The sequence below is a fragment of the Anser anser genome (genome assembly GCF_964211835.1).
Source record: "Anser anser genome assembly, chromosome: 1".
Taxonomy (NCBI): domain Eukaryota; kingdom Metazoa; phylum Chordata; class Aves; order Anseriformes; family Anatidae; genus Anser; species Anser anser.
Window position 1 is genome coordinate 38,131,765 of NC_139720.1, and position 121,896 is coordinate 38,253,660.

Sequence of the window (121,896 nt, forward strand, 5' to 3'; positions counted from 1 at the left end):
ATGAAAGGGGTCAAGAAAGGGTTAGGTAGAAGAGGGAGAAGTGAGTAGGCAGTAGGAGGTGGACAGTGGTCACAGAGCGAGTACTGACCAGCCTGTAATAAAACATTTATTTTACCACATAGACTGGGAACATTATGTATCTGGAGAGAGGCCAGTGATGAAAAACTAATGAAAGAAATTAATTTGAGGAGCATATGGGAGGATACTGATCACTTTGTATATATGAAGAAAGCATACATTAGATGTAGCAGATGATGTGAGAGGAAAGAGGCTGCACTAAAACAAGCAGAGCAGCCAAATGCAGTGTAGTTAGGGCTGAAAGCAGGGATCTGTGCAAGAAAAGAGTCGTGAACTGGCAACTTTGCTTGCCCACTGCCGCTCAAGGGTGAGGAGGAGAGCAGCACTGTCACAGCCTGGGCAGAGCAGTGTTTTCACACCTAAGCAATGCAACATATGAACTTGAACTTCAGTGACTGCCTGGGTTGTTCAAAGTTTACGCCTTTCCCAAAGACCAAGAGGAACTCTGTGCAACATCCGCACCCGTGTTTGGTGTCAGACCCCAAAACTGCAAAATATGTTGTGGTTCTGGGCCCAGCTCTAAGGCTCTGTTTGTCGTTTTCAGATGGCACCACAAGTATGTGGGGCTCACAGGGGTTGGGGAAGAGCACCTCCTCACCCTGCCGGAGGGGAACGAGCTTCCCAGCTCAGCTTAATAGGATAAGTCCCACCAGACCTCAGAGAAGTATAGCATAAGGGAAAAAATCAAATGCACCATTTTTCCCTGCAGTTTATCTTTCTCTGCCTTATTCCTTTTGTTTATGGGAATTTCATTAGAATGCATGGCATTCTTTTGAGATATAGCATTCATTTTTCTAAGAGTCATAGGCTTAAAAAACTGTGGTAGCATCAAGCAGGTTTGTTTCCTGTCATTTATTGCCCTGCTAGTACAAACGCTTATTTTTTCTAAAACACATATCTTGTGGTCAGCTGCATCTGGTGCTAATACACAATTACGGTAAATTTACATTTTACCAGCTGAAATTTCCTGTAAACCTTCTGTGGGCTAGCAATACAAAATGAAACTAAGCAAGCCTTTTCTAACAGATGAGAAATATTATTTGATTTGACTTTATTATTATTATTATTATTTTATTTAGTAACAGCAGCTGGGTTGTCTGCTGACTTACTACAGCTTGCACCAAGCATGAAAAAAACATATGGCAAATAATCATTTTTAAGACGCTTACAGATATTTTCCCCTATCAAAAAAACCTTCCTACTTTGTGGGGCATTATGGGAGGGGATGTTTAGCGATCAGTCAGCTCTGAAGGAGCTTGCGAAAGACCTGTTTTGCTCTGTGTGTCCTTCTAAGCTATGCATAAGAACAAGAACTTCATGGTGGCTTCCTACTTGTTATCTCACAGTAATATGTGCAGCCTCTAGAGGCATAGTCTCCAAAGCCAAAGGGAATTTTTCTACATGACTTAAATAGAAGTGGCTGGTGCCATTAGGTATAGATAGTATAAGGTATGAAGAAGTATTAGATAATATATATATCTCAACCTTTATTCTGTAGGGCTTCAAGTGGTCCTGGAGATTCCCCACTATGATACAAAAAATGATTAACACCAGTAATGAAAATTGCATTTTTTCTCCTTTCCAAGGAAGACAATCAGAACTAGCAGCATCTGTATTAGTTGGTTGCTCCTATGTAAAATGCTTCCCTATGTCCCCATCTTTGCCATTCAGATGAGAGGAGGATTCAGCTTTTTCAATCCTTTCCTATCCATTGACTGTAGAAGCCAGGAAATGCATAAGTTTTTTTTTTTTTTTTTCTCAGCCAGCTATCTTTCCTCAAGTAGATCTTTCATAATCATCAGGCAGATGAAGACAAGCCCTAATACTGACCTCTGCAGTTCTGGGCCTAGCTGAGCACCTCTCCACCCTCAGGGCAGCATCCTAACAGCACTGCCCAGATTCAGCTTGTTTGCTCAACGTGGCTGATATAAAGGGATCTGAGGACCCACCACTCAACCTTGTATGGTGCTTACTGCTGTGCTTGGGCAAAGCACATGGCATGTTCTGATTTGATAACCACATATATGGGCTTTGCCTTGGTGTTGCACGGGTGGGAGAAGAAATAAATTGTGTGGCACTCGATAGTTATCTGCTGAGCAGTTTGCTTTTGCTTGGAGGAAATTGTTTCTACAGTGCAAAGGTACCTGGGAACACTGCACATTTTCTTTAAAGGGTGGTGCTTTGTGGCCTAGGATAGCAGAAAGTCATGTGATAAAGGTGCCGATGACTTTTCAGACTGGTTGACAGAAAGCAAGGAGCAAGTAAATATTCAAAGTACATTTTTTCTTGGGTATGTTTTCTTGTGTTTTAGATATCTTTCCAACCTGACATTTCAAGAGCCGTCTGTTTACACATCCCACGCACAGCTAGCTCAGCAGCGTGAGGCAGTGAGGGATGGGACAAGAAATACAAGGCGTTTAGGTGTAGCCACCCCCCATGCACCCTACCAACCATGCATGCCCCATGCCCTGGCTCCCCAGTTGGGTGCTGGAGGCCTCCAGGGGCCTGGGAGAGGATGGGGCTCCTGCACCCTCCCTGGGGCTCATGCAGAGGCCTGTCCTTCAATCTTTTCCATCTCCCAGAAGTTCCCAGCTGCTAAATATAACATCTTGGTGGCTGGTGGCCGGTGTTAGATCTGTCATCAAATGTCTCTTGGTCATCAAGGGCAGCATATGGCGTGCAGCTGTGTGAGGACGAAGGGACTGTGGGACAGATGACAGTTCTCCTCTGCCATTTGAAGGACTATAAACCCTTCTGCTCCAGATGACCTTAAGTGTGTTTTTTCTTAGCCATTTTTTGCATCCTGACTGTACCGGAAACCATAGGAGAAACCACACCTGCTTCACTAGCTTGCTCCTTAACAAGAATTTATGGTTGTGTTATTATAGTGTGTTACCTTGTTTCTATGGAAATGATTCAAAAAAGGGTGTATCCAAAGGCATGGTGCTAATCGTTTCACCAGTACTTTTAATTTAGGCACCCAGCTCTGGCAGCACAGCTCCCACTGCACCTGCCCTCTGCCCACATGCAGAGGATGTGGGAAAGGGGGAGAGGGAAAGCTAGCTGCCTGAGAACACGGGTTTCTTCATTGCAGTGTCACAAAGATCACATGCATCAAAGAGATTTTGCTGGTAGGAGCTTTCTACAGCTTTGCTGTATAACTAAAATCCAAAGGCGAAGTCATTGTATGGATATGCATACACACATAGGCACATACAAGCAGTCTAGACTCATCCCAGACTCTACAAGCAGTGAGAGTTTTGGATGCAATTTCCAGATTTCTGGCTGAATATTTAGTTTCGGTAACAGTAATGACTATGTACATTTAAAACTGTAACCTGACTTGGATGAGGATGGAGCTGCCTCCAACATCTACCTGTGCTACAGACTCTTTGCTTTTCTTGTCATAGGGTGCAACTCAGTGAAGGCCAGCACACACTGGTGATTTTCATTGCACTTTATTAGATGTCCTAGGAACAAATGAATGTTTTTGTACACACCAGATATTTCCACTAAACACAATTTGGTGTTTAGTATTAAATCAGAAAGCTCACCTCCATAGTTTGGATGCAGAGCTACAATTTAAAAGAACATGATCTGAGACCTATTAGGGTCCTTGTTCCACAAGCTAACTGCAATATCAGACTGACCCTCAACTGGAATGAACAAACGTGAAATCTGATTTCACCAGTTTTGAATTTCAATGGCTTTATCCTTCCCCATTTAGCTTTGTTTCACTCACCTCAGTTGATGGTTATCATTCATTCTTAGATATCTTTATTTGATATTTGTTTAGTCCTACTCTTCACAGTGTTTCATGCCCTATCAGTTCAATTCATTGAGGGCTAATAAGTCAGCTTAAATTTTTTACAAAATGACATCTGAAGAGATGATACGATCTATATGTAGGTTCAGTGGTTTACTTTGAAATGGTCCACCTTTTCAAACGATAGATTCATCTTCTGCTTCCTGTACTCCACTGAAGTATCTGTTTCCTGTTTTTTCTGCCTTCTCTCTGACCAGATTCATAGCCAGTATCCTAAACTCATCCAACAGTTAGCTGCTGCCATTTTTTAACTTGATATCTTGGATTTTGTGATGCTCCCCTTCCCTACTGGCAAATTTATCTGTCTGTGTAGATTGAGAATCTTCCCCATCACCTGCTCCAGCTTTCTGTGGGGGGTTCTCAAGCTGTGCTGTGGACTCCCGTACTTTCTCCTTTGGTAGCCTACATTCTTCACTTTTGTTTCTTAGTAATTTCATTCACAGGTAGGCATTCAATCATTATGTCTGCTGATGACTACCCACTCTACCCCTTGAACTTGTATTTTTCTACCCAAACTAAAGTCCCTGCTGCCTCTTTGTGAATGGCCAAGACCAGCTTCAGATCAGCATGGTCAGATGGAATCAAAATTTTCTTCTTAAGTCAACCCTTTCTAGATCCGGTCTAGTAACCTTTTCTTAGGCCTGCAGGTCAGATCTTTCAGGTCAGCACTCTTTGGGTCCTCACATCCCTGTTGTCACCAGGTCTTACAAGTTCTACAAAGTCTACAAACACAACACCACCAAATGCAACACTTCTTCCATCTACACAGGTAAATTTAACAGCTAAGTTTTTATTCTGTCCTCATTTTCAGTCATATTCTACTCTGGCACCATTTTCTTGGTCTTGAGCAATGTAGTCTTGCCTTGTTTATGATGATTCAGGATGTTTCAATCTTAGTTTTCTCAGTGTGTCACATTAGCCATGTTGCCATCCCCACTATGCCCCTCAGCAGATTTCCCTTTCTCCTTTGTGTCAAATTCTACCTGTATGCATCTGCATGGCTTTCTACCCTCCCTTTTATCTCCTGTGCAATGTAGACATGTCTTCTATCTGAAGACCATTTTTCCGGTGTTTCACACATTGAACTATATCATGGTTATACATCAGTTCTAAGAAAAGATCTGGGTGGTTTTAGACCCTGCCGTGTCCAGTTTCCAGTGGCATGAGAACACAGACAGTGGTTTTCTTCACTTGCCTAAATATCTGTTGACTTGGCATAAATTATCAGTAAATACTGTTTTTACCTTTGGGATAAAGTCTTACAGAAGCATGTTCCTGCTTCAAGATGGTCTTTTGAACTCAGGGCTACCATGTTTCTGTCAAAAGCTTCTCAGACAAATGTGTATACACAAGTGGATGAGACCTCCCTGGTTCCTACAAGTCCTACTATTTTTCATCTACTTTCTTTAAAATTTTGGTAGCTGTTCCCTGAATGAAGATTATACTTATTTGAAGCAGTTGTGCTCATAATATGAAGTTGGCGTTGGTCTCTTGCATGTGTCTTTGACCTCACAGCTCCCTTTTTGTTTTCCCCCTTTCCAAAAATGAAAATGATGAAACACTGTTACCAAGGTCTCCATGTGGGAAACTCCAATTTCTCTCTTAAAGAAAGGCAAATTAGTCTTGCCAGATAAGCTCTTGCACAAAGTTTATGCTTTATACAATGTAAATTGAAAAACCTTAAAATTCTGCAAGACTAATCAAACTATTCCCATAGCTTTCGGAATCCAGTTTGTCATCTCTATAGAATCCTGTTTGCTCAACAAGGAGGTTTACTTTGGATGGTAACCCCAACCCTGTGGTGATAACTGCTCAAGAACATGGAAATAAGACATTTCCAGCTGAAGTCATACATGTAATTACTGCTCCAGCTCAAAACCAAACAATTTAATCAGCCTAGAAAATACAAAATCAATTAAATTACAGGCACAAATTGCTTCATTAGTATAAGTTATTAAACATAGGTAAATCAGTGTGGGTGGTTTCCCACTTACGGAAAAAATATTATCTTCCTTGGAAAATGGTGGCAGGAGAGAAAGGCTGGAGGAGCTGGGTGAAAATTCTCCATGAATTCAGCCTCTCCCAAGACAGCAGGCACCGAGTGCAGGTGCTGCAGTTCTCCATGCACACTTAGACTCCATCTGCCTCTGAAGCTGTGTTGATCTGTCCCTCGGCTGTGGAGCTGATGACCCAGCTGCATCAGTAAAGGCAACATGGTAAATGGCCTGTGTCAGACTGCAACCCCAGGGCTTCAGGCAGCCTCCCAAATCCCTAAGAGAGGACCCCAGACCTGTTCCTCTGTGGGTCCCTGTCCCTCACTCCAGATGTGCTCTTCCATTCACTCATGGCTGCAAAGTGAACACTCTCTTTGCAATCTCTTTGCACTTCAACCTCTATGCACTGCATCTTCTTTGCTTTCCAGCTGTTAAACACATTTATCTCCAAACACATTTTCCTTCTTTAGCTCAGAAAGACCATTTCCATAATTTTCATTTGCCTTGCCTTTCTGCATCTGCAATACAGGTGTGTCAATCAAAAATTTTGAGGTGTCTGAGAAATTTGTAATTACCATAGGAGATACCCATTTCAACATATTTTTTTTTTTGAAATCTGATTTATAAAGAATATGAGCCATTCATTTTTTTCTTGTAAAGCATTTTCTCATACAGGATTATACATTGACGGGTAATACAACCTTCCAGTAATTTAGAATTTAGAATTAAATAATGAAATAATCTACTGTCCCTTTGCAATAATAATCACCCTTGCCTTGACATTAGCCATTTATTTTCACAGTTGCTCTTTAATATCTTGGAAAATTAACCACAAACTGTTTTTGTTGCCCATATTCTTTAATTACTTTATTGTCGTTTGACTTCTATGAGTCAGCCAGATGACTGTTCAATAGCTCTGTGACTAATTTAGTGCCTTTTTTCAACAAACAGATACACCAAACAGTAGCTAAATAAGATCATTTTAGTTCTCCTTTAAGGTGTTGCGTCTGAACTCTTTGCTCCTTTGCTGCAAACTGTGCTCAGTGCTTAGCTTTGACCACATCTGAGTAAGACCATGGTGGGATCCATTCCTCTTCTTTATAAAAGTGTGCGGACCTCAAAATTGTCACAGTTGGCTCAACCATCTCTGCTTGCAAGTGGTACAGCAGCTGCAGGTATGTAACGCTATCTATTACAGAGCTATAGGGAATCAGGCACCTCTCTGTGAGCCATGGCAGCAGTTACCCTCCATTTCACGAGGTCCATGGTTTGATTTTTGGTTGTTTCTGTTGCCTGTGCTTGCCAGAGGCAGGTGGGGTTCAGAGCTGTGCTCAGCCCAGAGGTGAATTTCTGTTCATGCAGCTCAGCAATTCTTGAAGTTTTTTGTCTGATGGAAAGAAAATCCAGCTTGCTTCTGGCTCTCTGAGGCAGAAGAGGCAATACAAAACCAGGTTAAATATCAGGTTGTGGTACTCTATCAGACCTCTTTCTCTGATTTTTTTTACAGACCTTTCCCTCACCAAAGCCTTCTCAAACACGTGAAAGCTAGTGTTTCCTTTTCAACGATTTTATTTAATGATTAAACTCGAGTGTGTAGTCCCAGTGATACACATAAATGAATAAACTCTGCTCAGCAAAGGTATTTTTGAGGCAAGTTGTGTGAGTATGTGCATCTCACAAGATAAAATGTTGTGTGGCAGTACCTTGGGGTGGCAAAGCAGGACTACAGTGAAAAGGAAATTTACCTTTCTTCTTGGGCTAACACCAAGTCAGATATTTATAAACTCCAAGCCACCTGTCCACCCTCAGTCATCATTGGATATGAAAAACTGTAACTGTGTTTATGCTGGTATGTCAGAATAGAAAAAGCTACTTAGATGCTGATTTATTATACACGTCTTTGCATACTCCTGGGGGAGGGGAGGTTTTGTACAGGAGGACTCCTTTAATTCAGATAGAGACAAACTAAGAATAACTACCAGGGAGAGAACAATAACAGTAAAAAACAGCAAAACCCACAGACTTTCCTATGAAGATAAAACCAATTAGCTACAGGTAAGACATAGCCAGACAAAAAGTAAAACTCCCACGCTAAATTGTTAGACTCATTATTTCTTAAGTGGGTGAGTAAGAATCTCTTCAATTAATGGATACGATGGAAGATGAAAGGGACAAAGCATAACAATATCAACTCCATTAAATAGTGAATAATATTTTTTAGGAGATCACAAGGTGCTGGTCTCAACAAAAAGCTGTTATACTAAGTTGCATAAACCCAGTATGCAAGTGAGCACGATAAATAAAGAGTGAAAAATAGAGTAAAATGAGAGTGGTCACAGTAAAATCATATAAATATTTTTTAAAACTGCTAAAGTGCATGGCATGTGTGGTCTTCTTAAGGTATGGGGGCTGAGGGTGGACAAAAGGCTGGTTGTGGCTTTTCTAAAAATAGACAAGCATGTGTTAGTGCACACATGTAAACACCCATACATTCATCTATTGATAGAGATTTCCTGTATGCCTAGCCAACATTAGCTGGGTCACATCTTGGGGAAAGCAGTCAGTCCCAAAAAGAGATGTGTACGAAGGGGTGGGTTTGGGCCCTGTTCATCAAATCCAGAAGTCTGGTCTCTGGAAAGGGCCAAGTAGGAAAAACAATCAGAGAACTTCCCTGGGAGTGGGAGAGGAAGAGGGCCAGATGATCAGAGGAAAAATATCATGTTACAAAGATCACAAGTCAGCTGTGGAAATTTGAAACAGAAAAAAAGATTGGGGATGAAGGCTAAAATCAGACCAAAACCTTACTCATTTTCCTATCTGATCCACTAAGAGGATGCTCAGATGTAGCTCATTCATTCTGAATATGAAGCCAGAGAAAGTTCTGGGGAGCATGGACAGCAACAGGAGCCGAACTGTCCATGCACAAAGGGGGCAGGGTGAATTCATTTCTTACTTCATCCCATCTGGACTCAGAAAGAGACCTTGATCCAGAGCTTCCTGAGATCCCTGCCACATCACTGTGCTGCACTTTCAGAAATGCCCTGCAGAGAAATGCACACAAACAGCTTGTCCTGGAAAGGATAGCTAACACTGAAAAGAATGTCAAAAAGAAGTTGATCCAATATTAAAGGCACCTTTGTGAGAAAGCCTTTTCTGTACTGTCAGGCTTTTGCTCACACAATTTCAGAAAGTTTATCAGAACAGTCACTCTGAAGCAGAAAATGGCCTAGGAAAATTGAAAATACACCAATTGATGTTGTACATGGTCTAACAAATTAAAATCTGTGTGAAGTGAGTACTGCGTGGACAACAAGAGTGCCTAGAGCTATTAAACTATTGTAGAGGGAGGACAGAGCTGCTCCTTAGCACTGAGAGCTCAGATGGACCCTGTCACATTCTCCAAGATCACCTCTGGTTTGAGACAGGGCTTTCAGTAGGTGGATTCCACAAGGAGCCAAGATGTCATTTCTGTAAAAAATGAAAATAAAGTGTGCTTGGGTTTACAATAATTTTTAAAGCTTTTTTTTTTTTTTTTTTTTTAATGGTATGAGAAATGGTTATTTGGAAGTAGCTTTCATCACTGGAGAGAAATTATTTAGCTGAGTTGGCTTCTACTTCTTATCTGAGACTTTGGTTTTCTCTGTGCAGTCTAAAAGATACCTATCTTCTCCTATCTGTGTATAACTTATTATGGAAACATAGACAAAAATGCATGAGTGTTTCTTCTCCTAATTGTTCATCTAGCATTGGTGCAGTTGGTCTATACATAATTTTAGAATTCATAAGAAAGAACACTGAAAATGAAGAGCTAGCTTAATAAGAGGACCAGTTAGAGGTTTTAAAATGAGTAATTATTTCCATTTATATCCATGTCATTAGCCACTTGTGAGAAATGCCATCACAGAAGTATACCAAGGTATTTTTTTGCAGTGTTCAAGAAGCAAATATTTTTTTTGCAAAGTCTATATGATTAAAAAACAGTGGCTAGATAAGTGCCAAGAACTTCATCAGCTGGGTAATATACATGGACCTTCATCATCGTTTGTTTCAGACAGGAAACCACAAAAATCTGTTAGTTCATAGATAATTTTTCATAAACGTCTTCCCTGATAATCTACAAACTAAGACAACAATTACATGAATGTCATAAGGCAGATGAGAGCATTTTATGCATTTTCTACAAAACTCTGAAAGCTGCTGTGTACATTTTAAATTCATTGTTTTCTGGTATTTTATGTATTTTTGAGAATGTTGTTACTTATCAATAAATTATAGCCCTTCCATAAATTCATAACCATATTATTCCAAACATACTTCTAATAGTTTTAATGAGGGAAAGGAATTTAGCACATTTTTTTGTAATCAAAACCAGAACAACTCAGATTTACAGAGAATAATAAAATCTTTCCAGCATTAGGTAAAAGGTGTTCCCTGGGTGTCTGGAGTGGCTGTAAGAGAAGCTTGACTGAGGAATCAAAAGACTTCAAGGCTTGACCAGCCAAATTAAGTAGAATTCATGATACGCAGTGGTTTTCTGATTATGGGGAGCAACCCATGTTTTTCTTACTTCTGAGGATTGCACATCAGGTGCAAAGAAAGATAAAGAAAAGAAGAAAAGAGGAAGCTGGAAGATGGGTAGCAATATTTTGCTACACTAGGACCAATTCACCCAGAAATCATATTTATTGCTGTTGCTAGACCATTATGCTGCTCCTCACCTACTTCATCAGCCTACATATATCTTATGCATTGTAGAAGTTGCTGTTATCTCTACTCTGTCCTACACAGAACAGCAGAGAGGTGGTAGGTTTTGCATGAGTTGCTATTTTGAGCTGAAAATCCCACACTCGTCTGCCAAGTCTGGGTTGTTTTCCACCCCTACCTTTTTTGGGGGACTTTTTGATTACTCCTGCCTTCTACCAAGTAAAACAAAACAAAGCAAAACAAAAAACATGGTCACTCCTGGACTGGTGGAGGAAGGTGACAACTAGGAGAGATTTGAGCTGACGGCGTTGGCCCTGCAGGGTTCCAGAGTGAAAGAGCTGAGCTATAACCTGTAGGTACGGGGGATATAACCTGCTCTCGAGCATGCTTCTACACCAGGGGTGCAGTAAGTGGGCTGAGTGGCTATTGGTTTTCTAAAAGGTCTCAGGGGAATCCCGGAGATCTGCAAGCCAGTAATGGTGACATACCACGCAATACCGAGACAGAGTGGGCCCGTGGATAAATGTGGTGCACAAGAGAATAGTAAATGTGACGTTTATGAAAGGAAGTCACACCTCACTGCTAAGCTAGAGTTTACTGAGGAGTCAGTGAATATACAGACAGAGCAGAACCAAAATAACATAATCTCCTCGGATCTATAGAGGAGTTACAGCTGAGTCTCACAGTACAGGTACCAAAGAAGTTGAGTTGTTATAACAATAAGCAGTAAGAAAGTCCTCACATAAACGTGTAGCTGTTTAAAGATAAGAAATAAGTGATAAGAATCAGTGTACGGGTTTTGCAATTAAGAGAGTTTAGTCATGAGAAGGCTTGCCTGAGGCATGTGTTTTTTAATGTAGCCATCAGAAATTTGGGAAACGGGGTGAATTGTGAAATAATAAAGTTTGCTGGTATACTAAGTTATTCAGGATACCTAACAGGAGGTCCAGCTGCAGAGAACTATTAAAAGACTTCAAATTACTGAGTAACAAGGCAATAAAATGGCAGATAAAAATCAGTGCTGATAATTACAAAATTATACACATGAGAAAAGGCAATTTTCATTTTACATGCACAGTGACAGGCTCTGAGTAAGCTGGTAAGTCTAAGGAACAAGATTTTAGGATTGCGGCAGCCAGCTCTGTAAAAACATCAATTTGTCTGTGTAGTGGTAAAAATGTCAAATAGAAAACTAACGACTGTTAGAAAAGAACTGTCAGAAAACAGAAAACATCATTATGGCACGGTACGCTCACAGCCTGGTGCGTAGCACTGGTTCCCTGTCTCAAAGGGGCCAAAAGGTGGGAGAAAAGAGGTCAGGCTGCTGAGCACAGAGACCCTGCCTCTGCCTCGGGGAATATTTGTGCTACAGACACATGGAGGTCCTGGGGCAGCATTGCTACCTACTGCCCTGTCCTTGCTCCGTATATATCACCAGCTACTGGCCATTGCTAACAGCTCTGCGGTGGATGCTGATCTCTGACCCAGCTGGTTTAAATGCATGTCTGTGCCTCCTTGCATATGAGCAGGACAGTAAGAAGGAGAATGCCAAGGAGCTATGCAGGAATACAGAGTAGGAACAGAATAAATATACTGCAGAAGTGATGCATACACCACACAGACTTTCTGAGACAATGTTATCTTTTATTACTATTATTATTATTATTATTATTTCCTTTCTAATTTTAACTACTACATAATATTGTTTCACTCCCGTGTATACACACACATCTATTAACTCTCTTTCTCAGTCTGCATAGCTGGAAAAATTTATATTGACCTTCAGTAAAAATGTTCAATGCTTCTGCAATGTTTCTCTTCGGAAAGATTTAGGGCAGCCATTAAAATTCATTTCAGACTTAAATTTAGCTTAGCTGGAAGTGCTTCCCTTACTTGGATATAGTGAGGAATGATGCAAAGAGGAGATCCAGGACTTGTATTGGTATGAAATAAGAGATGACAGGCTTTCATACTGAAAGCGATTCATCTCATTTGTATAGTACACACAACTGAGAGGAAAAATGTGTTCTAGTGGAGTCCGATTTTTATGCTGTTCTTCTCTAACACTATTACCACATTAATGGAATAAAATGGGGAATTATTAGTTCAGCATTTTATCTTAAGCACCCAGCAGAAGTGCATCTCATGGACTTATATTGGGTAGGGAAGGCTCAGGGGAAAGTCAACATGAGAAACAACTTATCTGGATTCCTATTAATTGTGAGGTAACTGCAGTAACGCTGGTGCATCTCTGCAATATCTGGTGTCAGGTTTATCACAAAAGGTTTAAAGATGCTTAAAAGTTGAAAGAGAAAGAAAGAAAGAAAGAAAGAAAGAAAGAAAGAAAGAAAGAAAGAAAGAAAGAAAGAAAGAAAGAAAGAAAGAAAGAAAGAGAAGAAGAAAAGAAAAGAGAAAAAGAAAAGAAAAGAAAAGAAAAGAAAAGAAAAGAAAAGAAAAGAAAAGAAAAGAAAAGAAAAGAAAAGAAAAGAAAAGAAAAGAAAAGAAAAGAAAAGAAAAGAAAAGAAAAGAAAAGAAAAGAAAAGAAAAGAAAAGAAAAGAAAAGAAAAGAAAAGAAAAGAAAAGAAGAAAAGAAAAGAAAAGAAAAGAAAAGAAAAGAAAAGAAAAGAAAAGAAAAGAAAAGAAAAGAAAAGAAAAGAAAAGAAAAGAAAAGAAAAGAAAAGAAAAGAAAAGAAAAGAAAAGAAAAGAAAAGAAAAGAAAAGAAAAGAAAAGAAAAGAAAAGAAAAGAAAAGAAAAGAAAAGAAAAGAAAAGAAAAGAAAAAAGAAAAACTACTGATATCTGGGTGTAAAACTACATTTTGGCAGCTGCTACTCCATCTCCCAGGTGCTCATTGCCTCCCTACACCTCTGCCTCTACTACCCAGCTCTAAGGTGAGCAGCACGTCAAACCTGGGAAATGATGTGGCTGAGCAACAACCTCCCCCTCCAAAAAACAGCTATTTTGAGCCAGGTTTAATAGGTAGCAGCAGGAATACTTAAGATGGCACAGAGGATGACATGTTTGTGGGCACGGTCATCTGAGGTAGGATGGATGGGCTAGTGGTATCTCTGTTGGATGTATAGCAAGGGCCTTATTTGTTTTTCTGCGAACCCCCTTGGCAAGGTGTGGAAGGATGTAGATGTTTCAGTTTATAGTCTAATAAAATAGGAAACTTCTCTTTGAGCTCCTAACCAGTCCTGGCTTTAAATTTCAAAAGCTGAGTATTAATTTAATCAGGAGTAGCAGGCACAACCACTGTCTCAGTGTTGGCGGCCAATGAACCTTTAACTTGTCCCTTCCCTTCCCTTCCCTTCCCTTCCCTTCCCTTCCCTTCCCTTCCCTTCCCTTCCCTTCCCTTCCCTTCCCTTCCCTTCCCTTCCCTTCCCTTCCCTTCCCCATAGAATCTGCTATTGCTGGCTTTGCTTCCTGAGAGGACAGCTATTCCCTTTTAAGTAATAGCTCACAAAACAGCACATACAGAGGACACACTGCCTATGTTAAACGCATACTGAGGCTTCTCTTGCTTAGTCCAGGAACTGGAGAAATCCTGAAGCATCGCATCTCTTGCATGTCACACACACATTCATGGCTGTGATGAGTAGAAACAAGAACAGCTGTTTCTTTCAAAGTCAGTTGAAGTCTCCAGCATTACTGAGTCACTTTGTTATGACTGTAAAATGAGGATAGAAATGAAGGTGTCTTACCCCAGGGGAGACAGCTGGGCCCAAGGGCGTAGAAAAGCCTGCAACAGTTACAGCTAAACCCATTGGGCTTACTGCAACTGAACCTTGGGCATGGCCAGGTGTTACTGACAGAATTTATGGGTTCAGCCAAAGTTCAGGGTGGATTGGAGGTCCCATGTTGGCAGGAATCTCAAAGAAAGTCTGTCCCATTCCCAGTCAGCCCAAGCAAGTCTACCCCCAGGTTGTTTGTTTGGTAACCACCTGGGGACCTGAAAATTTGAAAGTCCCATGAACTGCCCTCCCCAGGCCCAAGCCTCCGAGACAGCTCAAAGCCCAGACAGCCCTAGGCCTTCTGCTTGTACCACTTGCAAAGAGACCAGCAGATGAGCCGACTTCCGTCTAGGCTCCATATCTTTGACTCTTTGACTTGCAGAGAAATTGAAAAGTGTTGGGGTTTTTTTGTTAGTTTGTTTTGTTGTTTGGTTGTTTTTGTTTTTGTTTTAATCAGAGTAACAACACGTTTCAAATCATCAGAGCCTTCCTCGGAACAAAGTAATGTTTCTTCATCCAGAAGAAACAGAACTTGAGGAACTTGAGGATTTTAGACCCCAGATTACTTCTGCCAGATTTCTTCAAACCCATTGTCCATTCCCAAATCTTGGGCAGAAAGAAGGAAATTAAATGTGTTTTCATATGTCTGTACAGGGCCATCTTTGATGGCATCAACCAAGATTAGAATTCTACTTTGCACAGAGATTCTGGTGAATAAATAAGTAAGCACATTTAATTAATTTATTTTTTATTTAATATCCAAAAATTAAAAAGCTTTCATTGTGAAATTCAAACATTTAAATAATATTCCAGTACAAAAATATAGTCCTTAAGATAAAAACATCCATACTGCTACCTCCAAATAAATAAATTGACATCAGACACATTCAGATGATTCAATACAAAAAAAAAAAATAATTTTCATAATCAGTGAGTTGAAGTCAGTGCAATAGAGTTAGTCACATTTCCTGGAGCTGTCAAGTAGCCTGTCCTCTTAGTCAGTTCAGTGCATATCAGCAATAAATCACCAAAGCCCCGGTTCAGAAAAGTGCTTCAGCATTTTGCTCATCTTTAAGCATGTCTATTTGCTTGATTTGGATTTATATATGCTTAGAGCTAAGCAGATATGCATGTGTTTTCCTGAGTACAGAAACTTTCCCGGCTTGGTGCCTCAAATAAGCGAAGGATGAGACCGATGAGGACAACACTACTTGGATACCTGGGTATCACGTCAGTTCAGTATTTCCATATGGAAACTGGGTAAACATCACCTCATTCTGTAATTTCAGATCAACAGACACGTAACAGATAGACAGAATTTTAAGACAAAATAATTTCTTACATAGCAGTAGGAGGTATAAATACTTTGATTGGTGTTTCTTTATAAATAATTATTTAAAATACTTAAATATTAATAAATAAATGTATAAAAAGCTCAATAAGAAGATTAAAAAAAAAAAAACTGTGCATCATAAAATTTGTAAAATAATTCAGTACAAAAGGCCATATGATGTCATTAACATCTGCATCTCTTTGGAGACTGGCTCCTTTTCCTTTTGAGAGTTGAAGTCTCCAGCAGTTTCTGTAAGACACTGAACAGCTCACTCACAGCCTTGCGTTGGATTTTCAAGCCAGTCAGCTGTTTTGAGTAAGAAACAAACAGAATGAAGGTCACACCAAGAACTGTTATTATTTACAGATCACATCCTACAGTCTACACTGCTAATGGGGCAGAGCAGAGAGGAACCAGCAGCTTTCAATTACTCTACCACCCAATTCCTGAAACAAAGAGCCAATTTTCATATATTTTTTTCTGCTTTCTTCATTACTTTGCAACACGTCACAGACTGGCTGTGTGCTGTGCAATGGAGGCACTCTATGATTATTGCTGTGTTGCAATGCCATCTGAGTTACCCACGAGGAGTCAGCTCAATCAGGGCATCAGTATCAGCGGAGGTCGGTGGCTCACACCGCTGACACCCAGTAAGCCAGGTGGCCCCAGAGCCCTCAGAGGCATGCCATGGCCAGGCACAATTTTCCAACCCAATTTGTAATCATAAGGAGCTGTTGATGGTGCCTCTGTGCCAGACTCCACCAAGACTCGGGGTGGGCAGTCTCTGAGCTGATGCATGGCTGGAAACATCAAGTTTTCCAGCCTGAACAGAGCCATCCGGGGATTACCAAATGGGTTACTAAACCGTTACTGGCCTGAGTCAGACTCAAACTCAACTGGAAAATATAAAGTCATGAGTGCCTTGGAGGCAGGGAAAGAGCCTTACCTGAAGGTTTGACAGGTCCACGAGGTCTTTGAACTTCTTATAGTCATCAGAAAGGGTGTCTCTCAGAGTATTGAGCTGCTCAGACAGGTTTTTGATGTGTGGCTTTGACATGTCAGTTTTCTTTAACATTTCCAAGTACAGGGAAACAATCTGGCTCAGTATGATCCTTTTTTCATTTCTCTGTTGAAGAATACAGTCAAAAAGAAAAGCTTGTGAATGTCCATCAAGAGGAAAATGAACGAAACTAAAATACAGCATTTGGGGTTTCTTTCTGCCACTAGGGACAGGATGCCAAAGAAGATGCTGTAACTCATCTCCTGGGCTTACTGTAGCTCAGGACCAGCTTCATGGTGCGGCACAAAGCACTTTGATCTTTATGAAGAGCATTTTAGTACGTTTTTTTTTTTTTCATTTTTAAGTTCCTAAAGCAACCTCTGCTTTTGTTCATTCTGCCCTGTCTGGTTACGCTGGTCTTGGAGCTGCTTTTTACCAAAAGTGCCCTACAACATGCCTGAGATGCTTTGTCACGTGTGGTTCTGACTTACCTCTGTCCAGTTTTTCAGTTTCTCTATAAAAACAGGATTGCCATCAGCTACATCTGAATTACTTGCGTTCTGCAACAGAGAACATACACATCTGTTATACATACAGTACTTATCACAAGGCAAATAGTGTTCTCCTCTCAAATGAGCAGTAAAAAACATAGACAAGTAATTTTTGCACCACTGGCCTATAACTACTACTGTGCTTTCACTTTTGGACTTCTTTTCACTTCTGAGAGTATATTTTGCAAATATGTTCTCTAAGCACCAATTCACATTGGATGACTGCATAGTAACAGAAACAGCATTAATCTGCTTTTAAATGTCTTCTCCTGCTATAACTCATCTGAATAGAGACATTTAGCACCACATGTTTCACTAAATGCTCTATGCAAGTTTTGGTACTGACAGTTGAGAATTAAATAATAAGCCCAGCAGCTGTCTAGGCAATTGTCAGACCTGGTCTTGGATGTTTTCTTATAAGTTGAAATCCACCAGTCTGTGGGCTTGAATTTACCCAGTCTTAGTAAAATCTCATATGGAACAAAGACAAATTAACTGTACTATAAAATTGCAGTTTGTAAAACCAGAGAATAGCCCAGTAGCCCACAGTCAGACGTGGGGATACATAGGGGTTGTGGGCTACCAAAAGGCTTGCAGGGTCTGAGTTTAACCATCAGGTGTTAGCCACACACTGTGGCAGATTCTAGGAAACAAAGAGCAATACAATTCTCCTACCAAGGAAAGGCAAATTGAATCATTTCCTTTTCTCTGTGTGTATGTTTTTTTTTTCATTTTTTTTTTCTTTTTGTATACAACAGTCACTATTTCCTTTTTTGTCTGCTTGGTAATTTAAATATAATGAGTGTAATGGGAAAGCTTGCAGGCTGACAGAAACCTCGTAGGCTGATTGGCTCCCCACACCAAGCACCTTGCCGAGCCTTGGTTTGCACTTCTGAAAGGTGGTGAGCACCTGCTGCGGACTGCAGTTTTAATTTCTCTGCAAGAAGTTTACCACTGCTCAAGATGTCTCAGACAGTGTTATTTATATTCTAGTGAGAGCCTCTTTGATCTACGCTAATGAAAAATTTAAGATATAAATCAAAATGCTAAAAAATCAGAGCTGGAAATAGGAGAAAACTCTTGCAGTTAATTTCATGTGTTTACAAATATATATATATGTATAATATATTAAGAATAAAAGCTGTTAACTAGAAGTGACTCTATTGTAGATCCCTTATCTGTACGACTAATCCCAGCTAAAGTTAGCTCTGGTCTATTTTAATGCCTCCTGGGTGGAGACAGGTGAATTGATATTACAATTAAGTTATCAAATTTCTGTCTGAAAAGAAGTGATATCACTTAACATTCCCACACCAGATCATAGGCAGAGATATGGAAGCAGGATGGCTGGAAGATGCTAAAGAATAAGCAGTAGTGACCAACCTTGGGCAACATATTATTGATAATAATAAAAAGCACAAGATGCTTCTGTTAAAGCAAAACATTTTGCTTATATTGCAAACTAATAATAAATCCTCCGTTAACTTAACTAAGCTAAAACTAATTCAGTGTCAGTAAATTGTAGCTGAATAGAATTGAATCAAGGTTCATTCATCCATTCATATCAAATTGCATTAAGATTTTTTTGTTATAAAATATTCCATGAAATCAAAAACCAAATGGAGCTGGTAGAAGCTCTGAAATAAATGCAAACTACTAAAATCATTATTGAAAAACTGAACCATGTTAGTGAATAAATAAAAGCTAACAAAACCAAACAAATTGTCCATATTCTGGTTTAAAAAAAAATGTAACAAGCGTTAGTTCTATGATCACTATTGGTACACACTGAGGTTTATGACAAGCAGTGCTCAAGCCTGGATTATATCTATAGCACAAGCAGAAGAAGAAAAGAAATGCAGTAGAAGATTGTACTTACAAAGTCAGCTTTCAGTTTGTCTATGTCATGTTGAAGTTGACTAAGAAATAGAGCACTTCCAGAACATCCAAAATAAATCACGATGACAGAGAGAACAAACAAGCAGTAGGTCTGGCAAGTCATTTTCTTGGTGATGGTTCAGTTATGGTTCAGTTAATATGCTCAGATAACTTCTGGGAGATGTCAGATCTAAGAGTAATGAGCTTCAACTTCTAATAGTTGTATCTTCTATTAGAAGAAAGTAGACGAGTGAACTTCATCTGACTGCCAGTGGTATTTATACCTGGTCTTGAATTTTTTTATTTCGTCATCACAGGCTGTGTATATTTAGCCAAGATAGTGTCAGATAAGACTTCACTTTTGGCTAGTCGAGGGAATCCCTCGAAAGCATCTTTCTTAAAGTATGGTCCTGGAAAATTTTTCAGTGGTTTGTCAGAGGGTAACATTTACGTGACAGTTCTGAATTTTCTTTTACACGTGGTTGGGGAAAAGGAGGAAATTATGATACGGGTTAAAGAGTATCCATTGTGGCTCAGGCATTCTTACAAGCTATCTGAAAAATCATATCATGTGGTTAAGGGGTCAATATAACAGCCAACTCACTTCCGGCATTCTTTTAAAGTAACCACTGAGACTGACATGGTATACTTCACAGTCACTTAAAAATTGAAATCTCCTTACCACTGTCCTTTTGTGAAAAACTATTTGCATTGTTTCCATAGTCTAAGGTGTATTTTTTGCCTCTTTCCCATTATTCATCTCCAGATTCAAACTAGGCTTGTGGAAAATTAGGTTCTATCAAGGATACAATGATGCATCATATTAAATATCTCCATGGTTCCCTACTATCTGCAAAAGTAGAATATTTGCTACTCAGGACACTCATCTGTGTTTGACAATAATTAAAGTTCCCCACCTGCACATTCATTTGCACTTGTGCACATGAAGTATGAAAACAGAAGGACATGATTAAAAAAAAAAAAAATGGAAGCAGGCAGACAGGATGGTCTCCAGGTGTACACAGGCCACTGCAACAACTATGCTGAGGTAGCTGTGGAAGAGGTTCCTGTGTAATAATTGAACTCTGCTTTGATGGATATCAAGGGAAAAAAGTTGACTGTGCAGAGCTGTATAAAGAAATCAGAGTAATTTTAGGCTATAGTATATAAATACAGGGTAGAAAGGAGACTCAATAAGGGGAAGAAGAAGGAACCCACAGGAAAAAAAAAAAGAGAGGGGATCAGGCAGAGGGCAGATGTGGGCTCAGTTCACACAGTGTACAGTGGAGGACTTCTGTAGCCCATCAGAAACAGATGAGAATCAAACAGGTCTCCAACAACTATGACTTGAGCTCTCCAGCTCCTGGATGGGTCATCAAGTGTTCTTTGCCAGAAGCTGTCTCCTTCGTCAGCAGCACCTCCAGCCTCAAGAAATGACCGGTAACTCTATCAACAGTTTTTAATCTGCAGCTTGAAAGAGGACCTCCATCTAGAAACTGGGTCTAGACTGCTACTACCACTGCAAAAGGGGAATTGCCATTTTGCAGAGACTAGAACCAAATCCCATCAGCAGTCACAGGCCCAAAAGCTACATGCAAAACTCCCTGGGAACAGCAGCATACCCAGATGGCACATGCCTCACAACAGGGGCAGTACTGTACAAATGTTATGATTGTAAGTGTACTTGGGGTAGTAATGCTATGCAATGTCTTTATTGGTTTTAACTTGAGAAATTAAAACTGTGTAAACAATGACTCAATTGCTGGAAGCATTGCTTTGGAAGTAAGATGATAATGCTAATCAAGGCTATTCAATGATGGTTCAAAGCACTGTAAAAACCACAAAGTAATCACATTAAAAATACAAAGTAGATTCACAGGTGTGCAAGGTAATAATAATACCAGCCTATCAGTGATGTGAAAATATCTGGATTGCTTTTCAAGGCAAGCACAGTCAAATGACATGTTGTGGCATGGTCAAACATAGGTTCATATGTACAGGAAAACCAAGAAAAATTTACAAGGTGAGAGATGTGCTGAAGGGCATCAGCTGGCCATGAGCCAATGGAGTGATTCTTTGGCAAAATGTTGGAAAGGAGTAGTCAAGTGGCATATGGAAAGCGATTCCTGTTACATATGGCTCTCTTTAAGCTGTCAGAAATATACAGCTGGAAGAGGGACTGGGTTATCGAATCCTTTTTTTTTTTTTTTGCACATCCTAATTTGAGCAATGGTTTTCTGTTGGATTACTAGAGAATGTGCAAAGAAATGCTGCTAGGATGGTAAATAGTTTGGAACAGTTATTTACTCAAATTAAAATACAACTGAACGCAATCAATTGCTGTAATTATCCAACCAGGCAGGAGATGGATATTCCAGGAGATGGAAACTGAAGTCAGTAATCCTGGCTTCTTCTGCAGAGAACTATTTATCATGTGCCGGGCTAGACTGCCTTGTTAAACCTTTCAGACATGCATCTTTCATCTACGGGAGTCTGTACCTCTCAGGTCACCTCCCTTTGATCTCCCATTACCCAACAGAATGTTAAGCTAAGCTTTTCAGAGTAACAGGAAAATAAAATATCAGAAATAGAGAATTTTTCCAGTTCACCTTTTATAAATGCTGGTTAAAACCTTTGGGGTGGTTAATTTCATCCCTAGATCTCATCACCTTTCAGAGGAGGCCACTGTCAACCATCTAATTTTGTGGGTAAGAAAACAGAAACACAGAACAATTCTTGATCATTCAGCATCTAGGAAAGGCAAATCTAGGAACACAAACAACATCCCCCAGTCCAGTCCTTTGCCCACTAACCATCACTAAAAGTATTATATATTAAAATGAGGCAAGAAATTAAGAAAATATTAAAGAAGAAAGCCATGACATCTGGCTTTGTCATATTATCTTCTGAGTGCAGGTCTGACTTCCAGGTACCTCTTCTGACTATCAAGGTTATATTTCTGTTTCAGTACTTCTACTCATCACCATATTTGAATTATCAGACAAAGGGGCAAACGTTCTGTGGCAAATTCATCATCTGGTTGCAGGACAGAAAATGAATCCTAATATAAAAATAGATAATACTTTTTCTAATTTTTTTTACATTTGAATAAGTGGTACCATGTTAAAGTTGACATGCTTGCCTTGTAACATTCTCATATATTAACACGTCACCACGTCTCTCCAGATCATATTGAAACAAGTCAACAGCAGGTGGTCAGAATGTAAGGGCCCTCAAGGCCCAGGGATCTTGCCAGCTCCCAGCCCTGTTTTGCGTCCTTCCCAGCAAAAGTGTTAAAACAAGTGTCCATTGTCTCGTGTATGCCTTGTTGCCCAAAAAGAGTGATCAGTCAAGTGGGAAGGAAGACTCAAGTTCAGAGAGCTCCTATGGATTGATTTTCCAGAGCATCAGTTCCAGAGACTGACCCAAGGGCCTAAAAGCATCCAATCCTTTTTCCGTCTTTCTTACTACAGATGTACCAAGCATATGCTGGATGGGACTGAACGTTTACCACTAATACAAGCTCTTTGCCTGAGTACTAGTCCTAATCTAGCAAAAAAAGAGGTGCCAGAACAGTATTGAAAAGTCTTGTGCCACATATAATTGGAGTGGTCCTTGTGTGTGGCTTAACAGTCGGAGCTGGACTCTCATCTGTTCCAAAAGCAGTAGGAAATGAAACCAAGGTGTTTTTTTCATTTTGCTGCCTGGAAGTCATCTGACTCTTCATGTAAAGTAGAGGTTTCACACCCTTTTGTTCAGGCAATGTGTTACACCAATTACCCGATGATGTCCTTGCAAAGTCATGTCAGATTTCACTATGACCACTTACTAAAGATTTTTCCCTTTCATTTTTTATTTTATGTGAAATCCTAAGAGTGCTGGCTGAGTGGTTAGCAAGGAACTTCATTTACCAGTCCAGCAGATCTCCTCCAGACTTTCGTTTCTCTAAAACTCAGTGTCTGTTTCTATTACCACTGCACAAGGAAAGCAGCCCAGAGTTGGAAATCCCTGCCTGAGCTGTAATTCTGATCTTGCATAACACTTCACCTTTTTGCTTTACTTTCTTATAAAGCAGGAAAATATTTCCTTCTTTTCTTCCTCCACAATAATGAGGGTATTTTTTTGGGAATTCTACAAATATATTTTCCTCTGGAAAATGATGATCTTTTTAAAAGGAACTTTTCATTGAATAGAATTGACTTCATAAATTTTCTTTTTATTATTTTGAGGTCGAGAGTAAGTTCTGAAATTCTCAAAATTATTTCTTTTATCACTTTCTAAACTAAATATTCTACTCTGCCCATTCAAAGCACTTTTTGGAAATTTTGTTGTTTGGAGAGAACTAGAAAAGCAGTTTGTACTGACCTGAAATACCACACAAGAAAGACCCTTCAGATAAGATACTTTGCACCTTACCGTGTATAAAGTTTTCTATAAAATGAAGATGCATTTTATAAACATCGTTCTACCCAAAATGATATTCCAAGATGTTCTAGCTCTTCCATAATACCGCTGCTCTCTGTAAGACCGGCAGTCTAGTATTTCCATTAGCTTTTCCACAAATATTTGTTAGTTGTAAGGTAACATTTTTATTCACTTTAAGAAAACTAATTCATTAAGAAACAAATTCCAATGTAATTTGGCTTGACTGTATACTCTAGTTCCAACTTGCTGTTACTTCCCATGAATATATTTGTCTTTGCTGTACATTAATATCCACACAAAAAATAAAAAATAAAAATAAAAATAATAAAAATAAAAATTCGCTCACAGTGTCTTTCCCAGCAAAAGGGAGCATGTTTTCATCTATATACAACTCTTCATCCCGAGGAATCTCTGTCATTTTCAGAGACCACTATTTATTCAGTTTCACTTTCTTAGGACCTTAGGTCCACATTCAATAGAAGCCAAAATGTCATCTGAACTTCCGCATCCAGGTATCTGTCATAGTACCTCATGACACCTTTTCAAAAGGACTGTGTTGTTTTTAAAGAGAGAAGGCCAAATTACACTAGACTTTGATCAGCTGTCAGTTAGTTGTTGTATGTATTGGGTGAATACAGTTAGGGGTCTACATCAACCTCATCACCAACTTGCAACATCTCCCAAAATAGCAGGGACTCTGCCAGAAGTTCATTGCAGACTGATCGGGGGCTATGATTTCCAGTGTTAACAACCCAGTACCTTCCACACATTCTCAATATAATATCCCAATAGTGTTTTTCAGACTTTCCACCGGTTGGTGAGCCAGCTCCATTCATCTTCCTCCCGTTATGTTTATTGAATTTTCTCTGTGTATCGGTTTTTGTGACTCATTCCTTCTTCTTTTGTTGATTGTCTGTGTTGCTGGCTTTTATCTTCAGTGGAGTTTTATGCTTTAGTTTTTAACAAGAAATTCAAGTGTCGTTCCAGTGCTTATTGTACAGTCACATTTGTTTTCCCAGCTTAAGTACCTTTCTCACACAGACACAGACTTGTATTGTGCGAAAATAATATGCGTATTTAAATTTGAAGGAAAACACTAATGAAAGCAACCCTGTAATGCCTTAATTTCTTACTGAAATATGTTGAAATATGAGCATTGGGGGGGGGGGGGGAAATCTTGTCATTTTCATGTTATCCCTTACATTGTTTGTAATAATCAAATAACACATACGTATATGTAAGAACAAGTGTGCAGGTGTGGGCACATGTTGAAAGTTAATGACCCGTTTCAAACGTAAGTAAGAAAAAAAATCCATGAAATATTTCAAATCAGCCTACAGAGTGGACATTTTTTGTCATAACTTTTTAGAAATGTCCACGGGAGGTTTCCTAGCAGAAATCTGATATGTGATGCAATCCTTTCTTCTAAAACAACCCAGGAGATAGTTTGGTGGGGATTCCCCTTGCCCGCCATACTCTTTAGTGCCATTCATAATTGTGTGACTAAGCAAACCAGTCAACTTTACTCACAGAAAAAAGCAAATCGGAATGATGATTTGGTCCTACCTGTTTCTGTCCTGCCTTCAGAACACTTATGAGGACACCAGAAAATCAAACGTACAAGCAATCCGTCCACAGATGACATTTTACTTAGAAATGGACCTCTTGAGAACAATTTAGTTGCAAAGAGTTTCGAGTTAGATTTAAAATTTAAAGTCAAAGGAGAAATATGCAAGACCTTTGCTCTTTAGGAGTTAAAAAATAAACTAAAGAAACTTTTCACACCCTTAGTACGTTTCCTCTTCATCTCCACAGGAAATAAGACTACCTCTAGAAGAGCTACTGTGGGTCGAGTGTAGAGGCACTTTATTTTAAAGTCACATATCTTCTTTTTTCAAAGACCCAGACTAACATCTATAAAGTGCTCCGAATGGACATCTCTAATCAGCATTAGGAGATGTGAAGATTTAACTAGCAAATGTGCTAATAATAAATATTTGAAAGAGAAATCAGAGAATTAAGATTCTGTTGCTTTTTGAAGTTGCTAGCAAGTCTCTATCCCCAAACTAAAATAAAGCAAGATTTGTAAAAGACAATAAAACAAAGAGTTGTAGGAGAAGAACAAAATGCAATCCCAAGTAGCATACTTTAAAATAATCAAAATGCAAGTATCATAACAGATTGGGTTGCTAATCTTTTTTTCCTAAGGAAATGAAACTTCTGCAGTTTCTCTCACTGTCAGTTCCTTCCCCTTCAGTAATTTTTGAACAAAGTCAGCAATTTTATCCAAATCTGAGAAAGAGTAAGAAGATTCACAGCTAATTTAATCCCTGACACTTTCATTAAAATTGACAGCTAAGCATCAGCAAGATTGTTCTACTAATCACGGACCGCAGGCTGGTATTTTAAAGTATCTGTATGAGTTGAATACTGTAAAGAGAGGAATTGCTTTCCTTATACAGCTATTTGATTGTTGTGAAATCATATTCATTACAACAATTATTCAATGGTTTATTAACATCTAGGAAAGCCTATATGGTGGTTATGAAAAGCTTCCAAAACTTATGAAGAAGAGTTATGAAAAGAACTTTACCCTCCCACATAAGATAAGCTTATTGTTTCATATTAATGTGTACAGGGCTCTGGACTCTTACTTCATTCTTCTTTGCCCCTACCTCTACTTTGCCACATCAGCCTATTCTGTGTTTGTCATTGAATCATAGGCTATCTCGAGTCGGGAGGGACCCACAAGGATCACTGAGTCCAACTCCTGGCTCCACACAGGGCTACCTAAAAATTAAAACATAAGTCTGTCTGTGCAGCAAAATGAAAGGAGAAGTTTTAGCATGTGCTAGCATAGCTAGGGCTGTCGTATTTTAATCTGGCTAGTATGGATATGAGTAGCAGAGGAACTATGATACACCAGGCTTCAGCTGCGGTGTATTATTACTCTATATACACAAGCAAAGAACAGCCATCCTTTTGAAGTTTTGCAAAAACATATATATATACAAGTTGAATTTCAATTGTGAAGGGCACAGAGTGCAGGTACTTCAACTCTGGTTCTCATTAGCACACTTCAAATGTTCTCCCCATTCCATGGCAGGTTTTTCCTTTGTAAAATCACCGAGTCTGCTTGGATAGATGCTTCAAAAATGCCCAAAGAAGTTTCAGATTGGCCGATCATTTTTCTCCTCTCATTTAAGGTATAACGGCGTATGAGTGAGTGCTTCTACTTTAGTGCGCCGTTTGTACCACACATAGGAGGTTAAAACCAGTCTCCTGATCAACTCTGCTCACCGCACCTAGGGTTCCACTGATAAGCTGTCTTGGAGCCTGCAGAACTGGATTCTTTTCAGATAAAATAAAACTGGAAGATGTTCTTAGAAACTCACTTGATGTTCCCCAATTGTTAATGGGATTCCAGCCACAGGACAAGATTACAGCTAGTTTAAAACTCAAAACAAATCAGTGCAGCAGTTGGGTCCTCAACATCAGGTTACTTGACTTACAGATCTGCTCCTACAGCATTGCTCTTTTTGATAATGCAGATAAAATATGTCTTGCAGCAATGTCTGATGTCTTATTTGAACTGTTTAAGTGCCAACATTGAATGTTCTAAGCACTGGGAAGCAGGAAATTAAAATGTTTCTGTAATAGATCCTTAACCAGAATAATCATTCTCAATGAGACAGACAGGTGTACTGAAAGGAATACTTATGGGAAAAGTGATTAAATATCTAAGAGTAATCATGAATCTTCTTATTTGTGGACACACACAGAAACACATCTAAAAAATAAATAAAAATGCAATCTCTGTCACTGCATCTTGAATTACACTCAAAAGAGGCTATAGTAGGATGTCACTGCTTCCAAGGGAGTCTGTGCAGGAACAGTATGTCAAAGGGCCAGTGATAATAGAGTATTGATTAGCTGAAGAAAGAATTGATTCATCTGGGTTTTCTAGTCCTCTTGAATTACATGATTATGCTTTGTTGGGATTTGCAGTTTTAGGAAGTCTTAGAGTAACTCCAGAAGTGCAGTAGAACTTATGAAAAAGAAATAGTGAAGCAACAGTCGTGCCTGGAGCACAGACAACAAAGTTTAGGAAAAGCAGAAGTAAAGAAAGAGGTGATGAAGACATTTTGTATGCCACTGAAGGAAATAATTGTCAAAAAGTCTGAAGAAAAATCGTAGAGAAAAAAAAATGGGCCTAGGTAAAATATCCTAGTAAAAGGCATTCTTTTGGACTCATGCAAGGTGTTCACCATCCAATACCATGGCTGTATAAATATAAAATACAATCAAATAGAATATGATTAAGAAGGTAAATACTACTGGGAAATGTATCATCATAGAAGATCTTAATTTTCTGATTAAAGACAGGATGTTTTTACATGAGCTATAACTTTACAGTTACATGATAATATTTTCATTTCAAAGAGAAACATTTTGAGAAGTTAGTGAAACTAATTACAGGATCTGAAAGGAAGGTGAATATGAAGCAAAACTGGAGTTTCTGAAAGTCAGAAGTGCACAATTGTTTAGAGTTTAGCTCAGAGCTAAAAAAGAAAACTATGACCAACTGGAGTCTAGCTTTACTGAAGAGGACCTGGAAAGAGGTTCAGGTGGATAACTGAACATAAGTGGGCATTGCATCCTTGAGTAGTCAAACTGTGCCCTGGGCAAAAGCATCTGCAAAATTACGGTCAGAAGGTCATGGGATGTAATCTCTCCCACTCTGCTTGGCACTAGTCAGGCCACTTTTAGTACAATGCACCCAATTTTGCTCCCCACAGTTTAAGAGAGACGCTGAAAAACAAGAGGTTTCAGCAGAGGATCACTGATGTGATTAGACCGTTAGAGATCATTAGTTATGAAGAAGGATGGAAGGAATTGCGTTTGTCCAGCTACAAGGTGAGAAAGCTTGGGAGTACCTAACCACAGCCTTCCACTAGCCAAAAGGTAGCTACAGGGAAGACAGAAGTACTCTTTTCACAGATATGCATGGTGGTGGAGCAAGCCAACAGGAAGAAGTTGCTTGAAGGGGATCTTCATCATGAGAACAATTTAGCCTAAGAGTAGGTTGCCCAAAGAAGCAACAGATTCTGTCTTCAACTATTCAAGATTCTTCATGACAGGACTCTTTATAATCTAACACAAGGCCTTGCTTTCAGCAGCAGGTTGGACTGCGTATCTCCAGTGCTCCCTTCCAGCTTGGTGTTTTCTATGATCCTATTCTCATGAGAGCAGGCAACCCAACCACCTCTTAAAGAATAGCAGAAACGTATTAGAGCCTTGAGGGACAGAAAGATGTGCCGATCAGCAGTGATAACTGCATCTTAAAACTTAACAAATGCACAACGAACAAGTTCATGTAAAGGCATCAGTAGAAAAACAGTAAAATGTGCCTTCGTCGTGTAAACAAGAGGAACATAAGGAAAAAAGTGAGGCTGGCACAGGTTGAGGTTAAAGCTATGCTGCATGATTGTGTACAGTGTAGCCCAAAAATTAAATGGACAATTTAGCTCAATTTTTAATACAGTCAGGGATGTTAAAAAGTGAAGGTAGTAGGTGAGCAATATAATTTTGAGTGCTGCTGACACAGAAGAAAAATCAGGATGACTGATAGTGACAGGAATCAAACTATCTCCTCTAAGGCAAAAGCAGAAACAAGAATGTGTAGTTAAAGGTTCTCTCATCAGAGAAATAACTTGAATAAATAGGCATATAAAAATGCATCTAAAGTAAGGAGAAAATTTCATCAAAATGAGTGATAGTGCTGTCAGATCAGAGAACAGCAAATATAACAGCTGTGATTAAGAAAAGAGAAATAACAGGCAAGGTAGATAAAGACATGTTATCTGATGACAGTGACGTGCAAGGCTTTAGAACAAATTATGAAATAATCAATATTATTAAAGACAAGTAAGTGTAAGAAAAAAAATGAAGCCTGGGTTCATCAAAGGCAAACTGAACCAAGAGGGACTTGATTTAGTTGAGAATTAGATCAATAAAATTGGGAGAAATGTGATTATACAAATGCCAGGCCTGGTGTGTGAGTTCTAGTCAGGAAAAGCTGGGACAGGACCTTTTGTAGGAGGGGAACAATCTCAGTGTTGTGCTGCTTATAGCAGGAACCATAGAGGCAATGCTGTGATGGAAATGGATGCTGTGAGGATTAATTGTACAAGGTATATCCAGGCGAGGGAGGAAGGGAATAATGCTAATGTACGGCTGGGGTTAGCCCTGTGCTGTAAAGATGAGTTCAAAGTAGAAATGATCCATAAAACAAGTAGTGATCTCCTGTTCTATGGAAGTCTACAAGAGTTTGGCTTGTTCAACTACAGAAAGGCAAATGCTGAGAGAAGTAATTGTTACTTGAACTATATTACAGTAGAAAAATAGTGAATTCACTAAGTCATGTAAGCTAACAATAATTTGTACTAGAAGAAATAGCTATAAGCTGGCCACATGCAAATTTAGACCAAAAGATGGAAGATTTCTGGCAATCTGAACATGAGATTCTGGAACAGCCTTCCCAAAAAGAACAGGAAAGGATTCTTAGCTATAAAACTTCCTGAGTGTTTTGTCTGCCTTCTTCAAAACTGCTTATTCTTGAGCTCAGTATCTTGTGCTTACAATAAATAAATAAATAAAATCCATTTTACAGTCTTTAAAGTAATAATTTAAACCAGTTGGTCTGGTGAGGAGCTGTCTTATTGTTAGTTCCAGGCAAACTGGATTTCCTGATTTTAGTAAAAACAAGTAAATGTATGTTGTGCTTTCTTCTGTTTGACTGGAGAATTCTGGTGCTTCTTATAAGGTCACTTTTGTCGATGAACTGCAGTCTTTTTTTTTTTTATCTTCCCTTTTGTTGATGGGATTGAATTGATGTCTTTAATGTCTTGTTTTTACCAGAGGGCACATTTACTTATAACTCTTCTTCAAATCCATTGTAATATGCCAATGTTTCAAAGGAATAAAATGTTGGATCAGACTCAGAAAATCAATAGTGAAACCACATATAGAATTTAAATCATCTTCCTGGTTCCTCTCATTTGTCCTCGTTGAGGAAAGAGTTGGGCACTTGTACGCATTCTTTTTGCCATAGTACCACAGGGACTGTTTGTAACAATTCTTAAGTCTTTTCACAGTCATTGAAACACCTGTCCTAGAGTTTAGGTATGGGAAATAATCTTTATTAGACCATAGCCCCCCAGCACATCAGTATGGTCTCTTCCCTTCCACCTATTAAACCTCCCTCAAACATTCATGTTGTTTTCCTTTGTATAGAGGGGTATGTGCCAGTACCTTTCTTTTTAATGACCTGAAAACAGATTGAGCTGAATATATCTACCAGCTGAGCATGGTTTGTATCAGTGAGATATTCTCCTCAACCATCCTCTGGTGTCAGCAGGGCTTTTGGAGAATACGGGGAACACAAGCACAGGTTGCTGGTCGCAGAGAGGCAAGCTGCTGACAAGCAAGGCAGCACCTTCTTTCTAGCCATTTGTCACCTTGCAATCGCTTAACTTGTCTCCGAACTTTGAACGCCCTTGGCTTTGCTCAAGTGGAATGGGATTTCTTTTTCTAAAATCCCCACATATTTCATTGAGCAAGAAACCATCTTCCATTCCAGTGGTAACAGCAAAGGAGCCCCAGATAGCCAGAAATAGCCTGAAATTGAGAAGCGGGGTGGTGACCCCACCACCATCCACGCAGCAGCTCCCACCTCACATGGGGGACATCCCGGCAGCGGGGGTGATGCTGGGTACCAACCCAAGAAACTCTAAATTTAATGCTGACGTGGGCTGCTCTTCTCCAGCCGCCACCACGGCCGCCTGCCGGCTTGGAGTTCACGTCTGCCAGCCATCGTGCTGAGTTTTACGTGAAGCGCTCTTTCCTCTGCTGCGGGTAGAAAAACAGGCTGCCTTTTCCACTAACAATGTGTGGTTTCTCATTCACAAAAATTTTTTCCTCACATATAGGAGTCTCGATTGTAAATACTTTATCAAGTGACTAATTTATCACGCCTGTGGTTTATCTCGTTGAGCTCTCTTCATCACTTGGAAAGTGCTACTGGTTATTCCCTGATCGTGGTACAGGAACAGAGAAAACATCTACACTGACATGACCAAGTTCGTCTAGGAGACGTCAGTGGGTTCTTCGCTCGTGGTTAGGGACAACATTAAGGTCTGGCGCATACCATCTCTTCTTTCTTGCGGGGAGGGAGAAAGCAGGAAGGAATTGATGATATTTAATTAACGATGGGCACCCATGCCAATTAACCGATTGATGCTTGTCCTTCCACTTTCCCCCTCCGCTGCTCGTTCAACTCATTTTGGTACTTTTATAGTGCAACCATGCTTTCAACCGAGCTAATGAGAAGGAAGTTACGTCCCTGAAGAAGCCAAGGTGCAGAGCTGTTTTTGTTTGCATGTTTCTGCCGATTATCAAGCTTCAGCTGCACGGATCAGCCCCCTGCAGCCCTTCTAACTAACCGAACAACTAACCAAATCTTCAGCAGAAACAAGCAAATGTAACTTCCTTCTCATCAGCTCGGTTGAAAGCATGGTTACACTATAAAAGTACCAAAATGAGTTGAACGAGCAGCGGAGGGGGAAAGTGGAAGGACAAGCATCAATCGGTTAATGGTAACAAGTGATTCGCACAAACAGGCCAGAACTGTGGTATTATGTCATGCGTCTAAAGGTCTCTGAGACCTTAGAGAGAATAAAAATGTAATAATTGACTAAAGGCTGGTGGAAAAGCAAAGCCAAATTTGCATAACCCTTAAAGGGAAACAAAATTTTTGTACCCAGCTGCCACTGGCCCAGCAGTTGCTCAGCAATCAGCTGCGTCATCTCCAGATGAGTTGTCAGTAGTGTTCAGTTTGGTCAGCTCGGGTTCTGGCAGATCAGGAGACATGGCGAACCTCCTGCCTGCATGGCCAGCTGCAGGAGTCCACTCAGTGTCGGGCTCCAAGGCTGAAGCAGGCAACACATGCTGGATCCCAGGCTTGAAAGAAGCAGTCCAGCTACGTGATCTACCTCCAAAGCTATCAGCAACTTTTGTGTATGGTTCGGAGAGGATGAAGCGCCATTGATGAACGCATTTCTGAGTTAAGTAAAGGAGCACAAAGTGAATACAGGCATTTCCAGAATCAAAATGGACTGTGGAAATGGCACATATCTCCCTACAAGGGAGATTCCCTCAGGTTCATTTAATGGAAATTAATTTTATCCCTTTCATAAGAAAAGATTACATCGCCCTCTCACTATTTGAAAATTGCAGAACCTGTCCCTAACATTATCATGATTATAGACTATTCTGGACACTGTTTTTGTAGCAGTAATGAAATTAAAACCCATGTACAACCTCACGCATACTCTCTAATAGTATTTCATTATCTTCTCTGCAACTTCGACTGCTGGAAGTCCCACTCCCTGCTGTCTTTAAAGAGATTATTCTGTCTGCAAAATACAGCAACAGACTGAGGCTAAAGCTGAGAACCAAACACCCTGAGCTCCTGTACTCTCCTGGTGTCACTCTTCCACTTCTGCACTCCCATGCCAGCTTCATCTGGTGCCCTCTTCCTCCATATATTTTCTCTTACTAAGCCATGTTAAATTTAGATTTTCATAGGTTTTTATCTTTGAATATTCAAAAATCAGATAACGGCAATCAGATAGCTGTTATTACTTAAATATTTTATCATGATGTGCTCTTCCACTGCTGTGCCACGTTGCTGAATCTTAAGAAAAGGGATTCACTGACCCTCTGCTGAGCCTGAAAACAAGTTTCTCACCCCAGGAAGCGATGTATCTCCTAAAAAGTCACCAAAAGCTGTGGTGAGGGGGTGAGACATATCAGGGAGAGAGAAAAAGAGAAGGCAGGAACAGGCTGGAGGTCACTGGGGTGGACACCAGCCTGCTCAGAGGGGAGATCAAGGTCCTTTGACTGGTGTCTAACCTGCCCTATAAGAACGGCCATCTTGGCCTGCGGAGTCTCCAAGGTTGGGTCTTGTGCCTAAACCTCTCTGCTCATTTTGCATGAAAAGCAAAAGCCTCAGCGTCTCTAGCAAGGGGACTACAGTCTTCTTCAAAGATATCTTACTAAGAAAGAAACATCTGTGACTTCTTATCTCTCTTAATTATATTTCATAACTCATTCAACCTTTTGCTCTTGCAGGACTTGATGACCTCCTGCAGCTATTCTTTCCCCCAGCACAGATATTTTATGGCAAGGCAGTTGCATGTATTTTTTCTTTCCACTGTGGAAATAAAGCCCCTTGTCCTTCAACTAACCTTCTCAAGACACAGATGGCCAACAGTGACTGTGGGGCTGTATTTGATGTAGCTACAGCTGAACACAGAGATGGGTTTGATGGGGCAAACTAGGGGGCTTCAAGGTATGACATGCATGGTTTTGTGACAGAAGAGCTCTGCTGAGGCTGCGCAGTCCCACTGCTCACAGTGAGGTTACGTGCATCTCTGTAACACTTTATCCTGTCAGAAATGAGGCAATAGTCCTTAAAAGCCAGCCTTCTATAGCTCCTAACAGAGGTTTTTGAGACCCAGCTGGGTGAAGTCCCAGACAGCCTGATCCAACCCCCTGGCTGACCCTGCTATGAGCAGAAGGTTGGACCAGGCCTCTGGAGGCCCCTGCCAGCCTCAATTACCGTGTGATGCTGTGGTTTTATGATAACTGATGCCTTTCAGAGCTGCAACCCCACCCATGGGACTGAAAAAAAGCATTATTTGAAATATTTTGCAGCTTAGCCTACTCCTACTCCTGACACATTACCAACGTCTTTATTCCATGATCATCTACAGCTTCACTCAACAGTATTGTATTTCCATTACCTTCTTTTTCCATCTAGCAATGCTCCTTGTACACCTATTGCCTGCATTTACATTTCCTAATCCCTCTTCTACTGGAGCCAATAGAATAGGGATACTGAACTAAATACTGATTTTAAAGTGAAATCTGAATTAAAGTGAGACTGTTCTCTGGATGTGTTCATGGAAAGCTCAATATTTCCTGTCAGTTACCAAAAGAGAATATCACAGTGGCAGTCGTTATTTACAATAAATAAAAGCTTGGGTAGACATGGGAAAAAACTGCAAAGTGACCATATCATGTTGGGTGAACTCCGGCGTAATCTTTCCCTTCCAGTAACAGCGCTGCCTGCACAGCCATCCTTTCTGTTCGTGGCCACATAGGTGCTGACGGGGAAGATGACACGAGCGGTACCTGGGCACAGTGCCTGCAGGAGGCTGTTTTGGGAAGCGTCGTGCCAAACATGAGACCACCACTCCATACATTTCACTTCTGGCCACACATCTTTGCAGTGAAGAGGCTACCATGGATGTTGGTGTATGTTGTGGGCGTGGAGAAACAGTGGCCAAATCCAACACAAGTTACACTATCGTCCAAATCCTGTTCTTATTCCTGTGTTTCAAGAAAAATTACCTTCCTTCTAATGCTGTCTAAAGGAAACCATTACAGCGTCTGCTAAGGACTACTTCATAATACTACCTCAGGACTCCAGCTGAGATCAGGAATTTGCAGTATATGGTTCTGGCTATAGCAGAAATTGCTTATTAAGAGATGGTCTCTGGTCTGATGATTTTGCACTTCAGAGAAAAAAGCCTGAGAAAACAGATAAATTTTGTACTTTGTCTTACCTTTGATGGAAATTGTTGTCTTTGCTGACTGTTGCTGTATTATTTACATAACGCCAAAACTATACGTACAGCTGCCACTTTCCACTAGATCAGTGTTTTTCAAGAAGTTACAAGGTAGCGACAATTTTATTGCACAGCCACACATTTTTCATTCTTACTTTTACAGTAACAGTCACAAAATACCCTTTTCCCTGTAATAACAGTCATTACTCCAAAAAGACCAAAACACTGTGATAAGACAAGCCGTGCTAAACGGAGTTGCCAACTAACACTACATAAGTTAATCTCCTTCTGCAGATTCCTGTGCACAAAGCAAAGAAAAACTAATTTATGCAAATAATTGATAGACATTTTTTCCATTTGCCACATGAGAACGGTGCCTGAATGAAGTGACTTGCCTAAGGTCACATAAGAAGACTGTAACAAATTCAGGGACTAAATTAATATATGATTTATAAACCTAGTTTTTGCTTAGATGCCCATCTTTCTTCCCCTGCACTTTTAATTCTAAAATTGTTGAAATTTAATTAAAAAAATATAATAATCTTTGAATCCAACTGTTTATCTATCTCAGTTTTACATTCAAGGAAACTACTTATGAAACATGATCTAACACTTTCTCCATTAACTGAAGAGTCAAAAGTAAACTGGGACCAACATGAATCTTGTTTTCTAAGAGTGACACCTAGAGTTTCATTTGAAGAATGAAAAAGGTTTTCTTTACTTTTTCAAGGTTAAAAGGCAATAGGCATTTTGTCCAAGCTTATTACTTCAAATTGATGGTTAAATATTATATACTAATTATTTTGCTATGTTTTTGTGTGGATACCACACACAAAATCTGTTGTTAAGTGGCTTGCATATGTTATCTGTCATTTACTGGAACAATTCTCTATTAAACAAAAGCCTTTATTCTGCAGGCCCCATAATTTACCTTTCATTCATGAGTAATTAATTGCTTTGGAAATGAGATTTGCATTAGTGTATGAATAGATGCACAACACCCAGAGGTGCTCTCATTTTATAGACAAGGCAACCAAGATTCTGCAGTGTCCTAAACCATACGGAAAATGAGGGTGAAAACCCCCAAGTCCCGAGGCTTTATGCCATGAGATAACCTGATTTTCTCATCAGATGGATGGAGGCAGCAGGGTTGAGTCTTGATGCCCAAATCCTCTCGTTTTGGAGGTCTCCCGCCCGTAGTCAGAGCTAACCTTTGAGAGCACAGCATTGAGGCTGGGTTTGCCCTTCCTCACCCCACCACCGTGAGGCAGTGTCCAAATCACTGAAGAAGGTGCCACGTGTGGGTTGACATATAGTTAGACAAATTACTTAAATTCAGCTGGAATATATAAAAATTAGCTATCATGTGATCTGTTTAGGCCCTTTTCAAACTGTGTCTGTTTCTTTCTGTGCCATCTCTGTATGGCTACATCCCTTCAAAAAACAAAGCAGCAAAGATTATTTTGAGAAGATGTTTTAAGCCACTTCAGTAATTTTGAAAAGCTGTTGCTTTTTTGTTCTAGGAACTCCTTTTCAGCACAAAGCTCTTGTCCATCTTCACCTCTTGTCACAGTGAAAAACACAAATAATCCACACGCAGTCATTGCAGACATCTTCTGCAGTTTTTAATTTTCAACTCTGAACATCCATGAGGGGAGAAAAAGCAAGACTGCTTGTGGTAGCTCAGCAAAATTTCCACAAGAAAAAAATCACAGAAGTCACTCAAAAATGTTGCTCATGGATTCTCTGAATTAAATGTGGAGGCTTTTCTGATTGCAGGCATCAGTTGCTGTCTTCTATGACAGAGAAGCAGCAGCTACTCCTGCTCCTGCATCCCTGAGAGCCCCTGGGACATGTGATGGAGGTCATGTTCATGGTCAGTTTTCTATTCCATACAGCAGGCCCATTCCTGCCCTGGAGCCGGCTCTTCTGCAGTGGCCATCCCATGGCAGGTGAGGCTTTCCACCACGCACTGTGCCAGGCAAGCATCCAGCAAACCTGCTCCAGGCTGTCACCAGGTCCTAGAGCATTTCCAGCTGCTTCCCTTCCCTCAGGTCCTCCCACTGCCCAGCTCACTCACACCATGGGAGAACATCCAGGCTCCTGCTCCAGCTGTGTGTGGATCCTGCCCTTCAGGGTGGTGGGGTTCTGAGACTTTCCCTGCTCTGTCTCTGCAGCTTCCTGTTAATTAAAGAGCTCTGACAGCTTTTCCCGCTCCTTTTCGCTGAATATGTCGCAACAAACAGCTTCATGAAATCTAAAAGGGAGAGTTAGGACTGCATTTCAGCCTCTGAACCTCTTAACTGTCTTACTATATATATATATAGTAAATTTAAAAAAAAAAAAAAAAGGAAAATCATTAAGATATGAATAATTTGAAAGTGATTCCACTGAGTCAGAAATGCTTTTGTTCAGTTAGTTTGTTTTATACTATAGTATGCTGAAATAAAATACGGTAACAGATATAGACGCCTGGTAAGGTACTGCAACAAAACCTAGTGTGCTGTATTCTGCAACCCCCTCTAGTAATAAAATAATAAATAATGGAATATGACATAACAGGATATATCATAATAGTAGGATACAACAGAGGATTAAATCTCAGTCTCATGATTAAATACACAAAGTGTTCATGTGGAGCTGATATTCCTCTAGAGCAGCTGGATAAAGCAGTCTCTGACCCTTCTCAAGGGATTGGAGGGGCAGAAGGAAGCTTTCCTGGCCTCACCTCCTCCTTTTATGTAATTTCATATGTGTTCTGGATTGACATGTACCTGTCAAATTTAAAATCATAGTGTAGGATGGAGTATTAGGTTTGCTGTCTCCCAGAGTATGAAAGTTACATTCACGAGAAGAGTTTTTGTCAGGCATATCTGTTATCCATCATGAGGAACAGGTTTAAATTTATTGTGCCAGGCTGTTAGGAAAAATTTTAGCAAATAATATATTCTTCACTGATTAGATGTTTTTTGATGTGTTTGTTTGAGAATTATTTCAGCAAGTTATTTACTGTTTCATTAACTTTTATAGGAGTTCGCAACTGAATTTGTCTTACAAAATATTCTCACACTTCTCTTTTCCCCCTGTGTGCCCTGTAACTTCAGTTGCTGATGAAGCTGGAGATCAGAGATGGTGTGAAAATGATAAAGGTCAAAAAAGAGTTGCTCAACGGGGAGGAGCTGTCAATCACCACCTGACTAGTTATGTGAGAGGTGCCTTTGTTTTCTTCTTGTATCATATTATTTCATCTGTATAACTGGTTTTCTGTCTTTGGAAGTGTAACAAGAATTTGAATTTACCTGAGAATCATCCATAGTGGAGACTGTTGGATTTTCTCCTCCTTTTAGAATTCTTCCAGTCATCCCTTCTTTTTACAGAACCTGTGGGATACATGTAATCATGTGAGATCATGGTAAAAGAGGAAAATGGTCAGCGAACAGAAACTACCATGTACGAACATTTCTTTACATCAACGTTAGACCACAGCATCTTCAGTGTTTACCCTAAGTGTTAACCCTAAATTGTTAACAAGTCAGGTTCTCTGGACGAGGATGGATAATATGTGATGGCTGAAGTCAACAAAGGGGCATCAACAGGCTCCTGCAAGAGAAGCGTGTGTCAGAGTCATGGCACTGACAGGTGAACTCTGGAATACACAAAGCACACAAAGTGCTTGCTTTTATTGCTGTCCCAGAACTTTAGTCAGTCAGTGGTATTCCCCAAGAGCATCCAGTATAACAGAAAAATGTCCTATATTTCAACGGATAATGAATACACTTGCTTGATGTTAATTGCTAAAATGTAAAGCTAGAAAACCAATGTCATGACAGTTCATTGCTTGTGCTGAAAGGCTCATCATGTCTTCATTGCATGACTCTTCATACGAAATTTAAGTACAAAGCAATTGCATTGTGTTCTCATTGAATGTCAGTGCTTGTACCTGTCTGAAATGACTTGTTATTAAAAAGAACATTTAAAAGTACTGGGTTGCCATCAGAAGCTGGTGCTGCTGGGATTTGCTAAGTGCTTTGGCATGTTCCCATAATAATGGTGTCCTTTTTTTTTAAAAAAAAAAAAAAGTATAGGGTATTAATGAGTAACTGAGTAACTTGCACATTGCAGTTTAATATTTCCTTTCTTTGGTTTTTGCCACAAGTGGTCAGTGCTGATGCAGTGTGTTGCAAAGTTGTGGAAGGAGCTGGAAGAGAAAGCCAGCCATGCTGCAGATCTCTGAGCCATACAAAAGACCAAGGCAGATATGCTTTGTGAGAAGGGAGACGGGAGGTGGGGTTGTAAGGAGTTGCTGGAGTATGGGCTAGCAAGTAGCTCTGATCCCCACAGATGCTGATCACTAGCTAGATTCACTCATGCTTTCTCACCTCCACAATGCTGGGAAGTGATTCACAAGCTTAAAGAAGACGTGATGCTCTTCTCTCTCCTCAGCTCTCACCAGCTACAAACAACTCACCTGGATGAAGATAGCAGCCCACTGGACCTTTCACAACTTCAGGAGAACAGGTAGCCACCCTGCCTACTACTGCTCCAGCTATCACCTCTGCAGGATCCCCAGAGACCTTCTGAGTGGTCTCTGAATAAAAATGAAGGTGCATTGACCTGAGCCTGTTCAGAGAGCACATGTAGTCAGATCCTAGAGCGAAAAACATCACCTGACAGAGACCAACCACCACTACCCCTGGGCTGCAGAAGGCCACAGCACAGAGGAACGACTGTCTTGCGTTCTTCTGTATCAGCACACTAATGTGTTTAATGCTCTGGCATAACAGTCACTATGAGATTTGAAATTCTGCAGAATTTCACCCTCATGGAAGTTCAAACAAAAATTAGGAATACTTTCATTACCTAGATAGTTTCTTCTGATAAGTCTTTGCAAATGTGGGAAAACCAGAAATCTATCTTCATTCTGTACTATATGAAAGATCTTTTGGAAACAATTACCATCACTGAGTAACAACTTCCTATAAATCCCACTCATACCATCTTGCAGTCCCAATCAATGACGATCCATTTGTTGTGTTTTCTGCACTGTGTACTCTCAGACAGAACATGTGACATCTGAAGGTCATGCATGAGTCACAGACCAAAGTTTTGTCATTAATTGGAGTATATTTATTAGGTATCAATTATTAACTTAAATTAATAATAACAATAAGCAGCATAGACTTCATTTTCTTATTGATAAGTAGAATGGCTTATGTATAGTTACATATCTATAGCAAACAAACAAACAAATAAACAAAAAAGAAGTATAGCTTAGGGGAAGGATTTTCAGAAGTGCTTCATGTTGCTTTGACTCGTAATTACACAGGGGTGGCACAAGGCCTGGCTGGATCGTGCCCAGTGCTCACGGGACATTTTGTCTGATCCGTGTGGGAGCAGACTTCAAGTTAGGCTCGTACAGTGTGCCCGGGGGCTGTCTGCAGCTAGCAGGCAGGTAGGGCACAAAGTGCATCATGCTGTAAACTCTCCAGAGGCTGCTCTTGCAATTGAGAGCAGGTGTAGCTGCTATGCCAGGCCAACCTTGAAAGCTTTTGAAAATCCATCTTTATGCCTCTGCATTATAGAGGCTCTCTTCCAGTGTGACAGAGCTGTTGCCAGGCCAGTTGTACATCAAGTTCTCGGTTGATTTTCAGGCCTTTTAGGTAAGGATCCATTCTTAGCACAGAGGTGGCATGTTGTCAGTCACCTCCTCGTTCCTCATAAGATGGTTTGTATGTAGGCCTGAATCCAGGGAAGGAGAATATCCAGCTCGCTGATGGCCTTGTAGATTCCCTTCTCTCCAAGCTGTCAAGAAGATAAAGACATTAGAAAAGAAACCACCCACAACACTTAAGCAACACAGGTGGGAGCTAACACCTCCTGGTCTTACCTTAAGAAATGTTGTCTTTATATTTTTGACAGCTGGAGTTAACCTTGTGGATGGAGCACATGGAAGCTGAAGGGATGAGAAGAAACCAAAAGAGCTTGTTGCACCAAAGATGCTGATGGAAAGACATAGCAGTGAGGAAGAGTCAAACCCACAGTGTGGCACCATCGGACTGCTTGTAAACCGCGTGAAATCAGCATCATCTCAGCATCTCCTGCTACTACACTTGTGTCATTTTACTTGTGTGCTTACTGGAAAATTGAGTCCACACCACAAAAACTGTAATGTGGGTATCACCACGTCTTCATATTACACTCTTTCTATTTATCTCAGGGCTCTTTACACCAGTGGCAGTTACAATTTTTGTACAGTGTGGCCTATCTCTAAAGTTCAGGTCATTCAACTTGAATTTCCAGCCTGGAGGCACTGCCAACAGGGTGTCCCCAGGCATGGCACCCACCAAACCGGGGGGCTCCACCTGCTGTGCACCACTGCCTGCTCGCTCTGCATGCTCACAGTAAGTCCTCACTCATCACAACTCTTTTAGCTGATTTTTTTAGAGAAGTCTGGCTAAACTTTCTGAGCAGCACCTTCATCATGGCTTCCTGACTCCCCAGCTCCCTGTGCTTTACGAGAAAAAGAATCCTTCTTTTAGGGAAAAAGTGGAAAAATCTGGTATTATCCAATTTAAGAAAAGAAAGACAATGCTTTGGAAAAGGAAAAAGTCGAAGATCTTGAACTCATATGAAGAGACGTCACTACTGAAATGGACAATGAGTCCATCCTTCTACCTCAAAGAGACTTTTTAAAAAGGAACACAAACATTTCTTTTCAAGTTACCTTTTGTGCATGTTTTATTTACATGAAAATGTGTATAAAAGCAACTCAAATTTATAAACCTTAAATAATCTTCTAACTAGGTCGGAACTTCATGATCTGGGGCTTTTTTTAAGGTACATCTGCATGATGCAGATTTCCATAGAAGTAAATTGGTAGCAGAACTGACCACTGATTTAGTGGTAAAACTGCCCCAATGCCCCCAATATGCATTACAAACTCTTCTCTTCTTGCATACAGAGCAAATGAACAAATAAGCAAGCAAGCTAGTTTGCTTATTTCAAGCTATGCTGCAATCTCTGCTAAAGACCTACAAGCTCTGCCTGTAATGATTAAAAATCCTGCAGTGAATATATTGCCTTCCTGCACTCCATTCAAATGCAAGAAAAAAAAATTTCCGCAACCTCCTATTTATGTAGGAACATCATAAGCAGTTCAGAAGCAGCTTGACGCTGTTCTCAACACTGTTGTCATCCCAATAGGGCACATGAGCAAGTAAATGCGCTTTTTGTTGAGGGCAGTAGTGCTGCAGATGGATGTTCCCAGTTTCCAAGAAGAAATGTATATTCCCTTTACCATGCAATCATATTCTAAATGAAAGACCTTGATTTCACTGCAGAGAAGGGATTTAGAGATTTTGGTACCTATGTATTTTTAAAAAAACAGGACTCAGGCTCTTAAGTTATTGGAAAATGTTAATGTTTCTTTGTTTGGAAAACAATCAAACAAACAAACAAAAAAAACCACCAACAACTAGCAACATTAAAATCACGATGATAAGGTAGTAGAAAATCTTCAGTAGCGGTTTGGAAAAAAATGTTAAGATTTTTAAATAGCATGGCTATTTAACTTGGCTCTATAGCTGCCTGAATTAGAGCCAGAGTTCATGAAAGAATATAGGGTGGGTAAGTATACAAAGGTGTCACTCTTTCCCTCAATTGTATAAAGAACTCGACCCTTGAAAGAGGATGAATGCCTTATGGAAGTATGTTGCCATGGTGGAAATCCCTTCTGATAAACATCTTATAATACAACTAGATAATAAAAATTAAAGATCTTATGTAAATGGATGAATTAGATTGCTAATTTATTGGGGAATAATATGGTGGAGAAATCCCAAACTGTGTTTTAGCAGAAGATTCATTACTTTCATTCTGATCACAGTTTCTATTATTCTTTCATATGATTTCTATTGTTGGCTTTGAATTAATAAAAATTATTTAAAAATTGTTAGTTTCCAGAAATGAGATGTCTCCTAGAAAATCATGACAAGTCATCATTTCAGAAAGAGCTATTGTTTTTCTACTATAACAGGAAGTCTTTTCATTCCTACCAGTATATTTTAAGATCTGGAAATTTAAATAGTAATGTTTAGATTTGTGTTGGATAAAACACAGACACTAATTATGAAAAAGAATATAGGAGCTTTGAGAAATGCACTTGTCTCCATACAGCACTAGAAGCAAATGTATTACTATATATATTACTGTATATATTGTGTATATATATATTACTGTATTATATAAATGCATTACTATACATGATTCTATGATTCTATGATTCTATGATAGTAGCTCCAGTCACTGACGGTATATCAGAATAACTAATGTTCTAAGTTGAGTCACAGCTGATAATCTGAACTTCTCTGCGTGTACTGGCACTTGTATGGGGCATAATTTCTTTTCCAGACAACAATGGAATCTCTTTCAATGATATTTTAACATACAATACCTGAAATTTTGACAGACACAGATAATTAAAATAGGGTGTGGAATGCTGTGAATAATGACTGTAAATTGCAACAATGTAGCATGGTTTAAATGCAGAACCTGAGAACTGGTGGAGTTTTCTCCCATTGGGGTCTGAATATTTTTATATTTTACAAATATTTTGGTTGTATTTTGTAATTCAGCACTGCAAGGAGATGTCTGAAGATACTTAGTCTTGAATAGCAAATATTTGTGTGCATGTAGAACCAATGTTTCTTTCTTATATGCCACCACACATAGAGCAGACAAAGGTATAACTCAATAACATTTCATTGACTTCTCACCCTGCCTTCACTTTTTGAAATTACCATAGACATTTACCTGGCCATTCATGGTTATATTAAACCCCAAGTCACACTTGAGATTTAGTGACACTGTCATTTGTGAGGACTACAGGTTTTGTGGAGAAAAAAAAAATTATCCCCAGGTCAAAAAGCTATAAGGCACACCCTGTCTTTATTCATCTACTCTTAAAAAAGAAGAGCCAGGTGGTAAGACCTCACAGGGGGTTCAGCAAGCTCACATGTAAGTGACAAGTCTGGGAAGAGAAATGACCCACAAGTGACACTGTCATGTTAGCATCATCCAGTAATCTATGTGTATATTTTCATTGGCAAATGTGTGCTTTAACTGCTGTCCTGGTGTCATTTGCAGGGTGAGATGACGACATGCTATTGGTAGAAGCACCTCTTCCCTGGAACACCTGGATCCACTGTAGGGACATGTTGCCAGTGGGCAACTGCTTTGACTTACAGGTATAACTGACATATGGAAACTGCTCCCTTGTGGTTTATTCCACATCATAGAATCACAAAATCATAGGAACCATTTAGGTTGGAAAAGACCTTTGAGATCATCAAGTCCAACCATCCACCTCACACTACATATCCACCACTAAACCATGTCCCTAAGCACTGCACCCATATGTCTCTGATACCTCCAGGAACAGCAACTCCACCACCTTCCTGGGTAGCCTGTTCCAATGCCTAACCACACTTTCCATGAAGAAATTCTTCATGATATCTAATTTAAACCTCCTGTGGCACAACTTGAGGACATTGCCTTGCATCCTATCGCTTGCTACCTAAGAAAAGAGGCTGACACCCTCCTTGCTGAAACCTCCTTTCAGGTAGGTACAGAGAGATGAGATCTCCTTTCAGCCTCCCTTTCTCCAGACTACACAGCCCAGTTCCCTCAGCCACTCCTCATATGTCTTGTTTTCTGCTCCGTTCACCAGCTTTGTCGCTCTTCTCTGGACACACTCGAGCAACTCACTATCCTTGCAGTGAGGGGCCCAAAACTGGACACGGTACTCAAGGTGTGCTCTCACCAGTGCCAAGAACAGAGGGATAGTCACCTCCCTAGAGCTGCTGGCCACACTGTTTCTGATGTAGGCCAGGGTGCTGCTGGCCCTCTTGGCCACCTGGGCACACAGCTGGCTCATGTTCTGCTGGTTGATGAGCAGCACCCCCAGGGCCTTTTCTGCCAGGCAACTTTCCAGCCACTCTTCCCCAAGCCTATATTACTGCATGTCACTGCTTGCTTAGGAGATACCACCAGCTCTTTCCAGAGTATGGTGGAGCAGAGATGACATGTGAGTAAAGGTACCCAAGTCCACTGGGTATGCTGCTGAAGAAAGAAAGTATGACCAGAGTTAATGCTGTGGAAACAAAGAGCCACATTTCTCTGTTTACTCTGCATCTTTGCAGCTTTGGTGCTGAAGGGCAGTACAAGGCGACATCATCAGAAGCACCAGTGGGGAAGTGGGTTGTCTCCATAGCACCTCCGCCACCTCGCCTGCCCCCTGCACTCACTCTGAGAGGAAATGAGTGGTGTGAAACTTCCCCAGGCTCAGGGGGAAGCCCTCGGGAAGCTGGGTCCTCTGCGATGTAGGGCACACCATGACTACAAATCACCTTTTCTACTTGCTAAAAAAGTGCGATCTTGCCCTTTCTTAGCCTCTCAGATGAACAGAGGTAGTTTAGCTCTCACAAATATACTCACACATGCATTCATGTTCTCTTGCAGGACCTGGAAGGCGCTAATAACGTACAACTTTTCACTTTCCACTTCAAGATGACTGAAAACATTTTTCACGTAGAATGAGAGGACCTGGTCTCGAACACTGCAATTTGTCTGAAAACAAAGCAGGTAAGGAGCTACCAAATGAAAACCTTACAAGTCACGTATGACCTAAAATTTTCGCCTTGTAAAAATACATGTAGTTAGAAAGCATACAGTCAATAGAAATATTTTCATGAACTTTAATATTCAGCTCAGCATACCCCTGTGTTTTCTGAAGGTAAGGCAAAAAGATGTTGCACTGGCACAGAAAGGAGTATTGTTAAGACTAGCCATGAAAAGAAGTGACAGCAACAAATTTAACTAATTCACAAGGAATAAATGGAAGTTGAATAGGGGAGTTAAGCCAGATCATCTTGGCCAAATTGTAGGTGCCATTGTCTGATTCCTCCACACCAGTGTCCCATGCCAAAGTGCTGTAAGGAATCCTGACCATGCCCCAGCTGTTGCTCCAGAAGAGATCACTCATCTTGTACATGCTAGGCAATACCTTACTGAACCGTAGGATCTCTTGGACAACCAAAGGTATTTCAAATGGCTATATGCCCATTTTTATGCAACTGAACCAAGTATAGGGTGCAAAATTACCACCAGGAGGGGAAGGCAGCTGCAGATTAAGCCACCAAAATGCAGGTGTCCACATGAATGTCCCGTGGGCAAGTGAGGAACATTTACTCCCAAGGTGATCAGTGAGATCCAGGGGAGTTCAAAGGCCAATAGGTCTCTGCTTAAGGATAAAACGACTCAATTGGCCCTGCTGACTAGATCCCTGCATAAAGGATGCTAAAATAACTCACACACTTGTGAGCTCACATACCTATAAATAGAACCCCCAAATCAGTATTTTACATGCCAGATCTTTAGGGGGTACTCTGATCTCCCTCTTCTAGAACATCTGCGGAGTTCAAAACCCAAAGCAGCTCTTGGGTGCTTGGGTTTCTTGGGTGCTCTGTAGCATTCCTGGGCCATCTGCAGTTCTGCACACCCTCAGCAGAAGGTTTCTCAGCTGCTGGGATGGTGGCTTTGGCTTTGTCCCTCATGTAAATAAGCTAATGCCTGAAAAGCATTGCTGGGAAGGACCACACACAGTAAAGCATTCACAGGAGGAGCAAGAGCTACCACAAACACACACCTCCCCAATGCGGCAAACACCCTTACCCCAACTCTCCAAGGAGAGTACCGCTGCAACCACCAAGAGACAAGTGCCTACAGCTAGGCTTTCCACATCCTCTTCTTTCTCCCCATATCACACTCACATCCCCTTCATGTCCCATAGGAAAATCACTTTCTTGGGGGGCAGAGATAACATTCTTCCTCTAAGTGAAGGGTTTCATTAAATGTACGGCTCTCATAAATACAATGTCCTTCCCAATTAAACACAGCTGACTTATGTGTCAGCTGTCATTCCTTTTGATCCCACAGTCTTATCTCTACAACCCAAAGGAAAATCAAAGCAAGAAAATGGAAAAACGGTTGTATAAATCTTACCATAAACAGCACTTTTGTTGTCTTTTTTAGAAGTCTTGTGTTCTTGATGAGATCCTTCTGTAAAATACAGTGTGCTAGTATTAATTAATCTAAGAAGAGGAAGGAAAAGAGAGCTTTGTCTAGTTGGTACAAAACTTCCTTCTGCAGTAGTGTTTCATACCAAGGTTCTTTGGGTGTTGTAGTAGCAATAATTATAAAAATGATAATCTTATTCAGATGTAGAATGAGGACTCAACAAATCTATGCTCCAATCCCAGCCTAGCTACAAACTTCTTCCATGACCTTGGTGAAATCATTCCACCTCTCTATGCATCTTCTTTTTTTCCATCTTTATGAAAGGAGTAGCATTTCCCTGTCTCTCAAGACCACAGAGATTATTCAGCTTATTAAAGTTTCCAGGTGGTCAATAATGAAGCTGCCAAAGAAGCATCCATAAATAAATAAACTTCATCTAGTGGGATCAACTTACAGGAACAGATGATTTTAAACTAGTTGCCTTGATATACAGGTTCTCTGTCACTTGGGAGAGGAGTCCTTTTCGGCAGATATGCTTTCCTGTAGGTGACTTTTTGCCTTCCACAGTGAAAAGACAAAGTAGAACTAAAAAATGCCCAGATCTGAAAATAGAATATACTTTCATCTTCGCTCCCAAATCTTCGTGCCTCTACAGTCACAGCAGCGTATGTGATACAGCAAGACTGGTTAGACGACAGAGGTTAACCTAATTTTGTTAACCCTCAAAGCAGCTTCTGCACTGAGATGCTCATGTAGATAACCTATTGCTCGTGTGCTGGCTGATCAGTATTGTTGCTGCGCTTTTTTATACATCTTGCTCCACTTTCAACAAATTTGACCACAATCATCTGTGACGTTTTCTAAACGATATCTCCATATTTACTGGCAGCAAGGTCAAGGTTTCCAAGAAAGAAGAACTTCCCTCTCATGTGAGAAGTTTTCTTTCATTTAAGTGGTGGTCAAGTGAGAAAAAAATTGTTGAGCTGGTTAGTTTGGTTTCGTAACAAAGTATACCTAATGTGTGATTTTTTTTAATTTTTTTCCACAAAACCTTATGGTAGCACTTTTGTAAAAGGTAATGGCCCAAAGGGAAAAAAAAATCAGTGTTAGTTTAACTGAGAAGTTTCAGAAAATCAGTTATCTATAAGGAAGCTGGACTATCCTGCCTTTAAAAATTCATTGCCTAGACTTTAAGAAGTGTTTTGTTTTCAGGGTATGGCAGCTAGTAGCAAATGATCTTGCTATTTTAATCTCTTGAATTAGTCTTCTACTGGGGCAAGATTTGTACCTATAGAAGCAGCAGGCTATGTATTGTGAAACAGAGGGCTCCAGCAAGGGCTCTGCTCAAGGACCAGGGCATGCCTGGCTATGGGGCTGCTTCAAAAGACCACCAAGAACCAAAGGTTGCTGGAAAATGGCATGTAGGGTCCCAACATACCCACCACAAAGGCAGTAAAATTTAAACCATAGAGTCAAATGCTCACTTTTCTACAGTCATGCTCAAACATAGATTGGTCAGTCTATATCTCTAGCCTGCTTTTGAGACAGCCAAATGCTTCGAGCTTCAGAGCTGTCTGAAGTGAAGCTGGAAGAATGGGATAAATTCATTTCATGTACCACTCAATTAATGCAAGGAACATCACATCAAAGATAGACTTGGAAATCCTGAAGCAGCACCAGCAGTATGATGCTGTTAAGCCGAGAACTGGTGCAAATCAGCCATCAAGACCCCTAGGACTAGCTGAGGTGTATGCAAGAAATGGGAGAAAGCAGCTTTTGGTCCAGCATAGCAATTCTTCAGCCTACATTGATACCAGCTCTGGGAGAAAGAAGGATGAGATGAGCTAGATTATAAACTCACCCCAGCCTGGATCCCACTAGATATTTATACAAATAAATGTACATAGCCTCCAGGCCAAGCTGGACTTGAATGTGTCTCCAGGGATCTGAGGATCATGGAAGCTCTAGCAAGTCCAGAGGAGGGCCATGAAGATGATCAGAGGGCTGGAGCATCTCTCTTATGAAGACAGGCTAGGGGGGTTGAGGTTGTTCAGCCTGGAGAAGAGAAAGCTGTGGGGAGACCTTATAGTGGTCTTCCAGTACCCAAAGGGGGCCTACAGGAGAGCTGGGGAGGGACTCTTTGTCAGGCAGTGTAGTGATAGGACAAGGGGGAATGTCTTAAACAAAAAAAGGGTAGGTTTATAATAGATATAAGGAGGAAATTCTTTACTCAGAGGGTGGTGAGGCAGTGGAACAGGTTACCCAGAGAAGCTGTGGATGCCCCATCCCTGGAGGTGCTCAAGGCCAGGCTGGGTGGGTCTTTGGGCAACCTGGTCTAGTGGGAGGTGTCCCTGACCATGGCAGGGGGTTGGAACAGGGATCTTTAGTGTCCCTTCCAACCCAAACCATTCTATGATTCTATGATCCCACCTGTAACAGCTCCTGGAAAAGGGTTTAAGCACACAACTACCCACACATCCCATTAGCTTCACCAGTGCTGAAGAGCTCTTGGGGTCCAGGCCGAAAGAGGGCTGCCAAGAGAGAGCTTAGACTTTTGGTAAGTGGAGATGATAGAGACCTGATTCCCTGCATGCATTGTAGTGCTCATTTGAACTATGGTCTGTGCTTAAGCTCTCTAAATGCTGTCAGACTTGCTTAATGAGATACACAAAACCTCAGCATACAACATATATGGACGGAAGGTTAACCACTTGCTCCAAGTTTCTTCCTAGAAAAGGATCTCAGGCAACTGCAAGAGTAGAGTCAGAACGCAAAACTGCCTCAGCTTCCCCAAGGTGTGGTACTCCCTGGTCAACAGTTTTCCTCTAAATGGAATAAATGGGTCATGCAGCCAGTCTATAATGGCTTTTCACAAGAAAATCAATAATTTTCAACATCTCTGAAACTTCTGTTGCTGGAAAACCCTTGAGCCCACAAGTTTCATTTTGTCTGTTCTGTGAGCTCCTATGCTTGGAGGGCTGTAGTAGTAATACCATTGCATTGGGCTCTAAAGAGCTCCTCAGGTGAATGAGCAAACACCTTGATGGATCTGGCTAACTTTTAAACTGAGTGGTGTAAACAAATGCAGATGGATGTAGAAGTATGCTGTCCATATTACATACTGATAATATAAGATATAGGGTTTCCTTAGCATTCCTGACATAGAAGGATGGTGGGTACCATTTAATATCAGATCCTGTACAGTTACACTCCACCTCTTCTGAAATGCCTACTTAGTTATCAGTCAGAGAATAACCATTATCCATTAACTTTCTGTTCCCTGTTCAGAGCAAAGTTGGTTTTTTTTTTCTTTTGGGGTCTCATTTAGTGTTCCGTAGTACCACTACATTTTAGTGCCACTTTGGCTCTCAGGCATAATTATGATTATAAATAATATAGAATAACAAAGAACTGGTATTACGCCATGTTTTAAAGTTGCATGAGGTAGAGGAAGAAACAAATTCAGGGACACAGACCTTTTAGAAATGAACAGTGAAAAGATCTGCAAAGCTTTGTGTGGATGGTGGAACTGATATACCCAGAGCCAGCCTGAGGACAGTAGTAAAACACACAACAGAGCATGTTGACTTCCAGACGAAAGACAGAAACTATGGAAATTTAAGGAGACCACCCTAGTGAAAATGGGCTCTTACGTTATCGAGAATTTTAGATGCACAGTATTGTAAATACTTAAAGAGCAATACAATACTGACGGCACATGAAAAGTTCATGTATTACATAAATACAAGTTGTGTAAATTTTAAAAAGAATAAGAAAAACTAACAGAGTAGCCAACAAATCAGAGAAGAAAATCTTGCCTGATTTGCCCTGGCTAGGGACAAAGTTTCAAAGAAGGCTGCAAGTAATTTACAAATGCAAAGCTCCATACAAATACAAGGCCGGTGCATGAGCACCAGCTTGGAGAAGATCTTTTCTTCACTAACTTACTGAGAATCATTGAACTGAACCATGAAATTATTTTGACCTGTGTGAGTTAAGTAGATACCATTAATATTAAACTCTCTTTATCTATGTAAAACATGCAGATACATCTATGATTGCTACAAAGTTCTTACCCTATTTAAGGTAACAAACATGTCATCTCATTGTTTTACAGCTTAGTTGGCTTTCTGATCTGCATCCAGAAAAAGCCCCAACTAATTTCTTCTGAATCTTTTCACCTTTCACATTTTCTGTTTATTCAATTTCCTGTTAGTGTAACTATAACTAAATTAGCTGTATGCTTCCTATAAATGTTAATGACACTTGTTCACCTGCTGCTAACCTTATCTTATGCTATTTCTTAATCCCATAACTTTTGTTCTCTTCTCCTTAGATATCTTACTCAATTCACTTTGATCTTCTGAAAAATAGTAGGTCTACATGAAGATCTGTGGTATTTATGCTCCAAAATTTGATTTGATAAGTAACAACGAAGTCTACTGAGATTTTTCAAGAACTGAGGATAATAATACCTATCCTACTATAGGACTCAAAAAAACGAAATATTCTAGTGCCTCCATCATAGAGAGAAGCTTGGAGTGGAGAAGCTCCTATCATCCAGAGATGATTCTGCAATCTTCTGAACAGGATTGTAATGAACATAAGCATATAGCTAAGCCTGAAATACCCACAGAAATGCCCAACACTGCTCCTTTTAACCTTCTTTTACCATCCGAAGTGATAGCAAACTTCAGCGCTGGTTTAGATTTTTTCACAATTAATGAACAATTATGAGCCAAGTTTTCAGAGAAAGAGAAGAGAAGAGAAGAGAAGAGAAGAGAAGAGAAGAGAAGAGAAGAGAAGAGAAGAGAAGAGAAGAGAAGAGAAGAGAAGAGAAGAGAAGAGAAGAGAAGAGAAGAGAAGAGAAGAGAAGAGAAGAGAAGAGAAGAGAAGAGAAGAGAAGAGAAGAGAAGAGAAGAGAAGAGAAAAGAAAGAGAAGAGAAGAGAAGAGAAGAGAAGAGAAGAGAAGAGAAGAGAAGAGAAGAGAAGAGAAGAGAAGAGAAGAGAAGAGAAGAGAAGAGAAGAGAAGAGAAGAGAAGAGAAGAGAAGAGAAGAGAAGAGAAGAGAAGAGAAGAGAAGAGAAGAGAAGAGAGATGCAAACTGAAACCGGGAGAGTGTACGAAAGGCTGCAAAAATTTGACACCTAGGATGGGATGTCTGGTGCCTTTCTCATCCCTAAGTATAAAATCACTACAGTTGTTCCCATGGCATACCCACACTACATGGTGCCTGCCTGGGTGCTCTTCAACTGCCTTTGTTGAATATATCACAGAATCACAGAATGGTTGAAGTAGGAAAGAACCTCCGGAGGCCACCTGGTCCAACACCCTGCTCAAGCAGGGCCACCCAGAGCAAGTTGCACAGGACTACGTCCAGGTGGCTTTTGAAGATCTCCAAGGAGGAGACTCCACAGCCTCTCTGGGCAGCCCGTGCCATACTCAGGCACCCACACAGTAAAGAATTGCTTCCTGGTGTTTAGATGGAACCTCTTGCGTTCTGGTTTGTGACCATTGCCTCTTGTCCTGACACTGGCACCACTGAAAAGAGTCTATCTCCATCCTCTTTACACTCTCGCTTCAGATATTTCAATAAGAAAGATTCCCCATTCTCCTCTCCCCTCCCCCTCCCCAAGCCTCCTCTTCTCCAGGATAAGCCATCCCAGCTCTCTCAGCCTCTACTCAGATGAAAGATGCTCCAGCTTCTTAATCTTATTTGTGACCCTGCACCAGCAGGACCATGTGTCCAACACACTCAGAATTTTTTCACTCTATGCCTTAGATGAACTTCATAAAAATTTTAAGGCATCAAGTAAAGCAGTAATCAGACTCAAACCTAGGCAAAAAAAAAAAAAAAAAAAAAAAGTACAACCACAATTACATTTCCTCTGGGCATTTGCATCTCTTTGCACATTATGAGTAACATCTTGTGATTAAGCCTCAAATGTGAATTGCTATAAAACATACTGGTAATGCCCTCTCATCTTCTCATCTTCAAGGAAAGGCACAAACTGTTTCAAGTGGTGGGTGTCCCTGGGTTACTGGTCTGGTTCTCTGTTTCAGTGTGGTAACAGATGGCCAATAACTGTCTGCCAAGCTAGTCTTACTTCAGCTACCTGATAAGAAGGCCTCAGGATGCTGTCACTCCAGAGACAGTTTACAGAGTGTGCTCATAGTCCAATTTGAAATCATCAAGGTACTAAACCTAAAATTTCCCTCCATGCACAGAAAATAAGCAGTAGTTTAAGTTTTCAAAGCAGCAGTGAATCATTATGGCCAACAATTAGCTGTCTCAGAAGAATGCAAAGCACCCCCTGAATATTTCAAGACGCTGTTCAAATATCTCCAGCTGTGTAATTAAAAATCAGTAATCACTTCATGACTAGAAAAGGATTTGTGTTTGACATAAAACCTTTATACAGATATCCTTTACTAGTCACATCATTGTAGTCTGTTGGGGAGATTGTTATTTGAGAGGAATGATTATTGAATATGAAAGCATATTCATATTGTCCCAATCAACCCATTACAAGCTCTCACTTAATGGCAGTGATTCAGCTTCTATACTCTTTAGAAAATGTGAGTTTGATCCCCACCATACTCTTTAAGAAAATCCCTGTACAGAGGTATTATTGCACAGTTTACAGAGATGGTTGGCAGAAACAGACAGCTCAGCTTCCCCACGTAGACAGACGGCTGTTCCAAACTCTTTACTTTCTCTTGCACATAGAAGAGTATTCAGAAGCCTGTGACCTGCTTTCTCTTGAAATTTCATTACAGCTTTATAAAACGGTTATACTAAAATTGTAAAAGGAAAAAGCAAACCGCGTGGAAACCTGGGCACGGTTCTGGGGGAGGAGGGTGCCTACATCTAGGCTGGTAGAAGTGGGTCATTATGTACAGCACCGCTTTTACATCCAAGAGCTTCTGTCTCCTTCCATCTTTGTACCCAACTTTTCAGCTTTTTCTCTTTCCTTCATTTTTTCTTACCCTTCTTGCCTTGTATTCTATTTTTTTTACAGTTTTAAAATTTAATTTTTAAAGCTTTTTCCCCTCTGTTCTCTTATCCCAGTACATCACTGAGCAGTTTGGCAATGCCGGCCGAGGGTGCCCAGATGGCTCTGTGAGTAATGTTGACTGGGAGCTGGGCTAGACGATTGTGAAGCTGCAGAAGCTGATTTCTTGGTGTTGGGAATGAACGTTGTATCCTGGCTGCTATTGGACTGACTGCTACAGGATGTCTGCAAACTTGGTTCTCCAACAGTAGCATCAGAAAATAACAGCAAGGGAAGCAATGGCACAGTAGGCAATAACAAGATTTTCTAGAGCATTTTTCCTCTGGAGGTACCATCCTCCCTCTGGTGAACTTAAACCTATTGGTAATGGTTGTGGTTCCTTCAGTTACATTTCCCTTGGAAGTAGCCCCCATTTGGTCTGTGACCCGAAGTCAGAGATTGCTGCCGTGGTGGCATCTCTTCAGCTTTTGTTCAACAGCCCCTTAACATCTCCAGATTTCTCCAGTTCCCACTGTGTATCTGCTTTCTTTGTGAAGTGCTGCTTTCAATCTCATTAGTAGGGGCCTTTTTTTGTGGAAAATATAATTGTCAGATAAGATCACATTTCACACTTTTTTGCTACAGAAGATATAGGAGCTGAATAATGAATCACTCACACAGGGTTCATTTTCCAAAACATGTAAAATCCTGCTGGCACAGGCCACATAAATAAACACCAGCGAAGTACTTGAAGGTGGAGTATAATCTACATTTCTTGTTGGCAGTATTTATATAAAAGAGATTGCATTGTAAAGACTTTAAAAGTTATAGGAAAAAAAGAAAAAAGAAAAAAGAAAAAACATAAAATATGAGTAGCACGTAGACAGATGTGCCAAATGTTAAAATATGAGTTGACATTTTGACTTAAGATTAGGGAAATTTTGAGTTTGTTTGTTTGTTTTTCCAATCTAAAAAGAAAAAAAAACTTTGTTACCATCTAAAATATCATTGCTTATTACAATTAGTATTGTTTAATTATTAATTATGACAGTAATTAGATCTAGAAACCCAGGAGAAAACAATGAAGTTCACATTTCCTACATCATTTAAAAGTCCTTTTTAGAAACTTAAGAGAAAATAAAATACTGATTATATCTAACTTTGGATAACTTGCTTGTCTGAAGTTTTACTCTTTTGTTTATTTTTAGGCTTTATTCCTCACTTAGTCTGGAGCCAATATGTAAAATCATGCAAAATACTTTAAAATACAAAAGATATGTTTAACGAATAACTTATTTAAGAAAGCATAAATATTTCAACTTTTAATTTTTGCAGATTTAGTAAAGCTTTTATGGAATGTTTATGTGCAAAATTTTAATTACAGACCTGAGCATTGACCTTAAAAACTCCCACATATTCCATTAACTTTGTACCTGTAACAGAAGTTTAAAGTATCTAATATGTTCGTAGGACTGAATTTGAAACTAATTAGAAAATTGTTGATGTCCTCATATAGAAATAACAACTTTTTTATGTATATGAAGATAGATAGATTCATAGCTTCCAGTGAACAATCAATAAATACTGATTCTTTTTTTCCCATTTCTGAAGAACCATACTGGGTTTTTTGAATTTCCAGGAGAAAGTCAATACTTACGTAGAAAAGCAGCAAAAACATTCACTTCTTCATAAAACTCGTCTTCTGTCAGAAGAAAACAATAAAATATTCCAGTGGAAAAGGCCTCCAGAGAGAGAGAGAGAGACAAATCCTTTCTCATCATTCTTATTACTCTTTGAATTTGTTACATCAGCAGAAAAAGGCTAAATCTATACCTCTCCTCATGGGCTGGGTAAATTTCAAAACAACCTTGATTTTAGTGTCTTTTTTCCAGCTCTAATTAAATCTTTCAGTATTTTTAACCAATTGGGAAGAAGCTTTTGTCAGTTTCACTGAAAAAAACAGTGTATGTTGGCCCAATACCAGATAAACTCCCCTGGGATTGTTAAACCTTTCCTCACATTTCCAGTTTAGATTATTAGATTATTTGAAAGCAAATCTTTTCACAGAAGAATTCCTTCCCTTGAGAAGGAGTGTTTTCCCAGTAAATTTACCTTCACTCCAATTAGCAGATCCATAAAAATCAGATTTCTTTTGCTTTGGTATTCAACCATGATGCTTCAAAACTTTCAGGCAAGCCCTGAAAAGAATATCAGGTCTGAAATATTTGATCAAACCTTTGAATTCTACTGAGGTTTGCTCTTACTAATCTGTCACTTCTGAAAACAAACATTTTATTTATCACAGCAAAGAACAAGAGATACTTTATCAATCTGCAACCTCTCTTTTATCTCAGTTATGATAATGAGGTTACAGAATAAACCTAACCTTCTTGGCCAGAACTTCAGATTGCGGCTCTAAGAAATTCTCTGTTTTACTTTTCGGAAATGTAGAAAAGATGAGTTGCTCCCTTCTTCCTATTTTCAGAGAAACCTCACATGTTCATCTCACCTAAAACACATTCTTTATTATTAATTGTTCATTTCCAGCGTCATTGGAAACATTGCACACACTGAAGTTTGTAAGTGCAAGTGACATTAAAATAGCAACGGAAAACAGTTAAGAAATGAAAAATGAAATCTAAATTTATTGCCAAAATGTTTCCAAAGTAAAATACAATAGATGAAGCTATTTATTTCTGGTTCTCTCTCTTGCCAGTAGCTTGACCTGGGAGCAACATAACTCCCTGCAGTTCACAGCTGGAATTTGTCATGCCTGGCCATAGACCTCTGGAGGCTGGATCTCTGAGTGGAGGATGGATCTCTCATCACCTAGGGTTCCCTCTATGGCTGGTGGAGGGGAATGGGCCCTCAGAGGATGCCTCACCTCATCTGCCTGACATCCTTGCTGATGTGGGAGCTGGAGATGTCTGTCTACATCACAGGCTCTGTGGAGACCTGTGGGCACCAACTGAGAGTTTGTTGGCTAGTCTTCTGGCACCCAAGGTAGAGGTGACTGATACAAGGCCATTATCAAAATGAGGAAACCATGTGGTGTTTTACCAGCTTGTTGGATCAGAGGGATGGTCACCACTTTGTTTTGCATTCCCAGTCACTGCCCAGAAGTCCTTGTCACTTAACTGAATCATTGGCAGATTCAAAATGATGCCACAGTTGAGTAGCTCCCTGTTTTGAAGGCTTCAGCCTCACATATCAAGTTAAATCAGAAAGTTGGTGTGTAAGGAACTGTCTTGCATTTTCTGAGACACACAGGGGTCCCAACAAACCAAGATACTTTTCTGAATGTTATGCAACCTCTATTACATATAACAGCAATGATCATTGTGTTGATGTTAACAAATTCATCCCTACAAATTAATCATATTTTTTGCCAAGTTCTGTGCTTGACAAACAAGTATTGCCCATTTTTGTGTTACTTGAAGAAGAATGAACTTCAGATCTGTTAAACTCTAAATCTGGGATTATCTACCTAAAATGTCAGTTACTGAAATTGTTTATGATTAAACATGACAAGGGGAGAGAAAATCTGAATTTTCTTCTGTTGTTCAAGACTGACAGAAGTTACATTATAAAGGAGAACTATAGGAATTGGTCAAACCAGGAATTTTAGAGACATGTTTGATAACAAGTATTAAGCCAAGACAAAGTCTGGATAGTTTTAGAACAACAAACAAACAAAATAAAGGTCTCTGCAACGACAAACAGTGTGTAATCTTTATTTTGGAGCCTTTGTTTCCCAAATAAATGTCAATATGGTGAACTTTCTGGAACAAGCCTTTCCCTGAAGCAGTCCAGTTTCTCACACCTATCTAACACTTGTGTTCAAATCTTTCGTCTTTTCTGTGTAATAAAATTAAGTTGATACACATACAAACAACAAGCCTTATCTTGAAGTCAATAGGAAGTTTCTTTCTATATTCTGTGGAGCAAGACCATATACATGATGACCTATCCATTGGGGAGATCTTACACATCATGGCCTAATGCAAAAGACAAATCAGAAAGTCAATCTTCAAGAATGCATAACTTTCAGACTTTGACCCAGACAAAACTGTCCATTGCTTTCACAGTTGGAATCAACCAAACAGAATATCGTCACCACTCCTTAAACATACTGTTGGGTTTGGAAGTGTTCCTCTTTTGGAAAAATCTTTAAATTGATACAATTTGGCAGTTTTTGGAACACAATATCTTTTCCATTCAGTCATTTGAAACTAGGGCTACAATTTCACACTGATATGCCTTAATGGTTCTCATGAATTAATTTGTTGAAGATAAATGGGCAGTACTTCTCAGGATAATTTTTTAAATTTCTCTCCAGAGTTGGAAAGCTGTAGGAATACCTTCTTTTCTAAACCATTCATGAGTGTATTCCAAATGAAAGACAGCAATCAATATCTGTGAATTTGGCCAGAGATTTGGAATTTAATGGTTAAGCAGAGAGAGGGATTTCCTAGACTTCAGAAGAAATCATTTCGCTAACACAGTAATATAATACTTTTGCTAGTGGTGAAATTCATACAGTTCATCTGATGAGGTCTGGCTATGTGTAAACCCAGAAAAAGTTGTTACAAATGGATATGAGTTTAGAACCACATGCGGCCCCAGAGATGCCATCAGCCTTAACACAGTTTGTATTTAGTCATTTACCTCACTCAAATAAAACTTCCTAACAAATTCTTGAAAAACATTGAATCCTGGTCTGGACCCCATGAAAGGCTGCATGACTTTCCTACCTACATGTGCTGGTTTATGCACCATGTCATAGGTAACTGCCTGCCAAAAATCCCTGGAGTCCCACAGGACTGCACTATAGGTTTTCCTTCTTTCCATGGGCTCTACCTTCTTGGCAGCATCAGTAATAAGCCTGAGGTTGACTTTAATGTCTCTACCAATCCTGCTTCATGTTAGCAGGCCAGTACTGCTCCGGATCACACCAGTTTTACAAACATCCATTGGCTACTGATGATGGCTATGACTTAAAAGGCACAGCCTATCAGGAATGTATGGTTATTCAATGCAGTCCGTACCTTCTTCAAAGCAGAGTTCAGCTAATTGTGTTTTAAAGCACAGGCTGATATAGTCACATGCTGCTGGTTAACCATTGGGATAGCTTCAGCTTCAGCTCTTTGCAACCTCTAAAATATACTTCCAGCAGCAAACTGGAAATATCAACACTTTCTTATTCTAGGTCACTTAAAGAGTATATATTCAGACACTGAATATGTAAATCTCATAACTGAGTAAAACTCAATATAATATATTTAACAGAGGTTTCTTAAACTGTCACCAATACTTACTCAGCAGGATGTGGAAACTTCTCTTCATGCTTTGGGTTCCCCTGTCTTCTCTATATGAAGTTTCAGAGTTAGCTTAAATGTTTTATAATTATCTATGTAGCAAAAAAGTGCCTGTTCCGGTCCCCTAATGTAAGTGAAGGGGAGGGAGGAAAAGTCCACAGAAAGTAAATCTGTCCTTTTTTTTTTTGCCTTTTAAAAGGTCCCCCAGTCTCTACAACGGAGGTGTCCTCAACAAAGGATGTGGAGCAAACGCCCTCCCTAACAATGCTAAGTCAAGAACCTCTGGGAATTACAAATAGTCCATAACTTGGCCAGGGTAGCGGTGAGGAAAGGAAAATAGGGCAACGGAAATTGTGCGAACAACAGGGTTTCTGTTTGGTGACCCAACCGAAAAATTAAACCAAAAAAAAATCATTTTGGGTCAGCCCAAAGTACTTGTCAAACTCAAAATGAAAGAACTCATTTTGCTTTCATACCTCTTTTCATTGTTTGAGAAAAAATGTAGGTAAAATTCTAAACCAAAACAGTATTTTGAAGTATAAAACTGAAATATTTTATTTGGGAAATGTCAAAATTCAATACTTCAGCGTGATTTCCCTTTTCTGAGCTGTAACTATTGACCGAAATGAAACCCAGCTTATCTGACTCAAATTACTTCTTTATTTCCTTTTTGTTCAGTAATTGTTTGTCCCAGACATTTCCTTGGTTGTAAGGGAAATCTCCGACTTCTACTTCCTTTGTCTGTTCAAAACTGACCGTCAACCAGCATCCTTCACACGCCCACAAGCCACGCATACCCTGCAAGAAAATCTATGTAGGAAATTCTGCAAAATTTGCCATGTGGCATTTTCAGGGTTCCGGCTCACTAGGTTACCATGGCAAAGTCTTCCATCTGATGGTTTTCCAGGTTGAGGAAGTTGATACATAAATTACTATCATTTACACCGGTGAACAAAAGGTTTATTTGGGTTTACCCCAGGGTGGAAAGCTTGAGAGATTTGACGTGTCTGGGTAGGACAGCTCAAAAAGGACAATGTGGAAGGGGCCTAGAGGAAGTAGAAGAAAGAAATAAGTTAATTATCCATTTGCGAAGCGATGCTATCAGTGAGGAACAGCACAAATGGTTCTTGGTCTAGTCTCTATAACCAAGGAAGAAAACGGGTACTTCTAGAGAAAATCCCTCTCATTCTGTTCAGAGTCACAGTCTTTATAAACCTCTAATGTAGATCAGATGAATCACACGTGAATAATTCCTATTACCTTTCATTACGTGTAAAGGGAGCCAAGTGTAACTTTGGGATAGGTTTGTCTATGAAAGGTCAGTGAGATGAATTTTCCAGCTGGTGTTTAACTTCCATTTTTTAACTTTTGCTGTCAGCTGTTGTAAGTTCGAATGATAAGAGAAAGGATGTCAGACAAAGAGAAAAGATGTCGGACAACAGCTCTTGATAATGTCTTTGCTTATCCCACAATTAAGAAAATAAATATCCTCTTCAATATAGTAAAAGGTTAAATCCCTAACACTGTCATATGTTAGCAAAGCCTGTCTGGCTGTCACCATTGTTCACTTCTGCCTTGACTGTGAACAGGGATATAATTCATATGTTGAGAGTCACAAAGCAGAGTGTGGAGCAAAGCAAACCACGTTGATTGCATCTAGTTTGACAGGCAATGGACATCTATCACCCAGATGCATCATATATCATCTCAGTATGTGAGTTCCCGCAAGAAAGTGTTGTATCGGTTAACATAAACCTTTTTCAAATTGGATGTGGGTGGATGTTTTTGTCCTGAGACCACTCTGGTTCAGGATTCACATGGCATAGCTTAATCTTGCTTTTATGACAGTTCATTACAACAGCTGATGTAAGATGCATTGAAACTAACTACATTTGGACTAACTTTCACAGAATTGTAGGGGTTGGAAGGGACCTCAAGAGATCATTAGGTAAAACCCCCCTTTGGTTCCTCTTTGAATGTAATTATGACACTATCAAGACAGAAATCATTTCCCCAAAATATTTTTACAATTTACAATATCTATTCATGGGGATTCTTCTAGATATCTCTTTAGCAACAATTTTTTAATTTTAATTTCCCTGAGATGCCGTGTTTACAAGACTTCACCTGCACTGCCACCTCAACTGGGTCCTTTATTCTGAGGAACTTCATCATGACTTTTTTTAAAATGTGGACAGAATACTGCTGACCGGATGAAGAAACGATAAAGCCTTGTTCAAGAAGTCTTTACCAGTTGCTGACTATCCACAATTATATATTTATTCTGATTTTCTGACTATTTGGATACTTTTGACCTCTTCAACCTTTAACCAACCACTAATAACTCTGGCTGTACTAGAGCAACTCCTTTGTCTTTGCCCAGGGGACATTGCTGAATCACAGAAGAATCAGAGAATCATTAAGGTTGGAAAAGACCTCCAAGATCATCTGGTCCAACCAGATCATCTGAAAAACCTGATAATGATGGTTTAAAGTGTTCTTCAGTGACTTCACATTTATATGTCTAGGAGCTTGTATCAAGAGGAGGCACCGAGCAATTCCCTTCTGAAGTGCTCTCACAACCACGATGCTGCAGAGCACCGTTTGGGCTTTCAGCATGCCTATGGGTCAGTGAGAACTCAGCGCTTTGAATTTTCACTTAACTGCTGCTGCTTGACTGTCTCCATCTCCTCTGACCTGAGGAGGGGGAGACAGTTTGAGAATTTTTTGCCAACAGCTGTTCAAGACCAGATCTTTCCTAAGGAGGTGCTGAGGCAGAACCAATGAACCTTAACAGTGACTCTCTGGAGTGTTGCTATTTCTCCCACCCCTACCCACAAGAAAGGCTGATCCACGTGCTCCCCACTAAGCTCCAGCCTGTGACAAGTGGAAATTTCAGCATTAGGGTGAAGAAGCATTTTCCCAAGCTTTCCTAAGCTTGCATCCTTTCTGGATACAAGGATACAGCCACAGGCCCAGCAGCCCTGCATGCATGGTATATGTCACCTCCCCTGCATTTCAGTAAAAGAGAAAAGTTCTATAAAATAGCAATATTAGATGACCCAAAATATTTATTATAATAAATTACTGAATAGGCATTTATAAAACAATACTTCTGCATATAAATATTACACAGCGGTTTTAATTTCATAGTTCGTGTAAAAGCCTCTAGTACAGCTTCATAAATACATTTTCTTGGCTATATTTCAATTTATATAAATAAAAGTATGTATAATTATTACCTTAAAATAAGTTACTATTAAATATAAGTGAAAAAACTAATTTCTGAATGTTCAAAATACCAACATTTCAGGTAAGGGTCAGAAGAGGGCAACATACACAAGAGAGATTTCCAATAAAAGACTCAAAACTTGCTGGCCACAGAGCACTGCCTACCTTGACCGAAGCTGACACACGTGTCAAATCTCAGCCTATTAAATACAGAAACAGTTGCCTTATTCCAATGCAGATGAGCAGAGTAGGAGCGTGCCTTTGAAAATAACCAGTGTGCTGTGTTGAAATGTAGCAACACACACCGTTCTGGAGTTTTTGTTTGGAAAGAAGGCAGCAGTATGCACCCTGTCTCTGCCCAATTAGTTGGCTATTTTCAGTACAGGTTAAAAAACATATACTGCATTTACAGATGTGATTTTTTTCCACAGTAGTTAATCAATTTGAATAATAGTATGAGTTTTTTTGGAGACATCTCTTCAAGACTGATCTTTTTCTTTTTTCAGTTTTTCTTCTTGTTCCCTCCCTTCTTTGGTGCATCAGTACAAGCATTTTCTAGGTAGTCAAACAGTAAATCCAGTTCTCCGATGGCTTTATTCTTTCCATTCTCTCCCAACTAGAAAAGAGCAGAACACAAGTTTTAGCATCTCACTGTTTCTCAAATTTAAATTAAGCTTGTCACAGAAACTGACTTGAGAACTTACTCTCCTTATTCTCACAAGCAGTTGTAATTATTGACTATTGATATACTACTTTTACTATAAATATTGACTACTATATATAGCAGTTGTAAATATTGACTATTAAAGTCATTATACCATAAGATATAAATTAGCTCTTTCAAATCCAGTCTAGGATACAAAATGATCTGCAGCCTGACTTCTGAGGGACAATTTTAAATTACTATAACACATGCAGAGAGTTAATAGCACCAACGAAGGAGGGCTGGAAGTGGAAACATCACTAATCCCTTCTTTAATGCCCCTGCAAACTTCACATCTTAAATAAACTCCAGAACTTGTTTCATAACTAGATCAGCCTTAATTCAGCTAAATAATTGGGGTTTTGAACTGTTCTATTTAAATGTTGGGGAAAAATGTACCTGTTTCATTTTGCTCTTCATTTCTTCCAGGTTCTTTTCAATGTGCTCTCTGTTTCCTGAGAATTTCTATTAAAATAAAAAATAAAAATAAAAATAAAAATCCAGAGGTAACATTGACATCTGTATGTGACAATATGCTGCTGCTTTTTTTTTTTTTTTTTCACACCTTTCTATCAACCTCCAGTTTGATATCTTTGATCTGAGGTTTCCTTTCATATCACTGCCTTTTGCCACTGTTTGCAGCTTTCTGAGATTCGGGAGCAGTGATGAGATTCACGATGCAGCAAAGGGAAAGAAGCCCCACACAACTTACACATCTGCTCAGCTCCGAGGTCAGGGATGCCAGGAACTGTGCCACCTCCTCGGCGTATGGGTACTTCTCCCTGGCCTCGGTGAGAAGGACGTCTTTCACTATAATCTCCACAATTCTCTTCATCATGTAACAGCGGTTGTTTTCCTATGCACGCAAGTAGAAGGTCGTGTTAAATCATGGTGAGAGGTCAACGAGTGCTGCAGAAGGATGCCAAATCGTCCTCCCGGTGTAGGACTTACCTTGATGTTGATGTAGAGCTGCTGCCCAATGAGCCTGTTGTCAGTGTCCTGGTCTGAGGCCCTGGCCTGAGAGGAAAAAGGAAATGTCAGGTGGGGGTGGGAGCCTTACCTATAAATTAACAGTAAACCCTAAGGGTTTTATCAATAACAGTCCAGGTGACACAAGGAAATTATCATAGATATCTTGTTCAGGGTAGATAATTTCGGACATTGTGGCTGTTTCTCCCCTTAACTGTCTAAGAATCAAGGTCATTGGAAAATAAATAAGAAGAAATCTGAATTCCTGTCCCTCTCTTAAATGTTAGACATCATAGTGGTTACGATGACTAAAGCAGATACTGTGGGTGGCCATCCTCAGCGTGGCCCACAGCGCTGCGGGGAGGTGCTGCAGCTCTCAATGGTGTACAACAGGGGGACCCACACGTGGCAAGGGCAGGCCAAAAACCCCTCCAAGCAGAGAACCCCAGGAGCTGCCTGGCCATGGCTGGAGTCTCAGACAGACCCAGCTCTGAATGGGCTGGGGAACAAGAGAAATTTAAGCTCATGCCTCACAATTGCTGCAGCAGCCACTCCAGAGGAGCTGAACTGCACCAGGGCTGCAGGAGAGGCAGCATCTTCCCCTGACCACACCACCAGCGGGCAACAGACCTACTCCACATGTCAAGAACTGCCTCACTGCAAATAAGTGTTGCTCTATGGAAAGGCATGAGAAAGAGAGAGAAATGCTGAAGGCTAGAAGCCAGGGAAACAGCAGAGAAGGAGGTCCTCTTATCCTGCCATGAAGGGCAGATGGGTTACTGTACCATTTTAGCCAAGGTGTAGGTGCGATTCCTGATGTAGTGCTGCTGAAAGTTGGTCTTCCTGAGCCTGCAGGCTTGGTGGCTGGTAGAAGCCACCCCTGCCCCTTTTGGAGGCAGAGGGCTGGTGAGAAGTAGAGGGAGACAGCAACAGCAGCAGAAGATGACCCATCCTGAGAAGCTCTTGGTCAAGGTCTGCAGGGAGGCCATGGTTCACGATCCAAAGTCGTCTGTCCCAGCAGGCTGCAGTTACAGAGCTCAGCACTGATGAGAGAGAGTAATGTTAGCGTCAGGGAGAATAGGCAAGGGCAGGACAGGAGAGGCACGAAGGCTGCTAGCCTTACCTTTGCTGTGATTCTAGATGTGCTCTGAAGGAGGTGAGGTGCACCTTATATAGGGCCATCAACATCTCTCTCAGCTTTTTTTGGGGTATTGGTGGTGAATTAAAAATGACATCAGCAAGTCTCTTACTTTCCAGTATCCTCTTCTGAGAACTACTTAACCACTATAAAACCCACAAATACAACTTCAAGGCCATTGTAGTCCTTAGGTTCTTATAAAACAAACCAACTTTAATGCAGGGACAAAACAGGGGGTTTTACTGGGGCAGGAATCCTGAATCTTTTTCGTATAAAAGCATTTGAGAAATGTGTGAGTGTGTGCCTTATGTCCTGATTGCACCACACTGATTATATTGGCAATTTGATGGCAGGTAATATCATCTATATTTATTTCTGTTCATCTTCTGTTGTAAAGGACCCATGCCCCACTGGAGCTGATGGGGGTACACAAATGGTCAGTCTGCTCCAGACCCAAAGGACTGACCACCGGTGGTTCTCATCCTGCAAATACTCTTCCCGTGCTGTGCCCCACTGGAGTCACCAGCTGTCTGCCCATCACTGTGTAATTCCCTCTGAGAGATCAGAAACTGTGGGACCAACGCTGTATTTCTCATATCCCTTATCTCCCAAATTCCCATTTTCCAAAAAAAAAAAGATCCGTATTCCAGGCTGTAACCAGGGGTGATGACCAGAGCTGTGGTCATGCACTTACTTGTCCAGGTGATTTCCATGTTCCTCATCCTGTTCTGCTGATGTAAAGGTGCAGTGCTGCACCTTGAGCCTGAAATATTATGCAGAGTGCTAGAGGGAAACTGTTCTCTCCTTAGAGAGCAACTTGCAACCCAGCTGAGATCACAATACATGAGGATGCAGAACTGGTACAAATGCAAGCTCCTGGTTGTCTGACACCCACAGAGCACGCAGGTGACAAATTGGACCCAGCGAGCCAAAGCTCCAGCTCTGCATCTGAGAGCAAACAGGGGCTACCCTGGGGCTGAGCTTCACCCCTCACGGCTGAGGCTCTCGGGACAAGCATAGCTCATCTGGAGCTTGCTCTATTATGTGCAGGAGGGTAGAGCAGGAGGACCACTTGCTGGAGCAAATTAGAGTGACAAGATGGGGAAAAAAATCCCCAGGGAAAGGCAAAATGTGGTGGGGAGAATTTGGCCCTTACCCATAGTCACTATTACCCTCTGAGCTGAAATGTCCATCTCTTTTCTTATACCTCCTAAAAGGAAGCAGTTAAAGGCCAGCTGGCACCAGGTTTATACTCTAGCTTCCTCTGATGCATCCACATCCTTCATCTCTCCATGCCTCAGTCACCCTGCGATACCCCTCAGCTCAGCTCTGCACAACTCTGTGCCCTTGAAGCTGCCCCCACTCACTCTGGAGCTGGTCCCAGCAGAGCCATCATCACCATGTCCCTTTCCATGCCTCGCAAAGTTATCCCACCCATTTCCATGCCTGGCCTTCAACAGCATCCTGACCGCAGCGGGCAGCAGAAAGAGAGAGCAAGCCTGGACCCAGGATGCTGATGACCCAGTTCGTGCCTCAGATGTACCAAAAGGCTATTCAAGAACATGTTTATAAGCTCTTTTCTGTGAATTTTTCATTTGCCAGGCTAATAGGTCCAGCTGGCGAGCAGGTCAATGAGAAGATAGGAGGATGAGTTATACTTAGCCAAAAGACAGGCATTTATGACCAAACTAGGAGAAATCTAGACAGAGAGGCTATTTCAAAGGATTGTCCTCCTCTGAAGTGCGCTCCCATGAACTCTTCTCTGGGTGTTACAGAGTCTGACAGCCACAGTCTGCTTCTAAGTTAAGTTTCTCTTACTTTTCCACCAGCTCATCCAGCAGACCAGATGTCCCAAGACCGAAACAAAAGCTGTGAACAAGCATTGAGAGCTTTCCTGAGGGGAGCAGGAGCCCTCCTCCTGGTCCAGAATCCCTGTCCTCCTGACCTTCTGGATCCCACCTCACCATCCCTTTGGTCATTCACTCTCATCAGACAAGAATCCAGTTTTGCCTGACCTCTTCTCGTGGCTCAGATCTCATGGAAACAGTTTGTGACCTGTGCAAGCAAGTGCTGTGGCACTCGTGTCTGTTCAAACTGCTGTGAGGAGCCCACATGCTCCCAAGCTTCCTGCTCCAGTGGATAACTAAATAGCACCAGGCAGAGGGATGAGGAATTAAATGCTGAATCTTTCTTCTGCTTTCTTTTATGCAATGATTATAGGATCTCTTCTATCTGGCTTCTCGAGTAGTGCAAATCATAGACTGGGACACACTTATTTTCATAAAGTAACTTAGACTATGTAAGTCTTTCTTTCTCTCTTTCTTTTATACTTTTAGTCACCTCTCTCAGGTTATACATCACTGGCTGTGCCAAGATGTCTTCCTTCTGAGGCTTTCAAAAGAGCCTTGTTTCATTTGTTTAATTTACCTCCCTGCCTCTGATATTCACCTTTATTTTCCAGACACTTAAATGACCATTGTAAGTTCATTAATGCATACTTCACAAATTACCTTTTTATGACATTTTTAAAGCCTTTGCATTAATTAACCTTTTTTTTTTGTGAGTTATAACAAAACTCTTGTCTGTTTCCTAATCACCTTTCATCAGGTGACCGATGGTTCTTGATGTACCACTGAGCTACGGTGTAGCCATGGGCATGGTTGTAGTTATTCCCTGTAGCATGTCAAGAGAAACTCTTTGGAAATGGAGCTATGCCCCCTTTTCCCATGGTCTGCTATTTTTGTTCTGAGATTGCACTGAACAAGGATGTGACCGGTCACTGCTATCACTGACTAGCTCGCTGCACCCTACACAGGAGGTACACGTCCAGCTTTCTTCCTACATTAACATCGCCAAGTATTCTAGCAAGTAATATGGTAATGAGTATTTCCCTACGGCCTGAACTACCGATGTCTCATGATATGCTATAGTCACAAGCTTTTATTTTAAAGTGTTCTCTCTGAAAATAAACAAATAAATGCCCTGAACTCTTTGAGCTTGGAGAAAAGGGGGAGGGGGGAATCAAACAAACAAAATTCAAAAATCAATTTTTGCTTTTAATTGTGTGAGTTTTTGTAGGTTTAATGCTATTTTTATTTTTGAGGCTACTAGTACTGTATTATGAGAAAACATACCTGCTCTGGTTCTATTTTAATTTAAACCTACGAAGACCTCTGAACTTTTATAAAGTAGCCCCTGTATTGTTTTTTAAGTATAATTACTTCAAAAATTAATTTTGAAAATTTCCACAGATCACATTTTCTCCACAGTGATGCCCCAACAGTTAAACATCTATCCTATCACTGACTTTATCAATAAACTTTTGAAGTGTAATTGCATGGAGTTTCCCTACTTCATTAAGAAACCATAGCGGTTGAATATTCTCGACAATGACTTCTTGACCCATATTGATCACAGAGGATTTTTTGAGGAGGTCTGGAACTCTGCATCACGTCTGCCTCAAAAGCCACAAACACTTCCTTCTTTGAATGAGGCCACAGGTGAATAACCAATACTGTACTTCAGTGTTCATCCGCTGTGTATTACTAGCACACTGGCATGCAGGAATTTTCTTCAGCTTTAATACATTTTCTGTTAGCCGAGATTATGTTGCTTTATTAGAAACATCCTCAGGATCAAGCACTGGACTGGAAACATTGTCAGGAGTAGGCAAGCTGAAGAAAGAGTCTGTGCATTGTCCTCTGGGGTCTTTCACCTGACAAATGGAATTCTCTTAGATATCTGTACAAATGGACCACAGATGACTTAGCACTTAAAACTGAACATCTGGAGACATCCCCAGCTTTCTCCTGCCCTTGACTTTGTTCCATTATTATTATTTTTAATTAATTTTGAATAACGATTTTATTTTATTAAAATAAATGTTTGAAAATGTCTATTAGCTCATGCGTGACTGTGTAATTCACTGCATTTTGTCTCAGTTCTTCTATGCTGAGTTTTTTTCCTAGACTTTCAAGCTTGAAAAGATTAAAGACATTAAAAATGTTCCAGACAGATCACAGAGTCCCAGGATGGCTGAGGCTGGCAGGGCCCTCTGGGGCCCACCTTGTCCAACCCCTGCTCAAGCAGGGCCACCCAGAGCAGGCTGCCCAGGGCCACGACCAGGTGGGTTTTTGAAGATCCCCAAGGAGGAGACTCCACAGCCTCTCTGGGCAGCCTGGGCCATGCTCAGGCATCCGCACAGCACAGAAGTGCTCCTGGTGTTGAGAGGGAACCTCATCTGCTCCACTTCGTGCCCTTTGCCTCTTCCTGGCACTGGGCACCACTGAAAAGAGCCTGGCTACATCTTCTTTGCACCCTCCTCTTTTATGTTCATAGACATTGACAAGATCCCCCCTGAGTCTCCTCTTCCCCAGGCCGAACAGGCCCAGCTCTCAGCCTCCCCTCACAGGGGAGGTGCTCCAGGCCCTCACCATCTTGGTGGCCCTGCGTTGGACTCTCTCCAGTATGCCCATGTCTCTGCTGTACTGGGGGGCCCAGAACTGGACCCAGCACTGCAGGTGCGGCCTCCCCAGTGCTGAGCAGAGGGGGAGAATCACCTCTTTTGAAGTGATCAAGCTCCATGGGAGTCTTATTCCAGTCAGCTCTCTGCCCAGCAATGAAAATATCAGTAACAGAAATTGATTCTTCTTTATAGAACTTGAAAGTAAGCTTTTCATTCAGCTATTCATTATGGAGACATCCTAACACACTTCTGGGCATGATCGTTAGCAATGGCAGAAGGGATTTGTTTTCTATGGAAGAAACGATATTAACACAAAGTTTGGGAGCGTACATATAGCATTTGACCTTTACATTTTTGCCTCCTTCATGATAGGTTTAATGATGTGTAACACACTGAGAATTTGTTGGAAGGAGGATTATTTTATTAAAATTGCTTAGCCTGAGGCCGTTATATGAATTCGGAAAAGACCTCAGCACAAACAAGTGCCAGACCTCGGTGCCGACACTGCTGACTCAGGCTTTTAGCAGAGGATGTGCGATTCACCTACCTCCCCTGACAGTAACACTTTTGTTACAGGGTAAGTACCATATTTCCTCTGACAGTAACACTTTTGCTTATATATCTGCTATCCCATCAAACCTATTTTTTTTCTGACCTTCACTTGGTTCTGTTACATAATTTCTGGGTCTATTAAGTAAAAGATTCTACATTATAAACATCATAAAATAAAACATCTACATTATAAACATCATAAAATCGGTATTTCGTATCATAAAAAGTCTACGTGGGTGGGAACTAATAGTTTGTTGTGGTCCCGAACTTCAGTTGCATTCTTGGTGTAAATAGCTTTATTCTCACCTCAGAAACACTGATGTAGTAGAGCTCCAAGAGAGCACCCAGAGACAAAGTGGGACAACACCATGCAGCTGCTACTGATATTACTACTGCTGCCCCAGGACCACTGATGCAGTAACTTCTATTGCAGTGTCAGGAGGAATCAGTGATTAATACAAAACCAAAAATTAACAGTCCATGGAAATGCACCAGATGTTAGTACGGTGGCCCTGCCTCTGCGCAACTGCTGCTGACGTGGGTGAAACATAAAGAAAAGTTTTAATCGGACTCACTGTTCGGAGCAATCACCTAGTTCACACAGATGGGAGAAAAGAGAATTTAGACCATATCAATGCACACAGCTTCGTGCCACCAGAAGTACCTCTATTTGCCTCTCCACCATACTGCTAGTTCTCCTAATTTGGAGTGTAAAATCAAGCATCTATTATGCGACTCTGTCACTTTATTTAGTGACCTACATATATCCAACTGTGTCTTGCAAATAGTCAGATCAGGTGAAGTGAAACTTCTGTGCTTCCTGTTAATGTGGTGTGCTTGCACAGCAGTGACTCAGTGGCATGGCAAAGTGGAATTACTGACATAGTGCATCTTGAAGAAAACCACTCTAACTGGGAACAATATTTCGCGAGCTGGTTTATAACCCAAAATTCAGCGGTATATAGTTACTCAGGTTAAGAAATAGCCTCAGCACTACGCACCTTAATTTACCAAGTACAATCAGTTTTACCACGTAACAAATCCACAGCATCATCAGTAATTAAAATTGTTCTGAAGGGGAGCAACATTGTTTAAGGTGGAGTACTTCTACCCAGACGCTGCCCACTGAGGGCCTGAGTTCAGCAGCATCTCCTGAAGGTGAGCCCCTGGCTGCTCAGTCATTCTGTGTGAGGGGGCTGCTGGAGAAGGAGGTGACAGTCCCCGTGGTGCTAGTTATCATTGGTCTCTAGGAAGTCATCATTCCCCGCTGCAGCCCTTCTCCAACCTCCAACAGTTACACTACTGCCCATCTCCCAAGGGAGCATCTTAGTCAGCAAGTTTCCTGTTGGAGTGGGTCTATTGTCAAGAGCGTGAGATTTATGGGGCCAAAGGGAGACGAAACAAAATAACCACAGCCTAGCAATTAGGATGCTGTTTTCCTGGGTTATCTGTTTTTAGCCATATGTCGTGTGAGCTAAAATATGTAAGCAGGCTGGAGCCAGCTTCCCCCTGGAAGCACAAAGAGCACACTCCTCACGAGAGCACTCCTCTGGGAACACCTCAGCCCGGGAGCACACCGAGCCTCCACATGTTCCCACCGGGCCTCACTACACCCCTCGGGGATGAGAGCTGGGCACGCAACACCCCAGAACAAGGAGCATCACCGATGCCTCTGTGTGCGCGTGTGTCAATTTACTGGCTAGAAAGGGACCTGGGAAGGGTTAATCCCAAAAGTATGCGCTCTCTGGATCCTGTCAGCCACTACTGTTCAACCTGAAGTCTTTGGAGATGCCCCAGGACATGACAGTGTTAAACAAAGTCATCCTGAGCAAAATTGTATTTATAAACACACACACACACGCAATATGTGTGTATATCAGACATAAACAGAGTTAAAAGGAAAAGCTTTGAGGTCCGCTCAAAAAACCTGCACAGGTTACGACCTCAGTTACTTCAGGAAAGGCAAGCTAGCATGAACATGGATTAGTCACATTTACAAACTCACATGTGCTCTACCAGAAAACTTGATCAAAACCTCAGAAGGCAACGGGGAGTAAGAAGCTTCGATCATCTTTTTTCCCTCCATCCAAAGAACTGCCTGCACTCCGGATTTACTGCCATGACTGTATGACCAAGAGGAAGCTCATACCAGCAAAGGAGTGCGTTTGTTCTTGTGCTTTTATTCCAGCCCCACGAATAACATAATCTGATCCAACAAAAGGTAAATAACTTTCACTATCAGGGGTTATTCGGCTTCTCAAAGGGCTGCTAGCCTGCAGGTGAATCTTGTGCTGTTCTTGGTCCTCCACCCCAACGGGATGCTGAAGGACCACTGAGCGCTGCCCCTTGGTGCTTCTTGGGGCTCTTCCTATATCACATAGGGCATGCCGGGTTTATGCCTTCAGCACTGAGCTCAGTCACCCCACACACTTCTCCAGAACACAGTCTGCCAACAAGGCTCAGCCTGTGAAACAGAAACCTCCCAGGGTCAGCTCACATTGACACAGACGAGCTGTAGTAAATATCAGAGTATTTAGGCAACTCCTTTACATTGTTCACATGGCACTCCAGATGTCCCTTCATCATACTATCAAACTCAGAATAAAAAGCAAAACAGAACTTGGATATGTATAAAATTGGGGATTTGGGGTTAGCTATCACCCAGTGTCCTCTCTGCAGCTTCTGCTGCAATCATTGCCTACCAGCAACACTTTCCTACCAGCTTTCAAATCCAGATGAATCTGCACCGAAGACCTGGCAGCACCCCAGGGAGTTAACTGTAGCTCCAAACACCTCTCTTCAGGAGACACAGGTCTGTGAAGGTTTGGGTAACTGCAGGAACTGGGAATTTAATTTAGGCGGCTTCAAATGAAATCAGGTTTTTGTTTTGTTTTGTTTTTATTAGAACAATTTAAATACTAATGAGAAGTTTTCATTATCTCTCATTTGCGTGTGTCTGGGTAATGGAACTATTTTGTTACAGGCTCTGCTGAAAATCGGTCAACTAGTGCATAGCAGAACTTCCACTTGCATCAGATGGTGACCAGGCTCTTTGCAGACAAAATTTACCACATGGTAACAACTGCTCTGACACCACAGCACCAGCTGCCAGCCTAGCCTTGCAGGAACAGGCAGCTCTAATGAAGCAGCATGGTGTTATGCAAATAAAAGCACACTAAGTTTTTCAAAGAAACTGCGCTTCCTGCCCATCTTCAAATAATATAAAATTGTTGGTCAAGTATTATGGATAGCAGTGGAAGAAAAATGACTTTCCCAATGCTGTCAACGATACCGAGATTCAGATAAAGGAAACATCTTAGTAAAATGAAGAATTGGAGTGAAGGATAGATGTGGTGACTGGTAACTTCCCTTCCCTTCACCCTTCTGCAACACATGCTGGTTTTCAACCTGTGGCCCTTGGGTCCAGGGCGAATTCAGACTACCTGTAAGACATCAGTGAAAGCACATCTGTTTTCTGGAGGCTGTTAATCACTACACAGGGACCCACATGAGCAACACATGGGTCTATTAATCAAAAAAGGCTGAGAATCCCTATGTAAGAACACACCCATAGTAACTTAGGCATCACTAGAAGACCACTGGGTTGCCTTAGAACTTAATCCAGACTGTACATCCCGTAAATATGCCTTCCTGTCTACATTTTCACTAAAAGTAATCTAGCACTGGTGGCTAAAGAAACTGACTGCTCACATTTGGAAGGTTAATGACATTCATACACTTCACGTAACATTTCAGAAACCCTATCAGGCATTAAAATTTTAAAGTAACAACTAAAAGTTACTGCAAAATTACTGCATTTTAGCAGGACTTTTATTGGATGGAATTACCCGCAACCCAAAATTTTCTCAAAAACCTTTTCTCCATAGCTGGAAAGCCCTAACTGATCCTTCCCAAACTGTTCAGTCCAGGGTTTCAGGGATAAGCTCAGCATTTTAAGTAGAGAAGGCTGACGCACCACGAAAGGCACAGGAAATTGAGATACTGAAAAGAAACGAAAGCCCAGCGCCACGAAATGATGCAAATGCCTAAATACTACCTTGCTGCTATGGTAAGCATAAGGTAAACCCTCAAAACTCTCCTCATTCTCAGGGGGCATCCAAACTTTCCTGGAGAAATTGCCTAAGCACTTATAAAGTTGTTTCATCCCTCCCACTGAAGTCAAGCCACTGTGAGCAATTCGGCCAGGAGGAGGAGGATGCCAGAAGCGAGCACAGCTTTGGGAATAGTGAACACAGCTTTGTTTCAGTTCCTAGGCCAGCAACTGTTTACATGCAAAGCATAGAAGATTCAGTAGAAGTGTGAGGTATGGGAAGGACTTTTCCCCAGTGGCAGTGGTCTGCGAGGAGAAACTGACTGACTTACTTCTACAGGTGGTTGAGAGCTGTGAACCTACAGCAGTGAGATTCACCCAGTACTGGAGTAGAAGACCTGCAATTCAACAACTATTGACTGGGTCTATTGTTAATGTGCTGTTTTTTTAAATCTTGTCCTTGACAAGCTCCCAAAGCTGTTTCTTCCTTACAGATGCATCTCCTACTGGCAACTGACTTCCTCCTTGTTTAACTTTTTTGTCTCTCCACTTCAAGGCTTTTAAGATTTCCTTGACTGAAAACAATACACATTCACTGTACAGCACGCATTTGTAATTATTAATAAAGGGTGCACTTTTGAACTTTTTCCATGTTCAGATTACTGGAAAACACAACAGGAAACATGTCTGAAGGCTGGACTGAGTCAGAAAAAAAAATAAAATAAAAATAAAAAAACTTTCTTGAAGAACTAGATAACAATAGCAGAAAGCAGGCATAAAGAATTTTTTTCTGCCTCAAAGACGACGGAAGAGCATCCTTCAGAAGCTTTGCACTAACGCTATTCAGAAAGGGGTATTTTATCTACATTTCCCCTAAATATTTCTGTGCAAAAGTAACTTCAAGTAGAGCACTACAGGCAAAAGCTGAAGCGTTCACAGGGGAAATATCACGATGAAGTGTGGCATGCCATGGGCTTCCATTTTCATCTCTAAATTGGTCTGCACCCCTGTGCAACAAAAACATCTCCCTCCTCTACCACTTCTGTTGTCTCCCTGCTAGAAATCACCCGACTCACAGTGCAATACTGTAAGCAAAATTGACACATATGCTATGAAAACATTTATTTTATTTTTTACTTCCAGGCCTCAAAATTGGGCCTGCACAAAAACTCTGACTGAGCTGCCAGATAACCAGAAATCCCAAGCAATGCTAGAAAAGCAAAAAGTGTTTTGTGTTGTTGCTGGTTTTTTTGTTCTTTGTTTTTTTAAGAAGAGAACACATTGCATAAAACTCATATGGGTTTACCACAGGAAAATAATGGAAGATGAGAGCTCTTGGCTATGACAAACATTAAACAATATGAAGAATGTGGACAGAAGACAACCAAATTAACATTTCCATCTTAACAAAAACATTTCCAGCTTTAGCCATTAAGTCTCCCACTGTAAAACAGTGGCGACTGTCAGTTTTCATATAAGATGTTTTACTCAAAAATAGGGTTTCTTTTTCAGTACAAACTTTCTGACCAATTACAACTTAAGCATTAACTGTATCCCAAAGAATAAGCCCAGAAGTCTTAGAGAAAAAATAAAATGCCTTGATTTGTTTCAAACTCTACTGGTAGGAAGCTATTGCAATGCAGAAATTCTGGAAATGGACACTGATTTCCATCATGATCAGTGCTGGATACCGTTCGTTTTGTATATCAACACCTCATTTGTTGGGGACTGTCCCTTCGGGCATTGCAGCCTTTCAGCTTGTGTAGCACCCATCTGCTCAGGACTCCAAATATCAACATATCCACATAGCTTTAGTAAGTTATTCTTTCTAAAGACTTGTTCTGCGGTCTTGTCTTTCAAAAGTCCATCAATGTTCCAGCTGAACAGCTGTTCCACTAAACAGAGAAGTGTCAACACAATAGACTGGTGTTTATCTGGAATAATTTGAATAGAAACAAAGCCAACTTAACCCTTTTTTATTTTAAGTATTACATAGACATAATTGTGTACAAAATCAGAATGCATACAAATGTGTACAAAATTCAAATTGTTCTGGTACAAAATTTCCAAATTAAATATTATTAACACTTGAAGCCACGCAAGAAGAAACAAACCACTGTAAGAGTTGGCTGCTAGCCATCTACTTCTTCGATTTCATGTTAATTTGTTTGCATCAGTTGCAAAGAGAAAACAGGCTGTCAGCATAAATCACAAATATTTTTTTGCTGTGACAACTGTAACAGTAGTCCAGTCTCCCATAAACAGGCAACTAGAAAGAGGTAATTAAAATGTCAAAGTCAAGAAAACATTCTTCTTTTATTTTAAGATATCAACTACCCCTAAGTACCTGAGGTTGAAGAGGGGCTGGGAAAGACCACTGTTTAAAGTGGCTAAGGTTGTTTTTTCTAGAGAAGTTGACATTAACGCTAAATATGGGTCTCGCCCACAAAACATTTCGCTACATCTTACAAGCTGCAGAACTGTACACAGTGATCTTTAACAGTCATCCTGGCCAAAAAACTGTGGGCAATCAACAAACCCTGAAGCCTAATGTCCTTTTCTGCAACTCTTGTATGTTCCGTATTAGCTTCCTTAAAAAGTAATAAGGGCTTTTTGGTAACAGGCTAAAAGTATTAAGTAGCAAAAGCAATGAATTTTGCTATAGTGCTGTGTTGTACTCACGCTTCATACAGTAACAGAATCAAATACACCACAGTTGCCTTTAAGGTATCTGGTTAAAGTCAAGCAACTGAGATGTTTGGTGAATGATAGCGTTGCCCCTGAATACTGTCCCACATCATACTGCCAGACTGCAGCAGAATACCTTGAAAAGTAATACACAGGTTACTGGGTACAGTAATCGTCTGAGTTTCAAGAGGTGCTATTAAAAACAAAACAAACAACAACAACAAATAAACATGGCTGTGTAACATAATTCTCAAATATAAAGGACCTATATTTTCAACACTGGTTTAAATGTTGAAATTTTAAATTGGGATGGCAAGTCCTAAAGTTAAGTCATAGTAGTGACAAGTGAAAGGATGCTACATGGCACCTACAATCATCATTTTTAAAAATTTACACTACAACCTATAAAAATAAATATTTTTACAGTTTCTATAAAACAGGTGGGAGAGCCTATGTCTTGCCCCAGAAATCCTCCTTCCTCTTCTGAGCTCGTTCCAGTATCTGAGATGCAAGTGAGCTAGAAGCTGCCGAGCGAGCAGAAATCTGAGACAGCCTGTCATCTGTTGGGGAAAGCAACAAGGGAAAAAATAAACACAAAGATTAAATATGCATTTAAAACACAGCTGCATTCATGGCAGACTTGGGAAGTACAGGTATTTTTATACCCTCTGTAATGGTAGATAATAGAACAGTATCACAATATACTTTGATTCTATTATTTGGTAACTGACATACAGGAGAAGAATTTCACTAGAAAGCTACTAGGAGGCCACGTAAGCTTAAGAGAGCTACATGCCTGGCACTTAAACTCAAGAATGAGATCCCCAATGTCACCTGGGGAATTCTGAAAGTACTACCCGATTCTCCAGGTCATCTTTACCTTTACTCTCCTGTCAGGGACCTCAGACATTGCTCCTCTGCATAGACTAGACTCTGACAAAAACATATTCATGAAAGCAAACCACTTCAAGCAAACAGGACAACCTTAGAATGCCACAACTAAAATATCACAACCTATGTTGCCAAAAGAGCTCTTTTGTGCCAAAAGCAGTTAGTGTGCCACAAGCTGTTAAAAGAAATGTATCTTCTGAAGAAAACAGGAAGTTTAACACAACGACAACAAGCAAGCTTTATAAATGTACTTCTGAAAGGTCTTCTTTTCGAACACAGGATCCACTTCACACCCAACAGAACTTTGAAAATTAAACAGCCTGGATGCTGCTTCTGTGGCAAAGCACAACGTTTTACTTCTGCAACATCATTATTAACTTGTTGCTACAGCCCCGTCAAGATGCTCTCTATGAAAAATTACACCCATTCTCCTGCAATGGATTAAAATATACATATATATATATATATATATATATATCCCTGCTTTCCAGGCCTCCTACCACCAAAACAACAACAAAGATTCTGCATCTAAGTTCTACCAGACCTGTACTTTGTCAGTGTTTCAATTAACTGTTCAGGAGCATTTCTAAATCCTTGAAATGCAGTCATTCAAACAGCTCACAACAGACTCACACGCTGTGCATAACAACTGTGTTCCCACGTATGAGAAAGCTGCTAACTACACTTGTGCAATCAGACGTGTCCTTGGAATAACTCCCAGTTTTGTATGCACATGAACAACTATGGGCATACGAAATATCCGTGAGCTGGCACATTGCACCTGTTTCTGAAAGCTCATATACCATCACTCAGCTCATAGTAAAAAAAAGAAACAGCAATTACTGCACTTGATCTGTGAGCTGCAAGCTCGTGGGAAGCTGCAGAGTACTATAGGATTTTGCATGGTTTATGTAGATACACAGATGCTTGGCTGAGCCATCTGCACAACCTACACATTTTCCAGCCAACTGCAATGAGTGAAATAGAGAATCAGTCTGAACCTTGGTTAAAACCAAGGAGCCAACAAGCATCAGGGGTACCAGAAAGGGCTTTGGTTACTCTGGGGTATATCTATAAATAAACTGCTGTCAGATACAACCTCACTCTGCCCATACTCTAATCTGAACCAAACACAAGTGATTGTGAGTTGCATAGCACCACACCAAGGTCAACCCTATACGTCAAGCTAAGAAATGATGTGTATCAGCCCAAACTTAATGAGGCTACAGTGCCTTTGGTTGACTCACACGACCAGAAGAGTTTTTTTGTGGCTGCCCACAAAAGGGCCAAGAAGACACACTGGTGGCCCATGCACGCACTGGCTGCTCCCCCCGAGTAAATTTACAGTAAATGGAAGAAAAAGCCAAAACAGCAATCAGAATAACAGGATGCCTCTGCTCCCTAACACACGTAGCAGAGGAGCAGGTTTGAAAATTGAAGTCAGAGGAAACATTTCATGCTACATATCTGGTGGCGAACACTCAAGCAAAATCTTTATCTGAAGATACGTGGTACCTTTTAAGTCGTATCCATAATTACTGAAGCTGCAACCTGAGCTGTGATCATTTTGCAGTTTGCTTCTGTTGCTACCAACACAAAGGCTTAAAAAAAATTGTGGGGAGGAAATGATTTTAGGTATGGAGTTGAGTAAGCTATATTAAACATACTGAACCACAATGGGCTGCTTAATTTTCAGCTGCATTTAATGGTTTATTTATGCTGGAATATACCTTCATATTCCTGCTTCACATTACCGGGGTGAACATTTTTAATTAGTTTTGATAAAACAAACAATGGGGCAGTTATTCATGCAAACACGTAAACCAGTATTAGTTACTGTATTCGGAGACCTCCCAAGTGACTGCAAAAGTTAAAATTAATCTAGGTAACACACATATGATATACAGTAATACTTTGTGATGAGAAATACCTTCATCATTATAGTTTCTTTCCTGAAGGGGTAACTGGAAAGATCTCATTTTTGGATTCCCAATATTTCCTAAGAGAAAAAAGTCAAAGCACGTTTTTGAAAAATTTCAAAAGAGACAAAGGATAATATTTAATTGTACAGCATTTGAAAATGTTGCATTATTTCCATCAAGACGAGTCTTTCAAACAGCAAACATGCCAAAAACTCCATGAGACTCCTTTACCCTAAGCTGATGTAGAAGTTATTCCATGGCGTTCTTCTCCCCTATCTTTGGTAAATGCCACAACAGCAATGCAGTAAACTGCACTCCAGGTGCTGAGCTACAATGTAGCACCAATTCTGATCTCTTTCCAAGGAGATTCTCTGGATTTCACTAATCCACTTAACCTGTCCAGTGCTTGCTCCTTTCTAGAATTAAATTATTACCTTATTATTAACTAGTAATTACAACACAAGAACCAAAAACTGTGGTATTATTTTGGGCAGCTATCGAAAGCCTTTCTGGAATGGCAATGCAAGTGTATAAACTTTATTTTGACTAAGGGGTGAAGGTCTCTTCATTATCAGATTTATGCCCTCAGTGCCCTCAACAGTTGTCAAAAATCTCTGAAATGCTCCAGCACAAATTCCTCCTCAAAGTAGAATTTTCACAGAGAATTAAAAAAAAAAAAAAAAAACCTTAAGTGTCTTTTCTCAATATCCAATAAATCTTTTTATGGATTTTTTTTTATTTGTTTGTTTCCATGTTCTGCAGAACTATTTAAGGAGATTATTTCTCAAAAATCCACAACTTCTGCAAAGTAATACCATGTTTTAGAGGTCCAGTTACACATCACTCCACATATACCTATCAGTTGTGGCCTAAAGATTAAACATTACAACTGTTCATGCTAAACCAAATTATTCTCACAATGAGCAAGTACTTACTGAAATTATTACAGAAAAATTAGACAACAGACCACTAGAATACGATGATGTTAGTGGAATCTGAAACCAGGGTGGACAGCTGTGTGCACACCTTCTCAGCAATATGTGCTAGAAAAGCTTCCATTTGCATACAACACATTCTTTATGGTCATTAAGGTCAGAATACTGCAAGGTGACCATTTCCATCCCCTGACACTAACACGGCCAGTTAATAAACAAAACCCACCATTATGCTGGAATTCAGGATCCTTGAGAGCTCCCTGAATACGGGGAGAGGGGCTCCAACAAGACACAGGGCAGCTTCTGGTTGATTTCAGCAGAGGAGGTACAGAGGAATGCTCTTGATGGGCTGAATTATGAGAAACTCGCTCATCAGAAACACCGTTAGAAGGCCACTGATCCTGCCTAAGTGGCAGAGGATCCAAAGTTCCCAGCCCAGCAGGTGGAGAGGTAAGGAGAGAAACAGCTTTCATTTCCACATCAGGCTAAAACAGAAGGTGGAGGATGGGGAGGGAGAAAAGCAACAACAACAAAAAAAGCAGCTCATATATACTGTTTTAAGTATATTCACACCAGCCTTCAAGTACAGACCCTCACGTATACACCAAATGGTTTTAAAAGGAAAAAAATCAAGGGCTCCGGATGGCAACTTGTGGGTTTTTTCATTTGTTTGTTAAAAAAAAAAAAAAAAAAAAACAGACCCCATACTTTTAGCAGAAAAATCCAAAATGGAGCTCATCTAATCTTACTCCTTTATTTGATTAAAAAAAAAAAAATACATATTTATTCAGACATCATCCCTTTTAGTCACAGATGCTGATAACTTTAGAATAAAATATAACACAAGAAAAAGAATTACTGAGTAAATTACTCAAATTACTTTAAAAGCATTTTCCTGAAATGCAAAATGCTAAGTTCCCTTCCTTACTCACCCGGAAGGATCTTCTTTTTGTAGCTTCTCTTATACCTTGCCTAGCTGAAGAAGGGTCTGTTCCTAAACCTCGCATTCTCGGCTGTGAAGATGAAGACCTCAATTTAGGAGGAGACACTAGAACCGCACCTCCTATTGTAGTGGAGAAAATGAAAAATAAATTATTACCTTAAAAAAAAAAAACTTACTGAATTAATTCATGTATGTCTTTTTTTCTTTAGTTCTTGAAATACAGTTTTGCATTTAAAAGTCTTTTTACCAACAGCAGGGGTAGTGAGATCATGATGGGTCCTCTGTGCTCTACAAAGTGCTCTCAGCTTTGGAGTAGGAAGTCTGCCGCCTGGCTCCGAGGATACAGAAGAAGAATCTGACACAGCTGCAGAATTCAGCAGTAAGGCATTCTCACTGCAAAAATGAGAAATGATTACAAGGTTAGCTAAGGACTCAGGCATCTTCCATTCAAACTTTTGACTTCTAACACATTCCTATGATGAAGGTAAGTCAGTTAGGGCCATAAAACACCAACAGCCTGTAGCTAAAACACCTGTTTGCAATGACAAATCCTGAACTCTAGCCCCAGGCCTCAGTTTCTGTAATTATTTTTTTGTAAGGTAACTGGATAAAATTCATAAACAGTCTCAAGCTACAAATTCAGGCTCCCTCTGTCCCAATAAACCTTGAATGCTTTGCTGCACAGTAGCACAGACTCAGCTGGGCTGGAAAGAGTCCTCGCCCAGCATAACTTTGAGCCTGAAGTTGCCAATAGTCACCTCAGAGGTGGGAATGTAGGTTTTGTCTCTTTTCAGTCAATGTGGTGGAACCGAAACCAAGTATCCCACATTTATGCAACCACTCTAGCCCCCAGGTTATTATATAAATCAGCACTACCACTTCTGTCTTCCTCCTCCAGATGCACTGCAAAATAAGGTGGCAGCATGCCCACGCTGTGCGAGGAACCTGATCCTACCAGTGCATGCTAGACACACTCTGAGGACCTCTAGGCAAGGAGTGTCTCATTTCTAGCTCTTAAGCAGGCTTGGATAGCATGCTGTTGTTAAGCTGCATGGCCACACCTAGAGCAGATCTCAGCTTGCACACAACCACATTGCAAGATAACAGAGAATCTTCAATATCAATCCAGAAACATCATTGAACTGCATCACCTCTAGAATCAGAAACTTAAAGTTTTCAGGTGACAGTTTTGAATGCTGAGGCCTGCGTTTCACTTCTATCTGGGTCTAGCATCTCAACCTTTCTTTGCCTGGCTTTGCATACAGGATATAATCCCCAAAGGAGATAATTACATTTCCTTACCTTAGATTTGTGGCGCAACACCAAAGATAAAACACAATAGGGAATAAAAAACGCTTAGATAGTACGGTAACAAGGGCCAGAGTTATTCAGCTTTAAATATATATCAAACTAAAATACCGTTCTACCAAAAAAGTCTGCAAAAGTTGCACAGTAAAAAGCCAGAGACTTCTGTAAGTAGATATAATATAAATCTTTCAATTGCCAAACACAGTACTATGCACTGTACAATCCACATGGTTCTAAATACCCCTACACTTTTTTCCTACCTGGCTTCAGTAATGTAATCACTTGTGATTACTGGATGCTATTTTTTTTTTCTCCAAAGTCCTCTATCTTTGCCCATGAGTTTTATTCAGAAAAACAGGCACTTAAGAACAAGATCGGCATGGATTCTGTCCTTTGAATCCTATGAATCCTACACTATCAACCTGAAGCAAATTGGGAGCTTTAATTTTCACTATGCTTTGCTGCTGTGCAACAAACAGCCTGTTCTGATAGGCCTAGACCACAAATTGTAAAGCTTTGGGAAAAACGCATTGTAATTTGTCATGCTTCTATTGATATTACAACTTCAGCCTGACAAGCTAGAAAGCCAGTATTCTTCTATCAACCAGCTCAATGTCTTGAAATTTCTTATTCCTTGTTGTACAATTAAAAAAAAAGGAGTCACACTAAATTATACTCTTTTAAAGTAAATCTGCTTTAAGAACAAAAACTAGTTAACCTACAAATTTCTGAGATGTTAGAGGAAAAAATTAAATATATGACAAACATGTTCAGTTTTACCCTTCAACTTTGTTATCTTCATTGGTGTCCTTATTGTTTTCTCCTAAATTCTGCACCGCAACTGCATCTTTTTCGTTTTCTTTTTCTTCCTCTCCTGTTGACTGCTGATTCTCCTTCTCTTCAGTAGCTTCTTGTTCACCCCAAACTAAACGCCTTTTGACTGGAACAGTTGAAGCATCTGACATGTCTTTTTTCTCAGGGCCATTCTCGTGTGACTCTTCCCTGGCTTCAGGTTGCTGCAGCATTTTTGGCCTTGGTGCAGTCTCTTTTTCAGAAACCCTAGGCAACAAAGAAAGCAGCATCTCATACCATTGATTTGCATGAAATACGTATGCCTATATAGAGCATATTCATTAACTTCAGTCCTTCATCAAAAGTACAGCTCAGATATTAAGAAGTGGTACAGTTAACGTGACGTACGATTAAACTCCCATTGAAATTTTAACTGATGTTTAAGCACAACCCGTTTTCAAACTAGGTTCTGTGAAAACTCTTTTTGAACTACTATTTCCAGAAATGGACTGTAAAATTATCTTTGTGTTTTGAAATATGAAACAACAAGCTCTGTATTTTGAAATATAAAACAACAATTTGGATTATCAGAAGTGCTCAAAATGTAACTAATTCCATGTGTAGCAACTGTCTGGTGGCACAATTTTGAAAGCCAAGCAGCTTAGAAAACTACTTTCTTGGCACAACTTTTCAAAGTTGCTCACAGAAATCAACACAGTGCACAGAAATAAGATCCCAGTGCAGAGAAATAAGGTCAGTAAGAGGGTCTGTATTTCACTGGCAAAAAAAATAAGCTAACAAATCCTAAAAATTACCACCCCATACTTGACATCAGTGTAATAAATACAGTTTTATGAGTCATCCCTCAACCCTTACAACAGCGACAGTCATGCAAATGCATAGATCTCCTCACACCACAGAAGCAGCAGTCTCAGTGGACCATACACTGAATCATCCAAGACATTGTTTTCAAACCTCAGATCTCAGCAAATACACAAATGACTTTTCTTCCCTCTTCGTTTGAAAAATATCTCTGTGCATATCACTAAAACACTATTTCTGAATTTTCCTAGCAAAATATTTAGCATCTGCCAATTCTGATGGAACTCTAAGAAAGGAAAAAATGGATGCACACCATTCCAGATCCTAAATCTTCATCTCAGAACTAAGCAGTGTCTTAAGACTCAACCACTGGGTTATTAATTAATCCTGACAAGAACATGGATGAATTCCAAGCAGGCAAAACGTATTTCACATCATTCCAATAGAAAGAGGAATATTACTTCAGTATGACTCAGTGATAAATTCTCCCATACTTGATGAAATTAAGGTTGTCACACTAAATATACATTTGTGGATAATTATAAAGGAGAAGCATTTCTCTTCTTTCGTAAGATTTGACCATGCCTCATTTTAAATCAGAGAACAAATCAACTGATACATCTGTGAAATGGTAAATGTCCACATCTGTTCCAGAGAATTTATGGTCAAACATCAAAGATCTTAAACCTATGCTAAGCCAACATTCAGCATTTTGCTCTGTTTCAGAGCTGCAGAATAACACGCAGGAATGCATGTCTTACCCAGCAAGATCTAGTGCTCTAATGTCATTGCTGATGCCTTCTTCTGAACTGGAACTCGAGGACACATCCCAAAGACTGTTATTATCAGACAGGATCTGGTTGAGATGGTATCGGGAGAAGTGTGTTCCCTCTATTCGCTGTCTGTAAGCTTTGGCTCTTGCTCGAAGTTCTCTCACCTGCACATCAAAGTTTCGTTAAGTTGTACATCTCTTTCAAGTTCACTTATATATTACTACAAAGTACTTGCATTTGCTAATGGCTGCTAAAGGAGAAAGGCAAGTTACTCATAACACAGGGCCACCCACAGCACGAACATTGCATGCTACAGCAAGTGCAAAAAAAGGAAAGCAAAAATAACAGAAGTTTACGTTTAGTAAGCATGTTTCAGCCATTAAGCCAAAGCAAAATTATCAATTACTTATTCAGTGAGCACAAAAAGTTATGCAGCAGCTATGAGTAAGTTTAGTGTTGGATTCTAGTCTTTTCACCAGGATTTAGGCACAGCACAATGCTCCATTAAAACATTCACAAAAGAACTTAGATGCAACCAACCTCCATATACCACATGGAATTTAGGGGGTTTTGAGATGCCTAAGAAGAGGAATACAGAATTATTTTAAAATTTCTTAATTTCCTGTCAACACTGTATCACTCTTCTAACTTTATTACAGTCTAAGTAAGTAACTAAAGACTGAAAACCTGCCAGTACAGCTCTATGCTGCCTCCCTGAGATTCAGTAACAAGTTGTAAAACAAACACATCAGCACTGGTATTTTGACAATTTTTGTCAAGGTTAAGGAAATTAATTTAGATTTCTAAGCCTTAACGCTCAAAAATTCAATCAGCACATATTAATTTCTGAGTATTTCCAGTCAACAGATCTGTATGCAAGTGTACTACTGAGTTAATAGGTTGTGAATACTGCTACTGTTTATTGCTACACTAATTTTATCTCAGCAAGGAGCTGACGACTACATGAGATCTCTTAATGCTATTTTGTGTAAGTCACAATATCAAAATCATTCCTTCTAGACTATCACTAACTGTAAGAATGAGATGCAAAACTGCTAAAATGTCAGTTTTTGTTTCAAAAATAAGCATTGCAAACCCTCTCTTTTAGATATTATGCTGCTGATTTAACACCGCCATTTTTATGGCTAAAACTGTTGCAATACTCACTGCCTTGTGTCTTTCACACAAACACAATTTAAAGCACATGAATAAAAAGCAACAACAAAACTTTTATTTTCAAATGATTAAAAATAAGTTCTTGATATGGTTGTATGTATCTTGTTATCCGGTCTCACTAAAAAATGGTTCAGAGGAAATAAGCACTTTGTCAAAGAGCAGAAAAGCAATACTGACACTACCCTTAGTACAATTTTACTTTATTATTATTGTTATTTATTTCACAATAGGCTTAACATAGTTCTTCCTGAAAGGAACAGGGGTAAGTGGGCCAAATTCCACAAATCCCACTAAAAGCACACGGATACAGCGGATAGAAATCCACTTAGACTACACCAGCTAATGCCCCACAAGTTGACCCACTAAACTTCCAAAGAATAGCCCATTAAAAATATATACTTGTCATTTTAAGAGGAGAGTTTAAAGTTTGAGATGCGAGCGATTTACTGGATTATTCACTTTAAGCAGAAGAATGAAAAATTAATTATGATAGCCACAACAGAAGGAATATAAATCCAGAGCAACAGGACACTGCGGGGGGAGGAAGAATACTATGTCTCCAGTGAATTGTGAAGAAGTACAAAGGACAAGCGTCTCCTTCAGTGACTCAGCAGGCAGCGTTATCTCAGCAGGACACAAGCCCCAGAGAGTCCTGCTGTGATTATGAATCGTCCACATTAATTTTTCAAAAGCATAATTCAAAGAGGTCTTTTCATTCTGCTGCTCAAAAGAAAACCTTAATGATGTGTATTTTAGGTAGCAATCTAGCAATAATCACTACAGCTAAGGTCATGCCAGGACTCTATTACAATCTTCGCTGTTGGGCTCAGAACTTCAGAAAGTCCATTTCGGACCCAAAGCTATCTACGTATGGTCTCAACTAAGGGGGAAACCCGACTGCAGCAGTCAAAGCTTATCATCTAATCACTTACACTACAGAGAGGTGTTCTGTAGGCACCCTCAACAGGGGGGAGTCTCAAAGAGCAACCTGAGGCAGCAGTGACACAGCTCTGCAGAGCAGCCGTGGCAGTGCATTAGCACGGGAACAGGTAGGGAATCGTTTACAAACCAAAAGGACTGCTGAGAAACGGGTAAGGAAGCCTGTATTGTGAATGGCTTTGTTGCTTTACAAACAAAACTACTGCTTGATGCTTTTTCCAAGCTTTACATCCCTTTATTAATCTGCAGTAACGTATTTCTCAAATGGCTAAATTCTTTCTTAGGTCTCAACTGTGAATGAAATATTTTATTCATTTCTGTTAATTCAGACATACTGGATTCCTAGCCCTTAGAACAAAAATATTACTGAACTCAGAAAAAAAATAAAGCCCAGCAAAAGATGAGGTCTATCAGGTTTTTTTATTCATATACTAAGAGAGGTTTTAAGAATTAATTTAATTAATCTTGGTTTCCTTCCAGTCTATCCAGAAGACTGGAAAAATTCCAAGCTTTAAACTTGCACTACACCCACAAAAAACTTCATTTTGAGTCATAATCCTGTAAGATTTATACGGAAATACTAATAAGACACTAACAATTAAAAAACAAAATACACAGAAAATCGCACTAACACATTTGCACAAGCTAAATAGTTTTCTTTGTCTATTAGACAAACTAGATCGATATGCTCACAGACATGTGATTCCAAGTCTAACAGAGGAGAAATTCAGGCAATTCCAATTCCAAAAGCCTCTTCTATATGAAGTCACACTAAGATCTAACGTAGGTATGTATATTTAGAAGTGTGTATGTCATATAAGCATATTTATAGTCAATAAAACATTTGTTATAATTGTCTTAAAAATTGGCTCTTCTAGCTACCTGGCACAACTCCTTCACTTCGAAGGCCCTAAAAATCCTACTAATTCTTTTTTTGAATTCTTCATGAGGTGACTTTTTTTCAGGTTTCCTCTGCAAGTCTCTTGTCAGCAACAAAACCTCCACAGAAGAGTCAGACCCATCCAAACCACCTATCTACAGCGTGGGAATTTCTTGTGCACTCTAATTAAACACCAGATATATTTACTTCCAACTTCTCTCAAACACATCCTAAAAAAGATCCTGCCTTGTTAAGGCCTAACGCCCACCCTCCACCTGCAGTCTCCTCATTCCTTCCCTTGATCGTCCTGCAGAGACTCCTCCCACCCAGCCGTGTAGCAAACAAAATACGCTCCACGGCAATGCGTCCCTTTCCCTCTGCTTGCCTACCAGGCAGCCACTCTTGAAGCAGACGCTGCTCTGGACTGCCGCCTGCTCCAGTTTTGGATGTTTCTGACACAACATCCAGTCTCCAGACAAAAGCCTTAGATGCCAGACAAATGCGGTGATATTCCACAGAAACGTTCTGTATACTGCTTACAGCCAGGCTGCATGAGTAGCTTAGATTATTCTACAGCCTTAGGAATGATTAGTGTAAATCTAATACATACATCGGTATTTATCAAACAGAAAATACTGCTCGTTTTTAGTCCTCTAACCTCCTCACCAGACTGTTTTTGCAGAACGGATTATCTGATGATGGATACAATAATTTGAGTCACCACAAACTACAATATAATTTAAACTTCGAGACTTATTTCTCATTATTACCTACACTCAATATAAATTTCTTTTTACCTAAGAAGAAGAATAGAATGACTTTTTAGATCCAGTAAGAAAACATAGAACTGAAAGCTACCACGATACTCGTGCCTTTTCCAGAGAATGCTATTTGCTGAAGCTCAAAGCCCAGTGCCCTAGAGCCATCCCCTCCAGTTCTGCCTTCCACATCAGCTTGGTCTTGACCGATGAGACAGCTCTCATTTGCCAAGTATCTACCATGTATTTAGCGGCACGCAGTGTGTCAGGAAGGCTCCCTCCATCACATGAGAGAAGCCTAGGCCACTTCAGTGAAATCTGACTGCTGCAGAACTAGCTCTGGCAGTTTTTTAGCAGATTGCTGAAGGTTTTGATGTACTTGGGTAATTCAGGGAACCTTACTCAATAATCGCTATGAAATACTACGCTCCTGAAGCTGTTGAGTGTTTTCAGAGTTCTCAAATGAGTTCCTATGGGGTATAACACTGATTGTGGTTGCTAAATAAATTACAAGAAAATACTTAGGTTTGCTAAAATTGGACAGAGAAATTCTAAATTTTATGGTGCATTCGACTGAACGCAGCTGACTGCTTTGAATGGATTTATCCTGGCAGGCTAACAAACTGAGCCTGACCGTCAGACTGACCTAGGCTCATACATGTGTTGGCCTTTTCCTTTTATCCCCTTGAAACTCCTACCATCTAATTCTACACTGTAAAAACACATTAAAACTGAGCTGAACATCCAACACTGCAATTATCCAGTCGAAAAGATGCTGTTCTGGACAACTCTGATTTGTAAAGGGAAACAAAGTTCCTCCCTCACTTTCCATGTCACATTAATTAATTTATTTTTAAAATCACACTGCGTCTTACTTTTTCTTACTACATATTAATCTGACTTGTCAGAACTTAGTCTTCTTTGTAGTCACCTTTGTTAGCACTGCAATCCAAAACCATTTTATGAAGACCACAATTCGAAGTTTGTTGCATATAAAAAAGGATAATACAAAGCATACTCAGGTTTCAGATTTTTTTTTTTTTTTTTTAATAATACTCACCTGATTGGGAACTTTACTCCTAATACGAGACCAAGCTCCATCTTTGTAGAAATACTGGGCTGGAGACAAAAATTTTGACCTATATTCAGTGTTAATCTTCCTAGGATACCAAGAATGAGGATGGGGGGAAAAAACAGAAAGAATAAAGCTTGATACCCAGAAGTCTTTAAGAACATTTTTAAATTTATATTAACAATAAAAGGTATTCTTGCACTTAAATTCCAGGGCTAAGATATGAAAATGCACACTTTGAAACACAGCTGACCACCGTCAACACAAATAGGAAAGACATAAGAGCTCTTTCATTTGGTAGTTCTCAAGTCTTCAAGTAGTTACTCCTGTTGTTTTCCTCACAACACTTCTGCCAGAAACTTTTCCCCTCTCAGCCAAATCAGCAGAACACAGTACACATACAAGCCTCAATTATTTCAGTACAAAATGGAACATCTTGGTTTAAGTCACTGATGAAGGTGCATTTAAGTAAAATTGCCTGGTCTGGCACTAAGGCGCCCAAGATGTTTCCTTCTATGAACTCTGCTATAAAGGCAACATGCTCTGCATATGGCTGGGGTGGGTTCTTGGGGGCAGAAACATCTGACTACCAGAACAACGTTCAGTAATAATTCATCTAACTATGGCCTACTGTCTTTGATCTTCAAAAGCACTCTGTACGCTTAAAGACAGATTCATTTTCCCTTCAGCCACTCAAGTGTAAACAGAAAAATTAGCATAATCCAACCTAACGCAGGCACTAAGCAATACTACAAGCCCTTTAAACACTGAACTGTGGCTGTATTAGCTTAAATCTAAAGAGTTGGTTTTGCTTTAGAGCATTGCTAACTTTTTTCACCTGATATTTAATATATTAAAATAAATATACTTTTTCAGTCCTTCAGAAGTAGATCATAGAAGTCTGAAGTCAGAGAATAAAATGCACCTTTTAAAACAAAAAGTATCAGGGCGAAAAAGAAACTTTATATTCAGAACTTCTTTCCATATGGCTCCTTTTTTAAGACTCAGATTTTTTTCAGTTTTACTTGCAAAACTAAAGGACTAGTTCAAAAACACATCACTTCTGTGCCTCTGTCTGTCATTCTGTTGCAAAAGCAGGCCATGCAAAGCAGGTTGCATACGAAGTGCAAGTCCTGTCTGCATATTGACAACTTTTCCTCTGCACATTTTGACAATTATTTGCACAGTGACTGTTTTGGAAACTTTTGTTTGTGCTACCACACTGAAGGCGTAAGAGGCAGAAACCTGTCCTTAAATTGGTAGAAAATGCTCAAGAATTTTATACAGAATTTTACACTGAAAAATTGGCTACAATCTATGACATCAAGGAACTATGAAATCTAAAGATTTAAAGGCTTCAACTACCTTATATCCGCTCACTTTTTCATAAAGCAATTTTATTTCATAGTGTTTGGGGAGATGATTTTGTCATTATCTGCCTATACCTAAAAGCATTCAGACCTTGGTAAGTCTCCTCTCCCATCTTCAATCTAATACCTTAACACTGACAGAAAGCCGTGTGAAGGGAAGCAATCACTGGGAGATATACGAAGTGTGAAGACAGCAGAGATGGAATAGATTTACGCATTTTTAACCTTACTTCCATTCTGGGTTTTCATTTCTCTGACTTACCTCAGATGTGTGGAAAAAGGAAACATGAGTTCAGTTTCTACAATGTAGGTATGCGGCAGGAGAAAGATATTTGGATATCTCTCAGTAACATACAGTGTCATTTTATTTCAGTGTTTGTCAGATTACCCTATATTACCCTATAATAAATTTCTTTATTTCCCTTTAGTCTTGTATGGTCCAGAAAAAGAAGACATCAAGTACAATCGACTCAGTTTTAAGACATGTAGAGCAAGCATAGGAAAGCAGTTTGAAAGGTGACTACAACTTCCAAAGCACTCTCTGAGAGTTTAGAAGCAGCACTGCATCGATTTAATTTCATTTGATTTTAATTTATCAATAATAACATTATTGCATCAGGAGGTTCATCTGAACCAGTGTGTTTACAAAGCTTCCACTGCCTGGAGAAAGGGATACAAATTAACATCAGGTTTAGAGGTACCCACAGGAAGCTCAGACTGAGTGCTGCAGGGCACAGACACCACAGTTGTTCTTGTGACTACAGGATCATATGGATAAAGGCCATCATAAACCATTCTAAACAGTCAGCTGTACACCTATTTGCTAGGCTAGGTTTTCCCATTTTATACATACCCACGATTTGTACGTAAAGAGAGGGGCTTTTGACTGATATGCTGCTTATTTTTTTGTTTAGGATGTTTCTGCTCTGATTTCCCTTGTTTTGATGCATCTTCTGCTGGCTTGTGAAACGGTTCTTCCCTCTTACTCTAAGGCAAAGATAATTTTAAAAATACTGCATTAGCTAACAAACTGAAAACCCTCATGTTCCTTTTGACGTCAAACTTTTGCAAAAAGTTAATTTTAAAATGTTAGCTGTTTGGCATACTTAATACAAGATAGCATATTACATTTTGTTAATGCAAGAATCAACCAGCAAAATGCCAAAGCTATAATTCCAAGTGCAGCATTCACTTAGTTAGATGATCTATTCTGTACACTTCACAAAATGAATTTAACACAAAAAATAAATAAAAAAAAGAGCACCATACCTGTGCATTCTAACCAGACTCAACATGTATATTTCTGGAATTTATAATTAAAATAAATAAATACTGTTAGCCTTATAGTAAAGCAATATAAACCGATTTATAATAAACCAAAATGTGATTTTTTAATTTGCTGTCCTTCTGGTTTTGAAAGGGTCAGATTGATTTGTTCAGCTTTCACATCAAACATTTTTTTCCTGTTTATTTCATCTTCTTGGAAATCTCAAACATTATTTCTTTTTCTGCTGGAGACCTTTACAGAAATTGTTCAAATTCAAGAAAACAAGCACGTAAAGCAAGAAAAATAGCACACACAAACTCCCAAATTTTTCTTTGAAGAAATTCATCAGAGAAGGTATGTGGGTATAGACAAAAAGCATTTTGAACGCTTTCACCAAAAATTCCCTTCTCGTGCCTTCTTTTCCTTTCCTTATTAACTCTTATGGGAAAACATAACATGAATTTCTGATATAAGAAACAAAGAAACGTTTCCTGAAAGCCTCGTGACTTTTAGGTTTTCTTCACATCTGCTAGAAGAGGCAGGAAGGGGCATAAAGTTTATCAGTCTCAAATGAGACTTAAAACAGGCAGGTCTAGGTTCTAAATCATAAAGCCTCCAAGTCAACAAACGTCTTTAAGAACCTCGAAAGTACCGACAGCTTAAACCAAGCCACAGGCACTCCATGTTAAGGATGCATCTGGCTCAGTAACAGTCCTACGGAACATGCTGCCTTACAATGGCTGTTTCTGTTTATCAAGAAACAGAGGCGGGCATTGAAGAGACTCTCATGCGGTCCTTCCACCTGAACGAAGGTTAGCTAACCTGCAGAAATTTAGACAACGCTACTCTCAGCATCTTGTTACAAAAAGAGACATTCATCTTTCCACCTTGCAAAATGTCATGCAATCTAAACTGCTCTCTCCTATTTTCAGAAGGTCTTAGTCTGAAGCAATTCCTTGTTATTAAATGCATTTGGTAAAAAAAACTACAACCACATTTACTAAAATTCCACCAGTGTTTGTTCAAGTCAACAGCAAGACAAGGAAATGCAAGGCCTCAGACAGCTAACTGACTTTTGTAAAAGACGTTTTGCTCTGATCAACAGAACTTACATAGGCTATACAACGGCCTGTGTTTACCTTTCAACTTATGAAGCTAAAGGCAAATCAACGATAACCCTTCCTCCATATTTCTTTAAAAAAAATATTGTCTGAAAATCAGTTCCAACTGTGACATCATAATTTCTTTGTTTTTAATTCACACACTATCTGACTTACCTAATAAATTCCAGGCCTAAACAGTAGTAAAAGCATAAGCCCTCCCATCCATCCTCCTGCACCCTAAGAAACTACACTGGTAGCAACAAGAGCATAAACTGGAGTTAGATTTCAGAAACTATGCCAATCACTAAAAATGTTTGCATGAAAAAAAAAAGAAGAATGAACTCAAACTAAGAACTCAAAAAAGAACTTGAAAATTCATAATCAAATTAAGGTGACAGTTCAGGAAAAAAACACTTGGAATGACTTTGTAAACTGAACAAATGCATTGCAGAAACTACTAAGAGCAAATAAAGCTGTACAGTGCTGTTTTCAGTCTTTTACAGCAAAACAACTACTGAGTCCAGTCCAGTGTCATTAATAACAGCTACGAAATGTAACTGAAACAATTTTTTAAAAATACTCACACCCACATTATTGAAAAGAACAATCAAAACTATTAAAGCATACTTAATGCCTTTCTTTTAGGGAAATATTTACTTGCTCACAAACCAGAAATTCTTTCTCTTCTGAACAGCATCTCTCTTGTGGGCTCTTAGCAGGAGGAGAACCTTTGAAATTTCTCTCATGTTCTGTTTCAGAAGTAATTGCAGGAGACTTGAACGGAGGTATGGATTTACTCGTATTGCAAATAACCTTTAGGTAAGGAAAAAAGATGAAAAAAATAGTATGGTGATTTGCTTACCTTAAGGCTACATTTTCAAAATCAGTTAACCAATTCAACATACCAACAGAGAGCCAGTCATGCATAAAAATACAGTATGTGCAGGCTAATTAACATCTAGGACAAACTGAAAAGAAACTTGCTTTCAAAAAAATACATTTGAAGGAGAACGATTCAGGCACAGTTAAACCTGTGCTCAAACGCTGTTCTTACCAAAGTTCACTAGCAAAGGTTTTCTTTATTTGGGAAGACAGTGGGGAATGCTGCAGCTCAGCTTCAGGCTTATATGTAGGATTTATTTATTTTTAAAACAGATGCCATAAAACTTCCCTAGGAGTCCTGTCCATAAGAAACAACAGATGACTGTTCTCTGTTTTTGAACTGGATGCTTAAGGCTTGGTAATTTGATCCAACCACTGTTTTCCACTCGCTACTGCATTATAAGCCAAGGTACAGAATTCACCTAATATGTGATCTGATATCATTTCCTCATGGGGTGTTGAGAGTCAAAAGACCAGGCCATATGTCACACGTGGCATACGTTTTCCTCAGCTTTGCTATGTGAGTTTAGGTGAGACTTACAACCTAACTTGGATAACTTGGTCAAACCAAACTGATTTCTAATAAAATCAAACGGAATTCCGTATGAAATTTTCCGTAGGGTAACATTCTGGGACTGGCCTCTTCCTGAAACGGTCCTTTGGTTTCTATGCTACTGTCACACTTTTCAGTGAGTTCTCCTTGCATAAGGGACTGCTGGGAAACAGGTATCTCAAAGTACGTCCACCTGCTTGGCATTGCAACAAGAAAAATACAGGAACAGGTTTATAGTGATTGACCCTAGTTATCAACATCTATCACCTCTGAAAGCCGTTAGGGAACAAATCTGCTGCCTGCAGATAGCAAAAGAGATAGCATCATCTGTGGTAATCCCATTAATGCGTATGCCCCTAGTGAAAAAACAAGACTAAACAAAAGCTTTCTTTTACAGCAAAGTTTAAAATTCCAGATTCTGCAGAAAGGCCTATACTGTAAAAGGACCAAAAGACAGAGAGGGTCTCTTTTGTCCCAACCTCAGTAACAATATATTCAAAACACGAAGCAGTCTCACAAGCAGAATTATTCTTCATGATCCGATTAGCAACGTTCCCAATCCTATGAAGTCCAAAAACTCCTAAGATGCATCAAAATCCCACAGGAGTGTCTTAACATCAGGAAATTCCACTCATATATAAGCAGTTCTCATGAAAGAAAAAACACAGCTGACTAACTACAGAGATGCACTTTAGGGCCTAGAATTATATGTGCACAGAGATGGAGACTGCGAGTAAGAAAACATGGTAGCCCATAAAAGACCCTGAAAATAAATACTGAAACCTGCTTGATTTCAGTGGCAAGACATGTTATTACAATAAAGAACATCTGAACATCCCTATGTTGATTATCTATATACAAGACGACATAAAAATTATGAAAATAAAGGGTAACACTGAGTAGGACCTCTGAGCTCCTCAGGTAAAATTAATGCAAATTAAAGAAAATGGTCCTGTTAGAAAGAAACTGAACAAAACCAGGGCGGAGGAGATCAAGTAATTACACTTGGCTACAATGAAGAATCACAAGGAAACACATCTGATTATCCTGCACTTCTTTATAATAGAAGAAAAAAATGTATTAATAGCATGCCAGTTTATGAAAAAAAAAAAAAAGGAAATCTTGGAAATTAAACAACTTTCCTTAGACGTAAAAGAAATTATTCATTTAGTTTTTGAAAGTTACCTCTTCAGCTGCAAGTATGGGTGACTTTTCATGAGGACTCTTCCAAATAAATTGGCTTTGATATTCAGAATTTCTGGGGAAAGTATTTAAACGTGGAATATTCATGCCTGCTTTCCTCTGAAGGACTCTGTGAAGCTGACAACATTTAAAAAAAAAAAAAAAAGAAAATTAACACCAATTGTTCCCTTTCCTACAATGTCTTGCAAGTCATAAATCTTTCAATGCACATCTTCAAAACATTTTTTTTTTGTTATAGGAATTGTATGAAGGCAAAGTATGTTTTCTCATTATAGCCAACAACCCCAAGAAGTCTATAAATCATCTGCTAAATCGTCATTTAAGTGAAATCAGTAGAGATGGCATGTGAAGGGGAAAATTTGTATTGACCTACAATGGAACCAAAAGCTGGTCTCAGAAGTACGGTTCTCCCACCAGAGAAGCTACAACGTAGAACAACATCAAAATACAGAACTAAGGAAAGTGAGACAACAGAGGTGGTGTTACGTGTGCTAACCTGCTGTAAATATCAGATTAGTAATTTTTATACCAGTCAATTTAAAAAAAATAATCTTCCCTTACCCCATTATCCATTTTTTCTGGTTCTTTTTTTGAAGATACAAATGCTTCATTTTTATTTGGTGGAGCTACAGTTGGTGATCTCTTCATATTGTTTTCTGCAAGGGCAAGAGCAGTTTCAACTCTAGAATCTGCAGAATGTGACCGAACTTTTGGGGGGAGCCTTGGTCCTTCCGGTGTTTCAATTTTTTCCTGATTCACATCATTATTATGGCCTGTGTGCAACTCTGCAGTCTTCAGAGCCTCAGTTTCAAGTGGGTCATCCAAATCACAATCTGCTGTCCATTCAAACGACTTTGAAATTTGTGGATTATGGTACGGTACCCTTCTCTTGGAAATGAAGTTTGGTTCTCTTGTGATTCCTAAAAAAAAAGGACATACTAGGTTTAACTAAAACGTTATCTTGAATACATAGTATCACTCTATTACAAGAAGAAACAGAAAGCTTTTCATACAACAGATAATTAGAGAAAAAATATTCTAGTATCTTTGAGCAATGACAGCCTATGAATTGTGGGCACAATCGTGAAATTATGACTTCTTTCACATCTGTGAATGCCCCTCCTTTCCACTCAAGAGGGACAGCAACACCGTGCTCCAGGACCATGCTGGATAAAACCCTGTTAAGAAAACGTGGCCACAGAACAATCTTTTGCAAGTTGATTCTGGGAACAAGAAAAACAGCAACAAAAATTAACAGAGACAGTGAAGAGAACGTTGTTAACACAGCTAAAGAATAACCAGCCTATAGTGATAAAGAATGTCATGAGCACTTCTAATTACACGTGCACTATATACCTTGCTAGACAGGTTCTCATTTACTGTGCATGGACCGTGACAGACCCCTAATACAATTGCAGGCCATTAAAGAACAGATACTTGAACTGACTTCCATTTTTGAGTGTCTTGAAGAGTCTATTTAAAACTATCACCTCAGATAGCCGGTAACACTTTATAGTGCAAACATGAAATAAATTCCAAAATTCTAAAGAGACCTCATAACAAAACAAGGTGTAAAGTTATTTTAAAGAATTGCTGACATTTACACATGCAGATGAAAATAGAATTACCCTACCATTTTAAGACAAGGACTGAATGGCTGAACACATTTAAAATGGAAAATCACAATTCAAACATGAAGTGTGCATATGTGATGGAAAAATAATTGAAGGCCTATAACTGGCTGAAAGAAACAATTTCTAGGAGAAAGAAACTCCCGTCTCATGAAAAAAAAAATGTAGAAAGCGATAAACTGCAGTGAAAGATCTATACATAATGTCTGTATGCCCAACTATATATACAGGTAGTAGGAAATAATTCCTGTGGAGAAACACTGGAAAAGTAATAGGAAAGAACTCAGAGCACCTCTTAACTCTTTCTGCCAGTATTCCAAGCCATTCTTAAAACTATCAATTATGCATTTCAACAGGAAGAACAGTAAGCATATTAACAACAGCAATCTGCACCAATGACTACAAAGTCCTACAAGGTGTCAAGAGTGATATTCAAAGATGCACACTGCTAAATGGCCAGTAGATAGGTGTGAGTGCAAATGAATCCGAAAATGTAGGAAAACTACACCAAGCACACGCAAAATCACAGCTACAATGTGAAAAGGAGAAACTGCTGTATTGCTAACTCATGACTTTATTGCAAGTCTTGTAATATTTGCTGTATGAAGTTTCACCATCCTTCACGTGACTGGAGATGATGCATAGCTTACAATTTTCAAAACAGGTTAATATGTGTGGATATGCCTGCATTTTATAATTTGTGGAAGTTACTCTCTTAAATACAGGCACCTGCACCTACAGGCATGTGCAAGGAAAGCAAGGTGTTGTGGTTTAACCCGGCTGGCAGCTAAACACCACACAGCCGTTCGCTCACCCTCCCCCCTCCCTCTCTGGGATGGGGGGAGAGAAACGGGAAAGTGAAGCCTGTGAGTTGAGATAAAGACGGTTTATTAAGACAGGAAAATAATAATAACAATAATAATAATAATAGTGATAATGGTAATAGTATTAACAATAATAATGTGTAAGAAAACAAGTGATGCACAATGCAATTGCTCACCACCCGCTGACCGATGCCCAGCCTATTCCCGAGCAGCCGGCCCCCCCACCCCGGCCAGCCACCCCTATATATTGTTTAGCATGACGTCAGATGGTATGGAATACCCCTTTGGCCAGTTTGGGTCAGCTGTCCTGGGTCTGTCCCCTCCCAGCTCCTGCTGCACCCCCAGCCTGCTCGCTGGCAGGACAGAGCAAGAAGCCGAAAAGTCCTTGGCCTGGTGTAAACACTGCTCTGCAACAATTAAAACATCAGCATGTTATCAGCGCTCTTCTCATCCTAATCCAAAACATAGCACCCTACCAGCTACTATGAGCTACTTAACTCTGTCCTAACTGGAACCAGGACACAAGGTTAAAGAAAGACGTATCTTGCTGTAACGAAGAAAGCAGTAATATACAAGTAAAATCTTTGGCAAAATTAAATTATTTACTGAAACGTCTAGAATTTTGGTCGAAAACAAACCATACTTCCAGCAGTTCGTTCTTAATTACTAGGCCATAATAGAGATCACTTATTGTATCGTCTAATGAATATACTGGACTCCAATTACACAGACTGCATAGAGTGATTGCACTGAATTGCACAACTCTGTTAATCTGCTTTGTGCCACTACAATAATTTGTATTGTTTTAATGCTCCTTTTCAATGCACTGCCAGTTGTCATCACTCTACAGCTTACTCCTATTCCTCAACTCTCAATGGGTCTTCCAATCCAGACGCTATTTCCTTTCTCTCCTACTTTTCAATTTCACATTTCCCTGCCAGGATAACATCTAGAACACTAAATCCCAGACTACAGCATCACAAGCTTTGCCGTTTAATGTCCATCTTTTTTGTTTGTCCTAGTCAGCTGCCATGGGTAAGTTTTCCTAACAATTTTACTTTATATTAGACTTTGATCAAATTAGTCTTTTCTTAATAAAAAAAATTACTTAGTGGTTCTATGTACCATAGGTAAACCAATGCATCCTTCTACGGGCTCTGTATGGGTTAACACTGCACCTGTGCTTCATGTTTGGGATTTAGTTTATGCTGCACACCAGAAACCACCTTTTTCGGGTTTTGTATAAATAGCACTAACATTAAAACAAAGTTTCAGTGTAGCCTGAAGAAAGATGGCATTCAAACATGCATTCCTACAAATAGTAACTAGGAATATAATTTCAATTGCGTAAAGAGTCCAAACTGCCAATGTTACCGGTTTGCTGTGGTCGCACACCCCACCACAGCAAACCTCTTGAGACCCACGGCACCTAAGGCTGATCTTCGTCAGGGCTGACTTGGGTGGTGCTGGGTTTTGCACTCGAGGGACAGTTTTGGGGACGCTTACCTAACTGATCCGACCGAAGTCCTGCCCACCCGGACTTCTGCTCTTGAGCTGGGCTACACAACTCTGGGGTTTTCCATCTGAAGTTTCTCTTATATTCGCTCAAGCCCTGCAGCAAACAGAGAGGTATCTGTCAAATGAGTGATGCCTGCCGCGCTTCTAGCACCTGTGGGTATGCAATCTGAGAGGAAACACCTCAAAAGACGTCTGCAGGAAACACTTAAAAGTAGGAGGCTGCTCTTCACCTCCCAAACCAAACCCTACAGAGACCAAAAACTACCCTCCGAACAGCAGGAGGAAAAAAAAAAAAAACCAAGCGTGGAACAGCTTCACGCATACAAAAAGCATGCAAAATCACGCTTTAAATAACTTCTTCCACGCCCACAACGGCGCTCTTTCTGCCTTTTGGGGCCGGTTTCCCTTAGCACAAGGCTCCCCCGCTCCCGCGGCCGCTCCTCCCGCCCGGCCGGGCCGGGCCGCGCCGGGCCCTTCACCGCCGCCGCCTGCCTGCCGCCCCCAGCCGCCCCGGCACCCCCTCGCCGCCTCACCCTGAAGCGCACGGGCATGGCGGAGCGCTGGGTGCCGGCCCTCGGCCTCCGACGCCGCCGCTGCCCCAGCAGAGCCGCCGGCCCCCTTCACCGGGCGCCTGCGCGGCGGCTGCACAACGGGGGCGGGGAGCGCCATGGCCCGGGGCCGGGCGGCCACCGCCTCCCCTCAGGGCGCTGCCCGCGGGGGCCATCTTGGTCCCGCGACTTGCTGAGCCCCTGCCCGCTGCCCACCGAGCCCCTCGGCCCAAAAGCGGCACGGCGTGGTTTTGCTGCTGCTGTGGCGGCCCCGGGAGGTCTGGCCGAAGGTGCCAAGGGGTTCTGCTGGCGGAAAAATAAGTTCCCTTGCCTTCCCGGAGGCCGAGCGGCGGTGTGCGGGCTGCCGTGCCTTCGGCTCAGCCGCCCTCCCGGCGCACCGCCTGCCGTCAGGAGATCCTAATCCATCTTCTGGGCCATATCTTCCTGCGGGGATCGCTTCTGCGGCTGGTCTCCTTTCGACACCCTCTCTTTGGCTACGTTGAATTAACAAGAGAGGGTTTAAAAAAATAAATAAATAAAATAAAAAAATCAGAAATATTAAGCAAAATGGCTTAGGCGGTCTGTACTCCCTCTGTCCTTTGCTGCTGACTCTCCCTGTCTGACTGCTTGGTGCAGCCTGTTGCTGTTCTCCAGCACAGCCTAAGCTGCTTGAGCGAGGGCTTTGCCATCTCTGTCTCTCCAAAGCAGCCTGTTAGACGTTGGAAGAGTGATCCCAAGCCAAGTGCAGTGACTGAACTGCAGTTTAGATCCGATCAGAGCCCGCATAAAAGGCGAGCAACAAGTTTCACTGTTGAGGCGTGAGAGGAGAGCGTCGGTCAGAAAGCCTGTCAGCAAGGCAAAATGTTTTTCTGCAACATAAACTGCCAAACCGTGAGGGATGTGCTGCCCTGCTAGCATCTCTGAGTTCCGCACCTCTTTGTTAATGAATGTCAAGACAATAATTTTGTTAGAATTTATTGACTGATTACACTCGAAACCATTAGGTCCACCAAATGAACTAGTTTGTTTTGTTATTACAATGGTTTGTTTTCAGTCAGGTCTAGTTCAGTACATTTTCTAAAATAATGCATAAACTTGTTATAGAATATGAAAATCCAGCTGGCAAACTTGTTGTTCAACATAGATTCCAGGTTTGCCAGGAATCCCTCTTCTTTGATATGTATGGAAACCAAGCCAAACATAATTTCAGTATATTTATAGGGTGTTTTCCAATTAGCCAAGCTGTAATAATATATTTATAGATGGTTTGGGGCTGTCTGGATTCAAAGGTGGGTTTGAATCTTTAATCCAAAAACATAACATGACACCACATCGCCCTGAAATGCTGAGTATTATATTTCTTAACGATGTTTTCCCTATTTTTTTTTAAGATAAAGCAAAATAAATTATCCTGAAATGATGGAATACATATTCATCTACATGCATTGATTCCTTTAAATTGTGTTTTTTATCTCCTCCTTATAGCTAAGAGATAGCTTTAGCTGATGTGGAGGAAGTATTTCTGTAAATATGTCAACCACTGAGCTACCTGATGCCCTTTATCACTGCTGATGCATATTAGCTACTTCAAGTTCAATGTATATGCATTACTGAACACACAGTTATTCAAGATAATATGATGTAAGAATGCTAAAATACTTAGGCTGCTAAGAATATTTTCATGTCAGTGCTGAATAAATAATGCAATCATAAAAATGAGTTCATGTGCAGAAAAAGTTACAGCATATTCACAAAGTCATTGCACTGAAAAGAAGGAAAATAATTTGTCCCAAAGCCTAGAGAGTTTTCTGGAAAATAAGTTAGCTGGGACTGATGTAATGTACATCCATTGGTAATTGGTCTGTATTATTTATTGGATCCCATTGTTTAAAAAAAAAAAAAAAGAGCATTTAAGGCTTGTGTTTCTACATAACACATTTAAACAGTTTTAAGTGCAATTCAAGTCATTTCAGATTCCTTCAACACTTGGGAAGGTGACTGTTTTCCTCCTTTGTTTCCTATAAAACACGCAAGTATTTTATTTTGCTTTACTGACACTTATTCTAGATCTTGTTGTTGCTGTTTTTCAAATGAATTAACAGATGTAATTTGCTAAATCACACATGAAAATTCTCTTTATTTTTTACATGTGTAATTTCAAATGGATAAATATGTGACCCATCTATTTTTCTTTTCAGATTGCTTGCCAGTTAGCTTAACTGCCTCTTGCTGCATATTGTGACCCTTATCTTTGACCTTCTCTGTCTCTTGACCCAAGCTCTTTGGAGTCTTGACTTCAAGTGTTTGATCAGATTTTCCCTGAGAACCTGTCACTTGAACATCAGCCTGTGAAAAGCTGTCTATTACATCTAAGCAAATGAGGACCTCTTTATGACCTGTTGCTCACGCTGCTTGTAAACTCATATACTACAAGCAACTCTGCCTTAAAGAATCGGTAACCTAAAGTCTTTTTCCTTTCTTTTACTTTAGTGTTGATGGTCTCTCCTGCCAAAATGCACGATGTGTCAGCAATCCTCCCTCCAGCCAAAGAAGGCTAGACGCAGCTTGCCGTGGAGCCTGTCAACTCCATGTGTCAGCCTGAGGGAATTAAATGAGAGCAATGAAACGTGCCTTCTACCTCCAGTGTCTCTAGCCTCTAGCACCTACTGGTACATAAGCAAAGGAGGAGGAGTAGCACAGCTGGCCTGGCTCCAGTCCCATAGTTTTACTCTTAATAGCAAATGTTTCTAGTGCAAACTTGTTCCAGCTTATTTTACAACTCATTTAGAAACTGCAGTGTTAAAACTACTTTAGCTTCACTACTCATTTCAATCCACTTTTCAAGTTATAGAGCTGATCCAGCAGTCATTAAACAGCAGCGTTTTGTTGCTTACAGAGATCTGGATTCAAAGATATCCTGGATTTGTGCCTCAGTAATGGTTCTTGAGCTCTGGTAAATGCATTAACTGTTAACTTAAACTAGTCTGTCAGTCTGACACAATTTCATTCTGAATTGCAGAGAAGCCTGTGCAGTTCATCTTTCTAGCAGCAAAAGAGGTCATAAAGTGAATATAAAACATGGAAAGCAGGTTCAACTCCTGGCCCACCATCCACTTTTTTGTACGCTGTGAGCTCTCTCAGGGCAAAACACTGTCAAAAGTGACTGCTGCCTTTGAGAACTTAATTTTTCAGCCACCCAAGGGCAGGCACATACTGCAGAGCTTTCCATAGCCAGGAGCCACCAGCCTCCATGGCAACCCTGGGTGATCTTGAAAGTGTCTCAGATCAGACCACTCTTGAAATCAGCATCCTTAGCCTTTCTGTAATTCTCCCCTCGCTAAAATGAGAATAATATGAAATTCCTAGATGTAGTTTGATATCTGCTAATCATGATCTTATTTTGATTACAGAAGCACAAGATTAAAAAAAAAATACATAGAATTCAAGTTCAGAAGCAGAACAATCTCAAATGTGTGTAGTTGATGAAAGGGTGACAGTGACTAACTTCAGTTCTTGCATCAGAAGAAAGTGCAAAGTAGGAAAGCGTGTGTAATTTTGATCTAATTTTGATCTAATGTTTGCCTTGAGAGCACAACACAACCACAGCTGCTCATCCTCTAGTGAAGATGCATATACCCAACTTGTGGCTATAAGCAATAGTGATCTGTTCCTGTAGGAAGCACAGGGCATCACTTTATTGTATTTGTGCGGCTGCACACGCTCAGTCATTGCCAGTCTCCATGGCTGTTCATAATGCAGTAATAATCTCCTTTCTGTTTTTAAAAGTGCATGAGATTTACACACCACAGTAGCAAAACTGTGCAATGCTGGCATGAATAATGTGTTATGACAACCCCTCAGGGAGCAACTCCTGTTGGCAGTGTGTGTGTAACCCCTGGATGGCCTGCTGCACTGGTAATGGCACGGTAACAATGGAAACGTGAGCGTGGCCTCGGGTGTCGCATGGCTTGGCTTGGCGGGCTCAGCTGTGCTGGCAAGGCAATGCAGCTCAACACCAAAACGGACGGAGAAGTGGCTAGTGGTCACTGTAGAGGGCCGTCTGCTAGATGACCCAAACTCTCTATGCTATATCAAGAAAAGGTTTTATAAGAGAGCTGCTGAACTTTCTGTGGAATTAAACTTTAGTCGTGTCTCACTCTGTTGTGTATGCTGTCTGTAACAGTAATCCGCTGTAACACTACTGCAAAATTGTTCTTGCTCTGTTAGTAATGATCTATCAGTGCAATTTGCTAGTGCCTGTTATCCGTGCTAATATCTGTACCTTACCTGTTATCTATAAAAAAAAGATTATAAGGAACAGAGGTAATGTTCTGAATAAAATGTATGTAAAACTCTTTTTAATAAGAGTAAATATTGAAAGAGATGGCATTAATATCTTGAAATACACTGTACCAGTAGCTGTAATGGTGTTTGGAAGCATGATTTCCCCAGATTAGGAAGGGGACAATATTATCAAAGGGGAAACAACTTGGGCACCCAGCTGCAGGAAAAGCCATTAGTGGCATTTATGTAGATCATATATTTCCCTTCATTATCATGAACTGATTCTCTCTAGGTACCAAGGGCACCTGCCTCCAGACAGACGGCTCATTACCCACTTTCTCCCTTACCGATGGGATCTGGAGAAGCTGCATATTCTTCTGCAGTATGCATCTGGCCTGTGCCAATTTCTTAAGTCACCACACCAGTTTATGGTGATGGTTTTCTGTGGCAGAGACACACAGAATTATTTTGTGGTAAGATCCTGAAGTCAGATCAACATTTTTATTTACCTATCATTTTATCCATTAACCCTGCAGTAATTGTAGTGCAAACGTCCTTATTCTTGCTTCCACTTTTTGTTAAACAAAGCATCAGCAGCTGGCCAGCCTTCACTGGTACAGCTCAACACTTTACCTGCACTGAACACAGGCCAGACTTTGATTCCTCAGCCTTTTTCAATGGGTGCCTCTTCCTGACTCCTGCCAGCCCAAAGGATTAAGAATAATGCTCCAGCAGTTAGATATACAAACCTACATCTATCCATAAACTACACAAATTGATAAATATTGCTGTGCCAGCTACAACATGTCTAGCAAAACTAGATTTGCTGTGCACAATTACTCAATTAGCTCCAGTGTAATCTAATCAGGTTATCTGAAGACACTGATTTTAGTAGCTTAGAAGAGGGGTTCCCAAACTGTTCATGCATTCTCCCCAAGCATGCATGGTTTGCAGGACAGTATAGGAGTTGCTTTCATTACCTGTGGCCACCACCACTGCTGCTGGTAGTGGTCCCTGCCACCGGTGTAACCGCCAGTGGTGATACCTGGCTTTAAAAGTTTGTGAAAGCCACATTCAGAAACTTGTTTCCCCTCAAAGAGGGTAACCAGGGCATCTGAATGAGCTTTAGCAACCTTTAGCTAGGCCAGCTCAAACCTGCAACTAACGAGGATCTCGTAGTCCTGGACTACCAACCACAAGCCTTTGTTCTCCTGGTGGTTGTCTGCGCTAGGTACACACAGCAGGTCAGGTAAACATGTCTCAGCCTCATTTAGCTGTTGCGAGGAATCTGTTTTACTGTGTACCTGTTTCTGATGGGCTGTTCACAAGGTCAAGAGCTTTTGAACACTATGTAAGCTTCTGGTTACCGCAGTTCAGCGTTTCAGTTGGGATTACGTTAGCTAATAAACAAGAATGTTTTAGGGCACTTAATGCTGCACTAAAACACCGCAGGTGCAAAGTGCCACAGGCGTGTGATTTGTATGTGCTAAAAAAAAGTTCACTTTTGTATTGGTTTGAGTATATTCTGTCCATACCACTCCAGTTTTATGTCAGACTAGATATTGCCAGTCCCCCCCAGACAACGTAAAGCCAGTACAAATACCATATTGTGTACTCTGGATAATTCAGCAGCAGTGCAGTCGTGTGCTCCTGCCCAATCCATTTGGACTGCTAGGTGATCCAGTACCACACAAATCAAACGTTAATGGTCCTGTCAGTATGTCCTTACTGAAACTGGGGTTTCTTAATTGTCTCGGCCTCTCTTCTGTCTGGCACACATATGAACACAAAGAAATCTAATATTTACCAGAGCAGCTGTTTCCTACCTCCTTCCCCGCCTGTAGCCCCCCGGGACACCATCCTAATAGAGTTCTGTGTAAACAGCAGTTGGCAAAAATCCTAAAGTCCCTTCAAAGGCAAATATGACATCACTGTGACACGTTGTCTCAAATTTCTTGAGAAAATTATTTCCTCAAGATAATGCCCACCAGAGAAATTCAGCAAGATGAGGGTGTTCCCGGAGGGCCTCATCCATGGCTGTGCATTGTCCCCAAGCCCTGACAGCCAGATCTGGGCTGGTGGAGGGAAGCTCTCAGGGCCTTCACAAAACAGGCACAGTGGGCCTGGCCTTGTTTGCAGGTGATCTGCATAAACACGATGCTTTCTAGTATTTTCTTTGTATTTGTAGTAAAATCTAAAGCTCCCATTTACTGTTGGAAAGGAAAATGCCACCCAACCAGCAGTCTGGTCCTTATAGCACCTGTTCAGTCTCAGTGTCCAAAAGTCAAGTTTCAGTCCATTTAATCCTGCATGCCTTTTCAATTTCAGACATACCAGAGCTTTCAGTACTTTTGAGAAAATATATGCCATTAAATATGATACATTAGATTCATTTCAACATACCTGACTTGCAGCAGTACTGTTCCAAAGATAATTGCATTTGGGTTTTTCTTTCCATAACAGTACCTTGAAAAAAAATCTGCAATTTTCTTCTCTTGCGTAGCTCCTGCTAAAATCAATGGAGTGACCTCAGTGGCACAGTCTACTTAAGGTATCTCTTCTTTCCCCAGACCTGATTAGCTGCTTTGCAGGCCAGATCTAGCCATAGCATCACTGGCTCATCATCTTGCTATGAGATTTTAAAAGGATTATGAAAAGGATTATGTATGATAACCTTTTATCCTCCTGTCACTGTCTTGAACTTGGTCTGTGTGAGCAATGGCTTGATGTCATTTACGGGATCACTCTGCAGTTGTAAATTCTAGTAAAACTTTTCCTCAAGTAAATTGGCTGTAAATTGGCACAAAATCCCCAGCACAAAGAGGACATGTACATGTTGGCAAGAGTCCAGAGGAGGGCCACAAAGATGCTCAGAGGGCTGGAGCACCTCTCCTATGAAGACAGGCTGAGGAAGTTGGGGTTGTTTAGACTGGAGAAGAGAAGGCTCCAGGGGGACCTTATAGTGGCCTTCCAGTGCCTAAAGAGGGCATGCAGGAAAGCTGGGGAGGGACTTTTTACAAGGGCATGTAGTGATAAGATGAGGAGTAATGGCTTTAAACTGAAAGAAGGTAGCTTTAGATTAGATATAAGGAAGAAATTCTTCCCTCAGAGGTTGGTGAGGCACTAGAACAGGTTACCCAGAGAAGCTCTAGATGCCCCATCCCTGGAGATATCCTGAAGACAGGGATGATGAAAGCATTCATGTAAGGAGCAATATCATAGTAAGTTAAAACTAGCAATGGTGATACTTACTGTTTTTTAAAGGGTAGTTCAGGCAGATGTTCCACCACTCCTGGTAGCATAAACAAGTTGAAATCCGTTTTTCATCCCAACAGGGATGTAAACATTGCAGGAAAGAAGCCATGTGAACATTAGGTAGATTTTTTAATGCCAGTTTTAAAATACAAATGCATGGGAAAAACTCATTCTCTTAGTTGACTTATGATGGAAGTTTCCATTTGGTTTTGGATTTACACATCCAAAAAAATAGGGTCAACTTTTTCAGAATACCCCCTCTTTTTTTTTTCCATCTCCCAGCCTGCACAGTCTCTAGTGTAGCAGCATGGTAAAGACAGGCTAATTGTGACTAATTAACACCCATTTGTGAAACTGTTGGGACCACCAGGCCAAGCAGAAACCTATATCCCACCTTATATTTGGAGGAAAGTGTACAGGGTAAAGCACTGCTGAACAGTAGTAAAATACTTAGCTATCTATCTGTCCACACATAGCCTCCAGTGTGACATTAACCTCCCTCAGAGTATTTTGTCTGGTGGATATAATGCTATGTAGAAATAATTGGAAGTTACGTATTTCATGTGCAATCACCTGATGAAAAAAGAAAAATCATAATTTTCCTATATAAAAAGCTTCAAATTTTCCAAAAACTTTAATTTGTGTTGAGGGAAAACAAAAGGAAAGAGAAAGAAAGAAAGAAAGAAAGAAAGAAAGAAAGAAAGAAAGAAAGAAAGAAAGAAAGAAAAGAAAGAAAGAGAGAAAGAGAGAAAGAAAGAAAGAAAGAAAGAAAGAGAAAGAAAGAAAGAGAGAAAGGAAGAGAAAGGAAGAAAGGAAGAAAGGAAAAAAGAAAGAAAAAGAAAGAAAGAAAGAAAGAAAGAAAGAAAGAAAGAAAGAAAGAAAGAAAGAAAGAAAGAAAGAAAGAAAGAAAAAGAAAGAAAGAAAGAAAGAAAGAAAGAAAGAGAAAGAAAAGAAAGAAAGAAAGAAAGAAAGAAAGAAAGAAAGAAAGAAAGAAAGAAAGAAAGAAAGAAAGAAAGAAAGATCGGAAAGTCTCCAGCTGCTCTGTTCTTATCAGAAATTAGACTTAGTAGAAATAGTATCAGGAAAAAAGTTTGAAATTCATTTGATGTGTTAATTGGACAATAGCAACAGGATCCAAGAAGGTAATCCAGACTGATTCCATTATCACAGCTGGTGTTTTGGTCTTGCTTGAGAAAATGGGTATTTTTGTTTTCCTCTCCATTTTGGATCTCTCCTTTATGCATGGGTCGGGCTGGCAGTCTCTGTGAAATTGTTGCCTTTTCAAGCTTAGAAGAATTATTTGAGAGTTAATATGTTTGATTCTTTTTTCAGCTCGCAGCCTTATCTCCCTCCCAGACACAGTCAACCTCAAATCAACAATTTGCTGTTGAAGATGTTACATTAGTTCCTGTCATAACACGCTGCATCTGTCCTCCTTACTATAACTTTAAAATGTAACTGTAATGCAGCAGCTCTTCCAAGTGATTTTCCTCCTACTCTTTCTACATCTGCACTTACTCCACCCCTGATACTCACTGAACACTGAAAGCATGGTATTAAGACAGTTTAAGGAAGGCATATTTCTCACATTTCTTCTGTGTATACAATGTTTAATCGTCAATAAACGATGCTTTTCTAATCTATATTTTACATTTATTGAGAGCCACTGCTCATCTCTCAGACATACTTCTGACTGTGTTTTGAATTGGATTATTTAAGAAGTACTGAGAAAATGCCTGAAAACCTTTATTGGTATGATATCACTTCTAACAGACAAAGAAGTCATACTTGTTTTTCCCGGACACTTTGGCTAATCATTTTTCCTGGGAACTTTGGCTAAACCCGACAGCATAAAGGCTTGCTGGAAGAAGGAAACGAGGGCCCACACATCCCACAGGGTACAGGAACTGAGGTGATGGAGTAAGGGTTAGGTCCAACAAGACCTTTTATCAGCAGTTTCTCTCAGAGAAAGTCCTAGGAGATCCTAGTTTAAACTTAAAGCTAATCTCCTAGCAGTTTCCAGAAAAGAATGGAAGCAGCACCATGTTTTCCTGTCCACTTGCGGCCTGACTTCTAAAGCAGCCTGTGGTTTTGGATGGCTCCTACCTCCTCACCAGGGCAAATCGAATCTTTAATCTCTGTGTGGGGACAATGCAGATTTTATGGCACAACAGTTTCTCTGAAGACTTGAGTGCTGACTTTCTTTTCAATATTGGCCTGAATCCACTAAACTGTGCATGAATGTACAATACCAGAAATTTTCCACTGCAGCCAATTCATTATAACTACAGTCTGTTTTCTGGCTTGTTCAGTGCAGAGAGATTGAAGTCAACAATTTCTTCTGTTGCATTTTGGTCAATAAATATCCTGGTCCGGATTCATTCCTAGTGTAACTCCAATGCTGCAATGATTTTTTCTCACTCCCTGAGTAAAACTGTACAACCAAAAAGATGACAAACCTTCAAAAGTATTCTGCTGGAAATGTCACTGAACAAAGACAAATGGAAAAATTTTAATTTAAAATTTGCTGAAGATTTGCTGACAACTGGTTGTTAAGCAGATCTCTTCAGAGTGAAGTTTAGAAAATAATCATAAATCAAAGTGAAATACAAGATCTGTTAAATAAAGATGTTTAGAAACATTTATTTTTAAGCTATACCTTCCAGGGTTCTCAGGCAATATATGGACTGTTGACAGCTGTATTATGACTTGGGCAAATGAAGAAAGCTGGAGAAGTGGCAATGAGGGAGGACAGCATGAGTCTGTATTTTGCTTTTTTATTACCACATCGCCTCTGGCTTTGAGACCCAGGCAGAGGCCAGCTGTAGTGGGCAGGCAAATTTACAGATGTTAACACTTGCCTCCGGCATTTTCTTTCAAAGAGGTTATTATCTGCAGTTGTCTGCTGGCTAACGTGCAGTTTGAAAGCAAAAGCCAAAACTTAACTTGGGCATACAGGGTACGGACCAGTAACCTCGGACATTGTGCTTTAGCAACTGAAAGCGCATTCAGAGCGTGATTATTTTTCAATGGATCTGAAATCCCGGCTCTGCGCCACGGCCGGGACGCGGCAAAATGGCGCCGCCGCCGCTAGGTGGCACGAAGCCGATGCGGCGGGAAGGCCGCGGGGCGCCATGTAGCGGGCGGCCGGCGGGGGGGGAGCCCGTCGCCGCCACACCGGCCGTGCCGGGCTCCTGTGGAAAACCCGCTTCATTCCGATTTGCTAAGCGGTTTTCTACATAAAAGGGGAAGGAGGAGCGTGTTCGCGACAGGACTACATGAAAAGTCATTGCCGTGACTTAAGTTTTCTCTGTATTGCCGCAGCCAGGCCTTTAAAGCGCGCACTTTTTTCTCTTTCCGGCTTGGAGTTAGAGCGATGTGGAGAGCCGGGGCTGCACCATAAAACCTCGTCCAGCTGACTGACGCTGCTGTCCCATTCCCCCTATCCACAGCCACACCTCTCGTTGGGTCCAAGCTTGCTTTCAGGCCTCGAGGTTGTACATGCCAGCCTCACAGCACCGCTTTTAGGCCGGACAGATCCCTCAGTGCTTCCAGTTCATGCAGGCAATCCCCAACATTTCTTCAGGGATATGCACTCTTCGTATCTTACACAACTCATCTTTTATTCAGATTCGCTAATACCTAATCCATTACTTCACACAGCATTTGTAAGTGATTATGATGATCAATCTCCCCTAAAACACAGGAAGGCTGGCCGCGCTGCTTACGATGCGGGAGACTGAGAGCTACAGAAATAAGTTCTCGTTAGGCTTACAACTGTTGGTTAAGCTTTTGTAACAAAATTTTATTTCTTCAGCATCACAGACGTGGAGAGCACTTTCAAGAGAAAATATGGCAGGCCCTTTTTCTAAAACAACTGTGCTTTAAATGTGGTATCATACATGCAGAAGGCACTTGAAAGAAAGCAAATGGAAGGTCCTTGTACCAAAGCACCTGTACTTTAAATGAGATTAAGCGCAGGATAAAATGACAATAAACAAAGGGCTAGATGAAAGGCTGGCAATGGGAAACAGTCAGACTTAATAATATGACCATATCTTATTTCCTCTTTAGATTTTTTTTTTAATACAGTAAATTTATTGTAATAGGATTTCTGGACAGCATCCACTTTGAAAGCCTGTGTAGAGGTTAGCAATAGAAGAGTGGCTGAAAAAAACTGAGTCACAGCAAAGGGTTTTAAGGGAGTCTGAGGTTGCAGGAAGCAAGAGATCAGAGACTAGTCCTCTGGAAACACTTTTAACAATACCTATTTCTTATAGAGACAGCGTATTTTAATGCATTGCTCTTATGTAAGTTCCTGAGTCATTTGTGTCAAATGTGAATTTGGTTTGATTTCCTGGAAGTGTGATGCTACATTCAGACACTACGGTGACGAAGGTTATATACATGAACACAGTCAGAAGTTGCGTGCAGGGGTAAGAGTTTCCTTACAGGAAACTTGATTTTTGCCAGAAAACTCACCATGTTCTCAATTTTGGTCAAAGAGTTTTTTCCCCAAAAAAAAAAAGGGGGGGGGGGGGGGGGGCAGGGCAGGGTAGGGTAAAATATTCTTGTTTTATGAATCACAGAGGAAACTAAACTATTTTTGACAAAATTTTCATTTTGCCCGAAACTGTTTTTTTTGTCAGCGTAAGTTTCATTCAGCAACATTCAAACATTTCTAAAACATGTATATGAATTGTCACACTGCAAGTGCCTTGCCTGAGAAGGACCACTGTGGTTTAAAAGGCTGGGCTGTAGGCTATGGTCCTGAATCCGAGGTCGGGCTCACAGTCCAGCTCATCTGCAGGAAGCAGAACTGTACACCTGCACAGCTCATGCCTGGAGCAAAGGCACAGAGTGACTGCTGGGAGTCAGTAGTTGCCAAAAAAAAAAAAAGCGTAAGTGCTCACATCAGGGATGCCTAATCAAAACCCAACAAATTCAAAATATCCCCTATTCATGCTCTTCCTTTGCAAAGAGAGGCTGGAATCTGGGCTATTCCACACGCAATCTGTGTGTGCTATTTCAGAGCACCAAAAGAAATCCAGGGAGAGGCACTCACTGTTGCAGCCAGAGCCCAAAAAGCACAGCCCTGGACTTCCTCGTAAAGTGTGCTTTGCCCCTTTCCAGCCCAACCCTTTGCCTCCACCCAAAGTTCAAAACGACACACCATTTCTTTGCTGCACAACTTTCCTGAGCAAAACAGCCTGTTTGTTATTGATGGGCTGATCAGATTCAGGGCTGTGCTATAATCAAAGGAACTAATTTCGACCAAATCTTCCTGGGAGAATCTCCCTGCTTATTAGATCTTCTTTTTCTCTGATTTCTGTTCCTTCTAAAAATAAATACAGATCAGTAACTGGAAATCTGCTGTCCTAGTAGCAGCCCTTCTATTATTAATATATTATTTTCCTGAAGGAAAGTGTTTTCTTATGTCAAAACATTGCATGGGAGTGCTGTCTGAGGTGCTACACAAAACATCTGTACATGTTCCCATTAACTGCTCGCGTGCCAGATCGATATTCAAACAGGGTCACTTGTTCTCCACGATAGCGACAAGCATCTAAAAACTCTCTAAAAACTGGGTGGTTAATGTGAACCAGGCATTTTTAAAATAGATCATCCAGCCCACCCATGATTATAAGGCTGAGCATAAGGGAGCATGTTTTACAAGGTCAGTTCCAATTAAAGCTCCTTTCCCAACCCAAATATCTTTAATCTCCGAAGACTACTTGTGTGCATCATTTCACTTATGTAAGTCTGTTTTGTGATTGCTTCCAATTATTTCCCTGCCCACGTAGCTCTCTCACCCTCATCCACCATGGTTACAAATACACACGGAAAGAAGAAGCCAGCCCTAGCTTACTACAGCTGCTTTCCTGGGGAGCTTTTTGTAGGGCAGTGCTTTCCGAGTGATTTAATACTTTGCAACAAGCAGGCAAGTGGGGGAAGGGAGAAGAACTGCTCAGATGATGACGGTGCTTAGTAGATCATGTCCCTGCTAATTTAGTTACTAGCTTTACTTTTTACTATATAGTTTATACACAGGCATGACACTGCAAAGACAATAAAAAAGAGCTTAGAGGAGGGGTTTTTGACAGCAGAAATAGAATGAAATGCTGGTCTTGAATCTGGCAGACTCAAAACTCCTGGTCTAAACTGGAGGCAGGCTCAGATGTCAAGGGCAGATTTTAAGCTTACTTCTCTGAAGTGATGCCACGCTTTGTCAAACGTACTGTTTTGTTGGAAATCTCACTGAGGTTCCAGTCCAAGTGTGTGTCTTTGGTCTTCAGTATATTGATTCAGGTTGCAACAGAGACCCGCTCGTGAACTCTGGCGCAATCTGGGACCGAGAACGGAAATTGGTTCCAGCCCATTTTAATTAAAACATGCGTGTTAAAGATGTTAATACCACAAAGGTCAATCAGGACACAGACCATTATATTACGTGAACAGAGCAAAAGAGTATCTTTCAACTAACTCTACCATAACATACTGATTTCTTTCTTACTTTTCAGCAGGCATAAGAAAGGGCGGGCTTCTGCAGCTCCAGGAAGGGGAGTGATTCTGCCTGATTCAACAGTGCCCATTTGCCTCCCTGCTTTGCATCACCCCGCTGGCACACAGGGAGGTGGAAGGTGGCCTCCTGGGCTCGCTGCCCTCCCCTGAGGAACTTCCATGTCCCCCCACAGAGAGGGGAGAAGCAGGAGGAGGGTGGCTGCTCGTGGTCCTCCCAGCCTTGGGAGGATGGAGGAGCCTCCAGGCTACAAGTGGCTGTTCTGATACAGCTCGTCCCAGCTCGGGCGTGCCAGAAAATCAGGCCCCATGGAGTTACACCAGCAGGCATGAAAGCAAATTAAGGCCCTGGCTCCTTAATTTCATTGTTATGCATTTTGGTGGTACAATATGACTAATTTGTTAGGAATAATAGTGCTGCACTCAAATATGCCCCTCTCAGAAAGTGTTTCCCCACAGCCTCATTAAAAAAAAATGCATTTGCCTCAGCTCCTGAGAGCAGAGTGGCTCTTTCTAGTGGCATATTCTCTTTTTTTCTAACACCCCTTTGAAACTGCACCATCTTGCCAATGTATTAAGTAAATGGGCTAGGTAGCACTGTGCTTTGTTTGGGTGGTGCATCTGGACAGGCTCTCTCTCCATCCCCACCAAATAAAAATCACTTAAAAAAAAATCTTTTTGAATGGAAATGGCCTTCTTTCTATCACTCATCCATTCCAGTACCAAGGTTTGACATTTGCTGGCTAGGGCTGCCACTAGGCAGCGTGCTTGTAGTGTCAAGACCTTTCATCTGAGCTAAAGAAAGCAGGTATTTATCTGAAAGAAGACCCCAAACATGCACAGAACATTTCTAACCAGTGCCCATAAATGCATCTGATGATAAGGGAATTCTGCCTTTGAACTCATTGTTCCTATCAGATTTGTTTTTAATTGAGTTTGGAGAGTTGCATTGCAAATATTTTTTAGGAAGGAAGCAGTAGTATATAGAAAAGATCGGGTTTTGTGCACTGCCATTGGGGAGCAATGGTGAATTTTGGAATTGTTATTCTACTCCTCTCTGATGATTGTGTTAAGGATGGGAAATTCTAGCATATTTTATTTTCTATGAAGTAGGAAGATGAGAATATTTATCTTAGTGGACCTCACCCAATACGCAAGGGGCCAGAAAAGCCTTACACACTAGAGTCCTCCTACACATTCAGTCTCCATGGTTTCTGCAGTTCTGGCAAATCTAGCCCCAGGTTTTACGTGTGGGTTTCCTAAGAAAGCTGGTGACTGGATGAACTACTCGAATAAAAATGGCATAAAATGGAAAATGTTCTGGTACAATATCAGCCTCAAGATAAAAGGAATTCCTTTGAACGTGGAAATATTTTGGTAATGCCTGAGGGATTTTCCATTGCCCTCCGAGCTCATCATCTGTAATCTCTGCCTCATTGCTTCCCACCGTATTTCAATTTGAAAGACTTCTAAGGTCATAGTAGAAGACAAGAAGTACTAGGAAAGATGCCACATTAAACTGGTATATTTATTACATATACCTGTACAATGAGCCTAGGTTTAGAGGAGAAAAGGAACAAACATATACCTTTGAATGAAGCAATACGGTTATCAGCCAGGTTTGCTGCACTGAGTATTTTCTACATTTTACAAAATATCTCCCATACAAATCCGGTCTTTGCAGAACTTGCTGCGATAAGTGGGTTATCTGGTGAATTGTACCTGAAACGTTATTCCCGATAATCACATTTGATTAGAGAGTGCATCTGTGCTTACTTTCTGCAGGAGTTGCCCACGTTCTGAGGGTCAGGAGTTACACCTGTTTTCACCAAGGCAGACCTTTGGAGCAGATGTTGTATTGATCAGACTTCTAGGACACACATCACGGTAGAGCCCAAGTCACCTTAGGCAGCATATTTCAGAGCTATGTATAAAGAATATTGATTTTTGGCCATGTATTTCTAAACACAGCAAATGCAACATCTGCATCTTCTTCCTGAACTTGCACCTGGCATTTTCAGTTTTTCCTGTGCAGACTGGCTGTAAAACGTTTCTAATACCTAATCCCGCTGAAGTCAACAGCAGCCATCTTCATGTGGACAAGATCAAACTTTGAAGAAGTAGATTAAGATCAAGGTGAAGGAGAGAGACATAAACAACTTCAGCTTCACAGCTTCACGTTGAAAGCCCCTCTCCACTAGCAAATTTATAACAAAGTGCTTTGTCCAGGGGAAAACGCATTGGAAGAAGCCATGCTGTTGCAAAACATTGGACAGCAAACTTCTGTGCTTCACCCTTTACTCCTACCAGCTCATTCTCAGCCGATTCCCAGATTAAAAAGTGAGGCATCATCACAGAAACAGAAAACACAACAAAACAAAATAATGGCCCTGTGGAAAGAAAGGAAACACATCTCACAGCCCAATCACTCAGATCCAAAGGTAGAAGTAAAGGGTTACACTATCACTGATACTCTCAGGAGCCTAACCACCAATATTCAAGAAGGCCTGCCTGAAAGTTATTTTCTTCACACATTTTTACAAGCACAACTTGCAAGTGCAAGCAAGAACATGACCACAGAGTAAGTTTAGGTTTAAATTGGCGATAACTCTAGTGGAGTGGAGACTGTTGTTACCTGGCGGTGCCCAGTAGCTCTTGTGAATTAGGATGGTCCCTGCAGGGAACAACCATTGCACATGGCCATGAATAACACACCGTGCTCTGGTTCTTTGAGCAAAGTAGGTGTGACCCTCTCTAATAAGCAGACACAGGTCCAAAGAATGGGCCCAGCTCACCCCTTGGAGGTAATTTAACGTACAGCTCAAGTTTTTATCCAATGCTGAGAACTTTAGACAAGCTGTATGTGTAACTTATCCTGATAGATACAGGGGTCTTGCTTGCAAATGTTGATCTCGTTGACAAATGCAGGCTATTAAAAGAAGTCTTGCATTAGCAGCAGTGTAGTTAGATGACATATGAGCAAGTCAGAGGTGATTAGGGAGAGAGAGTCCTTATACTAATTGATTGGTTATGTTCTCTATTAATGTAGGGAGCTCATCCACTATGTTTTAGCTAGACATAGGTTTTAAAAGACAAGGTTTTAAAAGTGCCTTTGGCATTGGGAGCTAATATGAAATATACTGCAACATAAAGTTCCTTCAGAAAATGTAGACCTGTTTAACATACTGGCGTTAGGAAGACAGCGAGGATTTTCATGAGTAAAACGTGCAGAATTTGGCCCGACTTTTTATATACTGCCTGAGTGGTTCTGTGTGATTGCTTCTGCATTTGTTTTTGTTTGCAACTAAAAGCAAGATTTTCTGTGGGAATCTGAATTGTGCTCTGTGTACTATTTACATGTGCTGAAAGAAGCAGTGATGTACGATAGGAGCCAGTATGAGACTGCAGCAGAGGAAAGCCATTGAAACATATACATGCTGAACTCATTAACTAAATTTATCCGGTATTATTTTTAGTAAAAGTCCAGATGACTGTGTATCCCCATTACATCTCCCTGGGCTTGTAAATGAGCTATTTGTAAAACAAGAGAGAAAAGGAAGGCTTAATAGAAATTTATCAAATTATCTTTCTAAAATGTGTTTCATCCATGTTGTAGCCAAACACTGAGGGGCCACAGGAGCTGCCCCTGTAGCTCAGTGGTTGCAGCAGTAGGCAGGCCTACACCACATCCCACCTTCAGGTCCTGCCTCCCCAGCTGAGTGCTCTTAATTAAGGCACCATTATTCCGTGTATAAGGGAGCCTCTGCAATAGGAAAGGCTGGAAAAAAAAAAAAAAACTTACGCTGTGAAATAAGTTGAAACCTGGTGCCTTGCTTGTCTCCAGCGGAGGAGGTGTGGAGTCAAGCACCCTCAGGCCAGGGAAGACTTTCACCCTGCCGTCACCACGTCTCAGGCAGGTTTCTCTCCAGGCAGCAGAGACAATGCAGCAGAAAGCCTGAGCAGGGACACTGTCACCGCAGAGTCCCTTAGGAGGACAGACTCCCCGGTCGCAGTGGCTTTTATCACTCCCCTGGCCCGGTGCCTTATTCTCCCCTAGGTCTGCACAGTGCCACGGCTCTAATAGGTGACAGCTGATCATGTACAGAGCATTTCATCCCGGGCTATAGCGGGGATTTTTCCATACTGCAGTGACAGTCAAAACTCGGTTCTAATGGAGAACACCGTTTTTCTCTACCCAGACCTCTCAGCTGAACAAAGCCCTCTGCACCAGTGCTTGCACCACCCCTGCCTCACTCCTCCGCGCTCGTCTTCCCCACCACTGGAGTGTGAAGCATCCTCAGGATGCCAGCAAGCCATCTCCTTCTTCCAGCACCCTTTCCTCTTCACAGATGCTGTTCGCTACGTGTCATTCAAAAGCACAGAAGCAGGCGGTGAGATCACCCTGGCTAATTGCAGTCTGTCCCTCTGGCTCTTGACATCTTCACTCTTGGCAAACAGCGAGACACTGACTGTGGTGGGGGGACAGGGACCTGCTGGGGGAGTTATATGGCAATTAAATCTATGTCAGAATAATTCAGGCACACTTCATTAATTCTGGTGCACCATTGATTTTACTACAATTAAGTTCTGAAGCTTTCAGACTTGGTTGAAATGTCAAATATCAATTAAAAAGAAAAAACTCAAGCATTCACAAAATGGATACTTTCTGGAGATGATTTAGCAATACTTCACCACTCCCTTCCATTTTGGTCACCAGCTCTGATAAACTTCAAGTATGAATCTTCATCTGATAGTGTTAAAACGTTGGCCAATGCATCTGGGAATCATTAACAGTTCAAACTTAGAGTTAAATTCATGAACATTAGCCAAGGAGAGGTAGTTGCCAATGCAGGCTCGCGGACAAAATGGAAATGAGAAAAAACTCTGCTATCATACGTGAGCCAGTGCAAGGTAAAATTAAAATACATAATGGGAGGAGTCAGGCAAGTTTTAACGCGGAGGAAAACGTAACACGGCGGAGCTGATGTATCAATGTCCCTCCTAACTAGAGCTTGTCTCTCATGAGCGGCCCCAAGCGAGCTCTGCTCCTGGTGCCAGGACCAGCTGTGCTGGAGGAGGTTTGTCTGTGGACCCCGTGCACAAGGGTCCACCCTCCTGACTTCCACGTGTTTCCAGTGCACACGTGCTATAAATCCATGTTGCACCTTGCCCGCATCCTAGGAGCAGCTTCCCTGCCTTCCTCTACTCCTGCAGTGGAGAAGGGGAGAGAGCAACAGCATCTTCACAAAGGACATGATAAACATCTCTGATTACGCTCGAGAAGTCTGGAGAGTGAACTTCTAAAATATGATGCTCATTTTGTTAGACACTGTTTGAGGATATTCTAGATGAGGATTAATGAAAACCAATAGCTTTCTAGCTGTGTTTATCGTTTTCTCATTTAATTAGGGACTTAGCTCCATGTTCCAGTGTCAACAGAGCCAGCAAATATTTAAATGAGGTTGGGATACTCGTTTCTTCATTGCTTTGCTTCAGGAGAGGGGATACTCCATTCTCTGTTCCTCCAATATTTTATTATGAAGCAACAAAACAGTTTTTGTTCACATCGTGCACTGACAATAGAGGGGGAGAACGCAAGGCACCGGTGCATGGCAGGCTAACGCACCTTGTGTCTGCATTGTGCAGGAGCGCAGCTGGACTATGGCAAAGTGCTGTCCTAGGCAAAACGCAGCACGGAGCCCCCTGAAGCTCCCTCTGCTCCCCCAGGGGCACTCCATCGCTGGGGACTTTGCTTCCCTGACAGGCAGAGGCAGGGACTTCCCTTGCAGCCGCTCCTGGCACCGCGCTGGAGGCCAGGGGACATCCGGCAGCATTTCCCCGTGCTTGGGTGGGGTGTCCTGGTGTGTCACGCTCCTCCTGCGACACCTCCCTGCTAGGATGCAGTCACTCCTGAATTTTAGGGTTTGCGATCTGATTTTATGCTTTGGGCCAGCCTGCCCGGTGCCAGCAGGCTCGGACATCACCGCACCCACCAGACACTCCTCACCCCCAGGGCATTTCCTCCTGAGCACGAGATCTAGAAAGACACATGAGCTTATGTAGCTTATGTTCCGATGCAGTCACGCGTCTCCCAGACACAGAGACCAAGGCTCAGGTGTGAAGTTCGGCTGCCAGCAGCACATCTAGCGCAGGGGTTGCTGCTGGGAGCTTTCTTGTTTCATGCCAGAGTTCCCCTAGCACGCTGAAAGATCGGGAATGGAAGGCGGCTTCAACCGTAAAGGTAGCATCCATTTGTATTTAATAGCTAGCATTGATTTCCAATTTCATATCTGCTGAACAGTAGCCACCGGCCACATTAAAATTCA

At 40.6% G+C, this 121,896-nt stretch overlaps 4 protein-coding genes and 1 long non-coding RNA gene across 8 annotated transcripts; all 5 read right to left on the reverse strand.

Annotated features, from left to right (window-relative positions):
• Positions 1 to 15,047: 15,047 nt before the first annotated feature.
• IFNG (interferon gamma) lies at positions 15,048 to 20,740 on the reverse strand. Its single transcript, XM_083819722.1, has 4 exons — positions 19,099 to 20,740; positions 17,160 to 17,228; positions 16,615 to 16,794; positions 15,048 to 15,974 (listed from the first exon to the last, which is right to left on the reverse strand). The coding sequence occupies exons 1-4, from the start codon at positions 19,219 to 19,221 to the stop codon at positions 15,852 to 15,854; spliced, it is 495 nt and encodes a 164-aa protein (XP_083675848.1). The 5' UTR covers positions 19,222 to 20,740; the 3' UTR covers positions 15,048 to 15,851.
• A 15,777-nt stretch (positions 20,741 to 36,517) lies between these two features.
• On the reverse strand, positions 36,518 to 38,627 carry LOC310881030. Its single transcript, XR_014572066.1, has 2 exons — positions 38,518 to 38,627; positions 36,518 to 37,475 (listed from the first exon to the last, which is right to left on the reverse strand). It is a non-coding gene; the product is annotated as an uncharacterized lncRNA (long non-coding RNA).
• A 1,745-nt stretch (positions 38,628 to 40,372) lies between these two features.
• IL26 (interleukin 26) lies at positions 40,373 to 47,931 on the reverse strand. The gene is made up of 5 exons (XM_083797728.1): positions 47,748 to 47,931; positions 47,279 to 47,335; positions 45,713 to 45,844; positions 41,106 to 41,171; positions 40,373 to 41,020 (listed from the first exon to the last, which is right to left on the reverse strand). Exons 1-5 carry the CDS (start codon positions 47,916 to 47,918, stop codon positions 40,934 to 40,936), a joined length of 513 nt encoding a protein of 170 aa, XP_083653854.1. The 5' UTR covers positions 47,919 to 47,931; the 3' UTR covers positions 40,373 to 40,933.
• Positions 47,932 to 62,678: 14,747 nt separating this feature from the next.
• On the reverse strand, positions 62,679 to 65,681 carry IL22 (interleukin 22). Its single transcript, XM_083821110.1, has 5 exons — positions 65,294 to 65,681; positions 64,491 to 64,556; positions 64,252 to 64,395; positions 63,939 to 64,004; positions 62,679 to 63,452 (listed from the first exon to the last, which is right to left on the reverse strand). The coding sequence occupies exons 1-5, from the start codon at positions 65,495 to 65,497 to the stop codon at positions 63,339 to 63,341; spliced, it is 594 nt and encodes a 197-aa protein (XP_083677236.1). The 5' UTR covers positions 65,498 to 65,681; the 3' UTR covers positions 62,679 to 63,338.
• Positions 65,682 to 76,672: 10,991 nt separating this feature from the next.
• Positions 76,673 to 101,837, reverse strand: MDM1 (Mdm1 nuclear protein). Of its 4 annotated transcripts, none has more exons than XM_083815805.1 (15): positions 101,498 to 101,837; positions 100,953 to 101,058; positions 97,553 to 97,911; positions 96,974 to 97,108; positions 95,023 to 95,166; positions 92,837 to 92,970; positions 90,602 to 90,701; positions 86,329 to 86,367; positions 85,777 to 85,952; positions 84,182 to 84,460; positions 82,341 to 82,486; positions 82,083 to 82,213; positions 81,377 to 81,635; positions 80,224 to 80,292; positions 76,673 to 77,962 (listed from the first exon to the last, which is right to left on the reverse strand). In XM_083815805.1, the coding sequence occupies exons 1-15, from the start codon at positions 101,513 to 101,515 to the stop codon at positions 77,853 to 77,855; spliced, it is 2,205 nt and encodes a 734-aa protein (XP_083671931.1). In that variant the 5' UTR covers positions 101,516 to 101,837; the 3' UTR covers positions 76,673 to 77,852. The 4 variants fall into 4 exon arrangements, with proteins under 4 accessions (XP_083671931.1, XP_083671930.1, XP_083671933.1 ...); XM_083815804.1 differs by having other exon boundaries at positions 95,011 to 95,166; XM_083815807.1 differs by lacking the exon at positions 101,498 to 101,837 and adding an exon at positions 101,145 to 101,383 and having other exon boundaries at positions 95,011 to 95,166.
• Positions 101,838 to 121,896: the final 20,059 nt, after the last annotated feature.

Bases quoted from the DNA above. Each gene is read 5' to 3' on its own strand.
- IFNG (XM_083819722.1), bottom strand. From the start codon at position 19,221: ATGACTTGCCAGACCTACTGCTTGTTTGTTCTCTCTGTCATCGTGATT. The intron at 16,795-17,159 runs GTAAGTCAGAAC...ATTCTTCAACAG, and splicing joins AACTGAAAAACTGGACAGAG to AGAAATGAAAAAAGGATCAT. The intron at 15,975-16,614 runs GTAAGGCTCTTT...TACTCAAAACAG, and splicing joins TGGACCTGTCAAACCTTCAG to CTGACTGGCTTGAAAATCCA.
- IL26 (XM_083797728.1), bottom strand. From the start codon at position 47,918: ATGAAAGTATATTCTATTTTCAGATCTGGGCATTTTTTAGTTCTACTT. The intron at 45,845-47,278 runs GTAAGATTTATA...CTTTGTTTTCAG, and splicing joins CAACAAAAGTGCTGTTTATG to ACAAATTGCAGTGTTCGAGA. The intron at 41,021-41,105 runs GTAAGACCAGGA...TCTTCTTGACAG, and splicing joins TAAAGACAACATTTCTTAAG to CTTGGAGAGAAGGGAATCTA.
- IL22 (XM_083821110.1), bottom strand. From the start codon at position 65,497: ATGGCCTCCCTGCAGACCTTGACCAAGAGCTTCTCAGGATGGGTCATC. The intron at 64,396-64,490 runs GTAAGTCCTACA...TTGCGTGCATAG, and splicing joins AGCTCTACATCAACATCAAG to GAAAACAACCGCTGTTACAT. The intron at 63,453-63,938 runs GTACATTTTTCC...GCTCTTTTCTAG, and splicing joins TGAAGAGCAAAATGAAACAG to TTGGGAGAGAATGGAAAGAA.
- MDM1 (XM_083815804.1), bottom strand. The intron at 97,109-97,552 runs GTAAGGGAAGAT...AAATGTTGTCAG, and splicing joins CAGAAAAAATGGATAATGGG to CTTCACAGAGTCCTTCAGAG. The intron at 84,461-85,776 runs GTAAGACATGCA...TTTGTTGCCTAG, and splicing joins AGAGCACTAGATCTTGCTGG to GGTTTCTGAAAAAGAGACTG.